General features: G+C 43.8%; 4 protein-coding genes across 13 annotated transcripts in view; 1 reads left to right on the plus strand and 3 right to left on the minus strand.

Moving 5' to 3' along the window:
• Positions 1-4,776, minus strand: part of LOC124034441 (fibroblast growth factor 6-like) — a 7,156-nt gene extending 2,380 nt beyond the window's left edge. Inside the window, exons 1-2 of the mRNA XM_046347668.1 lie at positions 4,002-4,776; positions 3,366-3,469 (exon numbers count right to left, since the gene is read on the minus strand). Of these exons, the coding sequence (XP_046203624.1) occupies positions 3,366-3,469; positions 4,002-4,311 (414 nt within the window). The 5' untranslated portion in view covers positions 4,312-4,776. The remainder of the gene's footprint in view (positions 1-3,365; positions 3,470-4,001) is intronic.
• A 4,177-nt stretch (positions 4,777-8,953) lies between these two features.
• On the minus strand, positions 8,954-85,535 carry LOC124000611 (solute carrier family 45 member 3-like). Its single transcript, XM_046307158.1, has 5 exons — positions 85,427-85,535; positions 38,008-38,335; positions 28,447-29,253; positions 22,472-22,737; positions 8,954-10,622 (listed from the first exon to the last, which is right to left on the minus strand). The coding sequence occupies exons 2-5, from the start codon at positions 38,153-38,155 to the stop codon at positions 10,188-10,190; spliced, it is 1,656 nt and encodes a 551-aa protein (XP_046163114.1). The 5' UTR covers positions 38,156-38,335; positions 85,427-85,535; the 3' UTR covers positions 8,954-10,187.
• A 907-nt stretch (positions 85,536-86,442) lies between these two features.
• On the minus strand, positions 86,443-112,780 carry LOC124034450 (protein C12orf4 homolog). 9 transcript variants are annotated; one of them, XM_046347680.1, is made up of 14 exons: positions 112,716-112,780; positions 100,204-100,389; positions 99,926-100,071; positions 96,230-96,411; positions 96,007-96,106; positions 95,771-95,892; positions 95,083-95,189; positions 94,689-94,886; positions 94,207-94,332; positions 93,255-93,329; positions 92,863-93,065; positions 89,876-89,933; positions 89,718-89,785; positions 86,443-88,299 (listed from the first exon to the last, which is right to left on the minus strand). In XM_046347680.1, exons 2-14 carry the CDS (start codon positions 100,379-100,381, stop codon positions 88,207-88,209), a joined length of 1,656 nt encoding a protein of 551 aa, XP_046203636.1. In that variant the 5' UTR covers positions 100,382-100,389; positions 112,716-112,780; the 3' UTR covers positions 86,443-88,206. The 9 variants fall into 9 exon arrangements, with proteins under 9 accessions (XP_046203636.1, XP_046203661.1, XP_046203643.1 ...); XM_046347705.1 differs by lacking the exon at positions 100,204-100,389 and having other exon boundaries at positions 112,716-112,771; XM_046347687.1 differs by lacking the exon at positions 112,716-112,780 and having other exon boundaries at positions 100,204-100,520.
• Positions 111,994-117,546, plus strand: LOC124034492 (RAD51-associated protein 1-like). Of its 2 annotated transcripts, none has more exons than XR_006838575.1 (6): positions 111,994-113,241; positions 113,491-113,537; positions 113,648-113,777; positions 114,118-114,285; positions 114,411-114,545; positions 117,237-117,546. XR_006838575.1 is itself a non-coding variant. In XM_046347761.1 (6 exons), the coding sequence occupies exons 1-6, from the start codon at positions 113,225-113,227 to the stop codon at positions 117,362-117,364; spliced, it is 606 nt and encodes a 201-aa protein (XP_046203717.1). In that variant the 5' UTR covers positions 111,994-113,224; the 3' UTR covers positions 117,365-117,546. The 2 variants fall into 2 exon arrangements, 1 of the variants encoding a protein (XP_046203717.1); XM_046347761.1 differs by having other exon boundaries at positions 113,648-113,758.
• The last annotated feature ends 26,633 nt before the right edge of the window (positions 117,547-144,179 follow it).

The raw sequence follows: 144,179 nt of genomic DNA on the forward strand, positions 1-144,179 counted from the left end.
GTATTATTTTTCTGACAATTTCTGCAATAATAAGTTGTGAAAAGATAGCATGTGCTGGGACTATCGACAAGACGGGGAGCTGATGAAGTCCGTCAGATACCCTAATACAGTGGTCTCCAACCTTCAAGAGCTAATAAAAATAAAACATTTCTAGCTTTCAAATAGGCACATTCTTTCCTTCTCTCTGCAACACTTTCTGGGTCCTTGGGGTACAAGAGAAAGTAGTGCATATCAATATACCTGGAAGAATAATAGTTAATCAACAACTCTAAGGGGGCCCTATAAAATCTGTATTTTTATTTCTCCAATTCTGTTTTATATTTTCCCAAATTATCTTTTCTCAGTTTTCTTTTTCCTGGTTTTCGATGTTTTTTGTTTTTAACTCTCAAATGTACAATTGTTCATAGAGAACCAACACAATTGGAACGTTCTGAGTCGATGTTGATGCTTAAATCACATCAGAAGACAATTTTTTTTGGGGGGGGGGGGGGGGTCTAGTAGAAAACGAACACATTTTGATTCGAGTGTAATTCCCCCTTTAATTGCCCATCTGGCCCCTTTAATTACGCATATAGCAAGCGAGGGATGTGTCATGTAACGAGCCGGTCTAGCATGGTTATGTACTGCTGCTGCTCATTTAATTGCAAAGTTTGCAAATAACACATAATAGATACAAATACTTACTCATGATATACTTCTACCAGATAATTCTACTTTGCCGTTAACATTTAATTGAGAAGGTTTTGGGGAAAGTATTTCTGTCAAAATCACGTCAACTGGCTACACACGGAGTGATAGACAAACGCGCGCACCACAGACAGACAGGGGCAATATTGCTGGAAATTAATTGGCAGATATTGTGTTAGATTTGGCCAATAGTGGCTAACCTGGGGTGGGATAATGTCAATGTTGCGTTGATTAGATAGTAGGCTAGCTGGGAGCTTGCGGTGTCTGATACTTGTGAGAACACGTGAAAATTGCATGTATACTGAACAAAAATATAAACGCAACATGGAAAGTCTTTGTTCCATGTTTCATGAGCTGAAATAAAAGATCTCAGACATTTTTCATACACATAAATATCTTCTTCTCAAATGTTGTACACTAATTTGTTTACATCCCTGTTAGTGAGCATTTATCCTTTGCCTAGATAATCCATCCACCTGACAGGTGTGGCATGTCAAGAAGCTGATTAAACAGCAAGATCATTACACAGGTGTACCTTGTGCTGGGAACAATAAAAGACCACTCAGTTTTGTCACAACACAATGCCACAGATGTCTCAAGTTTTGCGAGAGTGTGCAATTGGCATGCTGATTGCAGGAATGTCCACCAGAGCTGTTGCCAGAGAACTGAGTGTTAATTTCTCTACCATTAGCCGCCTCCAACATCATTTTAGAAAATTTGGTAGTATATCCAACAGGTCTCCAACCACAGACCACATGCAACCATGCCAGCCCTGGACCACCACATCTGGTTTATTCATCTGTAGGATTGTCTGAGACCAGCCATCTGACAGCTGATGAAACTGTGGGTTTGCACAACCAAATAATTTCTGCACAAACTGTCAGAATCCATCTCAGGGAAGCTAATCTGGGTGCTTATTGTCCTGACTGCAGTTCGGCATCATAACCGGTTAGGTTATGGTATGGGCAGGGAGAAGCTACTGGACAACGAACACAATTGCATTTTATATATGGCAATTTGAATGCACAGAGATACCACCACAATACTCTGAGGACATTGTCGTGCCATTCATCCGCCGCCATCACCTCATGTTTCAGCATGATAATGCATGGCCCCATGTAGCAAGTGTCTGTACACAATTCCTGGAAGCTGAAAAAGTCAGAGTTCTCCCATGGCCTGCATACTCACAAGACATGTCACCCATTGAGCACTTTGGGATGCTCTGGATCGACATGTACGACATCGTGTTCCAGTTCCAGGAAAATATCCAGCAACTTCTCACAGCCATTGAAGAGGAGCTGGACAACATTCCACAGGCCACAATCCACAGCCTGATCAACTCTATGCGAAGGCAATGTGTTGCGCTGCATGAGGCAAATGGTGGTCACACCATATATTGAATGATTTTCTGATCCACACCCCTACCTTTCTGTCACCTACAGAGGCATATCTGTATTCCCAGTCATGTGAAATCCATAGATTATTGCCTAATGAATTTATTTAAATTGACTGATTTCCTTAAATGAACTGTAACTCAGTAAAATCTTTGAAATTATAGCATATGTTTTTGTTGAGTGTAGTTTCAGAATTGTTTGGTGAGCTACTCACAGGTGGGCAGTGAGCTACTGGTAGCTCTTGATTGACCTGTTGGAGACTAACTCAAGCCTAACTCAAAACTATTTGTTCAACATCCATAGTCAGAGGATGCACTTCACTCAAGCCCCATTTATACCTGGTTCTAATTTGCATTTTTTTGTCCTGATTTTGCCCACATTTGTAGACAGGTGTAGACAATCAAAAGACACATTGTGATCTGATTGTGGTCAGATCATCCTGCCCACCTCCGGAGGTAGTCAGTCACACATTGTGTCTGGATATCTTACAAGTGTAGACAGATCTGGACAGAGAAACCATTTTAAATCCTAATTATTTTGCCCTCTAAAATCATTGACAGGAGGCACCATTAACTGATTACATCAATATGTGTCTTACAATAAAGAAATATTATTTTGAAATAATAGCTGTGAAATCATTTGCATAAGTGAAGGGACCAGCAAATCTGGTCACAATGCAGACACAGTGGACAGATAAGACACATTTTAATATAATGTGTACACACATTTCTGGAAATGTGGGCACAATCAGAATGTATATAAGATCAGGACAAAGGTCCCATATTAGCACCAGGTATAAACGGGGCTTCAGTGATAGGCATAACCTACAAATGCAACCTAACATGTAAATAATATTCATATTTAATGGACGAATTTCATATGGTCCCAAGTCACGATGGCAGGTTATGGAGTGTCGGGGGGCTTTCCCCCGCACGCAGGGCCATATTACAGAGCGTGACAAAATGATGCTTCTGTTAACCTCATCATTATTGCCCAAGGCAAGTCGACCATGAACAGGCCCCTAGCTCATTTACTGCCTACAATTAAATACGAACGCATAATAAGGGTAAACATATATATAATGAACCATAAAAAATACCATTACCAATAGCATTCCACTAGCATATGTCTTATCACATAATTCACAGCACATGTTAAGATATGCACACCCAATATCTTTAAATTACATGCAAATAAAACCCGATCAGTCAAAATAGCAAATGCCACGCGGAACCATTCAAACAGATATTGCAGGACAATAAATGTAATACTGAGCATACCTACCGTTCCGTATAACCTTCCTCGGCCATTCATTGCGACAAACAGCTCACTTCTCACACCATACAAGCTAACCACTCCTCGCTCTACCGTTGAGATCTCTAATAGACCTAATTGAACAAAATACCAAATATTAGATATTGGAAAAACACATCCGATCAGATTGGCACAAAATATGTTTCGAAATGGTTGTAGGCTAGGCTATAGCTAGGATGTGCTCTACGTCTGTGGGTGTAACCTTGCAGGTTGCTACGCATGATGCTGAGTCTTTGTTCTATATACATTCCCACATTCAATTTTCGATATTTGCTCAGTTTAGGCTATCGTGTAATAATAGTCCCGTCTGGACGTGTGCGGTGTCGGTGACTGTTCGTTTCTGGGCCGCTGTAGGGGCCAGTGTAAAAATAAGTTGTTGTCTAAATACGTCCATACATTCATGTCATGTTTGAGCTTAGGGAGATATTTAGCACTGGTGGATAGTGTTTTTAATAGATCTGTCTTTGCTCTAGAAGTCATCCAATGTTCCCTTCGCGTCTTATGACACATCATGCAAAATATGGGCTATAGGCTCTGTTAGATGCATAATTATTGACGACCCCTTTATGTGATGTCTATTGCATTACATCTGTGGAAGCAACTCACTGTACTGGTTTTCATTATGTACACCATTTATCCTGCCGTCTGGGAGGACCTGGAGGTGAAACCCGATGCCCACGTTGCAGTAGAGCCTCCGCACTCTTTTGATACCTAGCAAATAGTCACTCTCCCAGTTCAGGTCCGATCTCTCCCCCGAGATTCCCAGAATGGAGCGGGAGAAGAGGGTCTCCCATCTTTTCTCCAATAAAGTTGCATTTGTCCTGCTTGGAATAGGATATGATGACACAATCCCGACTAGGTACCCCAAGAGAACAATCGCAGTCAACGTCCAGTGCGTGCTGGCCTCGTAGGACATACTGATGAGGAGCCTTTGGGCAATGGCCTTCCGGTTTACCTTCGGGGCACGTGGTCAAAATTAATGGCCCTAAAAATACCACTCTTCTTGTTTTTCTTCCTTCGGCATGCTGGCAGTGGATTATTTTTGGAACGCAAGTCTGAACTCTGGGTATGAAACGAGAGCCCCGGTGCAGAGGGGTAGAAATAGGAGAGTGCGCGGCAGAGCTTGAGGTGGTGGCGGTGATGATTACCATGTTTTGCAGCTCCGCGCCTCTCTCTGTAGGCAACGCAGGCCGTGGAGAAAACCACTCACCAAAACTCTGTTTCACCTTGCCAGACTATCGCATATCTAGATGACGTCATGCTGACTTCACCGCTGCCCGGTCGAACAATACAAGGGCCGAGGATGGAGAGAGTGAAGTTGCGAGCAAGCAAGAAAAGATTCGCTGAACTGCAGTGCCTTGTCTGTGGAGAGTTCAACGGAACACTGTCACAGCGCCCGTGAAACCAAGGAAGGGAGAGACCTCATTGGGTGGCGTTAAGCAACTGCGGGACATGGTGGACACTTTGGCAGCTCCCAAATTGGGTCGGTGGTCATATGTCTGACAGGCTGCTTCCTTATTTAGAAGGAAGGTGTAAAAACAGTCCACTTGTCACCGGAGAGCAATGGCACCCTTGCAGGCCACATCCTATGCTGCTTGTTTATTAAGGCTGGGCCTAGTGCGCAATTCGGTTACCCCGAAACGTCTCTCATAGCCTATTCCTTCCCCTTGTCTGAAACATAAAAGAATATCATATTTTCTTTGTAATGCCACCACGGAGCATGCCTATACGTCAATTGATTATATACAGTTGCGCGCTTCCACCGGACCCCTTAACACATGTCATCCATTTGGTTGGAAATTCCGATGGAAGGCGCTATTTCCAAAGGTTTTAATAACTGTGCTTCATACGCAACCACCATTGACCATAGTTCAAATCATTTTCACAAATTGTACAAAGTTGTTCTTAGTGACATACAACATCTCAGACAAGCATTTTACAATGCAGTACATTTATTTGTATACAAATATATTTGGTGACTGCACATTGATACCCAATCTGGATTTATAATAAAAATGATTCGATTTCTATGAAGGCTGAAAATACCAAGGACAACACATTCGGAGCATCAGTGAAAACTGAGGACATAATAGCAGATTCATAATCATAAAGTCATCGGCAAATTGGCCCAATGTGAAGATCCTTGGCACTTGCTATCATGAAGCACAACTAACCCAAACACTGGGCATTTGGACAAATAAAGGACGAAAACATTTGTTAACTTGTTGAAATTCAATGGTTACTTATGTCTATGAAATATCAACAAAACTAAATATGGGGGGAACTCAAAACAGGAACAATGGTTATAATTGACCCAGATGCAACAGTATTGACTACTTCCTATTTACAAATAAATAATGATACACGATGCGTTTACCATATTCTGCACAGGCATTAGTCATCATCAGGAAATGCACATTCAGCAAAGTTGCTCTTTTAAAACCAGAACTAATACAGGAAATGGTCAGGAGGAATGAATATATATATATATTTAATTTTAAAGCAAACAAAACCATATTTTTAAATATCATGAGTGTACTATTCTGCATGATCAACCAGGAAATCATTAACTTTGTGACAGCAGTCGAGATCAATAAACTATCTGAAAGTAAGCAGCCAATGATGAAAGAGTGGGATGGAAGAATATCCCAATAAATTATAGAGCAGAAGATGTCTTTATACCACATCTATACTAAATAATCATTTATCATTTTTTCACAGAAATAGCTTTTGCACCTTACAACCTTTGACAGATGCAATGAAAAGAAGGCAAAATACTTTAATATGTGCTTATGATTTTTAAAAGAACAATAACTACCGACATATGTACAAAAAATACTGACATTTTTAATAGAGGCACTTGCAAAATTGACTTATTTTTCCAAGCGGTCTGGCAGTATGTCCTTATGTTCTACATTAACTCAGATGAGTATTTTCTGAGTGTGGGGGGAATTTCCAAAAAGTAGATCTGTTATTTTTTTAAAGTTAACCAGTGTCTGTATTCTTTTGCCCATCTTCATCTTTTCTTTTTATTGGCCAGCCTGATATATGCCTTTTTCTTTGCAACTCTGCCTAGAAGGCCAGCATCCCGGAGTCGCCTCGTCACTGTTGACGTTGAGACTGGTGTTTTGCAGGTACTATTTAATTAATGAAGCTGCCAGTTGTGGACTTGTGAGGCATCTGTTTTTCAAACTAGACACTTTAATGTACTTGCCCTCTTGCTCAGTTGTGCACCGGGGCCTCCCACTCTTTCTATTCTGGTTAGAGCCAGCTTGCGCTGTTCTGTGAAGGGAGTAGTACACAGCGTTGTACAAGATCTTCAGTTTCTTGGCAATTTCTCACATGGCATAGCCACTTCTCAGAACAAGAATAGACTGACTGGCGAGTTTCAGAAGAAATCTATTTGTTTCTAGCCATTTTGAACCTGTAATCGAAACCACAAATGCTGATGCTCCAGATACTCAACTAGTCTAAAGATTGCCAGTACAACAGTTTTCAGCTGTGCTAACATAAATGCAAAAGGGTTTTCTAATGATCAATTGGCCTTTTAAAATGATAAACTTTTATTAGCTAACACAATGTGCCATTGAAACACAGGAGTGATGGTTGCTGATAATGGACCTCTGTACGCCTATGTAGATATTCCATTAAAAGTCAGCTGTTTCCAACAACAATTGTCATTTACAACATTAACAATGTCTACACTGTATTTCTGATCAATTTGATGTTATTTTAATGGACCAATTTGCTTTTCTTTCAAAAACAAGGACATTTCTCAGTGACCCCAAACTTTCGAACGGTAGTGTATGTTTTCAGAAACTTTGCTATGAGACTCGATATTGAGCTCAGTTGCATCCTGTTTCCATTGATCATCCTTGAGATGTTTCTACAACTTGATTGGAATCCACCTGTGCTATATTTAATTGATTGGACATGATTTGGAAAGGCACACACCTGTCTATATAAGGTCCCACATTTGACAGTGCATGCCAGAGCAAAAACCAAGTCATGAGGTCGAAAGAATTGTCCGTAGAGCTCCGAGACAGATTTGTGTTGAGGCACAGATCTGGGGAAGGTTACCAAAAAAGGTCTGCACCATTGAAGGTCCCCAAGAGCACATTGGCCTCCATCATTATAAAATGAAAAAGTTTGGAACCACCAAGACTCTTCCTAGAGCTGGCCGCCTGGCCAAACTGAGCCATCGAGGGAGAAGGGCCTTGGTCAGGGAGGTGACCAAGAACCCGATGTTCACTCTGAGAGAGCTTCAGAGTTCCTCTGTGGAGATGGGAGAACCTCCTGAAGGACAACCATCTCTGCAGCACTCCACCAATCAGGCCTTTATGGTAGAGTGGCCAGATGGAAGCCATTCCTCAGTAAAAGGCACATGACAGCCCGCTTGGAGTTTGCCAATAGGCACCTAAAGACTCTCAGACCATGAGAAACGAGATTCTCTGGTCTGATGAAACCAAGATTGAACTCTTTGGCCTGAAAGCCAAGCATCACGTCTGAGGGAAACCTGGCACCATCCCTACAGTGAAGCATGGTAGTGGCAGCATCATGCTGTGGGGATGTTTATCAGCGGCAGGGACTGGGAGGCTAGTGAGGATTGAGGGAAAGATGAACGTAGCAAAATACAGAGTGCTCAGGACCTCAGACTGGGACAACGACCCTAAGCACACAGCCAAGACAACGCAGGAGTGGCTTCCAGACAAGCCTCTGAATGTTCTTGAGTGGCCCAGCCAGAGCCCAGACTTAAACCTGATTGAACATCTAGCTGTGCGGAAACGCTCTCCATCCAACCATCCAACCTGACAGGGCTTGGGAGGATCTGCAGAGAGAAATGTGAGAAACTGCCCAAATACAGATGTGTCAAGCTTGTAGCGTCATACCCAAGAAGACTCAAGGCTGTAATCACTGCCAAATATGTTTCAAAAAAGGACTGAGTTAAGGAGCTGAATACTTATGTTAATGGGATATTTACATTAAAAAATATATGTTTAATACATTTTCAAAATTTCTAAAAAACTGTTTTTGCTTTGTCATTATGGGTATTGCGTGTAGATCGAGGAGAGGAAAAAACAATTCAATCAATTTTAGAATAAGGATGTAACGTAACAAAATGTGGAAAAGGTCAAGGATCTGAATACTTTCCGAATGCACTGTATATCCAATAGTGCCAACTGTATTTAGCAACCTCACAATCTAATAGTCCATTTATGCAATGATGTTTGGTTATTATATTTTGATTATGAAAATGTATGCACTCACTCACTACTTACTTTAAGTCACTCTGGGTAAGAGTGTCTGCTAAAATGTAAACTATTATTTAAATATACAGTAACAGATGAGATATAGAAAGACTGCAGTATTCTCTTAGGTGAGGAGAGAATGCACTTATCCAAAGTCATACCATGTTGCCCTGCTCTCTTCACGGCACTCACACTTGCACTTTGAAATTTTCTCTCTCTCGCACGCACGCACGCACGCACACACAAACACGCACGCGCACGCACACGCACACGCACACACACACACACACACACACACACACACACACACACACACACACACACACACACACACACACACACACACACACACACACACACACACACACACACACACACACACACACACACACACACACTTATGGTACACAGAGTAAAGTATAAAAAATGTAACAGAACACAGAGAACTGTCATCATACTAAAACTATTTTCAGGAACCCAGTTCACAGTATCACTGCAGTGTTGCTAATATGACTTTTTGCTATTTTTCTCATTGGAATATTAATTTGAGTTCCGAAAATAAGTGTACCTGGATTTTTAAAGTGTTGGATAATTCACCTCATTTTACATTCCTAGATTGTCATGAGGTTGAACATGGGATGATAATGGCAGTAGATATTATGTAATGAATGGCACTATATGGCACTGTCTGATATTTCTTTAAAAGAGGGAGAAAAAAATCCAATGAAAGCTTTGAACCACTTCATCCTAACAACAATGCAGTTACACAGATTACCTCAGAGATGACCTCTCCCAAACAGGTCGCATAATAAATTCCCATAGAGATATACATATATGTACTGTATTCATATACAAAATATATATGATAAACCCGTTAATTCCCAAAAAACATCCAACACTAGGGGCCAGTGACACTTAACATTCCCAATATTTCAACTTGGCTGATAACAACAAACAGACAGAAATTCTTTCCCAGGCAGGTAATGGGCTCTCCAGATTAACTTGTTCCTATCTCCCGCGGCCAGTCTGCATGAGAACTGACCAATAATCTCCTGTTGACTTCGACTAAAAGCAGACTATTTTAAAGATATAGCATTGACAAACTCCACCACTTCACACATAGATGAGAGTAAAATGGTAATACATAATTTCAGTTGTCTAAGGTCTGATGGAGTCTGATCAAGCTGTGTAGCTAGTTGTACCTGAGGAGAAGGTGAAGGGACCTATCTGAGCGGTCTTCTATGTGACTGAGGGGAACAAGGTGAGAAACACTCTTAAGTATACAGACAGTGTCAACAGACCAGCTAATGCCAGCCAGTCTCTCTCTTGTAGCCATAGTAACTGCCTGCAGTAATCTCTGGAGGTAACAATTGTCACAGGTTTACATTTTCTTTTAATTCTGCAGCACACATACATACAAACGTACAGACAGGCTGCCTCATTGCAATGTGTTGGTAAAGCCATAGCAACGGCCAGCGATGACACTGGAGTGTTGCATGCTGGAAGCAGTCGTGCATTCCTTCACTCCTGGTTACTGAATTTTTCAGCTATTGAGGTCCTTTTGGTCAAAGATGATCTGGTTGGCCAGATAAATGGCGATGATGCCGAAGATGGCGGAGGAGGCCATATAGGCAGTGACGGACTTTGTGAACTGAACAATCATGCCCATGAAAAGAGTGGGAAAGACCTGAGAGAGGAGGAAGGTGCTGTCCAGGATGGCAAAGTCCAACCCTACACCGCGCTTCTCGTAGCCCTCCGGTTCATCCTGCTCGGGGGCCGTGGCGCTGAGGGATGATCCATTCTGGCCGTGGGGAGGGGGGTAGTAGTCTGAGTCTTCCTGGCTGAAGATGGCATGCCCGTTGGTGTCCCCCAGTTTGTGGGTCAGCCCCCCCTCCTCGTCCATGGCTGTCAAATGAGTGATCGAGTCCCGCTTGACCGCAATCCCATTCTTTTTGGTTTTCTTATTTGGCATGTATACCTGAAATGCAGAGAGATACAAGTACATTCAATATACAGTCTAGGCCTAGGCAGTGTGTGCAAGGGAGTTTGTGTGTGTAGGGCTAGATATGAATATGTGTCAGGAGAGAGCTAGAAAAATTATGCGCAAGATGTGAGCGTTTGTTTGGATTGGAATATGAGTAAGATACATGGCTGTTGACTCAGCCGATACATGGCTGTTGACTCAGCCGATACATGGCTGTTGACTCAGCCGATACATGGCTGTTGACTCAGCCGATACATGGCTGTTGACTCAGCCGATACATGGCTGTTGACTCAGCCGATACATGGCTGTTGACTCAGCCGATACATGGCTGTTGACTCAGCCGATACATGGCTGTTGAATCCTATAGCGTCGAAAGGAGTCAACAGAAATGTATCAGGGTTAGAATATGATCCCATATGGGTCTTTCTATAAATAATGGGGCCAATGTGTGACATTGGGATCCAAAAATGTCAAAATGATTTGAAACAAAAATAAAAATTATTTTCATGCAGTTGCACAGTGAATATATGCAAATTGGCCCATAACTCCACAGTGACGACTCTCCCACTCTGCCGAATTCTTTCTCTTTGCTCTTGTTTTCCTTTATATGATGTCGGTGGGCGGAGCCGGGAGGGTCGTCAGCGAAATGGGACACACCTGGGCTCAGGTGTGGTCAGGGATAAATACACCTCTTCCCCATTCATTGAGGATACTCTCTCCATGTAGACATACTGTTAGAGTTTGTTTGTTTGTTTGTTTGTTTGTTTGTAGCCATTTTATTTGTTTGCTTTGGCACCTTTCAACACCCCTCATTATCACAATTATGCATGCAACCACTCACTTACACTACTGACTACACACACACACACACACACACACACACACACACACACACACACACACACACACACACACACACACACACACACACACACACACACACACACACACACACACACACACACACACACACACACACACACACACACACACACACACACACACACACACACCATTGTTAATTGTATTTAGTTTACTTCAGATAATAAATATATTTTGTTACTCCCCATCTCCACATTGTCTCTCTTTTTGTCATGAACTTCGAGCCGGTTCATGGCAAGTGGGGGCTTGTCCGGGATCATAAGGTTGGTTCCTAGACATTTTGGTTTATAGCACTTTGTTGCATTATGAAGGTCTAATACTAGTATCGTTTGGCTTACTAGTATGTGTATTGTGTTTGGGAGAAAAAATGGAGTTAATGTTAAACTCTGTAGGTGCTTTGTTTGCATCTTTTGTTACAGCTTTTTTGAGTTGTAATGTTTGGTGCCCAGAGTTGGTTGCCTTTGTTTGGTAAACTTGCCACTGCGGTGGATAGTTGGTTGTGCGCTGCATTGGAGAGAGTACATTGGTTAGTTTCCAGGCCCCTGCCCAGGCTGGAGACACTTGCTCTACTCGCTGTTGGGACATCGGTCTGAGGTGAGTACAGTCAGCTGTGTACCTCAGTGGGAGATTTTGGTACGGTAGTGAAACTTGCTACCCGGAGCTATAGCCTTTCTTTTTCCCCTGTTAGACTTAGCGATGTGTTTCACTTTGGAATATGTTGGGCATGGTTACTTTGTTTTGTTATTTTTATGGTGTCTGTGGACTGAGCAGTTGTCTCGGGGGCACTTAAAAAAAAAAATGAACCAGGTAAATGAGAACTTGTTCTCAACTGGCCTACAACTGCGACCTGGGCAAGATAAAGCAAAGCAGTGTGACACAAACAACCGTTACACATGGAATAAACAAATGTACAGTCAATAACACAATAGAAGTCTATTACAGTGTGTACAAATGGCGTGAGGAGGTAAGGCAATAAATAGGCCATAGTAGTGAAGTAATTACAATTTAGCAAATTAACATTGGAGTGATAGATGTGCAGATGATAATGTGCAAGTAGAGATACTGGTGTGCAAAAAATTAATTTAAAAACAATATGGGGATAAGGTAGGTAGTTGGATGGGCTATTTACAGATGGGCTGAGTACAGCTGCAGCGATCGGTAAGCTGCTCAGATAGCTGACGCTTAAAGCACATCTGTGGCTTAGGAGATTCTGCCAGTGTGCCCCCTTCCCTTGCCAGCGGGCTACAGTGCGTAATTACCTCCCGCAAATCCGCACAAAGACTAGGGTTGAGTTATTTTAGGTATTGGGGAAGCTCCACATATATCATCTCTCTTGTGATGCCCAGTGTGATTGTCATTTCTCTGGTTGTGGCCTGGTGTGCTCAGCAGAGGGGAAGAGCGAGATTTTCTTTTTTTGTATTTACTTTTGACTATGGCGTCTTACGTACATGAGTTCATTCTTTTTACATCAGAGGAACGATTAGAATTATGTACTAAAGAAGAGCTGTTGAAGATGGCCGAACACTACAAGGTTGAAATTAGTGATAAACGTTAAAAAAAAATGTTAAGTTGGTCTTGAAGGCTAATCTGATGGAGAGTGATATAGACGTTACCACGGGGGCAGCTTCTGCTGAGGACTCGACATCTCCCCGTTTCGTTACAATAGATGCTCCATCTGTTAGCCCTAGTAGTCTTCTTTTTGAACAGCAGAAATAACTGTTTCTGTTACAGCTAGAGTATGAAAAGGAATTGGAATTTAAACAGGATTTGGAGCATGCTAAAATCAAGCTGCAACAAGAGCGGCTAGAGTTGGTTAGGGAAGGAAAGCTCTCAGGGGAGAGTGTGCTCTGGGAAGGTGACCCATATTTACCTCGGGGTCGCTCCTCTTTCGGTCGTGCCCCGGACACATTTGATATGGTTGGAAACTTAGTTGCCAAAATTTAATGAGAAGGACCCTGAGACATTATTTTCATTGTTTGAGCGTGTTGCTGACGTTAAGAGTTGGCCTGATTCTGACAGCACTTTAATGTTGCAGTGTGTGTTGAATGGTAAAGAGCAGGAAGCATATTCAGCTCTTAGTGCTATGATGAGGTTAAAAGGGCTGTTATAGATTTACGAATTGGTTCCTGAGGCTTACCGCCAACGATTTAGAACTTTAAGAAGGGATGATAGACAACTCACAAACTCAACATGAATCTATCTTCACAGTTTAATCACTGGTGTTCCGCCTCTGCAGTTATGACTTTCCAACGGCTGTGTGATTTGATTCATTTCAGGACACAATCCATGATCGTATAGCCACGTACATTAACGAATGAAAAGTAAAGACTGTCGATGAAGCTGCGGTTTTGGTGGATGAGTGTTTTGACTCAAGTGTCTTTGCAGAGCCCTGTATTCGGAGTGAGTGGGGGCGTTCAGCGAGATTTGGGCTTCGCTCACCGAGATACTCTGGTGCAAGGGCAGAGTTTAATTCAACTGGGGTTGAACCTGACTCCTGTGGTAAAGCTGACTTTGGTCAAGTGTCACTGTCAGGTTTCAGGTCATTAGAAAAATGCATGCCCGGTTCTCAGTGCTCAGGGTAAATTCAGTACTTGCGCTTATGTTAAATCTAAGCCTGCAGCGTTAGCAGTGCCTGTCCCACATCAGTTCACTCCTGACACACTGTCTCATGCCCAGGGGCATGTGAAAGTCCATATTGACCCAGACTATTTAGCTTTCATTACGGAGGGTTTTGTGTCTGTTAAGAAGTAACGACCTAGCGCCAGTGAGGATCCTGAGAGACACAGGTGCCTCTGAGTCGTTTGTGTTGGAGTCTGTTACCCTTCTCTGCTGAGACTTATTTGGGGAATAGTGTTTTAATTAGGGGAATAGGTTTGAACTCTGTCAGTTCCATTGCATAAACTGATGTTGGATTGTGGACTGGTGAAAGGTGAGGTTGTTGTGGGGGTGCGTCCTTCGTTGCCTATTGAGGGTATTGATATTATCCTTGGGAGTAACTTGGCTAGTGAGCGTGTATGACCTGTTGTGTTTCCATCTCTAGTGATTTCCGCTAAGCTGTCATTTGTAGGGATTCCTGATGAGTGCGCAGAGTTTCTCAGAAGTGTTCTCTGCGTTTGACGTGTTCTATGAGCCGTGGCAACCTGGTCACTGTGCCGGCTAACAAGAATGGCACAAAGAAATCTGTCACTACTTTCCTTGTTATCCCATTATCTGTACCCCGCTCCGATATAATCAAGGAGCAACGGGTTGACCCCACATTAGAAGAGTTGCGTTACCAAATTGTGCCTGTGGAACAGTTGGGAGGTGTCGCCCATGGCTATTTTCTCCAAGAAGATGTCCTGATGAGAAAGTGGGTCATGGTGGTAGTTTTGTGGGAGGCTATTAGTCAGGTTGTTGTACCAGTTAAGCTTCGTGAGTTGGTGTTGACAACTTCCCACAACGACGTTGCTGGACATATGGGTGTGAGAAAAACCTACAATCGCATATTAAGACATTTCTTTGGCCTAGGTTAAAGAGGGAATGTTTCTGAGTTCATCAAAACTTGTTACACCTGTCAATTAAAGGGCGGCAGGGTAGCCTAGTGGTTAGAGCATTGGACTAGTAAACGGAAGGTTTCCAGTTCAAACCCCTGAGCTGACAAGGTACAAATCTGTCGTTCTGCCCCTGAACGGGCAGTTAACCCACTGTTCCTAGACCATCATTGAAAATAAGAATTTGTTCTTAACTGACTTGCCTAGTTAAATAAAGGTATAAAATGTTTAAAAAATAACTGGTCAAGCTATTAAGCAGGTACCACTGTTTTCTATTCCTTTACTCAGCCAACCTTTTGAGTATCTGATTATTGACTGTTGGTCCTCTGCCTCGCTCTAAAAACGGTAGTAGTTACCTGTTCACTGTGATGTCAGACCACTATGCTGCCCATCCCCTCCGGTCTATCACAACTAAGTCTGTGCTAAAAGCTTTGACTCAGTTCCTCACTGTTTGGAATCACTGTCTCCCGAGCCCCTCAGTCCCTGTTATTTTATGTGTAATTTCCGGCGACGCCTGTACGCCGCTGGTGAGATGGCTAAAGAAAAGCAATCATCTTCACAGGAGAGGAGGAAGGGCATATTTGATCGGCGAACTGAGCCTCGTCACTTTAGTCCAGGTGACCAGGTTCTTGCTCTGCTGCCAATTGTTGGTTCTCCTTTTCAAGCTAAGTTTCAAGGTTCATATATGGTTGTGCGCCAGTGCACTGAGCAAAACTATCTAGTTGCCACTCCAGAACGGACAAAAGCACACCAACTGTGCCATGTGAATCTGTTATCTCTATTATGCATGTTCCTCTGAGGCTGAACAGGGGGAGTCTACAGAGGACGGTAGAACCTGTCATTTTGTCCGAAACCGTTATTTCGCTGGGTTCTTCTCATGCTAGGTCCGTGCATGGGGAGGAAGATGTTCCTGGTCCCGATGATTGCATACTGCAGGGTAGATTTTTAAAAATCAGACACTGGATGTTTTAGACAGCCTTCTCAGTCATCTACCTGTTGATGGGCGGGAAGAAATGGTCGGTCTGATTCTGAGATTTCCAGGTTTGTTTTCTTATACACCTACAAACTTAATAGAACACGATATTGACGTTGGATGCTGACTCCATTCATTAGAGGTTCTATAGAGTTTCTTCAGAGAAACAGCATTGTCTGGATGCTGAGGTCAGGTACATGCTGGAGAGATATAGCAGAGCTTTCTCCAGTTGGGCTTCTCCCTGTATCTTGGTCAGTAAACTGGATGGGACAAACAGATTTTGTACGGACTACCGTAAGGTAAACAGTGTCACTAAGCCAGATTCATTTCCTCTTCCTCGGATGGAGGACTGCGTTGATCAGCTAAGTTTGTGAGCATATTTGACCTGTTAAAGGGCTATTGGCAGGTGCCACTGACGAGTAGGGCATGTGAAATCTCTACCTTTATTACACCCTCTTGTCTGTACTCGCATTCGGTTATGAGTATCGGCCTGTGTAGAATACCTGCCACTTTTCAGCGACTTATGAACAGGGTTGTGTCAGGACCCGGTTACGAACCCGGGTCTCCGGAGTGAGAAACAGTCACTTAACCAACTGAGCCACGAATAGTTGGCAGAACCCAGAAGATGAGGCAGACACAGCAGTACTTGAGACGGTGTATTTAATGAAGTAAAAAGTGAAGTTCTTCAGGAAAACATGTAACTCCACAACCTCAAAAGGAATTCCACAAGAACAAAGGTAATCCTCCAAGACAAAAAGGTAAATCCACAAGGTGGAAGGTATAGCACAAAAAGCCTCAAAAAATACTCAAAAACAAACAAACAAGAACAAAAAACAGAATTCCACAAGAGAGTCCACCGGGATCAACAAGAGTTCACAGAGAACTAGGGCTGGGTGCTAACATACAAACACAGAGCAAAGGACTGAGGAAAACAAAGGGTTTAAATACAATCAGGGGAAACGAGGCACAGGTGCAAATAATAATGTGGATCAAGGGAAAAGAAAAGGTCAAAAGGCACAATGGGGGCATCTAGTGACCAAAAACCGGAACAACCCTGGCCAAATCCTGACAGGTTGTCTCCAGTCTGGCCAGGTGCTCTGTTTATCTGGACGATGTAGTGATATATAGATACTTGGGAGGAACATCTGTCCCGTATTCAAGCCTTGTTTGACCACCTAGCTGCTGGTCGCCTCACGAGCAATCTGGCTAAATGTGAGTTTGCTCAGGTGACCGTTACATACCTTGGAAAGGTGGTTGAGCAGGATGAAGTGCGTCCTGTTTGGGCTAAGGTAGTAGCTATTGATGCTTTTCCACCACCGACTCCTAAAAAGGAACTGGTGCTTTTCTTGGGAATGATTGTTTATTACCGTAGTTTTTGTAGGGACTTCTCTACTGTGGTCATTCCCTTGACAGATTTGCTGAACGCTAAGGCTGTTTACGTCTGGTCTTGTTGTCAACAAGCTTTTGAAGATGCAAAGAGGTTGCTTACCTCAACTCCAGTGCTGGCTGCTCCTTGTGTGGATTTTTCATTTACTTTGCTGGTGGATGTTAGTCATGTGGGGGCAGGTGCAGATGTGTCTGGTGTTGAGACCTATTAGTTTCTTTTCCAAAAAGTTTAACCATTATCAGTTGAACTACTCGGTCATGGAAAAAGAAGTACTAGCACACATATGGGCGCTACAACACTGAGGTGTATGTCGGGGAGTAGTACCTATTGTGGTCTACACCGACCATAACCCTCTCACCTTGAGGTCCATGATGTGTCCTAACCAGAGGATAATGAGATGGAATGCTTGTAAAAAAATAAAAACCATCTGGATGTGCGGCACATCAGGGGGATTGACAATGTCGTTGCTCTCTTGTGCGCCCTGTTCCTGAATGTCCACGTGACTGACCACTGTTTTGTGTTGTCCTGTTCTATCGCCCCTGTCTGTTCCCTTCTGGTCTCATTTTCTTCTTTCCTCTTAAAGGTTGCTTCCTGTGCGTAACGGTTGCTGAGGTCTGGGGAGGACGAGGTTGGTTGGGGCAAGTGAAAGTTTGAACATGTGCCCCCATGGATTTGAGACGCAGGCTGCGTCATTTGAGACGCAGGCTGCGTCATTTGGGACGCAGGCTGGGTCTTCTATTAGGATCCAGGTCAATATTTTGTTTGTGACTGGCATGATGTTCCGAGATCCTTGTTGGTCCCCAGTTTTATGGAGGGGGGGGGGGGTGATGACCCTCCCACTCTGTCTGCCAAATTCTCTCTCTTTGCTCTTGTTTTCCTTAAGAGGATGTCAGTGGGTAGAGCTGGGAGGCTTGTCAGTGAAATTGGACACTTGGGCTCGGCTGTGTTCCGGGATAAATACACCTCTTCCCCATTCATTGAGGAGAATCTCTCCATGCAGACACTGTTAGATTTTGGTTGTGGCTGTTTTGTTTGCTTTGGCACCTTTTCAATACCCCTCATTATCACATTTATGCACGCAACCACTCACTTACACTACTGACTACACACACACCATTGTTAATTGTATTTAGTTCAGTTAATTAATATATTAGTTAATTAATTAATATATTGTTATTCCTTATCTCTACATTGTCTCCCTTTTTTTGTTACAAACTTCGAGCCAGTTCATGACTCCACCTACACAACAACATACGTCTGGGACTATACATCCTTTCATTAGGGTTCATACAAACATTGGCAAGTCAAATTCAAGGACTTTCAGGGACTTTTTCAAGCACTTCATTGTAATTTTCAAGGATCTCAAAGTTATATAATTGTACATGCAGGGTCTAATATACAGTGAGGCAAAAAAGTATTTAGTCAGCCACCAATTGTGCAAGTTCTCCCACTTAAAAAGATGAGAGGCCTGTAATTTTCACCATAGGTACACTTCAACTATGACAGACAAAATTAGGAAAAAAATTCAGAAAATCACATTGTAGGATTTTTTATGAATTTATTTGCAAATTATGGTGGAAAATAAGTATTTGGTCACCTACAAACAAGCAAGATTTCTGGCTCTCACAGACCTGTAAATTCTTCTTTAAGATTCTCCTCTGTCCTCCACTCGTTACCTGTATTAATGGCACTTGTTTGAACTTGTTATCAGTATAAAAGACACCTGTCCACAACCTCAAACGGTCACACTCCAAACTCCATTATGGCCAAGACCGAAGAGCTGTCAAAGGACACCAGAAACGAAATTGTAGACCTGCACCAGGCTGGGAAGACTGAATCTGCAATAGGTAAGCAGCTTGGTTTGAAGAAATCAACTGTGGGAGCAATTATTAGGAAATGGAAGACATACAAGACCACTGATAATCTCCCTCGATCTGGGGCTCCACGCAAGATCTCACCCCGTGGGGTCAAAATGATCACAAGAATGGTGAGCAAAAATCCCAGAACCACACGGGGGGACCTGGTGAATGACCTGCAGAGAGTTGGGACCAAAGTAACAAAACCTACCATCAGTAACACACTACGCGGCCAGGGACTTAAATCCTGCAGTGCCAGACGTGTCCCCCTGCTTAAGCCAGTACATGTCCAGGCCCGTCTGAAGTTTGCTAGAGAGCATTTGGATGATCCAGAAGAAGATTGGGAGAATGTCATATGGTCAGATGAAACCAAAATAGAACTTTTTGGTAAAAACTCAACTCGTCGTGTTTGGAGGACAAAGAATGCTGAATTGCATCCAAAGAACACCATACCTACTGTGAAGCATGGGGGTGGAAACATCATGCTTTGGGGCTGTTTTTCTGCAAAGGGACCAGGACTACTGATCCGTGTAAAGGAAAGAATAAATGGGGCCATGTATCGTGAGATTTTGAGTGAAAACCTCCTTCCATCAGCAAGGGCATTGAAGATGAAACGTGGCTGGGCCTTTCAGCATGACAATGATCCCAAACACACCGCCCGGGCAACGAAGGAGTGGCTTCGTAAGAAGCATTTCAAGGTCCTGGAGTGGCCTAGCCAGTCTCCAGATCTCAACCCCATAGAAAATTTTTGAAGGGAGTTGAAAGTCCGTGTTGCCCAGCAACAGCCCCAAAACATCACTGCTCTAGAGGATATCTGCATGGAGGAATGGGCAAAAATACCAGCAACAGTGTGTGAAAACCTTGTGAAGACTTACAGAAAACATTTGACCTCTGTCATTGCCAACAAAGGGTATATAACAATGTATTGACTTAAACTTTTGTTATTGACCAAATACTTATTACACCATAATTCATATAAATTCATTAAAAATCCTACAATGTGATTTTCTGGATTTTTTTTCTCATTTTGTCTGTCATAGTTGAAGTGTACCTATGATGAAAATTACAGGCCTCTCATCTTTTTAAGTGGGAGAACTTGCACAATTGGTGGCTGACTAAATACTTTTTTGCCCCACTGTAGAACCACTCATCCCCCCAAATAGCATGCAAAAAAGTGGTCATTACGCCTTGCAGAATAATTTATATTTTAGGCCTTGCCAATGCATTGATATTCAAAGTATTACTACATTCTAAAATATGTGTGAATAATTAGGACAATTCCTGATTTGAATAGACTGGATCCATGAATGGTGATTTTTGGGCAGACAGAGTCCCACAAAGTAATGAATAGCTTTAGCGTTCATCTCACCATCACTGTTTAAGTAATGAGAAAGTGACCAAAAAACAGGTTCCTTTTCTAATGGAAGGATTTGTATGGAAAGCCAAGATTAGATGTCGTCCTCATAATAACCACATGTGGTTTTACAGCAACAGAGTAGCGCAACACCTTTCAATTGAAGTGGAGGGAAATAAACGAGTGGCGGCATCTCTCACAACATTTTTTAAGGGAGCAGGAAAACATAAATTGGCTACAATAACTTTTCACGTACCAAATTGAGGACATGTCTGATTTTCAAGGTAGGCTGATTCCAGTACTTGAATTTCTGAGCTCCCAGTTCAAGTAAGCTACTTCAAGTCCCTTGTATATTCTTTAAAATTGCAGGTCTAAATGGAAAACAAAATGCTTTTGTCATGTTATTTATTTACCAGGTTATATTGTGAATAAACCCACTAGTATATGTAATTTGTTTTCATTATATCTTAAATCATTTATAGAAGAGTGTTGGGTGTTGCACACAATTGTAGACTATGTCCAATCCGAGGCACAAAAACACATTAAAACATGAACTCATTACCTTGATTCTTTCTCTTAAATCTAAGGAGACCCTGCTGGAAATCAAGCAGACAACAACAGATGATCAACATCAATTCGCTAGGGATATTAGATCCAACACTGGATCCAGGCACAACGGTCTTCACCGGTGAAATGAACGAGGCACCAAAATATTCTGGACATTCCTTGCATTTCTTTTTCCAGCACTTGAGCTGTTGCATGGCATGTGCTATCACAACAGCTGTTCCTCACTTGACTGTCATTCGTAAAATTCCTTCCTGGATCAGATTATGTGTGAAAATATCACGGCATAACTAATCAGCTGGACACCAAATGCTCATCCAACAAGTATTGTGCATAATTATTGAAGAACCACGTTAATAACAATATCAATTTAGGTGTTAACTATCAAGGTAAGGTGACTCTTTATCGATTAGAAGCATTCGATTTTGCAATGCATACATTATTTGGAATTTGTGTGCCCATGAATACTGTTTTCACCAGTAACATAAGGAGACCCTAAATGTACCTGTACTTACACTGCATGTTCCGACAGCTCGATCCAGGATTCTTACAGGGTTCAAGTTCAATGTCTAATTTAACTGACTAATGCTTAACATACAGTGCCTTGCGAAAGTATTCGGCCCCCTTGAAATTTGCGACCTTTTGCCACATTTCAGGCTTCAAACAGAAAGATATAAAACTCTCTCCAGAGTTTATATCTCATTCAGAGATCATTCAGAGATCCTCACTGAACTTCTGGAGAGAGTTTGCTGCACTGAAAGTAAAGGGGCTGAATAATTTTGCACGCCCAATTTTTCAGTTTTTGATTTGTTAAAAAAGTTTGAAATATCCAATAAATGTCGTTCCACTTCATGATTGTGTCCCACTTGTTGTTGATTCTTCACCGAAAAAATACAGTTTTATATCTTTATGTTTGAAGCCTGAAATGTGGCAAAAGGTCGCAAAGTTCAAGGGGGCCGAATACTTTCGCAAGGCACTGTATATAAGAACAACTTACATTGCCATAAATGCAAGAACAGAAAAGTTATGTTTTATGTCACATGATTTTGGGCAAATCTGTCAAGACACCAACAATGATAAAGGGTAAAATATAAACTTGTTAATTTGATTGAATATAGCTATGACCCCCCTTATTTCAATGTAATAACAGGAAAAAGGCATTATCAGTGACTTATCAACAGCTGTAACAAGCTGTTAATTGTAAGAAATCCTCACTGGTTCCCTAATTTATAGAAAGACCCATATACACTCTTCACAGTGCAGAGTCCTGTATGTAAGTGTGTCTTTCAGTCCTTACCTCCATATCCTTGTGGTAGTGACATGTGAGGGTGTAGGGCAGCGTCTGCAGCGTGGCATAGGCAAAGCCTGTCAGAGCTGACATCAGGCTGACCAGGACCACGCTCTTGGACATACAAATGACCAGGGCAGAGATGGTGAAGCTCACCATGCTGCTCAGGTAGACCCGGCGCGAGCCAAAATGGCGAACCAGTCGGCTCATGAGCAGGGAGAAGACGGTTGAGGTAGCACACTGAAAGAACAGGCCCAGGCTGCCCATACGGATGCCTGCAAGACAGAATTGAAATTGTGGCAACAAATTAAGATAAAATGTTATGTTATATTAATTCTATGCCCTAACACTCAAACTGGACAGTTTTATCTCAATCTCTTTATTCAAAGACTCAATCATGGACACTTACTGACAGTTGTGGCTGCTTTGTGTGATGTATTGTTGTCTCTACCTTCTTGCCCTTGCTCTGTGCTGATGTCTGTGCCCAATAATGTTTGTACCATGTTTTGTGCTGCTACCATGTTGTGTTGCTACCATGTTGTTGTCATGTTGTGTTGCTACCATGCTGTGTTGTCATGTGTTGCTGCATTGCTATGTTGTTATCTTAGATCTCTCTTTATGTAGTGTTGTGTTGCCTCTCTTGTTGTGATGTGTGTTTTGTCCTATATTTATATTTTATTTATTTTATTTTTAATCCCAGGCCCCTGTCCCCGCAGGAGGCCTTTTGCCTTTTGGTAGGCCGTCATTGTAAATAAGAAGTTGTTCTTAACTGACTTGCCTAGTGAGATAAAGGTTCAATTAAAAAATATATACATATATATAAAAATGGTTATTGGTTACAGTAATTCTTCATTATTCTAATTTTAGTTAGTAAGTTAGCCATTAGATTGCTAATCGCCTCAGGTATAAAGGTAAGACCCAGATGCAGACCACATCAAATAAACAATAGTTTAATATTCCAACAGGGGCAGGCAATAGACAGGTCAGGGAAGGCAGGGGTCTGTAAACCAGAGGTGGGGCAACGGTACCGGGCGGCAGGCAGGCACAGGGTCAGGGTAAGGCAGAGGTCGGTAATCCAGAGGGGGGCAAAGGTACAGGTCTGCAGGCAGGCTCAGTGTCAGGGGCAGGCAGAGTGGTCAGGCAGGTTGGCTCAGAGTCAGGACAGGCAAGGGTCAAAACCAGGAGGGTGAGAAAAGAGAGACTGGAAAAAGCAGGAGCTGAGACACAAAACGCTGTTTGACTGGAACAAACAAGACGAACTGGCAACAGACAAACAGAGAACACAGGTATACATACACAGGGGATAATGGGGATGATGGGTGACACCTGGAGGGGGGTGGAGACAATCACAAAGACAGGTGAAACAGATCAGGGTGTGACAATACACAAACAGGAACAACCCAAGGTCAAACACAATAATAATACACCACAACCTGCAGTGGTTGCAAATGTAAAATACAACCAGTAGCATCATCCGGACACTAAGTATTCAAAACTACAACTGTAGGATCCAGGTTATGATCTGTGTTCTACGTGTGTTTTTTCCATTTTCATACTTTCAACCCGTCTCAATACACTTTACCACAGATTAACCTATAGCTGCATTAATGGTCCTTTATGTGTTTTGTGATTCTGTTTGCATACGCCATCAACACACAGAAGATATCTGCTCAGTGAGGAATTTAAAGACCAGGAAATAGTTGAGTCAGCAAACAGTTTGACTGGACTGTATCGGAAACCATCACAGACCAAATTGACATGTTTGCTGAGGTGGTAGCTCTTGCTCAAGTTCCACCAGATCTGGGTTAAAAAAACTATTTGATATATTTTCAAATACTTAATATGTGCTTGATTGAACTTGCCTGGCTTAATGGACCAATAGAATAGTCCCAAAACTGAAAGCACTGCCTGTCTGGCAATGCTCCAAGGAATTCAACTATCTTCATATTTTGCACATCTATCACTCCAGTGTTAATATTAAATTGTAATTATTTCGCCACTATGGCCTATTTATTGTCTTACATCCCTTATCTTACCTCATTTCCACACACTGTATATATTTTTTTATATTGTGTTATTGACTGTATGTTTGTTTATTCCATGTGTAACTCTGTGTTGTTGTTGGTGTCACCCTGCTTTGCTTTATCTTGGCCAGGTCGCTGTTGTAAATGATAACTTTTTCTCAACTAGCCTACCTGGTTAAATAAAGGTGAAATAGGGTTAGTTTATTTTTATTTATTTATGTATTTGAACCCAGGTCTGGGTCCCACCAGCGCCTGCTCAGGGTCTCACCCATTGAAGAGATATTCAGTGTGCGGACTCCTGAGTTCAAATATGTCTGAAAACCAGATTGTTCTACCTTCTACAGTCTACATGGCATTACAAGGAGGATCTATATTCCAAATAAATAAATGAAGGGGCCTACAACTACCATGGAAAGACGACTACCCGGACCGACTTGATTTGTAGTATTTAAAGCGGACTGATATTACAGTAGGCTGTAAGTGCATAGGTCACAAGTTCAGCAACATGGCAGCTAATATCACATGGGAAAAGGATGTGGATGGACTAGCTGTTTTAAAGCAAATGACTAAGCCCACATTACAAACACTGCATGAGATTAGCTTTAACCAGCATTGGAAGTTCAGGGTATACAATAAGACCTTCACGGAGGAAAAGCCACATTGCGGGATTAAAAAAAGGTTAACACAAGATAATCTCAATTATGGGGTGTAATCTCAATCGCACTCCACACTGCCCTTTCCCACCTGGACAAAAGGAACACCTATGTGAGAATGCTGTTCATTGACTACAGCTCAGAGTTCAACACCATAGTGGCCACGAAGCTCATCACTAAGCTAAGGACCCTGGGACTAAATACCCTCTACAACTGGATCCTGGACTTGCTGACGGCCGCCCCAAGGTGGTAAGGGTAGGCAACAACACGTCTGCCATGCTGATCTTTCTCAGGGGAGTGTACTTAGTCCCCTCCTGTACTCCCTGTTCACCCACGAATGCGTGGCCAAACACCGGTACCCCCTGTATATAGCCTCGTTATTGTTATTTTATTGTGTTACTTTTTATTATTTTTTACTTTAAATATTTTCTTAACTCTTCTTCTTGGTTAAGGGCTTGTATTGTAAGTAAGCATTTCACGGTAAGGTTTACACTTGTTGTATTCGGCGCATGTGACAAATAAAGTTTGATTTGATTTAATAATACATGCTTTGTTATAACTTCAATAAATATGATGTCAGGCTTCAGACATTTGTGCTTGGCCTGTCCTGAACTTGAATGAACATGCTCTTTGTGCACTGATTATGACATTAATGCACTGTGAGTGTGACATTCCTCCTGGTCCTGCAGACATGGGAGAGAGAGAGGGAAGTAGAAGCAGGATGCATTGCAAAGCTCCACTACACACAGAGAAGAGACCTGGAGGGCGCTTTGTCTCTTTTGCTCTGGGTCTGTCTCTCTTTGTCTCTCACCTCTCTCTGCTGGGAGTCTGGGATACTCTGCCTGTCTCACCCAGGTCACCCCCAACCAAGGCTGCTGTGTGATCCGCCAGTCAGATTTAATGCAGTTTGAAGGTCAAAGACACTGACAATGCTCTTCTCCTTTTACAGTGACCTTCCCCTTCTCATCCAATAAAGCTATGCAATCTTCTACACGCTTAGAGAAAATGGTGCTATCAAGAACCTAAAAGAGTTTTTCGGCTATTAGGCAACTAGATTCAGCCGCAGGACGATTTTTGTTGGCGTGAATGGTCGGGGGGACGGAGAATAAATATTATAATTTGTACACAGACCAACAAAAGGTTGTATTTGAAAATAACAATAATTTAACACGTTGATTACATTGAGACACAATCACATCTCTTTTTTTTATTTGTGGGATTACTTAGGAACAGATTTCTTTCTGCTGAATTCCTTCGATTTTAGTAATCTTTATAGTCGTAAAAAATTGGCTTGCGGGCTGGTTTTGGCCCACCGGCTGCCTGTTGCAGATCCCTACCATAGGAGAACCCTTTGAAGAAACCATTTTTGGTTCCAGGTAGAACCCTTTTGGGTTCAATGTAGAACCCTTTCCGCAGAGGGTTCTACCTGGAACCAAAAAGGGTTCTATCTGCAATCAATCTTTTTTCTAAGAGTGTAGGGGATTAGGAACCACACTATTAAAGGGTAAAAGCCAATTTATGCTTGAACTGAAAATGTGGTATGGAGGCCTCCTCTGGAGGCATGCAGAGGCCAAATTGAGCTCCATATTGCATCGCCGCGCACCTCCCACATTTTTTAACAATGCGGAGGGCTCCATATAGCTACTTATTGTCACGCCTTGGTCATTGTATTTTGTGTTTTTGTTATGTTTGGGTAGGCCAGGGTGTGACATGGGTTTATAGGTTGTGTTTCGTATTGGGGTTTTATTAGCATTGGGATTGTGTATGATTAGGGGTGTGTCTAGTATAGGCTTGGCTGCCTGAGGCGATTCTCAATTAGAGTCAGGTGCTTCTCGTTGTCTCGGATTGGGAACCGTATTTAGGTAGCCTGAGTTCGCTTTGTATTTCGTGGGTGTTTGTACCTGTCTCTGTGTTGTAGTCACCAGATAGGCTGTATTAGTTTCACGTTATGTTCTGTTGTTTTTGTATTCAGTTATTTCATGTACCGCGATTCAGTTCATTAAAGTCATGAGTAACCTACACGCTGCATTTCGGTCCTACTCTCTTTCTTCAACAGACAAACGCCGTTACACTTATAGCTCTGCATTGACATGATTGGTTGATGGTAGGTGATTCAGAGGTTCTGTATAAACACAAACTCACTTCCTTGACAACAGCTCTGCACAACAGCTCTGCGCTGCTCTGCGAAGCGCAAGAAGTATGAATGCCCTGACTTCTGCAGAGGCAGTGTCACCGTAAATAGGGGTAGGCCGTCATTGTAGGTAAGAATGCATTGAGCGACTCCTCTCACAGGTATGCTTTCACTTTTCAGAATTAGAAGTGTGTGGCAACAGAATTAATATTGTAAAGAAAGGATTTGAAGAAAAATATATATCTGCCTCGTGGGACTAAAACTCACAACTATGAGCAAACTGTCTTATTGGAATATGCCACCAATCAGTCATAGCGATTGAAAAAAAATACAACGAGCTGAAATGACCACCATTGTCAACCATTTCTTGTTACGATGGATGTAGCTACTACTATAAACGTGTAATCTTCATAGCATATATGTTTTTTTCTTCTTCGTAACAGCACATACAGTATCTGGATTGAAATGTACTTAAGTACAGTGGTGGAAAAAGTAGTACAGTTTTATACTTGAGCAAAAGTAAAAAGTAAAAGTAAATGCTATACATCAAATCCCTTATATTAAGCAAACCGGACAGCACAATGTTATTTTTATTATTTTTTTATGGACAGCCAGGGTCACACTCCAAGACTCAGACATCATTTACAAATACTGAGTCTGCCAGATAAGAGGCAGTAGGGATGACAACGTGTTATATTGTTAGGTGCGTGAATTGGACCATATTGTTGTCCTGCCTGAGCATTCGAAATGCAACACATACTTTTTGGTGTTAGGGAAAATGTATGGGAGTAAAAAGTACATATTTTATTTAGGAATGTAATGGAGTAAAATTTTAAGTTGTGAAACATATAAATAGTAAAGTACAGGTACCCCAAAAAAAGACTTACTTAGGTAGTAAAAAAAGTACTACTTAGGTAGTACTCCAATTTTGTTTTACTTAGTTACTTTACACCACTGCTCTATTGGCCACTTGAGAACTTTGGGTTCTCTGATTGTGAATCCATCAAATATCAAGGATCTATAGTCCCAATGAAGCAGAGCTTGCCGAGCCCAAGTGTTTATGTGATAATATCAAATAGTGTCTACATGAGAGATTGAGAGGCACTCTGAAGCTTGCCCTGCCAAAGGTAGTGATAGAGTCACACAGTATATCTACAAAAAAAAGAGTCAACTTACCATCCTCATAGCGCTGCCTGGAGGCGGTCCCGGGGGCGGCGCTGGGCATGCCTTCGTACAGCCCCTCCCCCATAAAGTCTGTGTAAAAGAGCATGAAGGACATGACGGCCATCCAGCTGCAGAGCTGGGCCATGCACAGCTGCCTCATCACCCGGGGCACGTGGCAGTAGCTGCGGTAGATGGCCGGAGTCATGGACCAGCACTTCCTCAGCAGGCACAGTAGAGGAACCGACTTGAGGAGGTAGCAGCAGGAGCGTGGCACACCACAGCGACCTGCCTCCAAGAGAGGACCAGGCTCCAGGGCCGCGGTGCACGGCGGCTCCTCCGACACCCTCATGGTGATCAGCACGCTGGTCACGAAGATGAGGATGAGCATGAAGAAGAGGCACTCTGCCTGGCCACCCAGGTAGACTGACAGCAGGCCCCGGCTCCAGTCCAGCGCAGGCAGCAGGTAGCCCACACAGCCTCCCAGGCTGACCATAAAGGAGAACATGGCAAAGGCCTGGTTGCAGTCCTCCTCATTGCGGTACAGGTCAGACAGGAGTGCCTCCAGCGGCGTGAAGCACACCTGGCCACAGAAGTCGAGCAGGCCCACACCGAGGATGAGGAAGGCCACCTGCAGGGCGCATCCGCCCCAGGAGAAGTAGGCAGCCAGCAGGTCGGCATGGGGGATGATGAGGAGGGCTAAGAGGACTCCCAGGGACAGCAGCCAGATGAAGGGCCGGCGGCGGCCGTAGCTGCTGTTGCAATGGTCACTGGCTGAGCCAATCAGAGGGATGAAGATGAGACCTAACACTGGGCCGATACCTGGGAAGAGAAAGAAGGGAAGTAGTGAGGTTGATTCATTGGTTGTCAGTATCAAAGTCAAAGCCAACATAATAGTTATTGGATATGAGTTTTACCACAATATTTACCTGTGAACTGGGAAATGTGCAATCCAACAAATGTCCTGGCTGCATCTGATGTTTTTTGGTATCTTCCAGCTTACTATTGCACTACCTTCCCCGTGCTGACAGGGCTTGGAGGCAGGCTCTGTGGCCCCACTGGCCCCTTTACTGCTACATCCATCTCTTTGAGTGCTTGTGAAGGATGCCTAAAGATGGTTCTGTGCCCCGAGCTAACTCACAGTCAACCTCCCTCTCCTCCCCACTGTTCCACACTGCTCCCCACTGCTAGCTTGGGCTAATTGGAACACCTCATGACAAAGGCTGCTTGTGGAGCAACACGACTCACATTCGGCTCACATTCCCCACAATGGCCAGATGTATGCCTCTGGTTTCACAGTGGGAACACGTATGGAATGCTTCTTTTGAAAACATGGTTCAAATTCCATCTAAATAAAAAATAAATCATATTAACTAGATCCACATGAGGGACGCCACAAGTGTCATTCTGATTAAATATGTGTGGAGACTGGAGTGTATAATGAATATTCCATTTTTCCATTCCCAGACAATTACCTTTTATGTTTGGGATTTTTCTACCTGGATGGATATCTGACAACAACACTTTGTTGGAAACTGTTACACAATGAAATGAAAGAAACCAGATATTATTTTATTGGCATTAAGTTGTGTAATGGTTCCCAGGAAGACATTTCCTGAGGTAAAAAAAAATGTGGTTGGTTGGGGGTTTAGTTCATGTTGACAGGCTCTCAGTGGAGCAGCCCCACAGACAGACTGACGGACGGACAGACAGGCGGACGGAAGGCCAGGGACAGAGACATACAGAATGGGTCACTGCAGTCAGACCCTCACTCACATTTCTGCCTGGCTGCCGCAGCTGTGGAAGCCCATCATAACAATCCAGTGTGTAGAGCCTGATGGTACAGTCTGAACTCTCACTTACACAGTCCTACTCTGCTAAATATGAGCTCTCTTTCCCTCAACACACACCACAAGCATTTCACTACACCCGCTAAATAAGTGTATGTGACCAATCAATATGATTTGACATACAATCCCAGTATGTATGCACACCACAATGTACTTTCTCATATAGAATACACACACAGCAATGTGCTTTTAAACTTGATACAGTACACACACACACACACACACCACCACCACCACCACCACCACACCACCACCACCACGTGATCACAAACGTATAAGCAGTATAAACACACCACCATGTGATCTCTAACTTATAGGCAGTATACACACCCCACCATGTGATCTCTAATTTATAAGCATTATACACACACCGCCATGTGATCTCTAACTTATAAGCAGTATACACACACCACCATGTGATCTCTAATTTATAAGCAGTATACACACACCACCATGTGATCTCTAACTTATAAGCAGTATACACACACCACCATGTGATCTCTAATTTATAAGCAGTGTACACACACCACCATGTGATCTCTAACTTATAAGCAGTATACACACACCACCATGTGATCTCTAATTTATAAGCAGTGTACACACACCACCATGTGATCTTTAACTTATTAGCAGTATAAACACACCACCATGTGATCTCTAACTTATTAGCAGTATAAACACACCACCATGTGTTTTGCACTCATTATGGTCCTTCTGTAGCTCAGTTGGTAGAGCATGGCGCTTGTAACGCCAGGGTAGTGGGTTCGATTCCCGGGACCACCCATACGTATTAGAATGTATGCACACATGACTGTAAGTCGCTTTGGATAAAAGCGTCTGCTAAATGGCATATATTATATTATATTATTATATACAGGACACACACTATAATGTGATTTTCTAACATAAGACCCCTGAGCCACTCTACAGAAAGCAGAGTTGAAGAGTAGATTAAAGAATGAAAGAGAGGCAACTGGGAAGTATAAATCCAGAGAAGTAGCCATTAGATAAAGTAGATGGACTGCATCTGAAAATCTGACATTACTGCTAGGAAAACCAGACATAAGCCTCCAGGACACAAGTTCCATCTTCATTCACTTAACACTTGACCGTTCCGTTAGAAGAAGCTAAAGCAGAAAGTGAATGAGGTTTTGTGCCATTCCCTGATCAGGTTTACGGGTTGTGTGGGAACGATACAAATAAAAAAATGTATCCTGTTTGCGTGCAGCTGTTTAGAGATAGGGAGAGGGGAGTGTACGTTAAGACACCTCATATTATCCGTCCACTGGAGCTGTAATTGCCATATGCACATTTTGGAGGGACAATCTCAATCCGTTTGGTCACAAGATAATCTGAGAGAGAGAAGAAATGCTTTTACAGCAAACCATCTAGAAGCCATTTGCGGGCAACAGGATGATGCAACTATTTACATCCCCTACACAAAAAATCCCCTGCAGAACGGTGGCTATATATACACAGAGCCAGTGGTGCAGCACGGTGGCTATATATACACAGAGCCAGTGGTGCAGCACGGTGGCTATATATACACAGAGCCAGTGTTGCAGCACGGTGGCTATATATACACAGAGCCAGTGGTGCAGCATGGTGGCTATATATACACAGAGCCAGTGGTGCAGCACGGTGGCTATATATACACAGAGCCAGTGGTGCAGGACGGTGGCTATATATACAGACAGAGCCAGTGGTGCAGCACGGTGGCTATATATACACAGAACCAGTGGTGCAGCACTGTGGCTATATATACACAGAGCCAGTGGTGCAGCACAGTGGCTATATATACACAGAGCCAGTGGTGCAGCACGGTGGATATATATACACAGAGCCAGTGGTGCAGGACGGTGGCTATATATACACAGAGCCAGTGGTGCAGCACGGTGGCTATATATACACAGAGCCAGTGGTGCAGCACAGTGTCTATATATACAGTTGAAGTCGGAGGTTTACGGATACTTAGGTTGGAGTCATTAACACTCGTTTTTCAACCACTCCACAAATGTCTTGTTTACGAACAATAGTTTTGGCAAGTCGGATAGGACATCTACTTTGTGCATGACACAAGTAATTTTTCCAACAATTGTTTACAGACAGATTAGTTCAATTATAACTCACTGTATCAAAATTCCAGTGGGTCAGAAGTTTAAATACACTAAGCTGAAAATTCCAGAAAATGATGTCATGGCTTTAGAAGCTTCTGACAGGCTAATTGACATCATTTGAGTCAATTGGAGGTATACCTGTGGATGTATTTCAAGGCCTTCCTTCAAACTCAGTGCCTCTTTGCCTGACATCATGGGAAAATCAAAAGAAATCAGCCAAGACCTCAGAAAATAAATTGTATACCTCCACAAGTCTGGTTCGTCCTTGGAAGCAATCTACAAATGCCTGAAGGTACCACGTTCATCTGTACAAACAATAGTACGCAAGTATAAACACCATGGGACCACGCAGCCGTCATACCGCTCAGGAATCAGATGTCTTCTGTCTCCTAGAGATGAATGTACTTTAGTGCGAAAAGTGCAAATCAATTCCAGAACAACAGCAAAGGACCTTGTGAAGATGCTGGAAGAAACAGGTACAAAATAATCTATATTCACAGTAAAACGAGTCCAATATCGACATAACCTGAAAGGCCACACAGCATGGAAGAAGCCACTGCTCCAAAACCGCCATAAATAAGCCAGACTACGGTTTGCAACTGCACATGGGGACAAAGATCGTACTTTTTGGAGAAATGTCCTCTGGTCTGATGAAACAAAAATAGAACTGTTTGGCCATAACTGTGGATATACAGTGGGGAGAACAAGTATTTGATACACTGCCGATTTTGCATGTTTTCCTACTTACAAAGCATGTAGAGGTCTGTCATTTTTATCATAGATACACTTCAACTGTGAGAGACGGAATCTAAAACAAAAATCCAGAAAATCACATTGTATGATTTTTAAGTAAATAATTAGCATTTTATTGCATGACATAAGTATTTGATACATCAGAAGAGCAGAACTTAATACTTGGTACAGAAACCTTGTTTGCAATTACAGAGATCATAAGTTTCCTGTAGTTCTTCACCAGTTTTGCACACACTGCAGCATTTTGGCCCACTCCTCCATACAGACCTTCTCCAGAGCCTTCAGGTTTCAGGGCTGTCGCTGGGCAATACGGACTTTCAGCTCCCTCCAAAGATTTTCTATTGAGTTACGGTCTGGAGACTGGCTAGGCCACTCCAGGACCTTGAGATGCTTCTTACGGCGCCACTCCTTAGTTGCCCTGGCTGTGTGTTTTGGATCGTTGTCATGCAGGAAGACCCATCCACGACCCATCTTCAATGCTCTTACTGAGGGAAGGAGGTTGTTGGCCAAGATCTCGCGATACATCCTGTCCCCTTTGCAGAAAAGCATCCCCAAAGAATTATGTTTCCACCTCCATGCTTCACGTTTGGGATGGTTTTCTTGGGGTTGTACTCATCCTTCTTCTTCCTCCAAACATGGCGAGTGGAGTTTACACCAAAAAGCCCTCAATATGGTGCAGGCGTCCTGCCCCCTTTACAGAAAAGCATCCCCAAAGAATGATGTTTCCACCTCCATGCTTCACGGTTGGGATGGGGTTGTACTCATCCTTCTTCTTCCTCCAAACACGGCGAGTGGAGTTTAGACAGAAAAGCTATATTTTTGTCTCATCAGACCACATGACCTTCTCCCATTCCTCCTCTGGATCATCCAGATGGTCATTGGCAAACTTCAGACGGGCCTGGACATGCGCTGGCTTGAGCAGGGGGACCTTGCGTGCACTGCAGGATTTTAATCCATGACGGCGTAGTGTGTTACTAATGGTTTTCTTTGAGACTGTGGTCCCAGCTCTCTTCAGGTCATTGACCAGGTCCTGCCGTGTAGTTCTGGGCTGATCCCTCACCTTCCTCATAATCATTGATGCCCCAAGAGGTGAGATGTTGCATGGAGCCCCAGACTGAGGGTGATTCACCGTCATCTTGGACTTCTTCCATTTTCTAATAATTGCGCCAACAGTTGTTGCCTTCTCACCAAGCTGCTTGCCTATTGTCCTGTAGCCCATCCCAGCCTTGTGCTGGTCTACAATTTTATCCCTGATGTCCTTACACAGCTCTCTGGTCTTGGCCATTGTGGAGAGGTTGGAGTCTGTTTGATTGAGTGTGTGGACAGGTGTCTTTTATACAGGTAACGAGTTCAAACAGGTGCAGTTAACTTCTTGGATATATGGGGCACTATTTTAATTTTTGGATGAAAAACGTTCGTTTTAAACAAGATATTTTGTCACGAAAAGATGCTCGACTATGCATATAATTGACAGCTTTGGAAAGAAAACACTCTGACGTTTCCAAAACTGCAAAGATATTGTCTGTGAGTGCCACAGAACTGATGATACAGGCGAAACCCAGATAAAAATCCTATCAGGAAGTGCCGCATTTTTTGAAACAGCCTCATGCCAATGACTCCTTATATGGCTGTGAAGGAGCTAGGAGTCAGCTTACGTTTTCCACGTTTTCCCCAAGGTGTCTGCAGCATTGTGACGTCTTTGTAGGCATTTCCATTGGAGAATGGCTGTAAGAGACCATATAGGGCGAGTGGATGCATGGTGTCTCCCGGAGAACGTTGCATAAAATACTGAGGTAGCCATTTTTCCAATAGTTTCTTATGAGAAACCAACTGCCTCCACAGATATATTATTGAATACATATGTTAAAAACACTTTGAGGATGGATCCTAAACAACGTTTGCCGTGTTTCTGTCGATATTATGGAGCAAATTTTGAAAAACGTTTGGCGTTATAGTTGAAGTATTTTCGGTCGATTTCTCAGCCAAGCAGGATGAACAAACGTGATGTTTTTCACCTACAAAAATATTATTTTTGGAAAAAAGGAACATTTGCTATCTAACTGGGAGTCTCCTGAGTGAAAGCATCTGAAGTTCTTCAAAGGTAAATGATTTAATTTGGTTGCTTTTCTTATTTTTGTGAAAATGTTGCCTACTGCCAGCACAGCCTAGCATAGCATTATGCCATGCTAAACTTACACAAATGCTTGTCTAGCGTTGGCTGTAACGCATATTTTGAAAATTTGAGATGACAGTGTTGTTAACAAAAGGCTGAGCTTGTGTTTCAATATATTTATTTCATTTCATTTGCGATTTTCATGAATAGGAAACGTTGCGTTATGGTAATGCGCTTGAGGCTATGATTACGCTCCCGGATACGGGATTGCTCGTCGCTAGAGGTTAATACAGGCAATGAGTGGAGAACAGGAGGGCTTCTTAAAGAAAAACTAACAGGTCTGTGAGAGCCGGAATTCTTACTGGTTGGTAGGTGATCAAATACTTGCAATAAAATGCAAATTAATTACTTAAAAATCATACAATGTGATTTTCTGGATTTTTGTTTTAGATTCCATCTTTTACAGTTGAAGTATACCTATGATACAAATTACAGACCTCTACATTCTTTGTAAGTAGGAAAACCTGCAAAATCGGCAGTGTATCAAATACTTGTTCTCCCCACTGTAGATACTGTTCTACCTGTTTCCCCCAGCATCTTCACAAGGTTATTTGCTGTTGTTCTGGGATTGATTTGCACTTTTCATACCAAAGTACGTTAATCTCTAGGAGACAGAACGTGTCTCCTTCCTGAGTGGTATGACAGCTGCGTGGTCCCATGGTGTTTATACTTGCGTACTATTGTTTGTACAGATGAACGTGGTACCTTCAGGCATTTGGAAATTGATCCAAGGATGAACCAGACTTGTGGAGGTCAACACATTTTTTTGAGGTCCTGGCTGAGATTGAAGGTAGGCCTTGAAATACATCCACAGGTACATCTCCAATTGACTCAAATTATGTAAATGAGCCTAACAGAAGCTTCCAAACAATGACATCATTTTCTGGAATTTTCCAAGCTGTTTAAAGGCACAGTCAACTTAGTGTATGTATGTAAACTTCTGACCCACTGGAATTGTGATACAGTGAATTAAAGGTGAAATAATCTGTCTGTAAACAATTGTTGGAAAAATTACTTGTGTCATGCACAAAGAAGATGTCCTATCCGACTTGCCAACACTATAGTTTGTTCACAAGAAATTTGTGGAGTGGTTGAAAAACGAGGGTTAATGACTCCAACCTAAGTATATGTAAACTTCCGACTTCAATTGTACATAGAGCCAGTGGTGTGGTGTCTATTTTAAACCTAAACATCTAATTCAGCATTAATGTTAGGTCAAATGTAAGAGCATGCCACAGTTTGCAGGCAATGAGGTCTAACAACAACAACAACCCCTCTTTGTATCTATTGGTAAGAGTAGGCTGCTGTTGTTAGTGTAGAACAAACCCGCAGCCACAGTCCAGAACCACATTCGAAACTCAACTATGGGGATCAAAGATGAGACAGTGAGTATGTTTTTGGAAATGTGGTCCTGTGCCAGCAGGCCAGCAGCCAGCAAGCTGTTGTAGATACATTTTCTAACGGGCTGTTGGGGCACTGCCCTGTCCACTGCCATTAGGACAGGACCCCTCCAGAGCACTGGGCCTCTGTACCTCCACACTAAGCCCTCTGACAACCCTCACCAGTAAAAGCCCTAGCTGCACAGCAATGAAAACATTATAGAACACAATGCAGAAACGCTCCGAGAAATTAGCCAAACTAGCAGAGACATTACAAACACATCCATAACAAAAACAGAGACTGCATGAGAAGTGAAAGGGCAAATGGAAACGTGTTCATATTCACATCTGAAATGACCTGCTTCATTTCAGTTTTGCGTTCTGAAGTGCAACTCATAAAAGAGTAAAAGTAGGCCTGTGAAACGGAGGGCTGCTGCCTCCAGCAGTTCCAGCTCTCTGTCTCCCACTGCCTTCCAATTAGCACCTGATTACGACCTGAACAAAGCAACAGGTGATTTGGCCTCTGATTAAGGTAAAGGCCTCATTGACGGCCTACAAGGCCAGTGGGAAACGACTAATAGCGAGAGACCTGTGACCCTGCCCAACCCTATCTTCCAGACACAGTCACACACAGTCATAGGCCCGCTAACAGACAAGCACACACACACACACACACACACACACACACACACACACACACACACACACACACACGCACTTTAATAAGAGGTTTGTCTCCTATCCTTTACCCTTCCTACAGAGGACATAATCAATTTGAATATCAAGTCTGAGCCACCAACAACTGATAAATCATTCACATATGCTATACAGTTGTTCATCAACCTGCAGAATACATTTCCATTTGTTTGGCTTTCATATGAGTTACACATTAGATTGGCACTGCAATCTGCACAGTTTAACTGCAATAAAAAGGGACATAATAATTATGCGATGGGGTATAATCATATTTTCTACCATAAACATGAAAAAGGCACGGCAGAAACACTGGGAAAAGAGAGAAGTGTCTAATGTATTAAATAATGGGAAACAGTTGACACCCAACAATCCATCAAGTGGTCAGCTAGAGAACAACAGAAGAGACGGATGAATCCTATTCTCCAGTTTCTCTCCCCAGGGGAGTGTGTATGTGTGCGTGTGCGTGTGCGTGTGCGTGTGTTGGGTGATATATAGCTAATGGGGCGGGGGGGGGGGCTCTCATCTTCCCTTTAGATGAAGACTTTCATGTCTATTGAATGTCCTGTCAGATAGAGTGGACAAGGGGGGAGTAATCAGAGCTGGCTTACCTAGTACCATAGTCATGTACTGTTCCTCTACCCCAGCCTCCAGCAACAGGGGGGGAACGTACGTGATCCCAGCTGCCACGCAAATCTCCAGGCCGCAGGTCAGGGAGTTCAGCAGGACGAGACGCCATTGAGACCTCCATCCACACATATTTACAGGGTCGCCTTTCCACTGCTACTCTGCAACTGGGGGCCAGATGGGGCCCCGAGGGACGAGGCTCTGGGATGAGGGGGCCGTCGCAGATGGAGAACAGGGAGAACACGTGGACCGTCTCAGATGACCTGTAGGATCCATCCTGGCTTCAGCATTCTGGATCTGAAAGAAGAGAACCTAGGAGAGAGGTGTTGAGAAAAACAAAATAACAGATTGACTCACATTGGAACGCATGGAGGCTGATAGCTAAGACCGGCCTGAGGAGGGAGGGAAGCTGGGAGAGAAAAGGGCCGAGACAGGTCCCTCTAAGGCTAAAGCACCTGGTGGTCAGCCTTTCTCACAAGACAAGGAAGAGGATTCCAACATGTAGAGACAGTGACAGGGACTGTTAAGTACGAAAAAGTTTTTTTTGGGCAGCTCAGGCACACAACATTTCTTCTCAAGGCCACCCGAAGTTCAGGAGCCGAAGTCTACGCCCCTTGTCTATAATTGGTCAACTATAAGGATTCTTCAATAAAGTCTTTGTTGTCAACGACTCGTTTTCAAGCAAATTTCTTAATTGAGAAATACTGAAAAAATAAAAAATATTAATGACAGATTCCTTAGATTAATTCGGACTATTTTGAGGATGTATATACTGGCTACTTCGTCTCGAATAGGACAAACAGTACTTTTGTAACTTTTTTCTTGTTTTTCAAGTGAAGATCTTGTAAAGGAGTATGCGAGCACACTCGTTTGGTTCGCCAAGCCGACTTTAGCTAGCTGCCGGCCGAACTGAAGGACGCTGATACCTTTAGACAGCCACAACCAGTCACAAAAGGATTAATACACCAACTCAACAGTTCAGCTTCTGAACAACAGTGAGATGAGTCAGACCTACAGTTGAAGTCGAAAGTTTACATACACCTTAGCCAAAAACATTCAAACTCCGTTTTTCACAATTCATGACATGTAATCCATAATTTAAAAATGACCTGTCTTAGGTTAGTTAGGATCACCACTTTATTTTAAGAATGTGAAATGTCAGAATAATAGTAGAAAGAAGGATTTATTTCAGCTTTGATTTCTTTCATCACGTTCCCAGTGGGTCAGAAGTTTACATATACTCAATCAGTATTTGCTAGCATTGCCTTTAAATTGTTTAACTTGGGACAAACGTTTCGGGTAGCCTTCCACAAGCTTCCCACAATAAGTTGGGTGAATTTTGGCCCATTCCAACTAACTAAGAGCTGGTGTAACTGAGTCAGGTTTGTAGGCCTCCTTGCTCGCACACGCTTTTTCAGTTCTACCCACAAATTTTCTATAGGATTGAGGTCTGAGCTTTGTGATGGCCACTCCAATACCTTGACTTTGTTGTCCTTAAGCCATTTTGCCACAACTTTGGAAGTATGCTTGGGATCATTGTCCATTTGGAAGACCCATTTGCGACCAAGCTTTAACTTCCTGACTGATGTCTTGAGATGTTGCTTCAATATATCCACATAATTTTCCTATCTCATGATGACATCTATTTTGTGAAGTGCACCTGTCCCTCCTGCAGCAAAGCACCCCCGCAACATGATGCTGCCACCCCCGTGCTTCATGGTTGGGATGGTGTTCTTCAGCTTGCAAGCCTCCCCATTTTTCCTCCAAACATAACAATGGTCATTATGGCCAAACAGTTCTATTTTTGTTTCATCAGACCAGAGGACAAAAAGTAATATCTTTGTCCCCATATGCAGTTGCAAACCGTAGTCTGGCTTTTTTATGGCGGGATTTGGAGCAGTGGCTTCTTCCTTGCTGAGCGCCCTTTCAGGTTATGCCAATATAGGACTCGTTTTACTGTGGATCCAGGTACTTTTCCTCCAGCATCTTCACAAGGTCCTTTGCTGTTGTTCTGGGATTGATTTGCACTTTTCTCACCAAAGTGTGTTCATCTACATCTCTAGGAGACAGAACGCTTCTCCTTCCCGAGCGGTATGACGGCTGCGTGGTCCCATGGTGTTTATACTTGCGTACTATTGTTCATACAGATGAACGTGGTACCTTCAGGTGTTTTGAAATTGCTTCCAAGGATGAACCAGGCTTGTGGAGGTCTACAATTTTCTTTCTGAGGTCTTGGCTGATTTCTTTTGATTTTCCCATGATGTCAAGTAAAGAGGCACTGAATTTGAAGGTAGGCCTTGAAATACATCCACAGGTACACCTCCAATTGACTCTAATGATGTAAATTAGCCTGTCAGAAGCTTCTAAAGACATAACATGATATTGTGGAATTTTCCAAGCTGTTTAAAGGCACAGTCAACTTAGTGTATGTCAACTTCTGACCCACTGGAATTGTGAAATAATCTGTCTGTAAACAATTGGTGGAAAAATTACTTGTGTCACGCAGAAAGTAGATGCCCTAACCGACTTGCCAAAACTATAGTTTGTTTACAATAAATTTGTGGAGTGGTTGAAAAACAAGTTTTATATTTAATAATAATTTGTAAGTCGCTCTGGATAAGAGCGTCTGCTAAATGACTTAAATGTAAATGTAATAATGACTCTAACCTAAGTGTATGTAAACGTCCGACTTCAACTGTATGTGGCGACGTGGAAAATGCACCCACTTGGCACTATCTTTCCCTCTCTGTTTTCTTAAGGTGAAGGAGGGAGGGAAGGAGGGAGCTCATAACAAAAGTGGTGATTGACAAAGAAAGAGAAAGAGCGAGAGAAACAGTCCAGATGAGCTTTCTCTCTCAGCAGGTGGGAGTAGGTGGGGTCTGGGGCCAGCCCTCCACATCTCGCTGCTCTGTCATTAAACTCTCCCATCCAGGCCTGATTACACCATACCAAGTCAAGAGGCTCCTAACAAGGAGAACATCACTCTCATTTTCACCCATTGTTCTCCTGGATCGCTGCTAATGAGCCCATTTCTACCACTTCCTCCTTCGAGAGAACGAGGACCTCACACACAACGAACAGTGACATTGGCAGATCCACTCAGACCAAAGGTGATTTTAAGTAATTTTCTGCTACACTTAGAAAAGGAACACTACGATACACAGGGGTCTTTTATGCAAGTTTACATGTTGCGGATAGACTCCAGGCAGCAGTCATCCATTCAAATTGGAGTAAAAAGCATAGTCAGCATAATGAGACACTGTCTAGATGAGGGCCAATGGTCCCAATAGCAAAATAATATTTCCTGGTCTCCCAATAAAATATGGGCAAAGTGGCATTATCTTTACTTCCACTCCATTAGACAGAAGGAAAGCACACCCTGATCTTATAATCCTGCGTCAATGATGCAAATGCACGCTGCATCAACAGAGCCTCAACAGATCTAGGCCTACATCATTTACCAATTATGATTTCACAGTTCCTCAAACAACTGCCCCATCACACACACACACACACAGGTACAGACACACACACCCACGAACATGCACACACACACACAGAGAGCCCAACCCAGCTCCATCCCATGCGTAACACAATACCACAGTGTACCCCATCTATCATTTCCTCTCATAATCCTCCTGGGCCTGATACATAAATCTCCTCTGAAGAACATCTCCCTCCAACGATGACAAGTGTACCTTAATGCCTGCACAGCCCTCCTTCACTCACCCTGTGTCCTTTCCACCCTGTGTCCTACTAGAGCTGGGAATTGGCAGGGACCTCACTATACGTTCTGATCATGATAAATAGGTGCTGATATTATATGTATTACGATTCTCACGATTCTATATGAGATATATTGCGATTCGATACTTTGATTTTATTGTGATTTGATGTTCCAAACATATTGCTCACTATGTCTGCTGCAGAGAGACAAGAGAGAGCATGAGAAAATGATTTTTGATCAGTCATGGAAATTACAGTGAAAAGATGGACAACAAAGATGGACAACAAAGATGGACAAAGAAGAACAACAAAAATACGAGAGTTTTGGCAAAGGTATAGTACAGCCGTCTAGCGCTAGCTTACGCTACCTATAAAAAATATGTACAAATTGATACTTGGAGTCAAATATTGATATAATATTATCCCAAAATAATATTGTGATATGTAACAGTATCAATTTTCCCCCCTATGAATAACAAATATCCTTTTTTTTTCATACATATTATTTTCTCACGAGAGAAAAGCTTGATTTTTATGTGAAGAAAATAGAACAGGAAAAGCACAAAGTGAGATGGGTATAGTATCAAGCAACAGCAGCATACTCTAACCCTCAACTGGACTAATTTACTGAGGTGATGCAATATCACATATAAGAAAAGAGCATGGATCAGGTGTTCTTCAAGTCGGTCACTCTGGAAAAATGTATTGGGAGAAACCCCAGCTGTTATAGGACAGGATTTCATCAGCCTAGGTACCGGACTGATTCAGAGTCAGACATTAAAGGAACTCTTGACATGTTCCCAAGAGAAAAGACTCAGCCTACTGCCAAGGTGCCATCTGAGTAAGAGATGTGTGAGAAGACTGAGAACAGTTGCAGATGCAAAAACAACAAGATGCTAAATTCAGATTTGATGTGAAATTCCTCCACCAGTGTGGTCCATCTCCTTAGTAAACCAAATAGATACAGTTGAAGTCGGAAGTTAACATACACTTAGGTTGGAGTCATTAAAACTAATTTTTCAACCACTCCACAAATTTATTGTAAATAAACTATAGTTTGGGCAAGTCGATTAGGAGATCTAGGGTGTGCATGACACAAGTCATTTTTCCAACAATTGTTTGTTTCAATTATAATTCACTGTATCAATATTCCAGTGGGTCAGAAGTTTACATAAACTAATTTGACTGTGCCTTTAAACAGCTTGGAAAATTCCACGAAATTATGTCATGGCTTTAGAAGCTTCTGATAGACTAATTGACATCATTAGAGTCAATTGGAGTTGTACCTGTGGATGTATTTCAAGGCTTACCTTCAAACTCAGTGCCTCTTTGCTTGACATTATGGGAAAATCAAAAGAAATTAGCCAAGACCTCAGAAAGAAAATTGTAGACCTCCACAAGTCTGGTTCATCCTTGGGAGCAATTTCAAAAGGCCTGAAAGTACCACGTTCATCTGTACAAACAATAGTACACAAGTATAAACACCATGGGACCACGCAGCCGTCATACCGCTCAGGAAGGAGACTCGTTCGGTCTCCTAGAGATGAACATACTTTGGTGCGAAAAGTGCAAATCAATCCCAGAACAACAGCAAAGGACCTTGTGAAGATGCTAGAGGAAACAGGTACAATAGTATCTATATCCACAGTAAAACGAGTCTTATATCGACATAACCTGAAAGGCCGCTCAGCAAGGAAGAATCCACTGCTCCAAAACCGCCATAAAAAAAGACAGACTACGGTTTGCAACTGCACATGGAGACGATCATACTTTTTGGAGAAAAGTCCTCTGGTCTGATGACACAAACATAGAACTGTTTGGCCATAATGACCATCGTTATGTTGGAGGGAAAAGGGGGAGGCTTGCAGGCCGAAGAACACCATCCCAACCGTGAAGCACAGGGGTGGCAGCATCATGTTGTGGGGGTGCTTTGCTGCAGGAGGGACTGGTGCACTTCACAAAATAGATGGCATCATGAGGTAGGAAAATTATGTGGATATATTGAAGCAACATCTCAAGACATCAGTCAGGAAGTTAAAGCTTGGTCGCAAATGGGTCTTCCAAATGGACAATGACCGCAAGCATACTTCCAAAGTTGTGGCAAAATGGCTTAAGGACAACAAAGTCAATGTATTGGAGTGGCCATCACAAAGCCCTGACCTCAATCCTAAAGAACATTTCTGGGCAGAACTGAAAAAGCATGTGCGAGCAAGGAGGCCTACAAACCTGACTCAGTTACACCAGCTCTGTCAGGAGGAATGGACCAACATTTACCCAACTTCTTGTGGGAAGCTTGTGGAAGGCTACTCAAAAAGTTTGACCCAAGTTAAACAATTTAAAGGCAATGCTACCAAATACCAATTGAGTGTATGTAAACTTCTGACCTACTAGGAATGTGATGAAAGAAATAAAAGATGAAATAAATCATTCTCTCTACTATTATTCTGACATTTCACATTCTTAAAATAAAGTGGTGATCCTAACTGACCTAAGACAGGGAATTTTTTACTAAGATTAAATGTCAGGAATTGTGAAAACTGAGTTTAAATGTATTTGGCTAAGGTGTATGTAGGTGTGTATGAAGCACAACAGAGCACAGTAACTAAATACTGTTCAGGTGCACGGAATGAATTGGCTGCATTTACATGGTGAGGTTTTATAAAAATAAAAATAAATTGAACCGTTATTTAACTAGGCAAGTCAGTTAAGGACAAATTCATATTTACAATGACGGTCTATTTCCTCCAGGAAATATTTTCAGTAGTGAGTATTTAGTAGTTCAGCAACAATGATCAGTTGTGAAGCAACAGAAAAACAAAAGCCAATTTGTAGAGTGGGGAATGTAGTTCTATAAAATGTTCTATTCAGCATTGGATACCATTACTGATGTCATCATCATAGGCGATTGGAGTGTCAGTGAGCAACGTGAGAGGACTGTGAGAGACAGACGTGAGAGGACTGTGAGAGACAGACGTGAGAGGACTGTGAGAGACAGACGTGAGAGGAGTGTCAGTGAGCAACGTGAGAGGACTGTGAGAGACAGACGTGAGAGGATTGTGAGAGACAGACGTGAGAGGAGTGTCAGTGAGCAACGTGAGAGGACTGTGAGAGACAGACGTGAGAGGATTGTGAGAGACAGACGTGAGAGGAGTGTCAGTGAGCAACGTGAGAGGACTGTGAGAGACAGACGTGAGAGGACTGTGAGAGACAGACGTGAGAGGACTGTGAGAGACAGACGTGAGAGGACTGTGAGAGACAGGCGTGAGAGGAGTGTCAGTGAGCAACGTGAGAGGACTGTGAGAGACAGACGTGAGAGGATTGTGAGAGACAGACGTGAGAGGAGTGTCAGTGAGCAACGTGAGAGGACTGTGAGAGACAGACGTGAGAGGAGTGTCAGTGAGCAACGTGAGAGGACTGTGAGAGACAGACGTGAGAGGACTGTGAGAGACAGACGTGAGAGGACTGTGAGAGACAGACGTGAGAGGAGTGTCAGTGAGCAAGGTGAGAGGACTGTGAGAGACAGACGTGAGAGGATTGTGAGAGACAGACGTGAGAGGACTGTGAGAGACAGACATGAGAGGACTGTGAGAGACAGACGTGAGAGGACTGTGAGAGACAGACGTGAGAGGACTGTGAGAGACAGACGTGAGAGGAGTGTCAGTGAGCAACGTGAGAGGACTGTGAGAGACAGACGTGAGAGGAGTGTCAGTGAGCAACGTGAGAGGACTGTGAGAGACAGACGTGAGAGGAGTGTCAGTGAGCAACGTGAGAGGACTGTGAGAGACAGACATGAGAGGACTGTGAGAGACAGACGTGAGAGGAGTGTCAGTGAGCAACGTGAGAGGACTGTGAGAGACAGACGTGAGAGGATTGTGAGAGACAGACATGAGAGGACTGTGAGAGACAGACATGAGAGGACTGTGAGAGACAGACGTGAGAGGACTGTGAGAGACAGACGTGAGAGGAGTGTCAGTGAGCAACGTGAGAGGACTGTGAGAGACAGACGTGAGAGGAGTGTCAGTGAGCAACGTGAGAGGACTGTGAGAGACAGATGTGAGAGGACTGTGAGAGACAGACATGATAGGACTGTGAGAGACAGACGTGAGAGGACTGTGAGAGACAGACGTGAGAGGACTGTGAGAGCCAGATGTGAGCGGACTGTGAGAGATAGATGTGAGCGGAGTGTCAGTGAGCAATGTGAGAGGACTGTGAGAGGACTGTGAGAGGACTGTGAGAGACAGACGTGAGAGGACTGTGAGACAGACGTGAGAGGAGTGTCAGTGAGCAACGTGAGAGGACTGCGAGAGACAGACGTGAGAGGACTGTGAGAGACAGACGTGAGAAGACTGTGAGCGACAGACGTGAGAGGACTGTGAGAGACAGACGTGAGAGGACTGTGAGAGACAGACGTGAGCGGAGTGTCAGTGAGCAACGTGAGAGGACTGTGAGAGAGAGACGTGAGAGGAGTGTCAGTGAGCAACGTGAGAGGATTGTGAGAGACAGACGTGAGAGGAGTGTCAGTGAGCAACGTGAGAAGACTGTGAGAGACAGACGTGAGAGGACTGTGAGAGACAGACGTGAGAAGACTGTGAGCGACAGACGTGAGAGGAGTGTCAGTGAGCAACGTGAGAGGACTGTGAGAGACAGACGTGAGAGGACTGTGAGAGACAGACGTGAGAGGAGTGTCAGTGAGCAACGTGAGAGGACTGTGAGAGACAGACATGAGAGGATTGTGAGAGACAGACGTGAGAGGACTGTGAGAGACAGACATGAGAGGACTGTGAGAGACAGACGTGAGAGGACTGTGAGAGACAGACGTGAGAGGAGTGTCAGTGAGCAACGTGAGAGGACTGTGAGAGACAGACGTGAGATGATTGTGAGAGACAGACGTGAGATGATTGTGAGAGACAGACGTGAGAGGAGTGTCAGTGAGCAACGTGAGAGGACTGTGAGAGACAGACGTGAGAGGATTGTGAGAGACAGACGTGAGAGGACTGTGAGAGACAGACATGAGAGGACTGTGAGAGACAGACGTGAGAGGACTGTGAGAGACAGACGTGAGAGGAGTGTCAGTGAGCAACGTGAGAGGACTGTGAGAGACAGACGTGAGAGGAGTGTCAGTGAGCAACGTGAGAGGACTGTGAGAGACAGACGTGAGAGGAGTGTCAGTGAGCAATGTGAGAGGACTGTGAGAGACAGACGTGAGAGGACTGTGAGAGACAGACGTGAGAGGAGTGTCAGTGAGCAACGTGAGAGGACTGTGAGAGACAGACATGAGAGGATTGTGAGAGACAGACGTGAGAGGACTGTGAGAGACAGACATGAGAGGACTGTGAGAGACAGACGTGAGAGGACTGTGAGAGACAGACGTGAGAGGAGTGTCAGTGAGCAACGTGAGAGGGCTGTGAGAGACAGACGTGAGATGATTGTGAGAGACAGACGTGAGAGGAGTGTCAGTGAGCAACGTGAGAGGACTGTGAGAGACAGACGTGAGAGGATTGTGAGAGGACTGTGAGAGACAGACGTGAGAGGACTGTGAGAGACAGACGTGAGAGGAGTGTCAGTGAGCAATGTGAGAGGACTGTGAGAGACAGATGTGAGAGGACTGTGAGAGGACTGTGAGAGACAGACGTGAGAGGACTGTGAGAGACAGACGTGAGAGGAGTGTCAGTGAGCAACGTGAGAGGACTGTGAGAGACAGACGTGAGAGGACTGTGAGAGACAGACGTGAGAGGACTGTGAGAGACAGACGTGAGAAGACTGTGAGCGACAGACGTGAGAGGACTGTGAGAGACAGACGTGAGCGGAGTGTCAGTGAGCAACGTGAGAGGACTGTGAGAGACAGACGTGAGAGGAGTGTCAGTGAGCAACGTGAGAGGACTGTGAGAGACAGACGTGAGAGGAGTGTCAGTGAGCAACGTGAGAGGACTGTGAGAGACAGACGTGAGCGGAGTGTCAGTGAGCAAAGTGAGAGGACTGTGAGAGAAAGAGACGTGAGCGGAGTGTCAGTGAGCAACGTGAGAGTAGAAGGGGGACAAAGCAAATGCTTTAGCAGCCTGGGACCAGCAGGGTCCTGGGTCACTCCTATGGAGGAGAGAGGGGACTTTCACACTCGTCAAATCCCATTCCCACCAGACTCAAATACCCTGAAAAGAGCCCATCAGGAGACCAGTCAGCACCTCCAGTGCCTGCCCAGTGCCACCCCCCGTACACCTGTCTTCTTCCCCTCCCACCCTAAACCATCCTCTCTCCATCCTCACACTCTTTGGCTCCAAGGTCACCTTCAGGGCTGACCTGTAGTCTTAGAATTCTAAGAGGACTTCTGACATTTCTGCACACGACTGGCTATTTTTTGATGACTCTCAATCACAGTTTGAATGCCCTCTTTTCCCAGTCCCAGTCAGACTTTCTCATTTATCAGCAGGTTTAGCGAACCCTGAATTATATGTCAAATAAAACACAAATGTGTTTGGTAAAAACCTGGCTCTCCTCGAAAATAACATCAACATGGCAGAGCTCTAGGGGGAAACTCCTAGACGGAGCAGAGTGAGGGAGACAAGGTGCACACAGCAACCCACACAACAGCCGTTCCACACAAGTTTAATGACACCTCTGGCTCCACAATATATTCCAGTCATGCCCATCGATCGTCAGCCATAATCAGTACTTAATCAGAGCATCTCAGAGTCTTCTGGAGTGATTATACACACTGGGTCTAGGCACAAGGGCACAGAAGTGGCTGAGGGGAGAAGAGATGGGAAGTAGAGGGGGAAGAGGTGATATTGTCATGACAGCCCTGCTCTCCCTTTGTGCCATTACCAAGCACATTCAGGCCCAGACAACACCAAACCGGCTTTGTGTACATTGAGCCAATCTAAGTAGTAGCACTTTGATCTATTTTTTTAAGCTTTTATTAATACGGGGGGTTCATATAAAATGGTATAAAAAAAACATCAACTGGAGAGAGAGGAGCAGGAGAATTGCTGCGATATGACATCAGAACCACAAGGACTCTTGTGGTGTGCTGGCTCACTCTGAATGTCTCCAGGCCTGCAGCACAGTAGTTCTCCCCCTCTGTGTTCCTGTTCAGGGATTGCTGGCAGGAGTTAAAGGAACAGAGCCGTGTCCACAACAGCAGGCCGCATGTGTGGCTTTAAACTCCAGTCATCCAGACAGTGAATTCCAGATGGATTCCAGTTGAGGTTGGGCAGGCTGGGGACTGGGCTGGGGAGGAACTCAGAAGTGAAAGGCCTTCTCTTTGGGCTCGGAGCCTTGGACTTCCATCACATCAAATCAAGTGTATTTGTCACGTGGCGTGAATACAACAGTGAAATGCTTACTTACAGGCTCTAACCAATAGTGCAAAAAAGTATTAGGTGAACAATAGGTAAGTAAAGAAATAAAAACAACAGTAAAAAGACAGTGAAAAACAGTAGCGAGGCTATAAATGTAGCGTGGCTATAAAAGTAGAGAGGCTACATACAGACACCGGTTAGTCAGGCTGATTGAGCTAGTATGTACATGTAGATATGGTTAAAGTTACTATGCATATATGATGAACAGAGAGTAGCAGTAGCGTAAAAAGGGGTTGGCGGGTGGTGGGACACAATGCAGATAGCCCGGTTAGCCAATGTGCGGGAGCACTGGTTGGTTGAGCCAATTGAGGAAGTATGTACATGAATGTATAGTTAAAGTGACGTAAAAGAGGGGTTGTTGGGGGGGGAGTCTTATGGCTGTTCAGGAGTCTTATGGCTTGGGAGTAAAAACTGTTGAGGAGCCTTTTTGTCCTAGACTTGGCACTCCGGTACCGCATGCCATGCGTTAGTAGAGAGAACGGTCTTTGACAATTTTTAGGGCCTTCCTTTGACACCGTCTGGTGTAGAGATCCTGGATGGCAGGCAGCTTACCCCCAGTAATGTACTGGGCCGTACGCACTACCCTCTGTAGTGCCTTGCGGTCGGAGGCCGAGCATTTGCCGTACCAGGCAATGATGCAACGAGTCAGGATGCTCTCTATGTTGCAGCTGTAGAACCTTTTGAGGATCTCAGGACCCATGCCAAATCATTTTAGTTTCCTGAGGGGGAATAGGCTTTATCGGTCCCTCTTCACGACTGACTGTTGGTGTGTTCAGACCATTGTAGTTTGTTGGTGATGTGGACACCAAGGAACTTGAAGCTCTCAACCTGCTCCACTACAGCCCGTCGATGAGAATGGGGGCGTACTCGGTCCTTCTTTTCCTGTATTCCACAATCATCTCCTTAGTCTTGGTTACGTTGAGGGATAGGTTGTTATTCTGGCACCATCCGGCCAGGTCTCTGACCTCCTCCCTATAGGCTGTCTAGTCGCTGACTGTGATCAGGCCTACCACTGTGGTGTCAGCTGCAAACTTAATGATGGTGTTGGAGTCGTTCCTGGCACACACCCCTGGGGGAGCTCCAGTGTTGAGGATCAGTGTGGCAGATGTGTTGTTACCTACCCTCATCACCTGGGGCGGCCAGTCAGGAAGTCCAGGATCCAGTTGCAGGGGGAGGTGTTTAGTCCCAGGATCCTTAGCTTAGTGATGAGCTTTGAGGGTACTATGGTGTTGAATGCTGAGCTATAGTCAATGAATAGCATTCTGACATAAGTGTTCCTTTTGTCCAGGTGGGAAAGGGCAGTGTGGAGTGCAATAGAGATTGCATCATCTGTCGATCTGTTTGGCAGTATGCAAATTGGAGTGGGTCTAGGTTTTCTGGGATAATTGTGTTGATGTGAGCCATGAGCAGCCTTTCAAAGCACTTCATGGCTACGGACGTGAGTGCTACTGGTCTGTAGTCATTTTGGCAGGTTGCCTTTGTGTTCTTGGGCACATGGACTATGGTGGTCTGCTTGAAACATGTTAGTATTACAGACTAAATCAGGGACATTTTGAAAATGTCAGTGAAGACACCTGCCAATTGGTCAGCACATGCCCAGAGCACACGTCCTGGTAATCCGTATGGCCCTGCAGCCTTGTGTATGTTGACCTGCTTAAAGGTCAAGTCGGCTACAGAGAGCGTGATCACACAGTTGTCCGGAACAGCTGATGCTCTCATGCATGCATCTGTGTTGCTTGTCTCGAAGCGAGCATAGAAATGATTTAGCTCGTCTGGTAGGCTCGTGTCACTGGGCAGCTCACGGCTGTGCTTCCCTTTGTAGTCTGTAATAGGTTGTAAGCCCTGCCACATTAGACGAGCGTCGGAGCCGGTGTAGTATGATTCAATCTTAGCCCTGTATTGACGCTTCGCCTGTTTGATGGTTCGTCGCAGGGCATAGCAGGATTTCTTGTAAGCTTCCGGGTTAGAGTCCCGCACCTTGAAAGCGGCAGCTCTGCCCTTTAGCTCAGTGTGAATGTTGCCTGTAATCCATGGCTTCTGGTTGGGGTATGTACGTACAGTCACTGTGGGGACAACGTCCTCGATGCACTTATTGATAAAGCCAGTGACTGATGTGATGTACTCTTCAATGTCATCGGAAGAATCCCAGAACATGTTCCAGTCTGTGATAACAAAACAGTCCTGTAGTTTAGCATCTGCTTCACCTGACCACTTTTTTATAGACCGAGTCACTGGTGATTCCTGCTTTCATTTTTTCTTGTAAGCAGGAATCAGGAGTATAGAGTTGTGGTCGGATTTACCAAATTTATTGAACATTACCTGGCTGTTGATCAGTTGACTGAAAGACCTCTGTCTGGTCTGAGGAGAGTCTAATTTCTGGAGAGCCTAATCATACATTTGGCCATGGCACTCTCCATCTACATAATTAAGCCAATGTCTCAGCACAATTCATCTCAGAAGTAAGTTGAATATGAAGCTGATGTTTAACTTTAATTAACTTAAACATTTTTGGCAATTAATTAGAGCTATTAATTATTTTGAAACTTTCTCCATGGTTGTGTATTAAGTCCGTCATGAAACTGAAGTTGTAACATATACAATTCACGCAATAAATAACAATAAAATAAAATATATTTGTTTATTTTTCTGAAAATACAGATTCAATTGTCCTTTACACTTTTGAGGGAACTTGAAACCCAATCAGCTCTCCTTTCGGAGTCCTGGCAGAGCTGTCAACTGTCACAAGAATTTTCAATCCCAATGATAATAACTGACAATCAATAGCTCTGACCAATCCCCGAGATCTGTAAGACCATGGGTTTAATAATAATTAGTCAAAGACTCAGCTTATGCAAAAAGATAGTACAGTTTATTCAGAGAACGTTCTGAAGTCCATTATACAAAGACATCCATTTTGTAGCTGCGCAAATACTTCCACACAAACAGTAGGTATCCTACGCACATACTTCCACACAAACAGTAGGTGAGCTGTATCCTTCTCCAGAGTTCTCACCACTGTGTATCACTGCCCAGCCAACAGTTCCATTCCCCCGAGATTAGGGAAATCTTTAGAAGTACTCCCTATGCCTTAAGAAGTACTCCCTATAGGTTCCTCAGAGTTCCTGCCAGGTCGGTCGGTTCAAACAGTTGAATTGTTCTTCTGTATTTTTTTAGGCACACACACATTTCTCTCTCTCCCAGTCCAACCTAATTGTCCTTCGGTATTTTCTTAGGCACACAGACATTTCTCTCTCTCCCAGTCCAACCTAATTTAACTTATGTTTAATACTTTAATTATTCCTTATACATGCTACATAAACTATACTCCCTAATGGTTATGTTTCAGGGTATTACCTTTAAACATATCAATTATTTTATCACGACCCTCCCGGGGAAGCAGCGCTGGTTAGCCTATCTGACAGACAGATGGACAGACACGGGATTCACACACAGACACTTACCAGGTGGACCCAGAGGAGAAGAATGCACGCTCGGGATAACTGATCTGTGAGGAGAGGAGGATGAACACCTCTCCCAGTCCTTTCAAACTGTTGAAAGGGGAAAGGGAGATTCCTTGTCAGTTGTACAACTGAATGCATTCAACTGAAATGTGTTTTCCGCATTTAACCCAACCCCTCTGATTGGAGATAGTAAGAGATCTGGGAGGGGACTCTTATCCCTCTTGGCATACAAATAGCACAAGAATGGATTGCCACAGAGTCTGGTCCTTTAGCCTTTTGTGAATCAATGCCTGATAACATCCCTGAGGACCCCTGCCTTTCAGTGCCTCAAAGCCTATTATGTAAAGCTGCAATGACTAATATGAGTAAATTGCATCTCAATGACTTTCAAAAGAACGACAACATATGTATTTGTACAAAGTTAATTGAGAGGTCAAACCCTGAATTTAAGCCTAAAAGTTTAGGCACTGTGTGGACTGGCATCATGCATGGCTGACAACAATGAGCACTGTGTGGACTGGCATCATGCATGGCTGACAACAATGAGCACTGTGTGGATTGGCATCATGCATGGCTGACAACAATGAGCACTGTGTGGACTGGCATCATGCATGGCTGACAACAATGAGCACTGTGTGGACTGGCATCATGCATGGCTGACAACAATGAGCACTGCGTGGATTGGACAACAATGAGCACTGTGTGGACTGGCATCATGCATGGCTGACAACAATGAGCACTGTGTGGACTGGCATCATGCATGGCTGACAACAATGAGCACTGTGTGGACTGGCATCATGCATGGCTGACAACAATGAGCACTGCGTGGATTGGACAACAATGAGCACTGTGTGGATTGGCATCATGCATGGCTGACAACAATGAGCACTGCGTGGACTGGCATCATGCATGGCTGACAACAATGAGCACTGTGTGGACTGGCATCATGCACGGCTGACAACAATGAGCACTGCGTGGACTGGCATCATGCATGGCTGACAACAATGAGCACTGCGTGGACTGGCATCATGCATGGCTGACAACAATGAGCACTGTGTGGACTGGCATCATGCATGGCTGACAACAATGAGCACTCCGTGGACTGGCATCATGCATGGCTGACAACAATGAGCACTGCGTGGACTGGCATCATGCATGGCTGACAACAATGAGCACTGCGTGGACTGGCATCATGCATGGCTGACAACAATGAGCACTGTGTGGACTGGCATCATGCATGGCTGACAACAATGAGCACTGCGTGGACTGGTATCATGCATGGCTGACAACAATGAGCACTGCGTGGACTGGTATCATGCATGGCTGACAACAATGAGCACTGCGTGGACTGGCATCATGCATGGCTGACAACAATGAGCACTGCGTGGACTGGTATCATGCATGGCTGACAACAATAAGCACTGCGTGGACTGGTATCATGCATGGCTGACAACAATGAGCACTGCGTGGACTGGTATCATGCATGGCTGACAACAATGAGCACTGCGTGGACTGGTATCATGCATGGCTGACAACAATGAGCACTGCGTGGACTGGTATCATACAAGGCTGACAACAATGAGCACTGCGTGGACTGGCATCATGCATGGCTGACAACAATGAGCACTGTGTGGACTGGCATCATGCATGGCTGACAACAATGAGCACTGCGTGGACTGGTATCATACAAGGCTGACAACAATGAGCACTGCGTGGACTGGCATCATGCATGGCTGACAACAATGAGCACTGTGTGGACTGGCATCATGCATGGCTGACAACAATGAGCACTGCGTGGACTGGTATCATGCATGGCTGACAACAATGAGCACTGCGTGGACTTGCATCATGCATGGCTGACAATAATGTTAAAAAAACAAAAGTCAATTAACATACACAACTGAGTGAATATCTGTTTGATAACTGTCACACTTAGAAAAGGATCATATAATAACAGTATTTGCATCTTTGAATTCACAGTCTGATGGTTCTGACCAGTTAGCGCATTCAATTAGGAAACTTTATCATAATTCAAAGTAATGGGTAGTAAATTTGACTTACTATGTAAAGTAGAGTAGTACAGCTGACGACCAAGACAATTGCATTGCCGCTATCTGACCATCACAGTCTTGTCCCCTAGCCTTTCACACACACAGACCACTGGATATGTGCATGCCCACCTTATCCTACCAATACTCCACTGCCACTAGAGGACAGCTACATAGATCCCTCTTCTGAGTACCTAGCCAAACTGTGAATATCTACTTTCTGCTCTCTCCCTATGTCTCCGCCTTCTTACTGCCCCTCCCTCTATTATCTCTCACTCTCTCTCTCATACTTTTTCTCTCACTCTTTCTCTCTGTCCCAGCCTGTAAGGTGGAAAAACCCAGAGCACTTTAGGAATCTTCTCCTCGTGGAAAACATACTGGCTCAAACCTTGTCCTAAAACCCACACACCTACTCACCACACACGCACACACACGCACACACACACACACACACACGCACGCACGCACGCACGCACGCACGCACGCACACACACACACACACACACACACACACGCACACACACACACACACACACACACACACACACACACACACACACACACACACACACACACACACACACACACACACACACACACACACACACACACACACACACACACATGCAATCACTTCCCCTCCCCAAAAAAGTTAGTACAAAAGCCCCTGGCCCTGCATCATGTTAAATAGCCTATCAGGGATCGTACCTCTCACCCCTTCCCAGCCTTAATCCATACCCCTGCCTCAGTCACAGGTCCATTCACACACACTAACTCCACTAACCCCCTGGCTGCTGACATGTCTGCTCCTCACGCCTGCAGGCAGGCTCTACCCCCCACAGAAACCTTTTAATTTGATAAACGACAAGAGAAGTGGAGCTGCGTGGAGTGGAATCAGAAACAGTAACTCATTAGAGCATGCCTGTAGTTTAAGGAATCTCCATTCCTGCAGCCTGTGGACCAGGGGCAGATCAATATGAAGACAGAGGGCAGCAATTGTCTGCTAGTAACACTTCCCTTTGCCCACAAGAGTGGCTTGCATCAAATTAGATGAGCTTTAGAGAGCTCACAGCTTAGGGAATGATGTGAGTTTGTTAGAAGACCGTTTCCTGACTATCAAAAGCCTCTTCTCTAGTATCGTTTTCCCATTTAGATACATTGGGCTAACACAACAGAACAAAATAATTCTGTCCCCAGTCATGAGATGAGCATGAGATATTTATACGACTGAACACTAGTTAGTCTAAACACACCTCTTTTGCTATTCATTAACAGAGTAAAAGCAGAACGTAAAAGACTTTTAGTGTGCCACAGAGTTAAAGAAGACATACAGTGGGGAGAACAAGTATTTGATACGCTGCCGATTTTGCAGGTTTTCCTACTTACAAAGCATGTAGAGGTCTGTAATGTTTTTATCATAGGTACACTTCAACTGTGAGACGGAATCTTAAACAAAAATCCAGAATGATTTTTAAGCAATACATTTGCATTTTTTTTGCATTACATAAGTATTTGATCACCTACCAACCAGTAAGAATTCCAGCTCTCACAAATCTGTTAGTTTTTCTTTAAGAAGCCCTCCTGTTCTCCACTCATTACCTGCATCTGTTTGAACTCGTTACCTGTATAAAAGACACCTGTCCACACACTCAATCAAATAGACTCCAACCTCTCAACAATGGCTAAGACCAGAGAGCTGTGTAGACCTGCACAAGGCTGGGATGGGCTACAGGACAAATTTTTATTTTATTTGTTTACCTTTATTTAACCAGGCAAGTCAGTTAAGAACAAATTCTTATTTTCAATGATGGCCTTGGAACAGTGGGTTAACTGCCTGTTCAGGGGCAGAACGACAGATTTGTACCTTGTCAGCTCAGGGGTTTGAACCTGCAACCTTCTGGTTACGAGTCCAACGCTCTAACCACTAGGCTACCCTGCCACTAATAGGCAAGCAGCTTGGTGAGAAGGCAACAACTGTTCCCCCTGCTCAGGCCCGTCTGAAGTTTGCCAATAACCATCTGGATGATCCAGAGGAGAATTGGGAGAAGTGGTCTGATGAGACAAAAATAAAGCTTTTTGGTCTAAACTCCACTCGCCGTGTTTGGAGGAAGAAGAAGGATGAGTACAACCCCATCCCAACCGTGAAGCATGGAGGTGGAAACATCATTCTTTGGGGATGCTTTTCTGTAAAGGGGCAGGACGACTGCACCATATTGAGGGGAGGATGGGTGGGGCCATGTATCGCGAGATCTTGGCCAACAACCTCCTTCCCTCAGTAAGAGCATTGAAGATGGGTCGTGGCTGGGTCTTCCAGCATGAAAAGGACCCGAAACACACAGCCAGCGAAACTAAGAAGTGGCTCCGTAAGAAGCATCTCAAGGTCCTGGAGTGGCCTAGCCAGTCTCCAGACCTGAACCCAATATAAAATCTTTGGAGGGAGCTAAAAGCCCAGCGACAACCCCGAAACCTGAAGGTCTGTATGGAGGAGTGGGCCAAAATCCCTGCCGCAGTGTGTGCAAACCTGGTCAAGAACTATAGGAAACGTATGATCTCTGTAATTTCAAACAAAGGTTTCTGTACCAAATATTAAGTTCTGCTTTTCTGATGTATCAAATACTTATGTCATGCAATAAAATGAAAATGTATTACTTAAAAATCATACCATGTGAGTTTCTGGATTTTTGTTTTAGATTCGGTCTCTCACAGTTGAAGTGTACCTATGATCAAAAAATTACAGATCTCTACATGCTTTGTAAGTAGGAAAACCTGCAAAATTGGCAGTGTATCAAATACTTGTTCTCCCCACTGTAATATCAAATCAAAACAAAATGTATTGGTCCCATTGACGTGGTTAACAGATGTTCATGCGATTGTAGCGAAATGCTTGTGCTTCTAGTTCCGACCATGCAGTAAAATCTAACAAGTAATCTTACAAATTTCACAACAGCTACCTTATACAGTACACACAAGTGTAAAGGAATGAATATGAATATGTACATATAAATATATGGATGAGCGATAGCCAACGGCATAGGCAAGATGCAGTAGATGGTATAGAGTACAGTATATACTTATGAGATGAGTAATGTAGGGTATATCAACATTATATAAAGTGGCATTGATTAAAGTGACTAGTGATACATTTACTACATCCAATTTTTTATTATTAAAGTGGCTAGAGATTTGAGTCAGTATGTTGGCAGCAGCCACTCAATGTTAGTGATGGCTGTTTAACAGTCTGATGGCCTTGAAATAGAAGCTGTTTTTCAGTCTCTTGGTCCCCGCTTTGATGCACCTGTACTGACCTCGCCTTCTGGATGATAGCGGGGTGAACAGGCAGTGGCTCGGGTGGTTGATGTCCTTGGTGATCTTTTTGGCCTTCCTGTGACATCGGGTGGTGTAGGTGTCTTGGAGGGGAGGTAGGTTGCCCCCGGTGATGCGTTGTGCAGAACTCACTACCCTCTGGAGAGCCTTATGGTTCTGGGCAGAGCAGTTGCCGTACCAGGCGGTGATACAACCCGACAGGATGCTCTCGATTGTGCATCTGTAAAAGTTTCTGAGTGTTTTTGGTGACAAGCCAAATTTATTCAGCCTCCTGAGGTTGAAGAGGCGCTGTTCACCACTCTGTCTGTGTGGGTGGACCATTTCAGTTTGTCTGTGATGTGTACGCCGAGGAACTTACAACTTTCCACCTTCTCCACTACTGTCCCGTCGATGTGGATAGGAGGGTGCTCCCTCTGCTGTTTCCTAAAGTCCACAATCATCTCCTTTGTTTTGTTGACGTTGAGTGTAAGGTTATTTTCCTGACACCCCACTCCGAGGGCCCTCACCTCCTCCCTGTAGGCCGTCTCGTCATCGTTGGTAATCAAGCCTACCACATGTTGCTGTCTGAGGCTATCCAGAACATATCCCAGTCCACGTAAAAGGAGGGCGAGGGAGGGCTTTGTATGCGTCGCGGAAGTTAGAGTAGCAATGATCCAGAATTTTGCAAGCCCGGGTCACGCATTCAATATGCTGATCAAATTTATGGAGCCTTGTTTTCAGATTAGCCTTATTAAAATCCCCAACTACAATAAATGCAGCCTCAGGATATGTGGTTTCCAGTTTACATAGAGTCCAATGAAGTTCTTTCAGGGCCATCAAGGTGTCTGCTTGGGGGGGCTATAGGGCTGTGATTATAATCGAAGAGAATTCTCTTGGTAGATAATGCGGTCAGCATTTGATTGGAAGGAATTCTAGGTCAGGTGAACAAAAGGACTTGATTTCCTGTATGTTGTCATGATCACACCATGAGTCGTTAATCATAAGGCATACACTCCCGCCCTTTTTCTTACCATAGAGATGTTTGTTTTTGTCGGCACAATGCGTGAAGAAACCGGGTGTCTCTACCGACTCTTTTAAAGTATTCCTAGTGAGCCATGTTTCCGTGAAACAGAGAATGTTACAATCTCTGACGTCTCTCTGGAAGGCAACCCTTGCTCGAATTTTGTCTACCTTGTTGTCAAGAGATTGGACATTGGCGAGTATTATACTCGGGAGAGGTGAGCAATGTGCCCGTCTACGGAGTCTGACCAAGGACCGCTCTGTCTGCCCCTTCTGCGGCGTCGTTGTTTTGGGTCGCCTACTGGGATCCGATCCATTGTCCAGGGTGGTGGTCCAAATTCACTTCGGGAAAGTCATATTCCTGGTCGTAATGTTGGTAAATTGACATTGCTCTTATATCCAATAGTTCTTCCCGGCTGTATGATATAAGACTTAAGATTTCCTGGGGTAACAGTGTAAGAAATAATACATTTTAAAAAGTACTGCATAGTTTCCTAAGACTGCGAAGCGAGGCAACCATCTCTGTTGGCGCCATCCAAGTTGCTGGGTCTTTAACAAATAATGAGGTTGGTGCTGAGTCAAATCACCAAGGAACTGAGTTCCACCCAGTCTCATTTCTATATCCAGCTGGACTCTTTCTCCACAATGCCCAAAGGACTCAAATCGGAGCATATGACAAGTATACATAGACCTATACTTTAAGACTATAGACCTTCATTTAAAGCCACAGCTCTAGACATACACCACAGTATCTTTGGCCTGCAAACAGTCAGTAGAATCTGGAATTTCCTAGAAGTACTATCTCACAGAAGTGTAGATGTTAATCTAGTCTAATTAAAGTTGTTCATGGTTCATTACAGCGGGTCTTGGCTGATGACATATCACCTGGCTAGGCTACATGGGTTTGAGTATTCTGCAAACCCTGCTCCAGGACTTAAAGCCAAACCCAGAGAGTCCATTATAAGACTTCTCTGCACCTTGATAACTGAGGAGGAGACAAAGGTGACCATGTCAGAAATAGACTAGAAGAGCTACTCCTCTTGGCATCGAGAGGAAGGACCCAATAAATCTTACATTTCACCCACATTATAGATGAGTCGCTGGACAGATGAAGGATCAATCACTCATTGTGTGTTCCCATAGCAAACTAACCTACGTTAAATACATGATTCTGATGCTAAAACGCAGCTCTGCACATTCATTAGCTTAAGCACAGATCCTGGCTTCCATTCTTAGAGATTTCCTTGCAAGTAACCAGCTATATTGTTCTCTGCTTGCTCTAAATAGATAGCTTATTAGTTTGGGAGAGCTCATGAGAGACTGTGACAATGAAGGAGTACTGTTGGCCCCAGGGAAAGACAACACTTATTAGTGTGATTTCTCTGTGAAAAGGAGCCTCACTGCAGGACATTAGTTAAGCTGCTGGGAAAAAAACAGGCCACCATTTTGATAACTCACTACCTATTACTGTTACGTCTGTTGTTGGAATGAGACCTTGGTGCAGCGTGGTAAGTGCACATCTTTCTTTATTTTGATGAACACCAAAAAACAACAAAATATAAACAAACGTAAAGTTCTGCAGGCTATACAGCAACTAACAAAATCAAGATCCCCAATAAGCATGATCCCCAATCAGAGACAACGATAAACAGCTGCCTCTGATTGGGAACCATACTAGGCCAACAAAGAAATAGAAACATAGATTTGCCCACCCAAGTCACACCCTGACCTAACCAAATAGAGAATAAAAAAGCCTCTCTAAGGTCAGGGTGTGACAATTACAGACCCAACAGACCCAAAAGACAGCACTCATGGGCCTATACCAGAGATGCATTCATAAGAGTCCACTGCTGAATGAAATCTGTATATCTCTGATGCATTGGGGAACACTTCAACATGTGTTTGCCGGGATCTGTGTGAATTTCCTGGGATTGGGAGTCGTGGCGCACATGTGTAACCCTTCTAGATGTTTCTGTTAAGTATGCTGGGAGTGTAGGGCCACGACCTCACACAGATCTGTCTTCAGAACCAGAGGGACCCAGAGTTTGGCTGTGGCTCGATATTGGTGGGACATCCACAGGTCCATGTCTCCAGCTTCTATCAGACTGCAGAGAGCCTTATGACCCAATGATTAACGCCTCAGTCAAACGCTACACAGAACCAGATGGTGAGACCCAGGAACGGATGCTCTGCCCCATATGGATATTCATGTACAGACGACACACAATTGCTTTGTGTGTTTATTAGCAGCAGCGTTCTCATCACACCACTCCCTCACACACATACAGACACAAAATCAAAAGGAGAAAAAAGCCTTTGAAACATAACTGGCATGGTGAGCCCAACCCATAACAGAGATACAGCGGAGAAGCCAAAGTCGGGTGGGACATAAGGCATGTCAATCGTCAGCTCCAACACACAAAAGGCATCCACAGAATGGAAAAAGCAACCAAGTTAAAGATTTCCTTCCTTTACTTTGATTAGCCTCTCATAAACACTCTCAAACAGACACTACACGAGACATCAAATGGTCAAGTTCATATCAAATTGTCTATTGCTGGCATTGGCAGAAATCCCATCACTAGGCCTAACCTTATTATAAAGAAAGACTTAAAATCACCTCACTAAATAGGCCTCTCTCATGGTTCACCGAGTACAGTAATTCCCTTCCATTTCTGGTACATGAGAGTGTGAGAAGGAGCAGAAGCCATGTGTCACAGGAGCACAATGGCCATTCATCCAATTTCTGATGGGGAATTACAGGTCTAATACAGGAGAAAAACATGTCAGGAACACGTGAGCAGGAACATTTCTTTAGGTCTATGATCCTGCTCAATCCAGCACAGCACATAGGCCTACCTCATACAATGTAACAACAACCAAATGATTATAATTCCTTTGCATTCCACTCTTAACCGCTGTCATTCACTGGTCTTTCTGACAATCAATGGTGAGTATGAATCATTTGTATAGTAGCAATACTAGTTTCTGTGTGTGAAAGTAACAAAAAGTCCAGGTACAGTGGGGAGAACAAGTACTTGATAACCTGCAAAATCGGCAGTGTTTCCTACTTACAAAGCATGTAGAGGTCTGTAATTTTTTATCATAGGTACACTTCAACTGTGAGAGACCGAATCTAAAACAGAAATCCAGAAAATCACATTGTATGATTTTTAAGTAATTAATTTGCATTTTATTGCATGACATAAGTATTTGATACATCAGAAAAGCAGAACTTAATATTTGGTGCAGAAACCTTTGTTTGCAATTACAGAGATCATACGTTTCCTGTAGTTCTTCACCAGGTTTGCACACACTGCAGCAGGGATTTTGGACCACTCCTCCATAAAGACCTTCTCCAGATCCTTTAGGTTTCGGGGCTGTCGCTGGGCAATACGGACTTTCAGTTCGCTCTAAAGATTTTCTATTGGGTTCAGGTCTGGAGACTGGCTAGGCCACTCCAGGACCTTGAGATGCTTCTTACGGAGCCACTCCTTAGTTGCCCTGGCTGTGTGTTTCGGGTCGTTGTCATGCTGGAAGACCCAGCCACGACCCATCTTTAATGCTCTTACTGAGGGAAGGAGGTTGTTGGCCAAGATCTCGCGATACATGGCCCCATCCATCCTCCCCTCAATACGGTGCAGTCGTCCTGTCCCCTTTGCAGAAAAGCATCCCCAAAGAATGATGTTTCCACCTCCATGCCTCACGGTTGGGATGGTTTTCTTGGGGTTGTACTCATCCTTCTTCTTCCTCCAAACACGGCGAGTGGAGTTTAGACAGAAAAGCTATATTTTTGTCTCATCAGACCACATGACCTTCTCCCATTCCTCCTCTGGATCATCCAGATGGTCATTGGCAAACTTCAGACGGGCCTGGACATGCGCTGGCTTGAGCCGGGGGACCTTGCGTGCGCTGCAGGATTTTAATCCATGACGGCATAGTGTGTTACTAATGGTTTTCTTTGAGACTGTGGTCCCAGCTCTCTTCAGGTCATTGACCACGTCCTGCCATGTAGTTCTGGACTGATCACTCACCTTCCTCATGATCATTGATGCCCCACGAGGTGAGATCTTGCACGGAGCCCCAGACCGAGGGTGATTGACCGTCATCTTGAACTTCTTACATTTTCTAATAATTGCGCCAACAGTTGTTGCCGTCTCACCAAGCTGCTTGCCTATTGTCCTGTAGCCCATCCCAGCCTTGTGCAGGTGTACAATTTTATTCCTGATGTCCTTACACAGCTCTCTAGTCTTGGCCATTGCTGAGAGGTTGGAGTCTATTTGATTGAGTGTGTGGACAGGTGTCTTTTATACAGGTAACGACTTCAAACAGGTGCAGTTAATACAGGCAATGAGTGGAGAACAGGAGGGCTTCTTAAAGAAAAACTAACAGGTCTGTGAGAACCGGAATTCTTACTGGTTGGTAGGTGATCAAATACTTATGTCATGCAATAAAATGCAAATTAATTACTTAGAAATCATACAATGTGATTTTCTGGATTTTTGTTTAAGATTCCGTCTCTCACAGTTGAAGTGTACCTTTGATAAAAAAATTACAGACCTCTACATGCTTTGTAAGTAGGAAAACCTGCAAAATCGGCAGCGTATCAAATACTTGTTCTCCCCACTGTATGTGCATGTGTAGTTGATTTATACTGACACATGCATGTTGGTGATTCACTCACTGGTCAGACATTTACTGAAAAGGAAAAGGTGCAACGCTCGCTCATCATTATTTATTTTTATGCATATACAGTGAAGGAAAAAAGTATTTGATCCCCTGCTGATTTTGTACGTTTGCTCACTGACAAAGAAATGATCAGTCTATCATTTTAATGGTAGGTTTATTTGAACAGTGAGAGACAGAATAACAACAAAAAATCCAGCAATTGATTTGCATTTTAATGAGGGAAATAAGTATTTGACCCCCTCTCAATCAGAAAGATTTCTGGCTCCCGGGTGTCTTTTATACAGGTAATGAGCTGAGATTAGGAGCACACTCTTAAAGAGAGTGCTCCTAATCTCAGTTTGTTACCTGTATAAAGGAAGCAATCAATCAGATTCCAAACTCTTCACCATGGCCAAGACCAAAGAGCTCTCCAAGGATGTCAGGGACAAGATTGTAGACCTACGACCTACACAAGGCTGGAATGTGCTACAAGACCATCACCAAGCAGCTTGGTGAGAAGGTGACAACAGTTTGTGAGATTATTCGCAAATGGAAAAAACACCTCCCTCGGCCAGGGGTTCCATGCATCTGTGGTCAGATGAGACCAAAATGGAGCTCTTTGGCATCAACTCAACTCGCCGTGTTTGGAGGAGGAGGAATGCTGCCTATGACCCCAAGAACACCGTCAAACATGGAGGTGGAAACATTATGCTTTGGGGGTGTTTTTCTGATAAGGGGACAGGGCAACTTCACCGCATCAAAGGAACGATGGACAGGGCCATGTACCGTCAAATATTGAGTGACAACCTCCTTCCCTCAGCCAGGGCATTGAAAATGGGTGGTGGATGGGTATTCCAGCATGACAATGGCACAAAACACATGGCCAAGGCAACAAAGGAGTGGCTCAAGAAGACGCACATTAAGGTCCTGGAGAGGACATAGCCAGTCTCCAGACCTTAATCCCATAGAAAATCTGTCGAGGGAGCTGAAGGTTCGAGTTGCCAAACATCAGCCTCGAAACCTTAATGACTTGGAGAAAATCTGCAAAGAGGAGTGGGACAAAACCCCTCCTGAGATGTGTGTAAACCTGGTGGCCAACTACAAGAAACGTCTGACCTCTGTGATAGCCAACAAGAGTGTTGCAGAGGGGTCGAATACTTATTTCCCTCATTAAAATGCAAATCAATTTATACACATTTTGACATACGTTTCTCTGGATTTTGTTGTTGTTATTCTGTCTCTCACTGTTCAAATAAACCTACCATTACAATTGTAGACTGGTCATTTCTTTGTCAGTGGGCAAACGTACAAAATCAGCAGGGGATCAAATACTTTATTCCCTCACTGTATATATATAATAGAAAACAATTATTTTCAGACATTTACTGACCCATCATCGGATTCAGGGCAGATCCCATAAGCCTTTGGTTTGAAACCATTTCTGACAAAAAATGAGTCCATTCCAGCTAAAACAGGCATCAAAGCAGTCACACATATATTGACTTAAATCATTTTGTCTTGATCCTTTCAGAGGGTATATGGTTCTCAGATATCAAAGGTCTCTCACACTCCCCTCAAACACTGGCCTAGAATCTCTTTCAGCTCACGGCATGAAAAACAATACGGTGGTATCTCATACTTTTCAATGTCTCACAGAAGTGCAGCTAAATCACTGTCAGAGTCGTGTGTATAGGTGGCAGGGAAGTCAGGCGCAGGAGAGTCAAAACGGAGTGTAAATGGAGTCTTTTAATATAAGTTCACTTAACATGTTCCAAACACTAAATACGTACATACATAAACGAACATGGGTACGAGGACCCGTTGCGCACCTATACAGCATAATACAACACTTGACATATAACAATCTCTGACAAAGACATGAGGGGAAACAGAGGGTTAAATACACAACATGTAATGAATGGGATTGAAAACAGGTGTGTGGGAAGACAAGACAAAACCAATGGAAAATGAAAAATGGATCAATGATGGCTAGGAGGCCGGTGACGTCGACTGCCGAGCACCGCCCGAACAAGGGGAGGCAACGACTTCGGTAGAAGTCGTGACAATCACACACGTTTTACTTAGTTGGCAGCTTCCTGGCACATTCATAAAGAGCTAGCTTGGCAGCAGTGGCATCCATACTTGGTACACTTTAGGGCTATTCCCGACTAAAAAAAAAATATTGGTCAACCGAGATTTGTCCGGTTCTTTCGACCAATCGATTGGTGTAAATGTATAGACAGACATAGAAATATAGAGACAGACATACCCTATGTGTTTGAATAAAACCAACTACATATGCACTGAGCTTGTCTGATGCTTTAAACACACAGATTGTTTAAATTATTAAGACATACAAATGACTCAAGAAAGAGCCCGATGGTCACACTGTGTTAAATGTTTTTACAGCGAGTGCCCGTGTGACTGGCCCACGTTGTCTCGCTCTCCACCCTACTGCAGTGAAAAAGCACCACAGCACTGCAAGTGTTTATTGGGCTGTCCATGAGGAAGCTGCAACATCATTACAGCCATTTAGTTTCTAACTTGTTTCTGGCTGAAAAGTTCTGTTACCGAAATCCCTAATTTGTTTAGAAAAAACATTCCCTATTCCCTCAACCCTTGCTCTCTTTACGTGAAACATGTAAGCATCGCATGCATGGGCCAATAGGGCCTGACCTATAGCCTATCATAATCACATCAATAAATTGGTTATAACAAACTCCGAACACAGTAATATCGACAGCAAAATGGATATGGAGGATGTGAAAAACAAACTCGAAACGGGTGCTCACGGAATCAGTAGGCTATTAAACAAACACTCTAACAGGCAACAGAAGCAAGATCTGTCTGATTTCTGTAGATGTACAGTGCATTCGGAAAGTATTCAGATCCCTTCACTTTTTCTACATTTTGTTACGTTACAGCCTTATTCTAAAATACTTGAAATAATTGTTTACCTCTTCAATCTACACACAATACCCCATAATGAAAAAGCGAAAACTGTTTCTTGTAAATCTTTGCTAATAAGAAAATGTATTTACATAAGTATCCCTTTGTTATCAGATGCAAAATTGAGCTCAGGTGCATCTTGTTTCCATTGATCATCCTTGAGATGTTTCTACGACTTGATTGTAAATTAAATATTTATTGGATTGGACATGATTTGGAAAGGCACACACCGGTCTATTTAAGGTCTCACAGTTGACAGTGCATGTCAGAGCAAAAACCATGCCATGACGTCGAAGGAATTGTCCATAGAGCTCAGAGACAATATTGTGTCAAGGCACAGATCTGGGGAAGGGTACCTGTGTCGAGGCACAGATCTGCAGAACTGAGAGTCCCCAAGAACAAAGTGGCCTCCATCATTCTTAAATGGAAGAAGTTTGGAACCACCAAGATTCTTCCTAGAGCTGGCCGCCCAGCCAAACTGAGATTCTCTGGTTCTCTGGTCTTTTTCACCTGACAGCCAAGCGTCACGTCTGTAGGAAACCTGCCACCCTGCCTACGTGGAAGCATGGTGGTGACAGCATCATGCTGTGGGGATGTTATTCAGGGGCAGGGAGACTAGTCAGGATCGAGGGAAAAATGAACGGAGCAAAGTACAGAGAGATCCTTGATGAAAACCTGCTCCAGAGAACTCAAGACCTGAGACTGGGGCAAAGGTTCACCTTCCAAGCTCCCAAGCACACAGCTAAGACAACACTGGCCCAGCCAGAGCCCGAACTTGAACCCGATCGAACATCTCTGGAGAGACCTGGAAATAGCTGTGCAGTGACACTCCCCATCCAACCTGACAGAGTTTGAGAGGATCTGCAGAGAAGAATGGGAGAAACTCCCCAAATACAGGTGTGCCAAGCTTGTAGAGTCATACCCAAGAAGAGTCGAGGTTGTAATCGCTGCAATCGCTACATTTGCAAAAATGTTTAAAAACCTGTTTTTGCTTTGTCATTATGGGGTATTGTGTGTAGATTGCTAAGGATTTTTTTTTAAATCTATTTTAGAATAAAGCTGTAATGTAACAAAATGTGGAACAAGTCAAGAGGTCCGAATGCACTGTATATGGATGATTTATAAAGTCAGGCACATTTAACAGTTAGGCTGTTGATTATAGACCAAATTAAATTAAATTAAATTGGGGTTTGCTCTCTCCGCAATTTTATTAAACAATTAGGCTAAGTCCCTAATCGCACGGGACGAGTATTACTAGAGAACGTGGGTTACGTAATTGTTACCCCAGAATGTTCGTTATACTGTACCTGAGGATGATTTGGACGGGTTTCGTTTGCACCAAACTGCCCCCTGTAATTCTTTATTTTTTCCAATAAATTGACAGTTATGATGGAAGCCTGGAGGTTTTTTTCTAGGCGTGAAGATATTTCAACAAGTCCAGGCGATAACAGGGCTACACTGATTTTTAATTTGTAAAATTATATTTATTTCACCTTTATTTAACCAAGTAGGCTAGTTGAGAACAAGTTCACATTAACAACTGTGACCTGGCCAAGATAAAGCAAAGCAGTGTGACACAGACAACAACAGAGTTACACATGGAATAACATGGAATAAACAAGCCAATAACACAATAAACCAGTCAATGACACAGTAGAAAAAAATAAAGTCTATATGCAGTGTGTGCAAAAGGCATGAGGAGGTAGGCAATAAATAGGCCATAGTAGCGAATAATGACAATTTAGCAGATTAACACTGGAGTGATAAATGAGCAGATGATGGTGTGCAAGTAGAGATACTGGTGTGCAAAAGAGCAGAAAAGTAAATAAAAACAGTATGGGGATGAGGTAGGTAGATTGGGTGGGCTATTTACAGATGGACTGTGTACAGCTGCAGCGATAGCTGATGTTTAAAGTTGGTGAGGGAAATATAAGTCTCAAGCTTCAGCAATTTTTGCAATTCGTTCCAGTCACTGGCAGCAGAGAACTGGAAGGAAAGGCGGCCAAATGAGGTGTTGGCTTTGGGGATGATAAGTGACATATACCTGCTGGGACGTGTGCTACGGGTGGGTGTTGTTATCATGACCAGTGAGCTGAGAAAAGGCGGAGCTTTACCTAGCATAGATTTATAGATTACCTGGAGCCAGTGGGTCTGGCGACGAATATGTAGCGATGGCCAGCCGACAAGAGCATACAGGTCGCAGTGGTGGGTGGTATAAGGTCATTTGGTAACAAAATGGATGGCACTGTGATAGACTGCATCCAGTTTGCTGAGTAGAGTATTAGAAGCTATTTTGTAGATGACATCGCCGAAGTCGAGGATCGGTAGGTTAGTCAGTTTTACCAGGGTACGTTTGGCAGCGTGAGTGAAGGAGGCTTTGTTGCGAAATAGAAAGCCAATTCTAGATTTGATTTTGGATTGGAGATGTTTAATATGAGTCTGGAAAGAGAGTTTACAGTCTAGCAAGACACCTAGGTATTTATAGTTCACATATTCTAGGTCAGAACCGTCCAGGGTGGTGATGTTAGTCGGGCAGGCGGGTGCGGGCAGCGAAAGGTTGAAAAGCATGCATTTAGTTTTACTAGCGTTTAAGAGCAGTTGGAGGCCACGGAAGGAGTGTTGTATGGCATTGAAGCTCTTTTGGAGGTTAGTTAGCACAGTGTCCAAGGAAGGGCCAGAAGTATACAGAATGGTGTCGTCTGCGTAGAGGTGGATCAGGGAATCACCCGCAGCAAAAGCGACATCATTGATATATACAGAGAAAAGAGTCGGCACGAGAATTGAACCCTGTGGTACCCACATAAAGACTGCCAGAGGTCCGGACAACAGACCCTCTGATTTGACACTGTCTGCAAAGTAGTTAGTGAACCAGGCGAGGCAGTCGTTAAGAGAAACCAAGGCTGTTCAGTCTGCCGATAAGAATACGGTGATTGACAGAGTCGAAAGCCTTGGCCAGGTCGATGAAGACTGCACAGTACTGTCTTGTATCGATGGCGGTTAAGATATCATTTAGAACCTTGAGCGTGGCTGAGGTGCACCCGTGACCAGCTCGGAAACCGGATTGCGCAGCGGAGAAGGTACGGTGGGATTCGAAATGGTCAGTGATCTGTTTATTAACTTGGCTTTTGAAGACTTTAGAGATGCAGGACAGGATAGATATAGGTGTATAGCAGTTTGGGTCTAGAGTGTCACCCCCTTTGAAGAGGGGAATGACCGCGGCAGCTTTCCAATCTTCGGGGATCTCGGACGATACGAAAGAGAGGTTGAACAGGCTGGTAACAGGGGTTGCAACAATAGCAGCGGAAAGTTTTAGAAAGAGAGGGTCCAGATTGTCTAGCCCAGCTGATTTGTAAGGACCCAGGTTTTTGTAGCTCTTTCAGAACATCTGCTATCTGGATTTGGGTGAAGGAGAAGCTGGGGAGGCTTGAGCTTGATTCCCGAATTTCTAAACAATACCTAACCATCTTTGGTATAGTGTCGCAATAATATTTGAATTGAGGAAGTGTACAATCCGCAGTAGACGTCCTAAATGCCTCCAAGCCTTCAGATGTGAGCTAAACAGTGCACTTGCACTTTAGATGCGTTTTAAGGCAATGGATGTGAAAGTGAGCTTGTCCTTTCCAAATGTTTAGGTCAGTTGTATGCTGCTTTGCGATCTATTAACAGCAAGGGTTACAATAAATAGGCACAATGTTTTTTACTGATGCATTTGAAAATATTCAACTCATACGCACAAAACATATGAACAAAAGCATTCACTGGGAAAGTTGATACATGTAGGCCGTTCATATATAGGCTATTCGTAAAACTTCTTTCAATGTATCGAATCAGATATTGTTTTTGTGCTGAAACCTTGAGCAACACCCGCCAAACATAGACATTTCTCCCAGAACACAGGGATGTCGATTCGCACAGGACTAGTATTATCAGAGGACCTTGGAGTTATTTTGTCTGGAATTGTTACTCTCCTGCCATGTACAGATTACTGACATGGCAGATTCGGACGGAACAAAATTGACAGATGTGGTGTATTGTGCTTGTGCACATAATTACATTACCTGACCACCCCCAGTAAAACTAATCCCATCCGAAAAGGGCTTAAAACAAGAGCTGTTTCCTCGTCTCTGCTGCTGCTGCTTCCACCACATTGTTCTCAATCCCAATATGCTGGTTCATTTTGCAATTATGCACATAGCATCATAGGGAAAGGAGCCAATTCTACAGAGCACTGAAGATGTTCTACAGAGCACTGATTATGTTTCAGAACCGCGGACAGCGACCATATTCAACACAGGAGAAGGCGCATTTGTTACAAATTAATTGAGTCAGTATCATGTCTCAGAGTGATGGATTGTGCCATCCCGTGGCCTCCGCAATGAATTAGTCTACTGAGACAGGCGTGAATCAGACAGGTGTCTTGTGCTCCATGAAAAAAACTGTGCGAATGCCCGACTAAAGAAATCTCGGTCGACCAACAGCCTATCGACCAAACAATCTACCAGTCGACTAAATGGGGTCAGCCCTAGTACACTTAATGTATAGCCCCTTCTATCACACTTCACTCAAGTAGTGTGGCTGGGGCTTTATGTGTATTGCAAACATCTGGCCAAGTTCTTATCACCATGGGAAAAGGTCGGAGGACAAGACTCTGTGTTATCCTAGCTATGAGGCCTAGTCTCAGTTTGACACACCATGACAGCCATGACAGTGGTGTGGGGTTTGATTTGAACAGCATCAGACTGAAGATGTGCTTCTCATTACTGGGGAATTTGTGCCTTGTACCCTCCCTCCCTGCTTCCGTGAGAGAATGCCTGCAGCATTCTCTTCAGTCTCCTCAGATGCCAAGCCCATGAACACACTTTACCAAGTGGGCGAAATTGAGTAAATTCACTAAATTGAATTATGCAGAGAGAGGGGGTGTAAGACTGCAATGAGGCACGAGGAATAGTTAGGTTTTGATTTCTCTCTCAACCAGGAAGTGAGCATTGTTGTGTGAGTACTTCCGCCTACTCTCAAAAGCATTTCGGGATCGTGAGGGAGAGACAGATAGCTTTTCAATGGATACATAATTAGGTTCTGCTTATGTATGCTTATAACATTAGTGAAGAACCATATCATTAACCACTGTGTGTAATCAAAATATTGTCTAGCTACCCAACCACAAAAAAAAAATATATTAATTACATATCGGGTGGTTATTTTTAACACAAGCACAGGGACCACAAAGAATGTGGTGATTGACAGAGTCGAAAGCCTTAGCCACGGCGAAGAAGACGGCTGCACAGTATTGTCTTTTATCGATGGCAGTTATGATATTGTTTAGGACCTTGAGCGTGGCTGAGGTGCACCCGTGACCAGCTCGGAAAACAGATTGCATAGTGGAGCAGGTACGGTGGGATTCGAAATGGTCGGTGATCTGTTGGTTCACTTGACTTTCGAAGACTTTATAAAGGCAGGGCAGGATGGATATAGGTCTGTAACCGTTTGGGTCCAGAGTGTCTCCCCCCTTTGAAGAGGGGGATGACTGCAGCTTTAAAATCTTTAGGAACCTCAGACGATACGAAAGAGAGGTTAAATAGGGGTTGCAACAATGGCGGCGGATAATTTTAGGAAGAGAGGGTCCAGATTGTCTAGCCCAGCTGATTTGTAGGGATCCAGATTTTGCAGCTCTTTCAGAACATCAGCTATCTGGATTTGGGTGAAGGACAAATGAGGGGGGGGGGGGGGGGGGATTAGTGCTGCAAGATGCACATTTCTGTTTGAAAAAGCTAGCCTTAGCTTTCCTAACTGACTGTGTATATTGGTTCCTGACTTCCCTGAAAAGTTGCATATCGCGGGACTGTTTGAAGCTAGTGCAGTACGCCACAGGGTGTTTTTGTGCTGGTCAAGGGCAGTCACGTCCGGGGTGAACCAAGGGCTATATCTGTTCTTAGTTCTACACTTTTTTTTAGAACTAAGAAAGTCTTCGTTTTTAGAACTAAGAAAGTATAAGTCTTTGCTAGGTAAAGCCCAGCCGTATCTCAACTCACTGGTCACTATAGCAACACCCAACCGTAGCACGTGCTCCAGCAGGTATATTGCACTGGTCATCCCCAAAGCCAACACTTACTTTGGCCGCCTTTCCTTCCAGTTCTCTACTGTCAATGACTGGAGTGAATTGCAAAAATCTCTGAAACTGGAGTCTTATATCTCCCTCTCTAACTTTAAGCATCAGCTGTCAGAGCAGCTTACCGATCACTGTACCTGTACACAGCCAATCTGTAAATAGAACACCCAACTCATCCCCATATTATTACTTACCCTCTTGCTCGTCTGCACCCCAGTATTTCTACTTGCACATCCTCATCTGCAAATCTACCACTCCAGTGTTAATGCTAAATTGTAATTATTTTGCCTCTATGGCCTATTTATTGCCTTACCTCCCTACTCTTCTACATTTGCACACATTGTACATAGATCTTTCTATTTTTATTTTCTATTGTGTTATTGACTGTACGTTTGTTTACGTGTAACTCTGTGTTGTTATTTTTGTCGCACTGCTTTGCTTTATCTTGGCCAGGTCACAGTTGTAAATGAGAACTTGTTCTCAACTGGCCTACCTGGTTAAATAAAGGTGAAATAAATCAATAAAAATACAAGCAGTCGGAGGTCAAACACGCTGTGAGGTGTTCACCCATGTGCATCAAACCCCACTTATGTGTCTCATCCTCTGGATACCAGAGTAAACACAAAATGTACATAGAGCTCTTCATCCTATCTCTAACACCGATGGGCACCTTCAAGAATCCTGAAAAGTCAGCCACAAAACACATCTAAACTAAAGGCATAGCAACAACAAAAAAGAAAAAAAAGGGAGAAAACATAAAACAAGACGATGTAGAACTATCAGGTGGGACACAAAGGAGACTTTCCGAGCTAGGTTAGCTGTCATCTGGCTTATTGATTTGGCCGATTAGAGAAGCCACAGCTAGACTGCATTTTCCTCATCCCAGCTGGCTACAGCAGACTATTAGAGGGAAGCTGTGTAGACTCTGACCTTGAGGACTGGAGAGGGCTGAGAAATGCTTTTGTGCTCCTCAGCTCCTCATAATGAATGGTCCAGTCGGAGATTTCATGGACCAGACGACCCTGCTGTGAGTTATGGATGGTGATCCAATAATGTGCATTCCAGAACACAACGGTTTCGTCAATTACGGTGCAGGAAGTGGTTTGAGGATTGTTACCCTCTAGGGGCAAAACATCAAGAAATAACGAGAGATTACAACACTTAGTTTTTGCCATAACATTTAACTTTTACAGTGCGTTTCCCCACTCTTGTAACAACAAATAATGTCATGATGTTTATTATGATTACAGCTGAAGGGACATCCAACTCAGCAATGAAAGCATGGAGCCTAATTGGTCTGTTTGCTCAAAGACAAAGATAACTAAGAATATTCCACTGATTAAAGAAATGAACTCATGCAATGTAGCCTAAGAGTTTAACTCACACATTGACAAAGGATAAAGGCCTAGACTTTGCTGCTTGGAGCCAGTCGGGTGGTGATGATGGCCCAGTACATTACTGGGGCCATGATCCCACCCATCCAGGACATCTACTTGAAATGGTGCTACACACACACTCACGCTACACACATCACAACTGCTACTACCAGACTCTTATTTTGCTATTGCTAATACTGCATAATTTAAACACCTGCCCCTGGTTGGAGTGGTGTAAAGCTCGCCACCATTGTACTCTGGATCAGTGGAAATGCGTTCTGTGGAATGATTAATCACGCTTCACCATCTGTCATTCCGTCAGATGAATCTGGGTTTGGTGGATGCCAGGAGAACGCTACTGACCAAATGCATAGTGCCAACTCTAAAGTTTGGTGAAGGAGGAATAATGGTTTGAGATAAGACCCTTTTTTTCAGTGAAGGGAAATCTTAACGCTAAAGCATACAATGACATTCTAGACGAATCTGTGCTTTCAACTTTGTGGCATCAGTTTGGGGAAGGCCCTTTCCTGTTTCAGCATGACAATGCCCCTGTGTACAAAGCAAGGTCCAACCAGAAATAGTTTGTCGGGATTGGTGTGGAAAAACTTGACTGGCTTGCACAGAGCCCTGACCTCAACCCCATTGAACACCTTTGGGATGAATTGGAAAGACGTCTACGAGCCAGGTCTAATCGCCCAACATCAGTGCCCGGCCTCACTAATGCTCTTGTGACTGAATGGAAGCAAGTCCCAGCAGCAATGTTCCAACATCTAGTGGAAAGCCTTCACAAAAGAGTAGAAGCAAAGGGGGACCAACTCCATATTAATGCCCATGATTTGAGAATGAGATGTTCGACGAGCAGGTGTCCACATACTTTTGGCAATTTAGTGTATGATATGAGCATAGCATACAGGGCTTTAAACAGGAAGAAGAGCTTAGTGGATGAATAGCTTCTTAGCTACCACGACACTTTTTTCAGCTGCTCTTAGTGAAAGGCGTTGAGCTAATTTCCCTCACAGGGGTCATGCTAAACTTATCTTAGAGCCAGACTTCAATAATAAATGTGGCTACAGTTAACATCATGGAGTAGCACAAGATACAGGCCTAGTGTCATGTTTGTCATTTATTATCATGTCTTGTCCCTGTGCTCCCCATTCTATTCGTTTCCCTCTGCTGGTCTTATTTGGTTCTTTCCCTCTTTCTATCCCTCTCTCTCCCCCTCCCTCTCTCACTCTCTCGCTCTCTCTTCTCTCTATCGTTCCGTTCCTGCTCCCAGCTGTTCCTATTCCCCTAATCATCATTTAGTCTTCCCACACCTGTTCCCGATCCTTTCCCCTGATTAGAGTCCCTATTTATTCCTTTGTGTTCCGTTCCTGTCCCGTCGGTTCCTTGTTTAGAATTCACCGTGCTGTGATTGTGTATCGCCCTGTCCTGTCGTGTTTTTGCTGTGATTGTGTATCGCCCTGTCCTGTCGTGTTTTTTGCCTTCATCAGATGCTGCGTGTGAGCAGGTGTCTCTGTCAACTACGGCCTGCGCCTACCCGAAGCGACCTGCAGTCTGTGGCCGCTTCTCCTGTTATTCCCCTCTACAGACTAGAGGATTTCTGTTATTCCCTGTTTGGACTTGAATAAACTCTGTTTCTGTTAAGTCGCTTTTGGGTCCTCTTTCACCTGCATGACAGAAGGAACCGACCAAGGAATGGACCCAGCGACTTCAGACGCTCGTTACACTGCCGTCGAGATCCAAGGAGCCATGCTCGGCAGACACGAGCAGGAATTGTCTGCTGCTCGCCATGCCGTGGAGAACCTGGCCGCTCAGGTTTCCGACCTCTCTGGACAGTTCCAGAGTCTACGTCTCGTGCCACCTGTTACTTCCTGGCCTGCCGAGCCTCCAGAACCTAGGGTTAATAACCCACCTTGCTACTCCGGGCAGCCCACTGAGTGCCGCTCCTTTCTCACGCAGTGTGAGATTGTGTTCTCTCTCCAACCCAACACATACTCTAGAGAGAGAGCTCGGGTTGCTTACGTCATTTCACTCCTTACTGGCCGGGCTCGAGAATGGGGCACAGCTATCTGGGAGGCAAGGGCTGATTGCTCTAACAAGTTCCAGAACTTTAAAGAGGAGATGATTCGGGTTTTTGACCGTTCAGTTTTGGTGGGGAGGCTTCTAGGGCCCTGGCTTCCTTATGCCAAGGTGAACGGTCCATAACGGATTATTCTATTGAGTTTCGCACTCTTGCTGCCTCTAGTGAGTGGAACGAGCCGGCGCTGCTCGCTCGTTTTCTGGAGGGACTCCACGCAGTGGTTAAGGATGAGATTCTCTCCCGGGAGGTTCCTTCAGATGTGGACTCTTTGATTGCTCTCGCCATCCGCATAGAACGACGGGTAGATCTTCGTCACCGGGCTCGTGGAAGAGAGCTCGCATCAACGGTGTTTCCCTGCTCCGCATCGCAACCATCTCCCTCCTCTGGCTTTGAGACTGAGCCCATGCAGCTGGGAGGGATTCGCATCTCGACTAAGGAGAGGGAACGGAGGATCACCAACCGCCTGTGCCTCTATTGCGGAGTTGCTGGACATTTTGTTAATTCATGTCCAGTAAAAGCCAGAGCTCATCTGTAAGCGGAGGGCTACAGGTGAGCGCAACTACTCAAGTCTCTCCATCAAAATCCTGTACTACTTTGTCGGTCCATCTACGCTGGACCGGTTCGGGTGCTACATGTAGTGCCTTGATAGACTCTGGGGCTGAGGGTTGTTTCATGGACGAAGCATGGGTTCGGAAACATGACATTCCTTTCAGAGAGTTAGAGAAGCCTACGCCCATGTTCGCCTTAGATGGTAGTCATCTTCCCAGTATCAGATTTGAGACACTACCTTTAACCCTCACAGTATCTGGTAACCACAGTGAGACTATTTCTTTTTTGATTTTCCGTTCACCGTTTACACCTGTTGTTTTGGGTCATCCCTGGCTAGTATGTCATAATCCTTCTATTAATTGGTCTAGTAATTCTATCCTATCCTGGAACGTTTCTTGTCATGTGAAGTGTTTAATGTCTGCCATCCCTCCCGTTTCTTCTGTCCCTACTTCTCAGGAGGAACCTGGCGATTTGACAGGAGTGCCGGAGGAATATCATGATCTGCGCACGGTCTTCAGTCGGTCCCGAGCCAACTCCCTTCCTCCTCACCGGTCGTATGATTGTAGTATTGATCTCCTTCCGGGGACCACTCCTCCTCGAGGTAGACTATACTCTCTGTCGGCTCCCGAACGTAAGGCTCTCGAGGATTATTTGTCTGTGTCTCTTGACGCCGGTACCATAGTGCCTTCTTCCTCTCCGGCCGGGGCGGGGTTCTTTTTGTTAAGAAGAAGGACGGTACTCTGCGCCCCTGCGTGGATTATCGAGGGCTGAATGACATAACGGTTAAGAATCGTTATCCGCTTCCCCTTATGTCATCAGCCTTCGAGATTCTGCAGGGAGCCAGGTGCTTTACTAAGTTGGACCTTCGTAACGCTTACCATCTCGTGCGCATCAGAGAGGGGGACGAGTGGAAAACGGCGTTTAACACTCCGTTAGGGCATTTTGAGTACCGGGTTCTGCCGTTCGGTCTCGCCAATGCGCCAGCTGTTTTTCAGGCATTAGTTAATGATGTTCTGAGAGACATGCTGAACATCTTTGTTTTTGTCTATCTTGACGATATCCTGATTTTTTTCTCCGTCACTCGAGATTCATGTTCAGCACGTTCGACGTGTTCTACAGCGCCTTTTAGAGAATTGTCTCTACGTAAAGGCTGAGAAGTGCTCTTTTCATGTCTCCTCCGTTACTTTTCTCGGTTCCGTTATTTCCGCTGAAGGCATTCAGATGGATTCCGCTAAGGTCCAAGCTGTCAGTGATTGGCCCGTTCCAAGGTCACGTGTCGAGTTGCAGCGCTTTTAGGTTTCGCTAATTTCTATCGGCGTTTCATTCGTAATTTCGGTCAAGTTGCTGCCCCTCTCACAGCTCTTACTTCTGTCAAGACGTGTTTTAAGTGGTCCGGTTCCGCCCAGGGAGCTTTTGATCTTCTAAAAGAACGTTTTACGTCCGCTCCTATCCTCGTTACTCCTGACGTCACTAGACAATTCATTGTCGAGGTTGACGCTTCAGAGGTAGGCGTGGGAGCCATTCTATCCCAGCGCTTCCAGTCTGACGATAAGGTTCATCCTTGCGCTTATTTTTCTCATCGCCTGTCGCCATCTGAGCGCAACTATGATGTGGGTAACCGTGAACTGCTCGCCATCCGCTTAGCCCTAGGCGAATGGCGACAGTGGTTGGAGGGGGCGACCGTTCCTTTTGTCGTTTGGACAGACCATAAGAACCTTGAGTACATCCGTTCTGCCAAAGGACTTAATGCCCGTCAAGCTCGTTGGGCGTTGTTTTTCGCTCGTTTCGAGTTTGTGATTTCTTACCGTCCGGGTAGCAAGAACACCAAGCCTGATGCCTTATCCCGTCTGTTTAGTTCTTCTGTGGCTTCTACTGATCCCGAGGGGATTCTTCCTTATGGGCGTGTTGTCGGGTTAACAGTCTGGGGAATTGAAAGACAGGTTAAGCAAGCACTCACGCACACTGCGTCGCCACGCGCTTGTCCTAGTAACCTCCTTTTCGTTCCTGTTTCCACTCGTCTGGCTGTTCTTCAGTGGGCTCACTCTGCCAAGTTAGCTGGTCATCCCGGTGTTCGAGGCACTCTTGCGTCTATTCGCCAGCGCTTTTGGTGGCCGACTCAGGAGCGTGACACGCGCCGTTTCGTGGCTGCTTGTTCGGACTGCGCGCAGACTAAGTCGGGTAACTCTCCTCCTGCCGGTCGTCTCAGACCGCTCCCCATTCCTTCTCGACCATGGTCTCACATCGCCTTAGACTTCATTACCGGTCTGCCTTTGTCTGCGGGGAAGACTGTGATTCTTACGGTTGTCGATAGGTTCTCTAAGGCGGCACATTTCATTCCCCTCGCTAAACTTCCTTCCGCTAAGGAGACGGCACAAATCATTATTGAGAATGTATTCAGAATTCATGGCCTTCCGTTAGACGCCGTTTCAGACAGAGGCCCGCAATTCACGTCACAGTTTTGGAGGGAGTTCTGTCGTTTGATTGGTGCGTCCGTCAGTCTCTCTTCCGGGTTTCATCCCCAGTCTAACGGTCAAGCAGAGAGGGCCAATCAGACGATTGGTCGCATACTACGCAGCCTTTCTTTCAGAAACCCTGCGTCTTGGGCAGAACAGCTCCCCTGGGCAGAATACGCTCACAATTCGCTTCCTTCGTCTGCTACCGGGTTATCTCCGTTTCAGAGTAGTCTGGGTTACCAGCCTCCTCTGTTCTCATCCCAGCTTGCCGAGTCCAGCGTTCCCTCCGCTCAAGCGTTTGTCCAACGTTGTGAGCGCACCTGGAGGAGGGTGAGGTCTGCACTTTGCCGTTACAGGGCACAGACGGTGAGAGCCGCCAATAAACGCAGGATTAAGAGTCCAAGGTATTGTTGCGGCCAGAGAGTGTGGCTTTCCACTCGCAACCTTCCTCTTACGACAGCTTCTCGTAAGTTGACTCCGCGGTTCATTGGTCCGTTCCGTGTCTCCCAAGTCGTCAATCCTGTCGCTGTGCGACTGCTTCTTCCGCGACATCTTCGTCGCGTCCATCCTGTCTTCCATGTCTCCTGTGTTAAGCCCTTTCTTCGCACCCCCGTTCGTCTTCCCTCCCCCCTCCCGTCCTTGTCGAGAGCGCACCTATTTACAAGGTACATAAGATCATGGACATGCGTTCTCGGGGACGGGGTCACCAATACTTAGTGGATTGGGAGGGTTACGGTCCTGAGGAGAGGAGTTGGGTTCCGTCTCGGGACGTGCTGGACCGTTCACTCATCGATGATTTCCTCCGTTGCCGCCAGGATTCCTCCTCGAGTGCGCCAGGAGGCGCTCGGTGAGTGGGGGGTACTGTCATGTTTGTCATTTATTATCATGTCTTGTCCCTGTGCTCCCCATTCTATTCGTTTCCCTCTGCTGGTCTTATTTGGTTCTTTCCCTCTTTCTATCCCTCTCTCTCCCCCTCCCTCTCTCACTCTCTCGCTCTCTCTTCTCTCTATCGTTCCGTTCCTGCTCCCAGCTGTTCCTATTCCCCTAATCATCATTTAGTCTTCCCACACCTGTTCCCGATCCTTTCCCTGATTAGAGTCCCTATTTATTCCTTTGTGTTCCGTTCCTGTCCCGTCGGTTCCTTGTTTAGAATTCACCGTGCTGTGATTGTGTATCGCCCTGTCCTGTCGTGTTTTTGCTGTGATTGTGTATCGCCCTGTCCTGTCGTGTTTTTTGCCTTCATCAGATGCTGCGTGTGAGCAGGTGTCTCTGTCAACTACGGCCTGCGCCTACCCGAAGCGACCTGCAGTCTGTGGCCGCTTCTCCTGTTATTCCCCTCTACAGACTAGAGGATTTCTGTTATTCCCTGTTTGGACTTGAATAAACTCTGTTTCTGTTAAGTCGCTTTTGGGTCCTCTTTCACCTGCATGACACCTAGGGCTAGGCCAATATGTATGTGTGTGTTTAAAGGTCTTGAGTAGCTTTAAGTAGCTTGCCGGGTGGGGTGTGATTTTCCTGCTCTCTACAGCATTAGGGAGCAGATTTCAGCTGGTCTAGCAGGAGCATTCAGGGTGAAGGACATTTTTGCCCCAGGATGGAGCAGATGTGGCCCTAAGGAGATCAACCTAAGGCTCTCTGACTGGCTGCTACAGGCTCAGTGAACAACCATGGCCCAGGGTACTGTACATACTGTGTCTGTCAGTGTCTACCAATGTGTTTCATACATACGGAGTGTAGGCCCTGCAGGCATATTCAGAATAGGAACTTGTAAAAATCCCTTTTTACAATGTGTTATTACGAAGGGATTATCAGCTTATTACTGAGCAGGCTGAGTGATTCTTGGATGTTGATTTTTAGCCTAATACACGTTAATAACAGGATCATAAAACATAACCCTAGTTCATTTCAATACTTGTTAAATGTTAGGAAGAATAGGTTGGGAAGTGAGATGCTAATTTGATGATGTTATAAGTGGACTGTACAGAAACTAGCCGAGAACAGAGCAAAACAGATAAGGACAGAAGAGGAGAGATAGACCCTGGCAATAGGACCGAAAATAATTCTGTATTTCGCTGAAACATTAATAACACACTCAATTTTGCAGAGGGAAAGAGGCCTTTGTATGTAGGTAGAATCATGGCCACATAGACAATAAAAGTCCCTTTGTCATGATTTGAAGCTGTTTAAAATGTTTCATTTTTTTGTAACTACTGTTGGTTTGGTCATTCAGTTCCTGGTAAGAGCAAAGAATTTGATATAGCCTAGAAAAAAAACTTGGAAACTTTTAGCTGTAATTGACATTTGTATGCATGTATTGTGACAACCTCTGTTTATAGAATGAGCCTAATGGAAAACCCAGTTCCTGTTATTTTGTTACTTTGTTCTCTGGCCAGGGAAGTTTTAATAGAAACAGAGAAAAAAACACAGATCATTTGACTAATAACTCTACAGTCCTATATGTAGCAATGGGAGCAGTTCTCTCAAATCTCAAACAGAGTAAATGTGTCACTCCAGTCACTGAGTTGAAACTATAGGCCTAAGCATCAACAGGTGGATTGAATGTCTAAGATCCACCATCAAAAAATTATGTTTGATCTCCAGGAACGTATGAAATTGGGCAGAATTACTTTTGATGAAGGTAAAATAGGAGGGCATAAGTATGAAAAGGTCAGTTATTGTGGCTTACTATAAAATAAGAAAAAAGTGGGTAACACTGTAGCCTACAGTCTTGCATCAGCAGGTCGAACATTACAAATGTGAAATTATCTACAGATTTATGGGGTAGAAATTATTTGGGACATTTGTGTCATGTGGCACTGGTATACAATTTACTTTGCCTGGTGAATTATTTTGTATTATATTAAGCCTACCCCTATATGGAAATATGTTTAGAAGTATTCCTCGTAATTGGAAAATACTCTAATAATAGGTCTACTACTGTGTTAGAATACCGTATTTGACTTTGCCAATGAGTGACGTTTAAAAACGTTATATCTCTATGAACTCAAAATACACTACATGACTAAAAGTATGTGGACACCTGCTCATGGAACATCTCATTCCAAAATCATGGGCATTAATATGGAGTTGGTTTGCCTGTTGCTGCAAAACAGCCTCCACTCTTCTGGGAAGGCTTTCCACTAGATGTTGGAACATTGCTGCGGGGTCTTGCTTCCATTCAGCCACAACAGCATTAGTGAGGTCGGGCACTGATGTTGGGCAATTAGGCCTGGCTCGCAGTCAACGTTCCAATTCATCCCAAAGATGTTCAATGGGGTTGAGGTCAGGGCTCTACGCAAGCAAGTCAAGTTCTTCCATACTGATCTCGACAAACCATTTCTGTATGGACCTCACTTTGTGCACGGGGCATTTTCATGCTGAAACAGGAAAGTGCTTTCCCCAAACTGGTGCCACAAAGTTGGAAGCACAGGATTGTCTAGAATGTCATTGTATGCTGTAGTAAAAGACTTCCCTTCACTCGAACTAACTAGCCCGAACTATGAAAAACAGCCCCAGACCATTATTCCTCCACCACCAAACTTTACAGTTTACATTTTACATTTGAGTCATTTAGCAGATGCTCTTATCCATACGTTTTTGGCACTATGCATTGTGGCCAGAGCATGTGAGCAGAGCGAAGCGAAGAGTGGAGTGTGCCTAATTTGACTGGAGCGTGGAGCGAGATTCTCAAAGGTATAGGAGCTTTCGCCTTCTTGCCCGTTCCAATTTCTCTCTAGTAGTGCTCACTTCACGAGCTCAGGTCATACCCGCCCCTTGCTTTAGTTACTGTCATGGAGTTCGCTAAATATTTTCATACAGAAACTGGTAAAACACAGTTACTAGATCAAGGTGACTTACAAAGATGAGAACCAAGAGGAAGAGAGGGAGTGCGGTGATGTAGTGTCGACAACTAATCATTATGGAATCTGAAGACACTTATCCCAAAAGCATTATGGTGTACTTACTACGTGCATACCATGCTAAAAGAAAGTAACGAGGTGGGTCGTTAACCAAGTGTGTCATTGTAGCAAAGTATTTATAAACTAAAAATCTGATCTCTTTAAACGTTTCGTTCATCTTCGTTTTATTATCTATACAATGGGCCATAATTGATTTTGGCCCAATAGGCCTGGCATATTCCCAAGTTCCATGAGCTTTCCGTTTTGATTGGGATATTTTGCCTAAAAACCTCTACCTATATACACCAATTGTTTAAAAAAAAACTTTGCCTCTCTGCCCAGCCTGGCAAGAGTGGCCAACGGGGTGTTTATCATCCCCAGTTGCTTTGCAAGTGTGGAGAGGATATTCTCCGCTTCTGGCCTGCTGTCCAGGCACCATCACATGAGCCAGGAGCCAGAAGCCACAGACTGGCCAGACTCTTTTTTCTAAAAATGTATTCTAAAAATGAATTCAAAGGCACTAAGTCATTTCATGTTTAATTTGTATTTAATTCTAAGTAAGTCGCAACCTTTATGCGCAATGTATAGATTAGAATAATTTAATACAATGAAATGTTGTTTAATTAAATGCTGAGCTCTTTATGTCCACACCAGCCTATTGTGTCGCACTCGCAAATGCTTCACAGTGTATTTCTTTTTAACGTATTGTCTTGAAATCATTTAAATAATATAGCATAAATCATTCATTTTCGTTCCTTCTCGGGCTCCCTGTTTGGCTCCTCACCTATTTAAAGTGTTTATATGCTGTTTAATATGACATGTAGGCTATTTGAAATTATGTTCACTTCTAACATTCACCTTTTCATGTTTATTAAAATACGTTTAATTAAAATCCATATGGTTTAGTTTCAATACTTAAAAAACAATTGGTAGGTCCAGGTAGTCACAAAAATAGATGGGTGTTGGTTAAATTGTGATTTTAATGAATGGAGCGAATTTGGGGCAGGAGTTTTTTTCTTCCTGTGAGCACGGAGCGGTTTTTTAGGAAAAGACAAGGAGCGCAGGTGACCAATGAACGGGATTTCCAACCGCTCAATTCCGCATACGTGTTCTAATTGGGGCAGGTAGCGTTCTTCTGGCATCCACCAAACCCAGATTCGTCTGTCGGTCTGCCAGATGTTGAAGCGTGATTCATCACACTAGAGAACCCATGTCCACTGCTCCGTGGTCCAATGGCAGCTGTACACCACTCCAGTCAACGCTTTGCATTGCACATGTTGATTGTAGGCTTGTGTGCGGCAACTCGGTCATGGAAACCCATTACATGAAGCTCCAGACAAACAGTTATTGTGCTGACGTTGCTTCCAGAGGCAGTTTGGAACTTGGTAGTGAGAGTTGCAACCAAGGACAGACGCTTTTAATATATGCCATTTAGCAGACGCTTTTATCCAAAGCGACTTACAGTCATGTGTGCATACATTCTACATATGGGTGGTCCCGGGAATCGAACCCACTACCCTGGCGTTACAAGCGCCATGCTCTACCAACTGAGCTACAGAAGGACCGCTTTTTATGTACTACGCGCTTTAGCACTCGGTGGTTCTGTTCTTCACAGCTGAGCCTGTGTTGCTCCTAGAAATGTCCATTTTACAATAACAGCGCTTACAGCTGACATGGGCAGCTCTAGTAGGGCAGAAATTTGATGAACTGACTTGTTGGAAAAGGTGGCATCTTATGATGGTGCCACGTTGAAAGTCACTGAGCTCTTCAGTGAGGCCATTCTACTGTAAATGTAGGTACATGGCGATTGCATGGCGGTGTGCTCGTTCGTGCACACCTGTCAGCAATGGGTGTGGCTGACATAGCCAAATCCACTCATTTGAAGGGGTGTCCACATACTTTTGTATACATAGTGTACTTCCAAATGGCTCCTCCCCCTCACCCGTGTCAAAGCAGCAGGGTCCTCACCAACAGTGCCAAATGTTTACAGCGAAGACCAAATGTACGCAATCGTTGTTACCATGGCACAATATCAATTCATATAAATCAAAGTAGCCTATATGGCAACTAAGCCGGTATAAAACATCAGGACGTCAAAAGCCACAAAGTCGTGATCATTTCGACTGGAACATCATTATCACATTGATTTAGGTTCGATAGACAGACCATAACCGCGAGAGGACTTCAAATCATTATGTTTTTCAAAAGCAAACTCATGCAGTGGGCGCATTTAACGTTGTATAAAGCGGAAGTTATAAAGATACAATGAATACGATTTACATATTAGTAGTCCAGTTATAGCGAGCTGCGGCGCTACATTTGGAAACAAGCGGAAAGTATGTGGCACACCAAAAAAATACAAGAACGGCAAATTATTAGATAGAATAGCGAAATACTTTCGGCCTACCTTTTCTACAAAACTCCCGTAAATCTATGCAGCAACTTGTCCACTATTCTTGATGTTCAGTCGTTTCCCAACTTTATGGAACTTGGGGACTCTGCTGTGACGTTCAGGAATACTATGGAGCGAGGAGAGATATTATGGGAGGATGGAGGCGACTGTTTTCGGGAGGAATGCCGAGACGCTCAATGGTAGGTAAGACTTCATTCTGGATTTTATGAAGCCGATATTTTTTCTACAAAGTATCCTCCTGTTTGTTTATCGCTCCACTTGTAATATGATGACACAATGTATCAACTATCAATTATACGATGTATTATCAGATACGATCTCAATGTAACATGGACAGTTGAATCACTTTATTTTGAGGGTCAAATGTGTGTTGAACACAACAGGGAATTTGTGGCTTTAAAGACACATCCTGCATTATTTCTAAATATTGACTCAAACAGAGAGGGGAGACATACTGTATTTCACAACTATTTTACATTACACTCCCTCTACTTCAATGTCAAACAAGTTCAGAAGACATGTTGCCTGGCCAGAGTTTTAAGGAGTTGGGGAACTAATAACACTAGGAAGCCAATGCAGACAGAGTTGAATAGCCTTGTGGTCACCTCCATGCTTTGTGTAATGCAGTCACATCTAGCCCCCTGGAGGCCATTCCCTAGACTTCAATGACAAGCTGGTGAGGTTGGGAACATTCCATTAAAATTCATTTTCACTGTATAATTGTTTTAGTTTCTTACAGTTTATATGCATGACCATCATACGCTTGTGTCAAGCATCCACATGGGCACAGTAACAGAACACAAAACACTGTTGGCTTATTTGAGACAATAGAGTCTCTTCTGGAGACACAATGTATTGTGCTATTCAGAGGGGGTACAACTTCACTGAGTAGCTCATGTCTGTGTACTAATTCAATAGGAATAACATTGTATTAACACATTGTTGAATGATCCTTATTCAACTTGTACTAACAATAACCCCTAAACTCAATTTCTACACAATAACAAAGCAATTATTACATTGTTTTAATAAAGATAAGCTCAAGATACAGTACAAGTTCATTCTCAGGAGTAAAATATGAATCCTGATTGGTAGAGAAGAAGCCCCACTTTCCCCATCAATCAACAGTGTGAAACTTAAATAATCTCAGATTCATGCATTTCTTGCTGTGCAAGAGGAATCATGTCTTCGGAAACAATTATTTGCAGCTTTGATTGAATAGGGCCCTGTACTGTAGGTTTCACTGTTGTGTGTACCTGAACCCAGGAACCTGATCAGCCAATCAGCCCCCTAGGGGGTCAGCTGTTCCAGGGATTTGCTGTCCTCGTCAAAGGACCTGTGAGTGTGTGTTGCTCTGACGGCCAGGCTGCCTTGCTGCACACAACACTAAGGGGGGGGGGGGGGCAGGCACGGGGTCCAGCCGGGGAATGATGCTGCTGAGTCGGCACCATGGTCCCTCTGCCCCAGGGAACCCAATACTTAAGGCCACCGAGACCAATGCCAAGAATGCCACACATTTCCGTAGGGTTTTGCAGGTTCTCACCACTGCAGTACGGTATAAACAGTACAGCAGGTTAACGCGACACCGACTTGGGAGCTCTGAGGAGAATGGCCACAGCCATCTGTTTTTCACTTGAAAGAAGACACTTTTGATGGTGCACTTGATCTGTTTAATCATCTAAATACCGTTGCTGTTCATCATAGCAGGCAAACCTCTGACAAACATAAATTATTTCATCCAACTAAAATTACTTACTTCAAACAGACATGGAAGAATGTAATTACCATGTCATATTAGCTTCAGGTAGATTAGTCAATCGTGGACTACTCAAACAGTAAACTATATTGTGCACAAACTGCAATATGGAGTAGGCTATACTCCAATGTTTACAGGCCCAGTAAAAAAAACGAACAAATGTCAAATCTGAAACATTATTTCACAAAGAGAAGATTCAGGATATATTCACATTGTTTAAACACTTTTTTACATACATTTCGACTAAACATATAGTAAAGATGTGTGTAAACAGTACATTATGATCAGTGCACAGTAAGTTGTGATCAGTTAATTGGAATGCCACATCAAAAATGAGTTGAAGTGCTGAAAATGTGTTGGGCAAACATTCAGGGGTATGGGCTATAGAGTTTAGGCTGCAACAACATAAGAAACAAACTTTCTGTGTCTCATAGTAAATGTTTAAATCAATGTTTTGGCACGGAGTAGATTAAACATCTATCAGAGTGCTTCTTTATCTCTGAGAACAGTGCCCTCTGCTGTTACTGGGGTGGAGTGAGATGATGACAAAAAGTTCACTATAATTCACTGCAATGCAGTACACACACGCATAATGCTTGCCTCAGCAACAACACAATCCATCTTTTTTGGGAAGCTGGGCCAAGATGATTTCACCTTGCCCTAAAATGATGCCAATTATCCATCACACTAACCTCTGTAAAATGCAACTATTTAAATAGGTTAGAGGGAACTCAATTATCAACTCTTGAGGCCCCTCTCTATATTGTAAAATCATTGCAATACAAAAGCACTGAATCTCATACTTTTGACTGGAGTGCTGTAACAATCTGAGAGTACAGTCACTCCTTTGGTTAGTTTATTTTCATGATGGTAGACTCAACTCTGACTTAACCACAGACTGCAAGACTAAAATGCTAATTGCTATAGCATGATGAGGAAGAGGCCATAGAATATGTCTGTTAAAAACAGCATGATGTTGACAGTTGCCCAAGCCTCCATGATTGGCCCTGTGTCTCCGTCAGCGTTTGGAGGTGAGTGTGAGGGTGGACGAGACACGGAAGATCTGAGGCAGCATGTTGCTCAACTGGTAGAACATCTCCTCAGAGATACTCTGTCAATAAAACACAGACAAATATCAACGTTTAATGCACATTGGAACGGATGAACATATGGAACGGCCGCGTTCCAAGATAGAGAAGCCTACACAGACAAAGACACAAACTACTAACATGCAAGACATCTATTAGGGGGAAATTCTTAACATTCAAATTCACAACATATATTGTTTTGCTTGTACAACAGTAAGTGTTAACGACCACCTAAGCAGGGACATTTAGCTCAATGCCCCATTTCCCTTGAGACCAGTCAAGATGCTGAAATTATGCGCTCTCTGACAGCTGTCCCTTTAATAGGTAGCATGGCCTTCAAATAAGCATTTTAAGTATTAACGTCTCCCCTCACAACTCGTCTACTGCTTGTGTATTTAGACCTACGTGTCTGTTTGAGGTGTACAACAAAGCTGTTTTAGAGGTGCTATTTTGAATGGTGTTGGAGCGTAAATCTGGCAGCCGTAAATGTTGTTAGGGGCCTTTGATTCTGGTTTTATCCCGAGACTGTCAACATATAATCATACTATAGGTGACCCTCTCTACAGGGACACAATTTCACCCATGCCTGTAACCAAAGACTTGTATAACTAAACTGTAACAGAGCCATGAAGGGGGATGCTTTTATTGAGAAATAAGGGTGCTCCAGAATATAATTTCTCGGATGAGATGTAGACTGCCAGTACGTTGCTTTTAAACTTTACTGAACTATTAACAGAATGTATTTACAAAATAATACATATAGGAGCAGTCAGCATAATATTATTTGACCTAAACAACGTATTATTATTATAATTAATGTCATAACATTTTCATCACACAGTGACACTATAGACTGAGACCAAGTTACATATGTTTTATGTTGAGCTTCCGGGAATCTTTTTCTTGTAATGGTAAATTGAATGTAGGTACACTGTGTACACTCCGAAGTGTATTTGGAGAGTACATAAGACCAGCTGTGCCTTTGTGAGACATACTGTACAGGGGTACTATTGTTGGATGCTGAATGGCTGGGACAAGCAATAGCTCCAACTCCAAAGTGTGTTTAACTTCCTGTTCCGAAAGATACGATCAGAATCTTTTCCTCAAGTACTTGTTTTTGCTTCAAATAGGGTTCATTCTGGGGCTTCACTAAATCACATTTGGCAGGCAACACTTAATCAACCTATAATACTAGTTATGAGTGGTGTCAAAGACTAATCAGCCCTGAATAGTGAAAACAGACAATGCTTTGGTGTTGTTTTCTGAGTCCTTGTCAGAGACATCTAACCTGTCTGGTTGTGTACATTCAACTGTAGTGATACAGTTCTAAACCTAAATAAATGTTGCTAAAAATATATATTCCGCAATACAATGCATACTATGTGTGAGTCAATTAGGTTCTGACCAGATCAGCAGCAGCCAGCCAGACCTGTTTTCTTACCTGTGGAACTAGAAACTGGACTGTCTGTGAGATCCCTCCATCCCACGATGCCATCCCCATCATGAAACCTGTAGAGGGAAACATCTTAAGTTAGGACTGAGAGGTCTCAGAGGTAACACAAGAGGGGAAAATTACACTGGTACATCTTACTCTCTCACCTTTGACACATTTGAAGACCAGCTCAGCCCGCCTCAGGCACCATGGGATAGTCATCTCCTGCAGGGGAGAGAATAAAAGGAGTCAGTCGGGCCATAGGATGGTGGAACATGAGCCTTCTATCCTCTGTCATCCCCTCACTGTTCCCTTCTCTTCTGCCTTCCTGACATTGTCAAACAACAGCTTTTCATAGAGAATAAAAGTAATGTTCCTTGAAAGAAATCTGTGGGTGTAGAGCTCATTGCCTTCTATGGCTCCTTTGACCAACTATGCTGGTCATTATGCTTCTGTATATAGGCCTGAGTTGGGCAAAAGTACAATCCATCAGTTGGAAAAAAAGCACTGGAAAAGAAGACTCCAGACAGAAATGCTTTTAAATTATAAAATTACAGATAATTAAGATTCTTTGGTTCCTGCAGCTTAGGAAGCGAGAACACCACACAGAGTACATTTGTGAGCGAGCTCCTGCTTTGACTTGTTGTGGCATGATAAGGACAGAGCCCTCTCTAGACTACAGTGAGGAGGTCTACTCTACATCAGGCAGCAGCTTGTTGAGTAATGGTTGTTTTTTAATTCTGGGTGCCTCCATGTGGACTCAGGAGTGCTGCTGTCTATCAATGCTACCGTTGTCCCCCCACCCTGTGTGTACCGTGCACTGTATAGTCAGAGTTTGAGTAAACACAACAGTTCAAGACTCTCCACTTTTCCCTCCTCCTCTACTCCTGAATGGAGGAAATGCTAAGAGCACTGCTGAGGTATGGTTGTACTGAATGAACAAGTAGAGATGTGGAGGAGGAGTTCATTAAGGGACACAGTATCAAAGGCTTGTGAATGTGCCATGGGACAGGGTAGGAACATGTCAGGATGACACTGGGGATGAGGACAACAGACTGACGAAAAACACAACTGTTTAACTGAAGGGTAGGAGGGGCATAGCGGCACTCAAAAGACAAATCAGTTCCTAAGGCAGGAAATAGGACACATTCATTACTCCTCCTCTCCTTCTTCGTCAGTCCATTTTTCATCCATTTCTCCTTTCTCTACTAATCATCTAACCATGGAATGACGAGTGGTCAGTTCAGTTCACTGGGTTCACTCACAAAACAACTGAATCATACACCATAAAGTTAAATATAAAATTGGGTGATTCAATCATTTCAGGCTACATTAATATTTTTTTAGAGCTTGTGATTACTTATTATCTAACTGTACAGTCAAAGTTATCAAATATTTTCACACACCCCTTTTCTTCTACAAAACATCACCATTGCCAAAACCATGACTGAAAATGATGTTGTATGATGCAAGGAGCCACTTCATAAAATACATTCATTATTATCACTGGTATTGACAATGAAACACTCCTGGTCTCTGATCCAGTGCATTATATCTCCTGCCGTTGTAGCCTGAAGCAAGGTACTTAACCCCCAACAAGGTCAAATACTGCATTTATAGGTTACTGTATAAAACACATGTGGTCCGTCAACCCTCCATCCAAAAAGCTACTGGGTATGCAGGCTTTTGATACAACCCTGCGCAAACACACCAGTCAGCTTATCAAGGTCACCTTGAGCACCTATTTTTTCTTTACAATGTGGTGTGTTCATGCAGGGCTGGAGCAAAATCCTGCACACTCAGTAGCTCTCCTGGAGGATGGTTGGCCACCCTGCAACATTACAATTACAACCAATGAAACAGTGATCAAATGGCTAAGATGGGCAAGGTAGCTAACAAAGACATGTTTATGTAAGGCTAAAATATTCTGTGTTCAGGGGAGATCTTGACAGCATAGGAGTTACTTGTCAATTAGGCTATTATAAGAATATTTTTTTACTTTGTCAGAATTACCTGACCAGTATTGAGTAGAGGGGAATCCTTCCTTTCCAACGGTGTCAGAATTATTTCTCAACAGACAATTTTGAGTGTTTGAGTGACAGTTTTACAGCCGGCGTATGCAGCATTTGCGCACCCGTATCAGCTACGTGTCGGCCATTGGCGGTTATACTTTGCCGGTGGAAAGTTATTTTAGGACATCGGACATGACAATGACATTAATACATGATAATAGTTAACTAGCCATTCAAAACATAGTGTAGTTTGGCTGGTTATCTAGTTTTACCTGCTGCGCAATGTCTCTCTCTCTCTCTCCTCTGGAAATAGCCCACTCGGACTGGAACACATGCAGGTGATGCACACACCATTACTTTTCCAGGATTTTCATTGCTGACCCAAAATGTGCTATAACTGGGCAAATAAGTCACTAGCTAGCAATTAATATCAACAAATGTGCACACTGTGCGGCAGGTAGCCTGGCAGGTAGGAGCGTTGGGCCAATAACAGAAAGGTTGCTGAATCGAATCCCGAGCTGACGAGGTAACAATCTGTCGTTCTGCCACTGAGCAAGGCAGTTAACATACTGTTCCCCGGGCGCCGATGATGTGGATGTCGATTAAGGTAGCCCCCCCCACACCTCTCTGTAGACACATTTCAGTTGAATGCATTCAGTTTTACAACTGATTAGGTATCCCCCTTTCGCTTTCAATTATCTCAAAAACACATCTCACGACTGCATGATTGAAAGACCGATCATGCCTGTCAAAGCGAGCCTCCAATAATTATACTCCAAAGCGCTCTGCAGAGATTCGGAGGACAGTGCGCAACACATCGCAGGAGACTTTGATCAAATTCTGATCAGAGTAGCCTAATTGTTTGATATATATATATTTAGATGTTTTTGTCAAGTCAGACAACTTAAACCTATAATCTGCTTGTCCGACAATTTGTTTTACTTGCCCTGGGCAAGCGGAGAAGCATTAATGTCGAGCCCTGAACCAATTACACATACAGCATAGCATATGTATAACTAACTGTCATCTCTCACCTGTAAATAATGTACTGTTGTACATGCATTATGAATCTGACTTCTGGGACCTCGAGGTATATATATTACCTTCTGCTTTTACACATATAACATAAGGCTCTCTCTCACCTCTGACATGTCGTGGACCAGTAGCAGAGGGATGGTGATGTTGGTGACATCATGCGTGCAGCAGACCTTGAGGATGTTGCGCAGGCCCATGATGGCAGGTTCCCGGGCCGTAATGTTACCTGAGCGGACGTTGTCATCCACACACAGGTGGAACACTATGTGGACCTCAGACAGGTTGGAGTGGCGGGAGATGTAGAATTCACCTGGAGAGGATGATAGAAGAAGAAAGTTTAGAAATGACTTGGCCTATTTCTAATAAGGTTGGTTTCATTTAGGAGTGAATCCTTTCTTCCACTTAAGCCAAATGTTCACCTTGACATCAATGCACAAAGTTAGGATCTGCCCCTTAAAGACTTAGGCCAAGATAAAACCACATATTCAGTCAACTTTACCTGGTAAGATATTGGAAGAATTCTTTTCCACATTTTGGTTCTTATCTTCACAACTACTTCCATTCCTAGGAACCTCTGTCAATGGGAAAACAAGAGATGACTTCTGCATTTCCTGTATGCAAAACTTGTGCAAAGATAACCTGAGGAAATAGATGACAATAGCAACAACAGAGGTCATAAGTCCATCCGTATAAAGCCTGATAGCTAGGAGGAATGTTTCTATACTCAGCTTTTCTCTCCACTTAAACAACCATTCAATGGGGATTCATTGTAATAAGGATCTTGACTGAGGTTTCCGACAACACACGTTGGCGATGATGTCAAAAAAGTATTGTCCCTTCCGTCCTGACATAATCCCCAACAGGCCACTGACTTTTCCTTTGCTCGAACATTGAACAAACATTACTTTACTGGGCCAGCAGGATCTTTAACATTGTTCTAACTGTACCTTGTATACAGATAACTGCCAAAATTAAGGAAACACCAAATTATGGAATTTCTTGTGGAAGAAGGGTGTCACATCCGTCTAATAGAGTTACAGACACTTGTAGATTCTATGTTAAGGCGCATTGAAGCTGTTCTGGTGGCTCAACGCCCTACTACTATTAAGACACGATGTTGGTGTTACCTTTATTTTGGCAGTTACCTGTATTTCATAGTTACATTATCACGGTCTATCCAGTCCTCTTACAGAGAACACTCATCTCAATCATCATGTAATTAAAGTCAGAGTCTGGGGAAGAAATACAAGTGAATTAACGCATCTTTGTTCAGACTTTTTCACTGTGATACCACAAGGCCATTTTTGCAAGTTATATAGAGAATGGCTGGAAAATTGGCAGTTTCTCATTGCAGCTATTGGATATACACAGTATAATGATTAAAAAACACTCTCAGAAGTATGATTTACTTTTCGCCAGTGGTGGGCTGCTGGTGTGTGTGACTGACTCACCAGGCTGGTCTTTGTGCTTGCTGGTCTGAGACCGGGCATAAAGCATCACTTGCTGGACAACCTCCAGCTGCTCCTCCAGCCGAGGGAAGTGGAAGTCTGTACACTCTTTGGATACCGTGGCAAAGTCTGGGGAAAACATATAAACACATGATGACGAGGATTCATTACATTGATTAATTATAATCTCACAATGGTTACGGAGGTTTTGGGGTTGGAGAATGTTTTTACTGTGACAAAACCTTTGAGCTATTGTCATGCTAAAATGCTAAATCATGCTAAAACATCTAACTCACTGGTGCCATAAAGCCAAAGAAAAACACCTTCAAATGTGGTCATGGCAATAAGATTATAAATCTGTTTCATCCTCTCACTTATCAAGAGCGTCTGCTAAATGACTTAAATGTAAATGTAACTAACAGGGTCTAACAGTGTGGTCCCCCTGCTTTATGTTTGCCCCTGACATTTGGCCCTTGACCTCTCACCTCTCTTAATGCCACTGTATGAGTTGACCCTGTTGTCCACCAGCAATACCAGGCCACACATGGACGAGGAGTAGAGCGACAGAGCAGTCTGCAGCCGCCTCAGCTTGGTCCCTCTGCTGCCATGGCGACGGTGCTTACAGAAGTCCAGTATGTCCGCCCGCACCAGTCGCAGGTTGTGCATTGTCTTCAGCTGTGCACCTGGACAACACCACAGCAACACCATCAAAATACATACGGAAACAAACACAAAAATATATAATGTACAGGATGTCTTACATTTTACGATGTCAGGAAGTTCAGTGTAAATTAATTAGCTGTCATCGAGGTTTATTTTTATCATGGGCATGTTGGACCAGGCAGCAGTGTTTCCATGGGGACACAGACAGTATAGTACCTAAGTGGATGGTGAAGCTCTCCTCCAGCTGTCGCTGCTCCTCATACAGCCTGACCCCAGGCTCAGACTCCTCTGTCAGCTGGCTCGGCTGCACCTTGATCTCCTCACTGACAAACACAACATCACACTGTAAAGGATACGGTTCACAAGATGCCTTGTCCCGGATCTGTTTGTGCTTTCTTGCCCACGCCAATGATCATAGAAGTTGGCAAGACAGCACAAACAGATCTGGAACCAGGCTGGAAGATGAACAGACACAAACCAACCCCAGATGAATTATATTGGGACTGACAAACTACACTGTACATAAAAAATAATTAAGACATATATAGCAAAAGAAAAAACATTTGAGCTTGTATGCCATTTCAATGCCTCTTGAAAGTGCTGCTGTGTGCAAATTTCATTCAACTGTGTCTGCAAGCTTTCTTTCCCATTTAAGCACGACTCATCTATTCATTATCTGATTTAACCAATTTTGCTTCACTGTAAGAAGGTGAAGGATTAGTGAGATTTCAAGGAACATCCCCCTAGAATGCACACATGCATTCAAAAGCACACACACACACACACACACACACACACACACACACACACACACACACACACACACACACACACACACACACACACACACACACACACACACACACACACACACACACACACACACACACACACACACACACACTTAATAGTGCTGTTATTGGGGTTCTGCATGTCCTGGTGCAGTTTGATCACCCACTCCTGATACTCCTGCTTCTGAATATGAGTCACCTGTTTCAGTTCATTGGCCCACTTGTTCTCCAGCACCTGACCAGACAGAAGAATCACCAATCGTACATCTCTATGACTATGTATCTTTGTACATAGAGCATTACAATGCTTGTAGCTTAAATGGCCAACCAGATTGGCTCTGTGTCTTACCTGCTGGGCATCGAAGTGTTGAGATGCAACTGCATTTACATCCTGGTCAGTCATGGTCTTTCCTAGTTCTTGCATGACTTTGTCCATCTCTGTTGCCTGCCTGGGAGTTGAAAAAGGAACCATGCAAAACACTTTAGGCATTTGTTATATGACAGTAAGTTCAATTCCGATGATTTAATTGGCTACTTTGCACTTGAGGACTCATCTCTATGGTCATACCAACCACTCTTGTAACTTCTTCAGCTCCATGTCTCTCTCACTGATGAGCTCTGAGACACTGACAAAGTAGTTGTGTTCCAGGTTGAGCAGAGTGTCAGAGGCCGGGGAATGGATGAGCTCGTGGTAAACATCTGCAAAGTCCTCATCCCAGCTGGGCTCCTCAGGACAAGCATGTTCCAGTGTAGTCTAAAGAGTAACAAGCAAAAGAGAATAATGGCATTGGTGTGGGAGTAACCTTCTGAGAGCGAAGGAAAATCACAGGAAGACATTGTTCAGTAGATCACAGGACATTGTAGGAAGTGCAGAAGTGAGTGACACAGCACAGTATGAAAGACCCAGGCAACTATTTTGACTGAAAAGCATTATATGGTTTTCCTAAACAAACCCAATAGAGGCAAAGCTAAGAGAGCGACCTCATACTTCTGTCATATTTAGAATGTATAGAATAGTATTTAGAGTGTGAACTTCCTCCATTAATACAAGTCTGGGAATCTTTATGCAACAAACATGATAGACATTAAAAGAACTTTGGAGTTCCTTAAAATACACTGGACATTGTCTATGAGTACTTCTGTGCTAGTGCAGAAAAATGTTAATGGTAATCCTGTATGCACCACAGCAGTGAGCCAACAGAGCTTTATAGGAGGGGCAGCCTTCTTTCTTTTCATAAGTGCTTGAGCAAGTGGCAGCAGAATTTAAAGTCCAGAGCTTTGAAGTGCATGAAGCAGATGATCTCGTTGACCTTCTTAAAAAAACAAAATAAGGAAGATATTCTGTTTCAAAGGGATTTTTTTCACGAGGAGTCTGCTTTTTGATCCATTTAAATTGAAAGCCATAATGTCTATTAATAACTCTCATCGGACCACAGCTGTTTTAATGATATACAATATACACTTCAGACTGTCAGACAGATGATGCAGGTCTGGAATTGCAACATTTCCTGCAGTGTATAAAAAAATAAAAAAATCGATGAGCTGCAACTTATCAAAGTCAAACACTACAACTTGGCAACTCCAGGCAACTGTTGGCAAAAAATGTTTAATACATTGTTCCAAACTTAAGAAGCAGTCAATTGTCTGACTTACTGACTTCCTGTATCAACATAATGATCTATGACTACAGCTCAGACACTGAAGATAATATCCTCAATGTGCACAGTATGCTAACACTTCTTGAGCTCGTCTTTGAGATAATTGGATTTTTCAATAGCATAAGAATACAGGTTGCACTGTATAAATCAAATGTTATTGGTTGCATACACATACTTAGCAGATGTTATTGGTTGCATACACATACTTAGCAGATGTTATTGGTTGCATACACATACTTAGCAGATGTTATTGCGGGTGTAGCGAAATGCATACATACATATACAGTGGGGCAAAAAAGTATTTAGTCAGTGCAAGTTCTCCCACTTAAAAAGATGAGGCCTGTAAATTTCATCATAGGTACATTTCAACCATGACAGACACAATTAGAAGAAAAAAAATCCAGAAAATCACATTGTAGGATTTTTTAAATTAATTTATTTGCAAATTATGGTGGAAAATAAGTATTTGGTCAATAACAAAAGTTTATCTCAATACTTTGTTATATACCCTTTGTTGGCAATGACAGAGGTCAAATGTTTTCTGTAAGTCTTCACAAGGTTTTCACACACTGTTGCTGGTATTTTGGCCCATTCCTCCATGCAGATCTCCTCTAGAGCAGTGATGTTTTGGGGCTGTTGCTGGGCAACACAGACTTTCAATTCCCTACAAAGATTTTCTATGGGGTTGAGATCTGGAGACTGGCTAGGCCACTCCAGGACCTTGAAATGCTTCTTACGAAGCCACTCCTTCATTGCCCAGGCGGTGTGTTTGGGATCATTGTCATGCTGAAAGACCCAGCCGCGTTTCATCTTCAATGCCCTTGCTGATCAGTCGTCCTGGTCCCATTGCAGAAAAACAGCCCCAAAGCATGATGTTTCCACCCCCATGCGTCACAGTAGGTATGGTGTTCTTTGGATGCAACTCAGGATTCTTTGTCCTCCAAACACGAGGAGTTGAGTTTTTACCAAAAAGGTCTATTTTGGTTTCATCTGACCATATGACATTCTCCCAATCTTCTTCTGGATCATCCAAATGCTCTCTAGCAAACTTCAGACGGGCCTGGATATGTACTGGCTTAAGCAGGGGGACACGTTTGGCACTGCAGGATTTGAGTCCCTGGCGGCGTAGTGCGTTACTGATGGTAGGCTTTGTTACTTTGGTCCCAGGTCTCTGCAGGTCATTCACTAGGTCCCCCCGTGTGGTTCTGGGATTTTTGCTCACCGTTGTGATCATTTTTCCCCACGGGGTGAGATCTTGCGTGGAGTCCCAGATCGAGGGATATTATCAGTGGTCTTGTATGTCTTCAATTTCCTAATAATTGCTCCCACAGGTGATTTCTTCAAACAAAGCTGCTTACCTATTGCAGATTCAGTCTTCCCAGCCCGGTGCAGGTCTACAATTTTGTTTCTGGTGTTCTTTGACAGCTCTTTGGTCTTGGCCATAGTGGAGTTTGGAGTGTGACCGTTTGAGGTTGTGGACAGGTGTCTTTTCTACTGATAACAAGTTCAAACAGGTTCCATTAATACAGGTAACGAGTGGAGGACAGAGGAGCCTCTTAAAGAAGGCTGTGAGAGCCAGAAATATTGCTTGTTTGTAGGTGACCAAATACCTATTTTCCACCATAATTTGCAAATAAATTCATTAAAAATCCTACAATGTGATTTTCTTTCTTCTAATTTTGTCTGTCATAGTTGAAGTGTACATATGATGAAAATTACAGGGCTCTCGTCTTTTTAAGTGGGAGAACTTGCACAATTGGTGGCTGACTAAATACTTTTTGCCCCACTGTATGCATATACTGTACTCTATACCATCCACTGCATCTTGCCATCTTGATGTAATACATGTATCACTACCACTTTAAACAATGCTACTTGTATATGTTTACATACCCTACATTACTCATATGTATATACTGTACTCGATACCATCTACTGCATCTTGCCAATGCCGTTCTGTACTATCACTCATTCATATATTTTTATGTACATACAATTCATTCCTTTACACTTGTGTATAAGGTAGTTATGAATTTGTTAGGTTAGATTACTCGTTGGTTTTCCTGCATTGTCGGAACAAGAAGCACAAACATTTCGCTACACTCACATTAACATCTGCTAACCATATGTATGTGACAAATAAAATTTGATTTGACAGTTTATTAGGTACAACATCCCGTTCACGAAAATGGATCGCTCCTACAGACAGGGAGTCACGTGGCCGTGGCTTACTATATAAAACAGGCAGACAGGCATTGAGACAGTCAGTTACTGTTCGATTGAACGTTAGAATGGGCAAAACAACTGACTTAAGCAGCTTTGAACATGGTATGATTGTCGGTGCCAGGCGCACCAGATCCAGTATCTCAGTAACAGGGCTTTTCACACACGACATTGTCTAGGGTTTACAGAGAATGGTGCAACAAATAAAAAACATCCAGTCAGTGGCAGTCCTGTGGGCGAAAACAGCTCGTTGATGAGAGAGGTCAACGGAGAATGACAAGAATCGGGCAAATAAAATCACCCACGGGCCAAATTCTGCTTTCGGGGCGAAGGTTTATACGAAAAAATGCTTGTAACGTGGTCTTTGGTTTTGAGTAATGATTTTACCTCTGAGTAGGTCTTGGCCCATGTGTTTGTAAGTGGGTTGATGTCCACCTCTCCTGTTGTCAGTCTCTGTAGGGCCAAATCTGCTTCTCTGTCATAGTCCTGGATGGTTTCGATCTCAATAAACATGGACAGTGTGCTCCTCAGTTCTAAACCAAGATACATCAAAGTATTTGTACCAAAAGGCATGTATGGATGAATAAAAGAGACTAAGTTGTTGAATATATCAATGTGCTTGGTTTTGAATTTAATTACATTTAGTTTATTGGAAATCTCATTACCATTCTCAACAAAGCAAGGTATATTGTGCAGCAGCATAAGTCGTCCATGAAGGTCACTGACATTTTCTTGGACAGGGAATTGCAGAGGTACTTTGAGGACACAGTCATTCCTCCCTGCCCTGAACCCAAACACAAACTCCTTCTCAGTGGTGTTCACCTTTCCCTTGCTTTTCTTCATTTTCTCAGCTGAAAGCAGATAGAATACTGACTACTTGTACAGTAATGATAATGCAATCGAATCGTTCCATGTCATTTCAGCAAGCCATGACACCAACCATCTCAGATTGTTCTGTAGTTTAATTTAATCTCTGACAAATTAAGCTAATTGATTGCACCCAAATTGGCCATTTTAATTTAGGGTATTTGGATCATATTCAATAAATATAGTACCCAAAATCCGATTTCGACCAACCTTTTTCCTACCAATGAGTAAGACACCAGGAATAAAAATAACATGTCAAAAGCCACCCACGGCGACCACACCCCATGCCAATCCTTCCCCAAACCAGTATACAGTAGAAGTTCTCTGTTTGACAACTAGTATGAAGTTGCGGCTTGAAGTATTTCTTCTCCATACCATGTAATGTATTCCCTCAGAATCTGGTAATGGTTTTTTCCCCTGTTCAGAGAAATGTGTAATTTATGTTGCTTGCATTATATACCATAAAGTAGTGTGAGAGTACTGGGTTTTGACCACTAGATGTCGGTGTTGCTGCTATACGGACACATCTATTTTGCTGGTCTCGTGGTTATTAAATCAAATCACGTGCGCTGAATAAAACAGTGAAATGCTTACTTACAGGCTCTAACAAAATAGTGCAAAAAAGGTATTAGGTGAACAATAGAGAAGTAAAGGAATAAAAGCAACAGTAAAAAGACAGTGAGAAACAGTAGCGAGGCTATAACAGTAGCGAGGCTATAAAAGTAGAGAGGCTATAAAAGTAGAGAGGCTATATACAGACACCTGTTAGTCAGGCTGATTGAGGTAGTATGTACATGTAGATATGGTTAAAGTGACTATGCATACATGATGAACAGAGAGTAGCAGTAGCGTAAAGAGGGGGTGGTGGGTGGCGGGACACAATGCAGATAGCCTGGTTAGCCAATGTGCGGGAGAACTGGTTGGTCGGGCCAGTTTTTTTTTCTCACCTTTTATTTAACCAGGTAGGCAAGTTGAGAACAAGTTCTCATTTACAATTGCGACCTGGCCAAGATAAAGCAAAGCAGTTTGACACATAAAACAACACAGAGTAAAACAAACATACAGTAGAAAAATAAGTCTATATACAATGTGAGCAAATGAGGTGAGATAAGGGAGGTAAAGCCATGGTGGTGAAGTAAATACAATATAGCAAGTAAAACACTGGAATGGTAGATTTGCAGTGGAAGAATGTGCAAATTAGAGAGAAATAATGGAGTGCAAAGAAGCAAAATAAATAAATAAATAAATAAATAAATACAGTAGGGGAAAAGGTAGTTGTTTGGGCTAAATTATAGATGGGCTGTGTACAGGTGCAGTAATCTGTGAGCTGCTCTGACAGCGGGTGCTTAAAGCTAGTAAGGGAGATAAGTGTTTCCAGTGTCAGAGATTTTTGTAGTTCGTTCCAGTCATTGGCAGCAGAGAACTGAAAGGAGAGGCGGCCAAAGGAAGAATTGGTTTTGGGGGTGACCAGAGAGATACCTGCTGGAGCGCGTGCTACAGGTGGGTGATGCTATGGTGACCTGAGCTGAGATAAGGGGGGACTTGACCTAGCAGGGTCTTGTAGATGACATGGGGCCAGTGGGTTTGGCGACGAGTATGAAGCGTACAGGTCGCAGTGGTGGGTAGTATATGGGGCTTTGGTGACAAAACGGATGGCACTGTGATAGACTGCATCCAATTGATTGAGTAGGGTATTGGAGTCTATTTTGTAAATGACATCACCAAAGTCGAGGATCGGTAGGATGGTCAGTTTTACGAGGGTATGTTTGGCAGCATGAGTGAAGGATACTTTGTTGCGAAATAGGAGGCCAATTCTAGATTTGACTTTGGATTGAAGATGTTCTGGAAGGAGAGTTTACAGTCTAACCAGACACCTAGGCATTTGTAGTTGTCCACATATTCTAAGTCAGAACCGTCCAAGGTAGTGATGCTGGACGGGCGGGCAGGTGCAGGCAGCGATCGGTTGAAGAGCATGCATTTAGTTTTACTTGTATTTAAGAGCAGTTGGAGGCCACGGAAGGAGAGTTGTAAGGCATTGAAGCTCATCTGGAGGGTTGTTAACTTTTCTAGGGTAGGGGGCAGCATTTGGAATTTTGGATGAAAAGCATGCCCAAATTAAACTGCCTTCTACTCAGGCCCAGAAGATAGGATATGCATATAATTAGTAGATTTGATAGAAAACACTCAAGTTTCCAAAACTGTTAAAATAGTATAACAGAACTGATTTGGCAGGCGAAAACCTGAGAAATCCCTTCAGGAAGTAGGATCTTTTATTTTTTTCTATTCAATGCCATTACAGTATCCATTGACTTAGGACTCAAATTGCAGTTCCTATGCCTTCCACAGTCTTTAGAAATTGTTTCAGGCTAGTATTCTGAAAAATGAGGGAGTAAGATCAGTCGGAATGAGTGGACCCTGCCGTGTCAGAGCTTTTTCATGCGCACGACCGAGAGAGTGCCTTTCTTGTTTACCTTTTATATTGACGACGTTATTGTCCGGTTGAAATATTATCGATTATTTAGGCTAAAAACAACCTGATGATTGAATATAAACATCGTTTGACATGTTTCTATGAACTTTACAGATACAATTTGGATTTTTTTGTCTGCCTGTTGTGACTGCGTTTGAGCCTGTGGATTACTGAAGAAAACGCGCAAACAAAACGGAGATTTTCAGATAAAGAGAGACTTTATCGAACAAAAGGAACATTTATTGAATAAATAAGTGCAAACATATGAAGATCATCAAAGGTAAGTGATTAATTTTATCTGTATTTCTGACTTGTGTAACTCTTCTACTTGTCTGGTTACTGTTTGTAATGATTTGTCTGCTGGGCTATGTTCTCAAATAATTGTAAGGTATGCTTTCACCATAAAGCATTTTAAAAATCTGACAGTGGTTGGATTCACAAGAAGTTCATCTTTAAAACTATGTAAAAAATAAAAAAAAAAAAAAAAGAGTATTTCTGTATTTGAATTTGGCGCTCTGCAATATCACTGGATGTTGGCCAAGTGGGACGCTAGCATCACACCTACCCTAGAGAGGTTAACACAGTGTCCAAAGAAGGGCCAGAAGTATACAGAATGGTGTTGAGGAAGTATGTACATATGTACATGAATGTATAGTTAAAGTGACTGTGCATATATGATAAACAGAGAGCAGCAACAGCATAAGAGAGGGGCTGGGGGAAGGGGGGGTGGCACAATGCAAATAGTCCAGGTACCCATTTGATTACCTGTTCAGGAATCATATGGCTTGGGGGTAAAAACTGTTGAGAATACTTTTTGTCCTTGACTTGGCACTCCGGTACCGCTTGCCATGCGGTAGTAGACTATGGTGGTAACCTACACTCGATCACTCCGATGTCAACAATTACAGACCAGTATCCCTTCTTTCTTTTCTCTCCAAAACTCTTGAACGTGCCGTCCTTGGCCAGCTCTCCCGCTATCTCTCTCTGAATGACCTTCTTGATCCAAATCAGTCAGGTTTCAAGACTAGTCATTCAACTGAGACTGCTCTCCTCTGTATCACGGAGGCGCTCCGCACTGCTAAAGCTAACTCTCTCTCCTCTGCTCTCATCCTTCTAGATCTATCGGCTGCCTTCGATACTGTGAACCATCAGATCCTCCTCTCCACCCTCTCCGAGTTGGGCATCTCCGGCGCGGCCCACGCTTGGATTGCGTCCTACCTGACAGGTCGCTCCTACCAGGTGGCGTGGCGAGAATCTGTCTCCTCACCACGCGCTCTCACCACTGGTGTCCCCAGGGCTCTGTTCTTGGCCCTCTCCTATTCTCGCTATACACCAAGTCACTTGGCTCTGTCATAACCTCACATGGTCTCTCTTATCATTGCTATGCAGACGACACACAATTAATCTTCTCCTTTCCCCCTTCTGATGACCAGGTGGCGAATCGCATCTCTGCATGTCTGGCAGACATATCAGTGTGGATGACGGATCACCACCTCAAGCTGAACCTCGGCAAGACGGAGCTGCTCTTCCTCCCGGGGAAGGACTGCCCGTTCCATGATCTCGCCATCACGGTTGACAACTCCATTGTGTCCTCCTCCCAGAGCGCCAAGAACCTTGGCGTGATCCTGGACAACACCCTGTCGTTCTCAACTAACATCAAGGCGGTGGCCCGTTCCTGTAGGTTCATGCTCTACAACATCCGCAGAGTACGACCCTGCCTCACACAGGAAGCGGCGCAGGTCCTAATCCAGGCACTTGTCATCTCCCATCTGGATTACTGCAACTCGCTGTTGGCTGGGCTCCCTGCCTGTGCCATTAAACCCCTTCAACTCATCCAGAACGCCGCAGCCCGTCTGGTGTTCAACCTTCCCAAGTTCTCTCACGTCACCCCGCTCCTCCGTTCTCTCCACTGGCTTCCAGTTGAAGCTCGCATCCGCTACAAGACCATGGTGCTTGCCTACGGAGCTGTGAGGGGAACGGCACCTCAGTACCTCCAGGCTCTGATCAGGCCCTACACCCAAACAAGGGCACTGCGTTCATCCACCTCTGGCCTGCTCGCCTCCCTACCACTGAGGAAGTACAGCTCCCGCTCAGCCCAGTCAAAACTGTTCGCTGCCCTGGCCCCCCAATGGTGGAACAAACTCCCTCACGACGCCAGGACAGCGGAGTCAATCACCACCTTCCGGAGACACCTGAAACCCCACCTCTTTAAGGAATACCTAGGATAGGTTAAGTAATCCCTCTCACCCCACCCCCCCCTAAGTTTTAGATGCACTATTGTTAAGTGACTGTCCCACTGGATGTCATAAGGTGAATGCACCAATTTGTAAGTCGCTCTGGATAAGAGCGTCTGCTAAATGACTTAAATGTAATGTAAATGTAAATGGTCTGCTTGATACATGTTGGTATTACAGACTTAAATCAGGGACATGTTGACAATGGCAGTGAAGACACCAAATAGATCACAACATTTTCTATGCAACTTTGGGTAGAAAAATCTATAGATTTGGCTCATGATGAAAATAAAGTGAGTGGTTATCCTCACAATTCAAGTCAGTCCTCCATGAAAGCAAATCAGTTTGTCCTTTTACGCTTAATCTGTGTCCATGTAACATACCCTTTGTGTGTGGTTCATTCCCTTCAAAAAAAGGTCTGGATTAGCTACTGTTTGACCATTCCTGGTGAACAAGCAAACCATTAGGCTACAGTAGTTCTAATGGTTTCAATGTTATGGTCTCAAATGGTCTTCAATAGTAAAATCCCAACCACACACTGTAAAGTGTTTTGCAATTGTAATGGTTTGGTTTTAATCGTAAATGTCACTAATCACATTACATATAGAGCTGTTTCCTGATAATTGCATTGAAAAACACAAGACTGCCATGCAATTCATTATATTATTAGGGTTGTCACAACATTTTAGTCCCTAGCCCATTTCTCCATCAAAGTTTGTAGGAAAAGTCTTGCATTGAAATATCTCTCCCAGAGAGTGGCCACTTGGACTATTCAAGCAGAGTTGGGTTGAAGCATTAGGTTGCTATTATGACAAACGCAATTGCTTTCATGGAGGACTGGCTTGAATTGTTAGGATGACCACACAATTTATTTTCATAATGAGACAAATTTATTGGGTAGAAAACCAAAGTTGCGAAGGAAATGTTGTGATATACAGTACCAGACAACAGTTTGGACACACCTACACATTCCTGGGTTTTTCTTTATTGTAGAATGATAGTTAAGACATCAAAACTATGAAATAACATATATGCAATAATGTAGTAACCAATTAAAGTGTTCAACAAATCAAAATATATTTTCTATTTGAGATTCTTCAAAGTAGCCACCCTTTGCCTTGATGACAGCTTTGCACACTCTTGGCATTCTCTCAACCAGCTTCATGAGGAATGACTTTCCAACAGTCTTGAAAGAGTTCCAACATATGCTGAGCACTTATTGGCTGCTTTTCCTTCACTCTGCGGTCCAACTGATTCCAAACCATCTCAATTGGGTTGAGGCTGGCGATTGTGGAGGCCAGGTCATCTGATGCAGCACTCCATCACTCTCCTTCTTGGTCAAATAGCCCTTACACAGCCTGGAGGTGTGTTGGGTCATTGTCCTGTTGAAAAACAAATGATAGTCCCACTAAGCCCAAACTAGGATGGCGTATCGCTGCAGAATGCTGTGGTAGCAATGGTGTGCCTTGAATTCTAAATCAATCAGACAGTGTCACCAGCAAAGCCCCCCCCCCACATACCACCTCCTCCGTGCTTCATGGTGGGAACCACACATGTGGAGGTCGGTTTTGTTTACCACTTTCTTGGTGACTACATAATTCCATGTGTTATTTCATCGTTTTGATGTCTTCACTATTATTCTACAATGTAAAAGATTGTCAAAATAAACAAAAACCATTGAATGAGTGGGTGTGTACAAACTTTTGACTGGTACTGTATTAAATAAACGCAAGAGACTGGATAAACGAATGTGGCGGTATAGCATAAACAGCGGCATCAAATGGTCAAAACCTGGTATTTTCACACTACTTTATGGTAAATACTGGAAGCGACTTCAATTAAAAATGGATCTGAAAAGGAGGGGGAAAAAACACCAGATTCACAGGGAATGTTACATGGTATGGAGAAGCAATACACCAAGCCACAGCTTCATAATACCTGCCAAACAGAGAACTGATACTGTATACTGGTTGTTGGGGTGGGATTGCCATGGGGTGCGGGGGGTCCATGGGTGGCTTTCGACATATTTTGGGAGATTTCTCATGTTACTCATTAGTAGGAAGAACCTTTGGCCCAAATCAGATGTTGGGTACTACATTTATTGAATACAATCTGAATCCTATACATTAAAATTGCCAATTTCAGTGTAATGATTTAGCTTAATTTCTCAGAGATCAAATTATATTTCAACAAAATAATGTTTCAGGAATGCTAATTGTATCTGTTACTAAGTACAGAAATGATTTCAGAACAATCAGATGGTGGGTGTAAGGACCGACACTGGAGTCGAGAAGCAGGTACGTGGAGTCAAACATTTAATAAGGAACAAGACAGGAACAGCGTCAGCACATGGGTAACAAAACAACATACGAACGTTAATGTGGAAGCAGGGAACAGAACTGGAGGACAGACAGATAAAGGGAAGGAAATAACAGGTGATTGAGTCCAGGTGAGTCCAAATGATTGGTGATGCAAGTGACGAGGGAAGCAGGTGTGCGTAATGATGCTGGCAGGAATGAGTAATGCTGGGCAGCCTGGCGCCCTCGAGTGCCAGGGGGGGGAAGAGCGGGAGCAGGAGCAGGTGTGGGAGAGAGCTGGAGGAGGGGGAGAAGAGCGGGAGCAGGGGAGGGGGAGAAGAGCGGGAGCAGGGGGAGGGGGAGAAGAGCGGGAGCAAGGGGAGGGGGAGAAGAGCGGGAGCAAGGGGAGGGGGAGAAGAGCGGGAAGGGGGAGAAGCGGGAAGCAGGGGAGGGGGGAGAAGAGCGGGAGCAGGGGGAGGGAAAAGAGCGGGAGAGGGGGAGGGAAGGAGCAAGGGGAGGGAAGAGAGCGGGAGCAAGGGGAGGGAAGAGAGCGGGAGCAAGGGGAGGGAAGAGAGCGGGAGCAAGGGGAGGGAAGAGAGCGGGAGCAAGGGGGGGAAGAGAGCGGGAGCAAGGGGGGAAGAGAGCGGGAGCAAGGGGGGGGAAGAGAGCGGGAGCAAGGGGGGGGAGAGAGGGGGGAAGAGAGGGGGGAGCAGGGGGGGGGTAAGAGCGGGAGCAAGGGGAGGGAAGAGAGCGGGAGCAAGGGGAGGGAAGAGAGAGTTTAAACTAAACGACTACCGCCCCGTAGCACTCACTTCCGTCATCATGAAGTGCTTTGAGAGATTAGTCAAGGACCATATCACCTCCACCCTACCTGACACCCTAGACCCACTTCAATTTGCTTACCGCCCAAATAGGTCCACAGACGATGCAATCTCAACCACACTGCACACTGCCCTAACCCACCTGGACAAGAGGAATACCTATGTGAGAATGCTGTTCGTCTACTACAGCTCGGCATTCAACACCATAGTACCCTCCAAGCTAGTCATCAAGCTCGAGACCCTGGGTCTCGACCCCGCCCTGTGCAACTGGGTACTGGACTTCCTGACGGGCCGCCCCCAGGTGGTGAGGGTAGGCAACAACATCTCCTCCCCGCTGATCCTCAACACGGGGGCCCCACAAGGGTGCGTTCTGAGCCCTCTCCTGTACTCCCTGTTCACCCACGACTGCGTGGCCACGCACGCCTCCAACTCAATCATCAAGTTTGCGGACGACACAACAGTGGTAGGCTTGATTACCAACAACGACGAGACGGCCTACAGGGAGGAGGTGAGGGCCCTCGGAGTGTGGTGTCAGGAAAATAACCTCACACTCAACGTCAACAAAACTAAGGAGAGGATTGTGGACTTCAGGAAACAGCAGAGGGAACACCCCCCTATCCACATCGATGGAACAGTAGTGGAGAGGGTAGCTAGTTTTAAGTTCCTCGGCATACACATCACAGACAAACTGAATTGGTCCACTCACACTGACAGCGTCGTGAAGAAGGCGCAGCAGCGCCAATTCAACCTCAGGAGGCTGAAGAAATTAGGCTTGTCACCAAAAGCACTCACAAACTTCTACAGATGCACAATCGAGAGCATCCTGGCGGGCTGTATCACCGCCTGGTACGGCAACTGCTCCGCCCTCACCCGTAAGGCTCTCCAGAGGGTAGTGAGGACTGCACAACGTATCACCGGGGGCAAACTACCTGCCCTCCAGGACACCTACACCACCAGATGTTACAGGAAGGCCATAAAGATCATCAAGGACATCAACCACCCGAACCACTGCCTGTTCACCCCGCTATCATCCAGAAGGCGAGGTCAGTACAGGTGCATCAAAGCTGGGACCGAGAGACTGAAAAACAGCTTCTATCTCAAGGCCATCAGACTGTTAAACAGCCACCACTAACATTGAGTGGCTGCTGCCAACACACTGTCATTGACACTGACCCAACTCCAGCCACTTTAATAATGGGAATTGATGGGAAATGTAAATATATCACTAGCCACTTTAAACAATGCTACCTTATATAATGTTACTTACCCTACATTATTCATCTCATATGCATATGTATATACTGTACTCTACATCATCGACTGCATCCTTATGTAATACATGTATCACTAGCCACTTTAACTATGCCACTTTGTTTACTTTGTCTACACACTCATCTCATATGTATATACTGTACTCGATACCATCTACTGTATGCTGCTCTGTACCATCACTCATTCATATATCCTTATGTACATATTCCTTATCCCCTTACACTGTGTATAAGACAGTAGTTTTGGAATTGTTAGTTAGATTACTTGTTGGTTATCACTGCATTGTCGGAACTAGAAGCACAAGCATTTCGCTACACTCGCATTAACATCTGCTAACCATGTGTATGTGACAAATAAAATTTGATTTGATTTGAGCGGGAGCAAGGGGAGGGAAGAGAGCGGGAGCAAGGGGAGGGAAGAGAGCGGGAGCAAGGGGGGAAGAGAGCGGGAGCAAGGGGGGGGAAGAGAGCGGGAGCAAGGGGGGGGGAAGAGAGCGGGAGCAAGGGGGAGGGGAAGAGAGCGGGAGCAAGGGGGAGGGAAAGAGAGCGGGAGCAAGGGGGGAAAGAGAGCGGGAGCAAGGGGGGAAAGAGAGCGGGAGCAAGGGGGGAAGAGAGCGGGAGCAAGGGGGAAAGAGAGCGGGAGCAGGGGGGGAAGAGAGCGGGAGCAAGGGGGGAGGGGAAGAGAGCGGGAGCAAGGGGGGAGGGGAAGAGAGCGGGAGCAAGGGGGAGGGGAAGAGAGCGGGAGCAAGGGGGGAAAGAGAGCGGGAGCAAGGGGGGGAAAGAGAGCGGGAGCAAGGGGGGGGAAAGAGAGCGGGAGCAAGGGGGGAAAGAGAGCGGGAGCAAGGGGGGAAAGAGAGCGGGAGCAAGGGGGGAAAGAGAGCGGGAGCAAGGAGGGGAAAGAGAGGGGAGCAAGGAGGGGAAAGAGAGCGGGAGCAAGGAGGGGAAAGAGAGCGGGAGCAAGGAGGGGAAAGAGAGCGGGAGCAAGGAGGGGAAAGAGAGCGGGAGCAAGGAGGGGAAAGAGAGCGGGAGCAAGGAGGGGAAAAGAGCGGGAGCAAGGAGGGGGTAAGCGGGAGCAGGGGGTAAAGCAGGAGCAGGGGGTAAAGCAGGAGCAGGGGGTAAAGCAGGAGCAGGGGGAAGAGGGAGCAGGGGGGAAGAGCGGGAGCAAGGGGGGAAGAGCGGGAGGAGCGGGAGCAGGGGGAGGAGCGGGAGCAGGGGGGGAGGAGCGGGAGCAGGCGTTACTCCTATTTCTTTTGCTTTTTGAGTTGGAACGATCCAATGGAATCCTGTATACCAGATTTTTACAATTTTTTATTTAACCTTTATTTTCCTAGGCAAGTCAGTTAAGAACAATTTCTTATTTACAATGACGGCCTACCAAAAGGCAAATGGCCTCCTGCGGGGACGGGAGCTGGGATTAAAATTAAAATACATTCATAAAAATATAGGCCAAAACACACATCACGACAAAACACCACAACATAAAGAGAGACAACATAAGACAACAGCATGGTATTAAAACAACATGGTAGCAACAGAACATGGCAGCAGCACAGGGTACAAACATTATTAGGCACAGACAACAGCAAAGGGCAAGAAGGTAGAGACAACAATATCACACAAAGCAGCCACAACTGTCAGCAGTAAGACTGTCCATGATTGAGTCTTTGAATTAAGAGATTGAGATGAAACTGTCCAGTTTCAGTGTTTGTTGCAGCTCGTTCCAGTCGCGAGCTGCAGCGAACTGAAAAGACGAGCAACCCAGGGATGTGTGTACTTTGGGGACCTTTAACAGAATGGCAGAACGGGTGCATCTCATTCTGAGCTACTACAGAAATTATAGTCATAGTTCGCCTTTAATGGGAAATAGACTACTTTAGCTAGCTACCAGGCTTGTGAAGTTCAGATTAATGAATAGATAGTAAAAACAAGGCATTAAAATGTGGGGTCATCACTAGTTAACACAGCCAGAAAGTAATAAATGTGCCTATTTCTACAATTTCTCTTCCAAAAATCTGGTTTTATACCTAATGCAAACCTTAACCACACTGCTAAACGAATGCCTGGTCCTAACCTTAAATTAAGACCAAAAAGCACATTTTTGTTTTCATACAGTTTTACAATATAGACCATTCTGACTTTGTGGCCGTGTTGTCTAATGGCAATAATTGGTCCCTTCAATGAGGGCTGGGATGCGTCCGTTTTATTGAACGTTTGCTACATTGCATAACGGTTTCTACTGAACAACACGTTTCCAACTAAATGTTCAACGTTTTTGCACAGACTGAGGTACGTTTGCGCCATAGGAGGCTGGCTCATAATCATGTCTGGAAGGAGCGAATGGCATGGAACACATGGAAACCATGTTAAATCAAATGTTATCTGTCACATGCGCCAAATACAACAGGTGTAGGTAGACCTTACAGTGAAATGCTTACTCACAAGCTCTTAACAAACGATGCAGTTAAGAAAAATACCCCCCCAAAAAATACAAAATAACTAAAGTAACGAATAATTAGAGCAGCAGTAAAATAACAATTGCGAAGCTATATACAGTGGATACAGGACCAGTCATGTTTGATGTAGTTGATACCATTCCGCCATCCACTCCAGCCATTATCACGAACCCATCCTACCCATATAAGGTGCCACCAACCTCATGTTTTGCTCTATTTGGTAGGTGTGGCTTGAAGCAATGGGTGGCATGTTTAAATGGAAGTCGCTATGCTGACAGCCTTCAACCGGCGTGTGTTCATTAGTCGGATTCCGTGGCAAAACGTTTCGCAACGGAAACCTTTCACAGTTTAATATATGAAGCAAACGGAACGGAGAGGGACCCACCTACAATTGTCCAATATAAACTATAGTTTTCGTTGCAAAACGTTTTCTGTTTGGAGTAAACAATTTGTTGCCAAATGTTTGGCAATAGACCACACGTTTTCCAATGGAATCAGACTAATGAATACATCCCTGATCGTTCAGAACAGCACCGTTTCGGTTTAATTGAACGTTCCACTAACTTACGGTTTTTCGTTGAAGGAAGCCGTACTAGCTAAATCGCTAGTTATTTAGCATTGTTAGCAATGATTGCTAACATTGCAGTGGTCGCTGCTTAGCTTACTTAGTGCAACCAATAACAACAATATTGACACTAGTCATACTGCAATCGTGATACATTTGCTTCAGAATAATAAAGATTATCGTAGAAGTCTAGTTTTACCTGTACATTCGTATTTTGTGGATGTAAAAGGACGACCGTGTTCATTCCATTGTTTGGACAACCAGCTGACGGACACAGCTGAGCTAGCTGTGCTTTTTAAATACAACTTTCGTCAGATTTTTTTTCAAAACAGTAATACATCTAATCAATCTACACGTAGGTCAGAAAAGTGGAAGCATGTGGATTTGTACATTTTTATTCGTAGAATAATGGTATTGAGTAATTAATAATACATATTTTAACATTATGCCAATGTAAAGTTACACAAAGAACGAATCCCCTAAATAGAAACCCAAGATATACATGTGAAAGATTCAATTTGTCGCGGGATAGCTTGAAATAAACAACATTCAAAATTGTACTGTTTTATTTCAGTGTGGTCGTTTATCTAAGTTATTCAGTATTTCATTTTGTTTCTAGTTTGGACACTGTTAAGATACTTAATTTACGTCATTAAGTAACTAGCTACAAGTAGCGTTTGGTTTCTCAAGCTGGCTGAATACGATATTATGGCTCGACCCACAAGGTGTGTAACGTTCGTTAAACTAATCTACAGCACAAGAGGTTGGTGGCACCTTAATTGAGGAGGACGGGCTCAAGGGTAATGACTGGAGCAGAATTATTCCATTCGCTTCGTTCCAGCCATTATTATGAGCCGTTCTCCCCTCAGCAGCCTCCACTGATCTACAGGTAGCAGGCTGACAGTAGCTGCAAAGATCATGATAACTGTTTTGTTTTAGTGTGATGAATGATGACTATTTGTTCTCGTCAAAAGAGCCAAGAACCAATTGAATTACTCAGACTTGATGGAGCTTGATGATGGTACGTGATGATGATGTCAACTGTTTGGACATTCAACTTTTACATATTGTCATAATGTTAATCCGCCTGCTTTTTGTAATGTTTTGTCTTTTTTTTGTTCAATGATGAAGATGAAGATGAAGATTTCGCCTGTATGAAAGAGCCTTCCAGCAAGAAAGCTCGGGTCCTTGTCAAAGAACCACAGAGAGACAAGGGTCTGCATCAATCAAGCAAATCTTTCGGTCAGGATTCAAAGAACACGTAGGCCTATATATTTTTTTTTTATAGAAAACTTATTGCTACATATGTTTTATAGCTATCAGAAAAACATCTTCACACACTGCCAGCAAAGTCCGACACTATTTTGATTAGTGTGCAGGTAGGCTGGTAGTCACTGTTTTGTGTGTGTATATGGGTTTCAGATTGTCTTTAGATGACAAATATCCTTTTATAAAGCCTTAATGAACATTCATTATTTAGGGAAACATGCCAAACCTACTGTATTACATCTCAGGCATAATTGAACATGCTGTAAATCACAACACTAACAATAAACCCTGCCTATAGTCTCTTTGTTCTAATGATTTTCCCTCTCTCCTAGAACTTCATGAGGTCACAAGTGAGAGGGGATCCAATGTCAACCCCTCCAGCCAAAGATGGGCAGCTGTCAAAGCTAAAGATCAACAGAGATCCATACTGAAAGTGGAGAGGATCAGTCAGGTTGAGAGTGGGCGGGAGGATAAGGATTACCAGCCTACCTGCATACCACGTAACCACCATCTGTCATCATGTTAATGCCCTCAATAAGAAATGTTCACCCAATTATAATGGATGTAAAGTATATTATGCTGATATTACATTTCTCCGTGCTTTCCTCTGTTACTCCCACCACAGAGAGTTGTAGTCCGACTCCAGCAACATCAAAGCCTGTGTCAACTCAGAGGAAGCTTGCTGACACTCCCACTTTACCTGTTAGATCATCCCCTATCAGCCCAGTAGGTGGCAGGCTTCTAAAGTGGAATCCACCAGGTGAGGCTCAGTGACACAATTGGAGATTCTCTACTGGACAAAAGTCTGCCCTTTACTTAACTCCTTCGCGGCCCGGAAACCGATAAGTGGTCGAGGGGAGAGTCAATTCGTTAGTAGGCAAACTGAGGAGTATGCTTCCCTCCTCGATTACAGACTTCAGCAAAGGATGTACAAGAGTGTCTTCCTGGTGGCTAGCGTGGAAGTGTTTTAAAATCCGCCACACAGGCCTTTCTAATCGACCTGGCCCGGTTATCCTGGAAGGATATTGACCTCATCCTGTCAGTAGAGGATGCCAGGTAGTTCTTTAGAAGTGCTTTCCTCACCATCTTAAATAAGCATGCCCCATTCAAAAAATGTAGAACTAAGAACAGATATAGCCCTTGGTTCACTGCAGACTTGACTGCCCTTGATTAGCATCTAATAGCCCCCACGATATGAAACTTTTCAGGGATGTCAGGAACCAATATACACAGTCAATTAGGAAAGCTAAGACTAGCTAGCAGAAATTTGCTTCCTGTAGCACTAATTCCAAAAGTTTTCGGACACTGTGAAGTCCATGGAGAATAAGAGCACCTCCTCCCCACTGCACTGAGGCTAGGAAATACTGTCACCACCAATAAATCTACTATAATTGAGAATTTCAGTAAGCATTTTTCTACGGCTGGCCATGCTTTCCACCTGGCTACCCCTAACTCGGCCAACAGCTCTGCACCCCCTGCTTCTCCTTCACCCAAATCCAGATAGCTGATGTTCTGAAAGAGCTGCAAAACCTGGATCCCTACAAATCAGCAGGGGTAGACAATCTGGACCCTCTTTTTCTAAAATTATCCGCCAAAATTGTAGCAACCCCAATTACTAGCCTGTTTATCCTCTCTTTCGGATCATCTGAGATCCCCAAAGATTGGAAAGTTGCAGCGGTCATCCCCCTCTTCAAAAGGGGAGACCCTCTAGACCCAAACTGTTACAGACCAATATCCATCCTTGACTCTGTCAATCACCGCATTCTTATGCAGACTCAATAGCATTGGTTTCTCAAATGACTGCCTTGTCTGGTTCACCAACTACTTCTCAGATAGTTCAGTTCAGTGTGTCAAATCGGAGGGCCTGTTGTCCGGAAATCTGGCAGTCTCTTTGGGGGTGCCACAGGGTTAAATTCTCAGACCTACTATTTTCTCTGTATATATCAATGATATCGCTCTTGCTGCTGGTGATTCTTTGATACACCTCTACGCAGACAACCACATTATTTATACATCTGGCCCTTCCTTGGACACTGTTAGCAAACCTCCAAATGAGCTTCAATGCCATACAACACCCCTTCCATGGCCTCCAATTGCTCTTAAATACTAGTAAAACTAAATGCATGCTCTTCAACCGATTGCTGACCGCTAGTCCAGCATCATTACTCTGGACAGTTGTGACTTAGAATATGTGGGCAACCACAGGTACCTAGGTGTCTGGTTAGACAGTAAACTCTCCTTCCAGACTCACATTAAGCATCTCCAATCCAAAATGAGTTCTAGAGTCATCTTCCTATTTCGCAACAAAGCATCCTTCACTCATGCTGCCAAACATACCCTGCGTAAAACTGACTATCCTACCAATCCTTCACTTCGGGGATGTCATTTACAAAATAGCCTCCAACACTCTACTCAGCAAATTGGATGTAGTCTATCACAGTGCAATCTGTTTTGTCACCAAAGCCCCATATACTACCCACCTCCGTGACCTGTATGCTCTCGTTGGCTGGCCCTTGCTACATTTTTGTCGCCAAACCCACTGCCTCCAGGTCATCTATAAGTCTTTGCTAGGTAAAGCTCCGCCTTATCTCAGCTCACTGGTCACCTTAGCAACACCCACTTGTGGCACGTGCTCCAGCAGGTATATTTCATTGGTCATCCCCAAAACCAACACCTCATTTGGTCGCCTTTCCTTACAGTTCTCTGCTGCCAATGACTGGAACGAATTGCAAAAATCACTGAAGCTGGAGACATATCTCCCTCACTAACTTTAAGCATCAGCTGTCAGAGCAGCTTACCGGTCAGTGTACCTGTACACAGCCCATCTGTAAATAGCACACCCAACTACCTCATCCCCATATTGTTATTTATTTATTTTTTCTTTTTTGCACCCCAGTATCTCTACTTGCACATCATCATCTGCACATCCATCACTCCAGTGTTAATGCTAAATTGTCATTATTTCGCCACTATGGCCTATTTATTGCCTTACCCCCCCTTACCTTACAACATTTGCACACACTGTACATTGATTTTTCTACTGTGTTATTGACTGTATGTTTGTTTATGTGTAACTGTGTTGTTTTTGTCGCACTACTTTGCTTTATCTTGGCTGGGTTGCAGTTGTAAATGAGAACTTGTTCTCAACTGGCCTACCTGGTTAAATAAAGGTAAAATGTATTGCACAACAAGCTACAATTTGATTGGATCACTTTACACATTTATTTGGGGATTCCACCTCTGTAAATGTAATTTGCCTGATGGCGCATGAGTAGAGGAGTCTCATTTCATACAAGCGCATTTGTGTCCATGTTTCGTCGCCTCTGCTCCTCGATCCTTGAACTTTTTCAAAAGTAGGCGAGGAGAGGCCGGAGGCGAGGAAAACCAATTGAGATTCTCCAAATATGTATATTTATCGGTCTTAATTCAATTCTCTCTTCTTTATCACTAGCACAGAGTGGAATAAGCCCCAACTCAACCCCAAATTCCACCACAAAGTCTCCGGGACAAGGCTTGCGACTGGGATTGTCCCGCTTAGCAAGGGTCAAACCTCTGCACCCCACTGCTAGTGGTAACTGACTCTTTTCCCTATTAAACAGTGAAGTCAGAATCTCATTTTCTTTGGTGTACTGTGTGTTTAGCCTGTTACTCTTGTGTTGCATTGCTAATATTGGATTTCTGTAATAATTTTTGTTTAAATGTTGTATCTAGTGATTGCTATTCATCAAAAAAATATTTTTAAACATTTGTTTCTTACCATGCCTGCAATTGTCCAGTATTATTTTGTAATATTTAACAAGTGTTTGATACTTTGCATACAGGTGTAATTTTTTTGGTAATACGGTATTTACTCTGGTTCTTACTCTGGTTCTAACTCGGATTTCACTCATGTCCATCATGGTTATTTCCATTCTCAGACTATAGAAGTTTGCTTGATCCAGCTATCCCCCTGCTGGAACATTAATTGAATGTTTCCCATTGAAGGAAACACTGAGGAATAAAGAAAGGGATATTTCAAAATCTTCTGGAACTGTGAACAGTAGCTAGGTTTCCATCCAATTGGCAAGATATTGTCATGTGAATATTCTAGAATCCGCATAAAGAAAATGTACCCACCAGTGGTACAGTATGTTTCTACCAAATGGACTTGATGTGGATAAAAAAAAACGTGTGATGACAGATTTTGTTCCCTCAGTCTACACCCAATATCCCATAATGACAAAGCAAAAATGGGTTTTATATTTTTTTTGCAAATGTATTGAATAAAAAATGGAAATATCACATTTACATACCCTTTACTCAGTACTTTGTTGAAGCACCTTTGGAAGTGATTACAGCCTCGAGTCTTCTTGGGTATGACGCTACAACCTTGGCACACCAGCTCTGGAACAGATTTTCATCAAGTCTCTCTCTGTACTTTGCTCCATTCATTCATTCAATCCTGACTAGTCTCCCAGTCCCTGCAGCATCCCCACAGCATGATGCTGCCCCCACCATGCTTCACCGTAGGGATGGTGCCAGGTTTCCTCCAGATGTGATGCTTGGCATTCAGGCCAAATAGTTCAACCTTGGTTTCATCAGACCAGAGAATCTTGTTTCCCATGGTCTGAGAGTCCTTTAGGTGCCTTTTGGCAAACTCCAAGTGGGCTGTCATGTGCCTTTTACTGAGAAGTGGCTTCCGTCTGGCCACTCTACCATAATGGCCTGATTGGTGGAGTGCTGCAGAGATGGTTGTCCTTCTGGAAGGTTCTCCCATCTCCACAGCGTGACCATCGGATTCTTGGTCACCTCCCTGACCAAGGCCCTTCTCCCACAATCGCTCGGTTTGTTCCTGACGGCCAGCTCTAGGTTGGTGGTTCCAAACTTCTTCCATTTAATAATGATGGAGACCACTCTTCTTGGAGACCTTCAATGCTGCAGAACTGTTTTGGTACCCTTATCCAGATATGTGCCTCTACACAATCCTGTCTCGGAGCTCTATGGACAATTCCTTCAACCTCAAGGCTTGGTTTTTGCTCTGATAAGCATTGTCAACTGTGGGACAATATATAGACAGGTGTGTGCCTTTCCAAATCATGTCCAATCAATTTAATTTAACATAGGTGGACTCAACATCTCAAGGATGATCAATGGAAACAGGATGTACCTGAACTCAATTTCAAGTCTCATAGCAAAGGGTCTAAATACTCATGTAAATAAGATAGTTCTGGTTTTAAAAAATGTATGAATTCGCATGTTTTCATTTTGTCATTATGAGGAAAAAATTTCGATTTGAGAATATGGCTGTAATGTAATAAAATGCGGAAAAAGTAAAGGGGTCTGAATAGCTTCCGAATGCACTGTAATTTTTGTTATATCAATATTTGCGCGTAAAGGCGTTTCCACCGATATTTCCTGCATAATTAATTTTACCGACACAATTGGCAAACTATCTGTCGGCATTTACATAAAATTACACCGAAATGTCCTGTTTCCGTCACAGTTGTCATATTTTTTTTTAATACAATATGAATTTACTCGCATAAAAACTATGGACAGAAACCTGGTTATTGAGAGACAAAAAAACGATGTTTTTGGTCAGTGTACCAATGTCTATAGATCGGTGAATTTTCCAAATCAGCAATCTTGCAGTGTTTTTTGTGTTTTTTTTGGTAAGGTTTCATAAGTAAGCTCTTCAATTAGTCATTTTACAATTTATTGATCTATCTATTTGAGCTTTATGGTTAAGTTATGTAGTGCGAAAAGTAACAGAAGTCACTTTCAGTGAAAGAAAGTCGTATTTTTCAAAGGTTTCTCTTTCTTTTTTTTCTTACACTTCTCTCCTTCCTGGATGACAGTTTTCAGTCACAAATCACATGTAGGTTGAATTTAGCAAGTCTCTCAAATAGCCTACTATTATCCAGAATTATTGGGATGTTTCATTTATTGCAGTGACAACATGATAAGCATTACATGGTTTTCACTGAATTTAATCAGGAAATATCTTGAGTTGCAACTTAAGGGTATTGATTCATTCAGTGGAATTGTTCAAGTAGCTTATTCGACTGTTGGCTAATGATGAGTAAACTCAGTGACAATTAGCACATTTCCTAATAACAACAAACATGAATGTGTGAAGATCATAAAGTTACATAGCCTGTCTATAAATAGCCCAAACAACTACCTCTTCCCCTACTGTATTTATTAATTTAGCTCCTTTGCACACTCATCTTCTGTCAAATCGACCATTCCAGTGTTTTAATTGCTATATTGTATTTACTTCGCCACCATGGCCTATTTATTGCCTTTACCTCCCTTATCTCACCTCATTTGCTCACATTGTATATAGACTTATTTTTCTACTGTATTATTGACTGTATGTTTGTTTTACTTCATGTGTAACTCTGTGTTGTTGTATGTGTCGAACTGCTTTGCTTTATCTTGGCCAGGTCGCAATTGTAAATGAGAACTTGTTCTCAACTTGCCTACCTGGTTAAATAAAGGTAAAATACAAAAATTAACAGCAGACATAGCCTATTGTTGTAGATACATATATGGTCTTCTAGGCTACAGTTAGATTGCAAATTACAACAAAAACATCCCTTTCTTATTTGGGTCACACTTCATGGTCCAGACCAGATAACCACAAAATCAAGAATGAATCTGACCCGAATTCGAACAAATATATGTTAGAGAACTAGTGTAACTGTGACGCCATCCGATCCATTGCTTTTAGAGTACTGAGCAATTACCCTAGTTACTGAGAGAGCGTCATAAATATGCTGCACAGTTGAAGCGTGGTAGGCGCGTAAACTCCCCACAGATCAGCTATATTGATAGCCTACAACACGCTGCGGGACCCATACGGTCGTTATCAGCGTTTTTTGAGAAAGTATTCCGGGAAGTCAGTCAGGCGTGATCGTGACAGCATAGTAATCTGATTTTTATCATAGTGAATTTCGAGAAGTGGTTAGTTAGCTAGCCCACTCTCCTACAAATAGCCCACTATCAAAATGTTTTGACATGTTATATGATGTGATTGACTAGAATTAGGCCTACATGTCAGGTATATTTCACTTTTGTTTGTTGATCGTATAATTCACTATTTTTGCATATCTTTGTGACAGAGCAATATGAATAGAGAAAGGTGGATCATGTTTATTTTTTATTTTGAAGCAGGTTTTTGCCAGTGGGGGTCAGTAGTTTACCACTGGTTTACAATATATCCAGGACACGCTCCTTGCTATTAGGAGCTGTACCTCAGCCTAGACAAACCAAGAAAACAGCAACCCTTCTAAAACAAACTAATTGGAAAACCATGACAATCAACTTCTCTGAGATAAACGAGGCTATTAAACCATCTGAATATCTTATGGCACATTATATTGTGTGTTTTTGACAGGAATGCAATGAAGAACAAGCTGGATAAAGTTGATTAAGGGTGCCTCCCTCCCACTGATGAAAAAGGTAGGACAAAAACGCTATCAGAAATTTGGCCTGTAAGTCTGCCATTTCTATTTTTCAGTACAGTAGGTTGTTTCTGCTCAAAGCACCCCAAAGCAAATAGTGTTTCACTTATTTCCAAGGGTCCCATTAGCTTTATCCAGGAACAAAGTCTTTGTTTGTGTCTGTGGAGTCTTGGTCCCTTGGGCTGGAAGGAAGGTTGCAGGACTGTTGTGCACTCCACACTCACTGAGCATGTGCTATCAGGAGTGCCCCAGGCCTGCTGCCCAACTGACTGGTCCTCTCTGCACTCTCTTTGAATGTCAACTTGTGTACATGTCACCAGAAACCAAAGTAAACCAGACATGTGTTTTTGAACACTGTTATTACATGATCATAGAACACTTATTACAAAAAAAATCACATTGCTCTTAAGGACAATGTGAAAGAGGTGTACCCTGTATGCATTCGTCAGACTAAACTTAGACTTATTATAAAATCAGGAACATTGGGATCAATCAAATCTGGGCTACATTATGGGTGCAGTCAGAGCCTTCTACAGTATTTCAAAAGAGGGCTCTAGGTACAGTAGCCTACCATTTTTCTGTTGAGAGCTCCAGCAGTGCAGGTGTGAGTGTGACCTAGTATGGGCCAGCTGACCCATACCCAGGGCTTCAGGGAGATTAGTGTGGCCCCTCTGGTTCCGCTCTCCGTTGATACATTTTTCATACAGGGCACTCAACTGCCATGGGAATTGACAGTCTCCGGCAAGCAGGAATGACTAATTCCCTTTGAAATGAGACAGAACAGGAAGTGGCTTCCATGCTACCTGCGACTGGGTCTATTTATAACTACCTCAACGGGATGTCAGTCTGGAATTAGACTGAAAACAAGGTAATCATGGAAGAATGAAGGAAAATGAAGACGAGGTAGCTTCTGAAGTATGATTTCAGCAGAGACAGGAGATCTTTTGGATGAGTGTTTAAAAGTGGTTAAGTTAAGAATGTAATTTCCATCTCAACATAAATTACATGTAACCTGTCAGATTGCCACAATATGGAAAGAATATTGCAAGTGTTCTTGGACACGACAATTCACCAAGTCCAAAGGCACAGAAGAAATATGGCAACTTCAATATGCTACTACAGTCAAGTCCTTTAAAGGGTGACTGCACTTCCTGATTTGGCCTCGTTTAATATTTGGATCATTAAAAAATGCCAGCCACCATGACTGAATTAAAACGTGACTTGGTTTTGGGGTGTGGTTTAATATGGGTGTCTCTTGTGTGTGTTCGCAGGTGGGAAGAGTTAGACAAAGTATTTAGCCAATTAGCTTCAGCTGGCTATTGTAGACCGTGACAAAATTGGTCCCTAACTAGCCTATCACCACTGAGGCTAGTTAGGGACCGTCATTAAATTACATGTATGTAATTGAGACAATGTTTTCATGTTGCACACCATTTAGTTTTATCATTAAATGCTTTTATTATTTGCATATTCATTTATAGTTGGTTTACGTTTTTTTATAGTTGGTTTAAGGTTTTTAAGTCATTGACATTTGGAGCTATTGGAATTTTAACACATTGTCCTATATACATTGTGTAATTTACCGATGGTCCCTAACTAACCCTATAGGGATATCAACCCAAAATTACTGCAGGTATTACGCTACAGGTCAAAAGTTTTAGAACACCTACTCATTCAAGGGTTTTTCTTTATTTGTACTATTTTCTATATTGTAGAATAATAGTGAAGACATCAAAACTTCGGAAAAATACATATGGAATTATATAGTAACCAAAAAAGTGTTGAACAAATCTAAATATATTTTATATTTGAGATTCTTCAAATAGCTTTGCACACTCTTGGCATTCTCTCACCAGCTTCATGAGGTAGTTACCTGGAATGCATTTCAATTAAAAGGTGTGCCTTGTTAAAAGTTCATTTGTAGAATTTATTTCCTTCTTAATGCGTTTGAGCTGTTGTGACATGGTAGGGGTGGTATACAGAAGATAGCTCTATTTGGTAAAATACCAAGTACATATTATGGCAAGAACAGCTCAAATAAACAAAGAGAAACGGCAGTCCATCATTACTTTAAGACATGAAGGTCAGTCAATACGGAACATTTCAAGAACTTTGGAAGTTTCTTCAAGTGCAGTCGCAAAAACTATCAAGCGCTATGTTGAAACTGGATCTCATGAAACTGTCTCTCATGAGGACTGCCACAGGAATGGAAGACTCAGAGTTACCTTTGCTGCAGAGGATAAGTTCATTAGAGTTTACTGCACCTAAGAAATTGCAGCCCAAATAAATACTTCACAGAGTTCAAGTAACAGACGCATCTCAACATCAACTGTTCAGAGGAGGCTGTATGAATCAGGTCTTCATGGCCGAATTGCTGCTAAGAAACCATTACTAAAGGACACCAGTAATAGAATACACTTGCTTGGGACAAGAAACACAAGAAATGGACATTTGTCCTTTGAGATGTTTGGTTCCAACCGTCATGTCTTTGTGATACATGGTGTGGGTGAACGGATGATCTCTGCATGTGTGTTTCCCACCGTAAAGCATGGAGGAGGAGGTGTTATGGTGTGGGGGTGCTTTGCTGGTGACACTGTCTGTGATTTATTTAGAATTCAAGTCACACTTAACCAGCATGGCTACCACAGCATTCTGCAGCGATACACCATCCCATCTGGTTTGGGCTTAGTAGGACTATCCTTTGTTTTTCAACTGGACAATGACCCAACACATCTCCAGGATGTGTAAGGGTTATTTGTCCAAGAAGGAGAGTGATGGAGTGCTGCATCAGATGACCTGGCCTCCACAATCACCCGACCTTAACCAAATTGAGATGGTTTGGGATGAGTCGGACCGCAGAGTGACGGAAAAACAGCCAACAAGTGGGAACTCCTTCAAGACTGTTGGAAAAGCATTCCAGGTGAAGCTGGTTGAGAGAATGCAAAGAGTGTGCAAAGCTGTCATCAAGGCAAAGGGTGGCTATTTGAAGAATCTAAAATATATTTTGATTTGTTTAAAACTTTTTTTGATACTACATGATACCATGTGTTTTTTCATGGTTTTGATGTCTTCACTATTATTCTACAATGTAGAAAATAGTAAAAATAAAGAAAAATCCTTGAATGAGTATGTGTTCTAAAACTGTCACTGGTAGTGTATGTTTGGGTTGCGTGCAGCTGCACTCTGAATTGGTGCTTACTTGTGTGCCCCTAACCGTGTGCATGTGGGCGGGATTGAAATAAATCCAACCTTCATTTATGTTGTGATGCAGTCAAGACCACAAGTCTTACAAAACTCTGTTTTGGACGAGACTGACTTTATGACCAAAATTATCCTATTTACACTTTAGTGAATTTTGACGGGAAAAAATGTTTCTGACTCATATCAATGCCATATAGGCTGCTTTCTAAATTAGTAGTCGGTTTTTAGGGACAATTGCTCTTTAAAACCTCTTAGAGCGGAAATTCCATTACCGGGATCAAATTCGACAACATCCGATGAAATCGGAGAGCGCCAAATTCAAAATACAAAATCATAATATTAAACATTCATGAAAATACAAGTGTCTTACATTGTTTAAAAGCTTAACTTCTTGTTAATCCGATTATCTGAGGACAGCGCCCCATGTACAAAAGCATTACTAACATTTTCCAAAGATGCAGAGGCATCACGAAAGTCAGAAATAGCGATAAAGTAATTCACTTACCTTTGAAGATCGCCCTCTTTTTGCAATCCCAAGGGTCCCAGCCACATAACAAATGGTCCTTTTGTTCGATAAAGTCCTTCTTTATACCCCAAAAAAGTCTGTTTAGTTGGTGTGCTTGATTCAGTAATCCACCAGTTTCCCTCGTTCAAAATGCATACAAATGAATCCCAAAGTTTACTAATAAACTTCGTACAAACAAGTCAACAACGTTTCTAATCAATCCTCAGGTACCCTAATATGTAAATAAACGATCAAATTTAAGACGGAGAATAGTATGTTCATTACCGGAGATAAATAACTAACCTTAATTCTTCCAAAAGATTCAGCATCAACAGAAATGTACGACAGGGATGCCCAATTTCACCATTTTTATTCATTTTGGTTGTGGAACTTCTATCTCTAGATATTCTGAATAATTCTGAATAATAATAATAATCGAGAGCTTCTGGTCAGCGGGGTGGTGGCACCGGGATCCTCATCTCTCCCAAGTGGTCATTCTCTCATTCTCCCCTTACCCATCTGTCTATCGCCTCCTTTGAATTCCATGCTGTCACAGTTACCAGCCCTTTCAAGCTTAACATCCTTATCATTTATCACCCTCCAGGTTCCCTCGGAGAGTTCATCAATGAGCTTGATGCCTTGATTAGCTCCTTTCCTGAGGACGGCTCACCTCTCACAGTTCTGGGCGACTTTAACCTTCCCACGTCTACCTTTGACTCATTCCTCTCTGCCTCCTTCTTTCCACTCCTCTCCTCCTTTGACCTCACCCTCTCACCTTCCCCCCCCCTACTCACAAGGCAGGCAATACGCTCGACCTCATCTTTACTAGATGCTGTACTTCCACTAACCTCATTGCAACTCCCCTCCAAGTCTCCGACCACTACCTTGTATCCTTTTCCCTCTCGCTCTCATCCAACACCTCCCACACTGCCCCTACTCGGATGGTATCGCGCCGTCCCAACCTTCGCTCTCTCTCCCCCGCTACTCTCTCCTCTTCCATCCTATCATCTCTTCCCTCTGCTCAAACCTTCTCCAACCTATCTCCTGATTCTGCCTCCTCAACCCTCCTCTCCTCCCTCTCTGCATCCTTTGACTCTCTATGTCCCCTATCCTCCAGGCCGGCTCGGTCCTCCCCTCCCGCTCCGTGGCTCGATGACTCACTGCGAGCTCACAGAACAGGGCTCCGGGCAGCCGAGCGGAAATGGAGGAAAACTCGCCTCCCTGCGGACCTGGCATCCTTTCACTCCCTCCTCTCTACATTTTCCTCCTCTGTCTCTGCTGCTAAAGCCACTTTCTACCACTCTAAATTCCAAGCATCTGCCTCTAACCCTAGGAAGCTCTTTGCCACCTTCTCCTCCCTCCTGAATCCTCCCCCCCCCCCTCCCCTCTCTGCAGATGACTTTGTCAACCATTTTGAAAAGAAGGTCGACGACATCCGATCCTCGTTTGCTAAGTCAAACGACACCGCTGGTTCTGCTCACACTGCCCTACCCTGTGCTCTGACCTCTTTCTCCCTCTCTCTCCAGATGAAATCTCGCGTCTTGTGACGGCCGGCCGCCCAACAACCTGCCCGCTTGACCCTATCCCCTCCTCTCTTCTCCAGACCATTTCCGGAGACCTTCTTCCTTACCTCACCTCGCTCATCAACTCATCCCTGACCGCTGGCTACTTCCCTTCCGTCTTCAAGAGAGCGAGAGTTGCACCCCTTCTGAAAAAACCTACACTCGATCCCTCCGATGTCAACAATTACAGACCAGTATCCCTTCTTTCTTTTCTCTCCAAAACTCTTGAACGTGCCGTCCTTGGCCAGCTCTCCCGCTATCTCTCTCTGAATGACCTTCTTGATCCAAATCAGTCAGGTTTCAAGACTAGTCATTCAACTGAGACTGCTCTCCTCTGTATTACGGAGGCGCTCCGCACTGCTAAAGCTAACTCTCTCTCCTCTGCTCTCATCCTTCTAGATCTATCGGCTGCCTTCAATACTGTGAACCATCAGATCCTCCTCTCCACCCTCTCCGAGTTGGGCATCTCCGGCGCGGCCCACGCTTGGATTGCGTCCTACCTGACAGGCCGCTCCTACCAGGTGGCGTGGCGAGAATCTGTCTCCTCACCACGCGCTCTCACCACTGGTGTCCCCCCAGGGCTCTGTTCTAGGCCCTCTCCTATTCTCGCTATACACCAAGTCACTTGGCTCTGTCATAACCTCACATGGTCTCTCCTATCATTGCTATGCAGACGACACACAATTAATCTTCTCCTTTCCCCCTTCTGATGACCAGGTGGCGAATCGCATCTCTGCATGTCTGGCAGACATATCAGTGTGGATGACGGATCACCACCTCAAGCTGAACCTCGGCAAGACGGAGCTGCTCTTCCTCCCGGGGAAGGACTGCCCGTTCCATGATCTCGCCATCACGGTTGACAACTCCATTGTGTCCTCCTCCCAGAGCGCTAAGAACCTTGGCGTGATCCTGGACAACACCCTATCGTTCTCAACCAACATCAAGGCGGTGGCCCGTTCCTGTAGGTTCATGCTCTACAACATCCGCAGAGTACGACCCTGCCTCACACAGGAAGCGGTGCAGGTCCTAATCCAGGCACTTGTCATCTCCCGTCTGGATTACTGCAACTCGCTGTTGGCTGGGCTCCCTGCCTGTGCCATTAAACCCCTTCAACTCATCCAGAACGCCGCAGCCCGTCTGGTGTTCAACCTTCCCAAGTTCTCTCACGTCACCCCGCTCCTCCGTTCTCTCCACTGGCTTCCAGTTGAAGCTCGCATCCGCTACAAGACCATGGTGCTTGCCTACGGAGCTGTGAGGGGAACGGCACCTCAGTACCTCCAGGCTCTGATCAGGCCCTACACCCAAACAAGGGCACTGCGTTCATCCACCTCTGGCCTGCTCGCCTCCCTACCACTGAGGAAGTACAGCTCCCGCTCAGCCCAGTCAAAACTGTTCGCTGCTCTGGCCCCCCAATGGTGGAACAAACTCCCTCACGACGCCAGGACAGCGGAGTCAATCACCACCTTCCGGAAACACCTGAAACCCCACCTCTTTAAGGAATACCTAGGATAGGATAAGTAATCCCTCTCCCCCCCTTTAAGATCTAGATGCACTATTGTAAAGTGACTGTTCCACTCGATGTCATAAGGTGAATGCACCAATTTGTAAGTCGCTCTGGATAAGAGCGTCTGCTAAATGACTTAAATGTAATGTAAATGTAAATGCAAATTTGTTTGGCTTAACCATTTTTAACAAATAAATCAAAATTTCCCAACTGGCTGATGAAGCTACTCTTTTCCTTATTAAGAGACAAAGACTAGGTCGCCCATGCCCTTAATGCTATAACTGCATTTCCTATTGCATCAGGATTAATGCTGAATGTTTCTAAATGTGAAATCTTATGTTTATTTGACTCTGATGATAAAGAAATAGAAAATATTCATGTAAAGGACTGTTCAATATTTAGGAATACATCTGTCAAAAAAACACTTAGTCAGATAACATTTGAATTTCTCTCCTAAAATTAAGAAAACCAAAAATATATTCAATAATTGGCTACAAAGAGATCTTTCTATACTTGGGAGAGTACTTCTGTCCAAGGTAGAGGGACTGTCTCATTTGTGTACCCCTCATTATTGGTATGTGTAAATCCTGCTATTTGTAAAGAGATCAATAGGACCTTTCTTGACTTCATCTGGAAAAATAAGTCTCACAAACTAAAAAAGTCAGTCCTTTCTAACAAAAGAGCTGAAGGTGGTCTAGAAGTGTTGGATTTTCTTGACATAAATAACACTTTCCAGATAAACTGGTTGAAAAGATGTTTGATCAATACTGATTCAATATGGTTTTCCAAATAATGTGTTTAATAAGTTGGGAGGTCTTCAATTTTTACTGAAATGTAATTATATTCCTGAAACTTTACCTGCTAAATTGGCTAGGTTTCACCAACAAGCTTTAATGGCCTGGAAAATATGTTTCCTGCACAATTTTTCCCCACATAAAGCTCTTTTGTGGAATAATTCAGACATAACTGTAAGGAATAAGTTCTACCCCAGCTATCATGAGAGGAATATTGACTTTATTCTTGATGTTTTCGACAACAAGGCTAATATTCTCACGTATGAATAATTTATAACATTGAAAGAGTTTCCAATACCTTTCAGAGAGTTTATTTTGGTGATCAAAGCCATTCCCAGTGGTCTAACTACACTAATGAAAACTCAGCTTTGGTAATGATCACAAAGTTTATCTAGAACTCAGATTGGAAGGCGTAGGCTTACTTGAGAAATCTTGTTGTAATAAATATATTAGACAAATTCTTCATTCACAAAACCAACTTACACCGAGAGGAACGTTTTTCTGCAAAATACTTATTTACCATTATGAACACTACCTATGTTTTTGACATGAAATATATAATATGTTATAATGATAACAAGACCACTGAAAATCTTTTGATTTTTTAAATTCTTGTTGCCCAATACTTCATACACACAAAAAAATCCAACATTCTACACCAAAATTAATTATGTTTTTGATTGAATTTAACTATCTTATTAAAACATTAACCCTAGTGAGCAATAACAAGAATACAATAATCATTACAATAAGATTTTTTCAGAGTGATTACAATTGCACTAGAATTGTGTTTTTTTTTAAATATTATTTGTTTGTTTCAGTATTTTCTCGTTAATACTTGCATTCGGTTTTGTATGATGTAAGAATGTATATTGTTGATCTGTATTTTGATTTTTTTTTCAATAATACTTAAATAAATAAATAACGAAGTGCATGCCCTCACCGACGTGTGCCACAATTCTACAGCCAAAATGGGAGCCACTTTAAAACACAAGCCTGGAACAAGCCTGTTGAAATCAGCTGGAAGTCCTAGGAACTGCAATCTGGGAGGCATTCCTTTGATATTCCCATAGACAGCCATTAAAATGAGTGGTGAGCTCAAAAACAAATGTTCCCGGATGGATTCTCCTCGGGTTTTCAACAGCTAGATCAGTTCTGTTATACTCACAGACATTATTTTAGCAGTTTTGGAAAGTGTTTTCTATCCAATACTATCAATATGCATATCCTAACTTCTGGGCCTGAGTAACAGGCAGTTTACTTTGGGCACGTCAGTCATCCGAAATACCGAAAACTGCCACCGGCCCACAAGGAGTTAACATGGTCATTCATCAATAATTTAAATCATCTCTTTTTAGTCACGTAGATCTGATTGTAGCACAACTTTTTTTGTAGCACAATTTTTTCCATGTATAGTGCTTTGAACTTAACATTGCAGCCTCAGACTAGGATATTTTATTAGTTGGCATTAATGCTGTCATCATTTGTCTGAAGAACTTATAACTTCAGACTGAGATAGACAAACAGCATTGATACCTCTTGCACCTCTGAGAAATGTTTCAACAAGGACTGTTGCCAAGGAACAGATGGATATTTTAAGCTTTTAGCGGAGGCTGATTATCTTTCAGGCTCTTTTATCGGCTAGTGATGTTGTTGTTGCTGCTCTCGCTAGACAGCCTTGAGAACCCACTGCGTCATTTCCAGACGCAGAGACATCAAGTACCTCACTCACTGCAATTCAACTTCTGCAGGATGTGACATGTTTAATGTTATTGTGCTGCATTGACGCTTTCCACAGAATAATTCAATCCACCAAGGAGAAGTTATTTTACATGAAAATACACTTTTAACACCCCAACTGCTTGATACCTTTGTTTTTAGAGGATACAACATTTTAGTGAAGTGAGACCAGGTGCACATTCTCCAATGAATTGTGCCTGGCCTGGACCATGTTGTATGTTCCAGCCCTAAGGCTCAGCTCCCACTCCCAGTTAGCGCAACCCAGCCTGCCAGCCCATTGGGCACCAGGCCACAGTGGGCACTGCATTGCCACCTAATATTCTGATGAACTCTGTCCCTGATAAGGTTTCTCAGCGTAGCTTTGTCCTCGACTGACACCGGACACTGAATTAAAGCAGGAAATTTAGAGATAACTCACCTGCGCTAGATTACAGAGCTGTATCAGTGTCATAGAGCAGGGGGTTCACATGTCACTTTACTTGCTTGATAGGAGCTCAGAGGCCTGGCGACAATGCCAGTCCTGGTGGGTGTTGCCCTACAAATTGAGGCTAAAATGAGGCAAAAAATAATCACATTCGTGAGTACTGCAACTGAGAATCCTAACCTATACATTCAAATCAAATCAAATGTTATTGGTCACATACACATGTTTAGCAGACGTTATTGCAGGTGTAGCGAAATGCTTGACAGTGCAGTAATATCTAACATGTGATATCTAACAATTTCACAACATATACCTAATACACACAAATCTAAGTTAAGGAATGGAATTAAGAATATATCAATATATGGAATATAAAGTAGAAAAGTATAGATTAAAGTCTATACATATGAGATGAGTAATGCAAGATATGTAAAAATTATTAAAGTAACTAGCGTTCCATTTATTAAAGTGGCCAGTGATTTCAAGTCTACAGTTGAAGTGGGAAGTTTACATACACCTTAGCCAACTACATTTAAACACAGTTTTTCACAGTTCCTGACAGTTAATCCTAGTAACAATTCCCTGTCTTAGGTCAGTTAGGATCACCACTTTATTTTAAGAATGTGAAATGTCAGAATAATAGTAGAGAGAATTATTTATTTCAGCTTTTGTTTATTTCATCACATTCCCAGTGGGTCAGAAGTTTACATACACTCAATTAGTATTTGGTAGCATTGCCTTTAAATTGTTTAACTTGGGTCAAACATTTCGGGAAGCCTTCCACAAGCGTCCCCCAATAAGTTGGGTGAATTTTGGCCCATTCCTCCAGACAGAGCCGGTGTAACTGAGTCAGGTTTGTAGGCACACGAGCAAGGATAAGCTTTCCACCTTCTCCACTGTGGTCCCATCGATGTGGATAGGGGGGTAACCCCTATGCTGTTTCCTGAAGTTCACGATCAGCTCCTTTGTATTGTTGAGAGGTTATTTTCCTGGCACCACACTCCCAGAGCCCTCACCTCCTCCCTGTAGGCTGTCTCGTCATTGTTGGTAATCAAGCATTTACTTTACATTTAAGTCATTTAGCAGACGCTCTTATCCAGAGCGACTTACAAATTGGTGCATTCACCTTATGACATCCAGTGGAACAGCCACTTTACAATAGTGCATCTAAATCTTTTAAGGGGGGGGGGGGGTGAGAAGGAAACAAGCCTACTACTTTTGAGTCGTCGGCAAACATGATGATTGAGTTGGAAGCGTGCTTGGCCACGCAGTCATGTGTGAACAGGGAGTACAGGAGGGGGCTGAGCATGGATCTTTGTGGGGCCCCAGTGTTGAGGATCTGCAAAGTGGAGGTGTTGTTTCCTACCTTCACTACCTGGGGGCTGCCCATCAGGAAGTCCAGGACCAGGTTCAGACCCAGGGCCTCGAGCTTAATGATGAGCTTGGGGGGTACTATGGTGTTGAATTCTGAGCTTTAGTCAATGTATAAGCATTCTTACATAGGTATTCCTCTTGTACAGATGGGATAGGGCAGTGTGCAGTGTGATCGCGATTGTATCGTCTGTGGATCTATTGGGGCGGAAAGCAAATTGAAGTGGGTCTAGGGTGACAGGTAAGGTAGTGGTGATATGATCCTTGACTAGTCTCTCAAAGCACTTCATGATGACAGAAGTGAGTGCTATGGTGCACTAGTCATTTAGTTCAGTTACCTTTTTCTTTCTTGGTTACAAGAACAATGGTGGCCATCTTGAAGCATCTGGGGACAGCTGACTGGGATAGGGAGAGATTGAATATGTCCGTGAACACGCCAGCTGGTCTGCACATGCTCTGATGACGCAGCTAGGGATGCCGTCTGTGCCGGTAGCCTTGCTAAGGTTAGCAAGCTTAAATGTCTATCGTCCGCCACGGAGAATGAGAGCCCACGGTCCTTGGTAGTGGGCCGCGTCGGTGGCACTGTTTTATCCTCAAAGCAGGCAGAGAAGGTGTTTAGCTTGTCCGGAAGCAAGATGTCGGTGTCCGCGACGTGGCTGGTTTTGCTTTTGTAGTCCGTGATTGTCTGTAGACCCTGCCACAAACGTCTCGTGTCTGAGCTGTTGAATTGCGACTCCACTCTATCTCTACTCTGACATTTTGCCTGTTTGATTGCCTTGTGGAGGGAATGACTGCGCTGTTTGTATTCTGCCATATTCCCAGTCACAAAGGGGTTTTCACTTTGCATAAAGTCCAGTGAAGATCTTTCAGGGCCGTTGTGGTATCGGCTTGAGTGTGGATAAACACGGCCGTGACTATAACCAAAGAAAATGATCTTGGGAGATAATAATATAATATAATAATATATGCCATTTAGCAGACGCTTTTATCCAAAGCGACTTACAGTCATGTGTGCATACATTCTACGTATGGGTGGTCCCGGGGATCGAACCCACTACCCTGGCGTTACAAGCACCATGCTCTACCAACTGAGCTATAATAAGGTCTGATTTGATTGTGAGGTATTCTAGGTCAGGTGAACAAAAGGACTTGAGTTCCTGTATGTTTTCGCAATTACCCATGAGTCGTTGATCATGAAACATACACCCCGCCTTTCTTCTTTCCGGAGAGATATTTATTCCTGTCTGCGCGATGAACTGAGGACCTAACTGGCTGGACGGACTCAGACAGTATATCACGAGAGAGCCATGTTTCCGTGAAACAAAGTATGTTACAATCCCTGATGTCTCTCTCAAAAGAAACCCTCACCCTGAGTTTGTCAACTTTATTATCCAGAGACTGAACCTTAGCGAGTAATATCGTTGGAAGCGGTGGGTTGGGTGGTGTGCGCGCCTCCTTAGTCGGACTAAGAAGACTACTCCAAGTACCTCTTCTCCGCTGGCATTGTTTTTGGTCGGAATCTGGAATCAGTTCAATTGCCCTTTGGGGTGCGAACGAAGGATCCGCTTCAGGAAAGTCCTATTCCTGGTCGTAATGCTAGTAGTGCTGGTGAGTTACTGCCGCTCTGATATCCAATAGTTCTTCACGGCTGTATGTAATAACACCAAAAACATTCTGGGCTAGTAATGTAAGAAATAATTCATAAAAAACGAAATACTGAAAGGTTTTCTAGGAGCTAGAAGCAAGGCAGCCCTCTTCTGTGTGTGATCCTGACCCCACACACATCAGGATCACACACTCCCACCCATCACTCATCCAACTCATGAAACGTTATTCAACCTGTTATTCACTGTCCTTACTATTTTTTCCCCCACTTAATTTGCTGCTCAGTCAGTGTTGAGATTGAGGTGGTAATGTGTCAGTCAAAGGGCCGCTGAGACGTATGTGCTGGGTCACAGTGCCCAGAGAGCACAAAGGCTGTCAGGCTTATTGTCACAGGTCGTCACATGGTAGAGGCCACTCAGTGTGTGGCGCTCGACACTGCCGCCACCACAATGGAGCCAGGGAGCAAAGCAGTGTTCCCTCTGCCAGGTGTGGTTGTTATCTGTCCCATTGTTCCACAGGGCCATGATAGCTTCGGGACGGGCTGTTGTCCTGGACGCTGTTTCCATGGCACAGTTGCTGTGGCATCGCTGAGAGAGGACAGCTGGGCGTCTCCTCAAGTCTAATGAACATTAATTGGATTTGCAGGGAATGCTGTGTAAACCCCAACCCAGGCGGGATGTTAATTAGTGACTGGCTTTGTTACATTAGTCTCTGTTGTTCCTGTTGTTCATGGTAGAGTACAGTTGTATAGTAGTGCCAAAACACAGCCCGGCTCCTCCTCTATGGGGACCGGGCCATCATTGTGTAATGTGTGAAGACTTGCCTGCTCCGAAAGATACTACAAAAGAAGGTTGATTTTTGTATTTATTTTTTGAGACTTTTGCTCATGAATTGAGATCTGAGTTGAACATAATAATGCATTGTTGTCTAGTAAAGAAAAAACACTTTGAACTCGACAAATATATAACATAATGAAAAATAAAAATAAATATATAACATAATGAGAGATGTGTTGGTCAGAAAAGGCCAGTGTTTCAGTGAATGGGGCGGCAGGTGGTTAGAGCGTTGGACTTGTAACCAAAAGGTTGCAAGATCAAATCCCTGAGCTGACAAGGTACAAATCTGTCGTTCTGCCCCTGAACGAGGCAGTTAACCCACTGTTCCTAGGCCGTCATTGAAAATAAGAATTTGTTCTTAACTGACTATCCTAGTTAAATAAAGGTACAAAAAATGTTTGCATTTTGAATGAGTCAGGCCTGAATGGAGCCTTACTTGATTACAGCCATAGTGTCTCTGAGAAGCTATCTCTATCAAAGACCCAGCTATCGATGTGATTTGATTACAGCCATAGTATCTCTGAGAAGCTATCTCTGCTATCGATGTGATTTGATTACACGCTTTGGAACAGCCCTTGTATTTGGCGGCTTTTGGCCCATGAAAAAAACAAGTGTACATTCCCATTGTACATTGACACATGATGTCATCGGGTTAATTCCCCCATCTGTGGTAATTGTTCCTATTTGAAAGGAGCTTATAGTTCGTGTCTCACTGGTTTTGGACAACACCTTTGTGTCCAGTCCGTGACTAAAGGGGTTAAGGGGATCACCTTGCACCATCCACAACCGCAGGGCTCTCCAGAGGGTGGTGCAGTTAGCCCAATGCATTACTGGGGGCACACTGCCTGCCCTGCAGGATATCTAGAGCATTAAATGTCACAGGAAGTCCAAGAAGATCATCAAGGACCTCAGCCACCCAAGTGACGGCCTGTTCACCCCGCTATGATCTAGAAGGCTATGGTCAGTACAGGTGCATCAAAGCTGGGACCGAGAGACTGAAAAACAGCTTCTATCTCAACGCCATCAGACTGTTACATAGCCATCACTAGCCGGCTACCACCCGGTACTCAACCCTGCACCTTAAAGGCTGCTTCCCTCGTGTTTCTCGGCCCAAGCAAGTCTCTTCTTCTTATTGGTGTCCTTTAGTAGTGATTTCTTTGCAGCAATTCGACCATGAAGAACTGATTCACGCAGTCTCCTCTGAACAGTTGATGTTGAGATGTGTCTGTCACTTGAACTCTGTGAGGAATTTATTTGGGCTGCAATTTCTGAGGTGCAGTTAACTCTACTGAACTTATCCTCTGCAGCAGAGGTAACTCTGGGTCTTCCTTTCCTGTGGTGGTCCTCATGAGAGCCAGTTTCATCATAGCGCTTGATGGTTTTTGAAACTGCACTTGAAAACACGTACAAAGTTCTTGACATTTTCCGCATTGACTGTCCTTCATGTCTTAAAGTAATGATGGACTGTCGTTCCTCTTTGCATATTTGAGCTGTTCTTGCCATAATATGGACTTGGTTTTTAGGGCTATCTTCTGTATACCACCCCTACCTTGTCACAACACAACTGATTGGCTCAAACACATTAAGAAGGAAAGAAATTCCACAAATTAACTTTTAACAAGGTACACCTGTAAATTTAAGTGCATTCCAGGTGATTACGTCATGAAGCTGGTTGAGAGAATGCCAAGACTGTGAAAAGCTGTCGTCAAGGCAAATGGTGGCTACTTTGAAGTATCTCAGATATAAAATATATTTAGATTTGTTTCACACTTTATTTGGTTACTACATGATACCATATGTGTTATTTCCTAGTTTTGATGTCTTCACTATTATTCTACAATGTAGAAAATAGTCCAAATAAACAAAAACCCTTGAATGATTAGGTGTGTCCAAACTTTTGACCGTTACTGTATGTGTGTGACCAATAACATTTGATTTGATTTTATATACTGTATTCTAGTCGGGTGTCACGCCCTGACCTTAGAGATCCTTTTATTTCTCTATTTGGTTAGGTCAAGATGTGACTAGGGTGGGCATTCTAGTTTTTTTGTTTCTAGGTTGGCCTAGTATGGTTCCCAATCAGAGGCAGCTGTCATTCGTTGTTTCTGATTGGGGATCATATTTAGGCAGCCTTTTCCCACCTGTTGTTTGTGGGATCTTGGTTTTGTATTGTTGTTTTTGAGCCCTACAAAGCTGGACGTTTTGTTTTGTTACTCTTTATTTGTTTTGTTGCTGGTTCACATTAATAAATATGATGAACGCCTTCCACACTGCACCAAAGTCCAATCCTTCCAACAATGATCGTTATAGAAGATCACACCAACAACGGACCAAGCAGCGTGCCCAGGAGGAGCAGACATCCTGGACGTGGGAGGATATATTGGACGGGAAGGGATCCTGGACGTGGGAGGAAATCCTGGCTGGAAAGGATCGCCTTCCATGGGAGCAGACGGAGTCAGCAAAGGAAAAACAATGACGACACCGGGGTTCGCAGCCACGACGGAAGCCCAAGAGGCAGCCTCAAAACATTTTTGGGGAGGCACACGGGGTGGTTGGCGGAGCTAAGATGGGAACCAGAACCAACTCCCTGTACTCACCGTGTGGAGTTGGTCACCATTCAGGTGCCATGTTTTCCGGTTCTGCGCACCGTGTCTCCAGTGCGCCTCCACAGCCCGGTGCGTTCTGTGACAGCTTCCCGCACCTCGTGCTAAAGTGGGTATCTGTCCAGGACGGGTTGTGCCGGCTCAGCGCTCCTGGTGTCCAGTACTCCTCCAGGGTCCAGTACATCCTGCGCTGGTTCTATGCACTGTGTCCCCAGTGCACCTTCACAGCCCAGTGCATCCTGTGCTAGCTCCCCGCACTTTCCGTGCGAAGGTGGTCGTTTGTCCAGGACGCGTTGTGCCAGCTCTATGCTCCAGACCTCCAGTGTGCCTCCACGGTCCAGTACATCCTGTGCTGGCTCTATGCACCTTGTCTCCAGTGCGCCCTCACAGCCCAGTGCGTCCTGTGCCAGCTCCCCGCACTTACTGTGTGAAGGTGGTCATTTGTCCAGGACGCGTTGTGCCAGCTCTACGCTCTAGACCTCCAGTGATGATCCATGGCCCGGAGCCTCCAGTGATGATCCATGGCCCGAAGCCTCCAGTAATGATCCATGGCCCGGAGCCTGCAGAGACGATCCAAAGTCCGGCGCCTCCAGCGAGGGTTCCCGGTCCGGAGTCTCCAGCGACGATCTACGGTCCAGAGTCCCCGGCGATGATCCACGGTCCGGAGCCTTCGATGACGATCCACGGTCCGGCGCTTCCGACGACGATCCACGGTCCAGCGCTTCCGGCAACGATCCCCGCACCAGAGGTGTCACCGACGCTGGCGGATCCACGAGCGGAGTGGGGTCGACGTCCCGCACCGGAGATGCCACTGAGGCTGGATGTCCACCCGGACCCTCCCCTATAGAGTCAGGTTTTGTGGCCGGAGTCCGCACCTTTGGGGGGGGGGTTACTGTCACACCCTGACCTTAGAGATCCTTTTATTTCTCTATTTGGGTAGGTCAGGGTGTGACTAGGGTAGTCCTTCTAGTTTTTTCATTTCTAGGTTGGTCTAGTATGGTTCCCAATCAGAGGCAGCTGTCATTCGTTGTTTCTGACTGGGGATCATATTTAGGCAGCCTTTTCCCACCTGTTGTTTGTGGGATCTTGATTTTGTATTGTTGCTTTTGAGCCCTACAAAGCTGGACAATTTTGATACTCTTTATTTGTTTTGTTGCTGGTTCCCATTAATAAATATGATGAACGCCTTCCACGCTGCACCTTTGTTCAATCCTTCCACCATCGATCGTTATAACGGGGCTCATCCTATATACCTTATTTGAGTATTTTTCTGGATGATGTGTGTTGTTTTGTATTGGTAAGTATTGCTGCACTGTTGGAGCTAGAAACATAAGCATTTCACTGTACATGTGATAACATCTGCAAATATGTGTACGCGACCAATCAACTTTGATGTTATTTGCAGAGTCTGTTGTGAAAGGTGACAGGTGTGTGAGTTCTAACACATGAAAGAAGGGCTGGAGGTGACATCTTACCTGGGTGACACATTGCTCCTCTGCTTGTCACCTGTCCAGGACCATGGAGAGTGTCCAATTTTTTTATTTAACCTTTATTTAACCAGGTAAGCTAGGTAAGAACAAGTTCGCATTTACAAATGCGACCTGGCCAAGATAAAGCAAAGCCGTTTGACACATGCAACAACACAGAGTTAAACATGGAATAAACAAACATACAGTCAATAATACAGTAGAAAAAGTTTATATACAGTGTGTGGAAATGAGGTAAGATAAGGGAGGTAAGGCAATAAATAGGCCATAGTGGCGAAGTAATTACAATATAGCAATTAAACCCTGGAATGGTAGATGTGCAGAAGATATAAATACAGTATGGGATGAGGTAGTTGGATGGGCTATTTACAGATGGGCTATGTACAGGTGCAGTGATCTGTGAGCTGCTCTGACAGCTGGTGCTTAAAGCTAGTGAGGGAGATATGAATCTCCAGCATCTGTGATTTTTGCAGTTCGTTCCAGTCATTGGCAGCATAGAACTGCAAAGAAAGGTGGCCAAAGTAAGAATTGGCTTTGGGGGTGACCAGTGAGATATACCTGCTGGAGCGCGTGCTACGGGTGGGTGCTGCTATGGTGACCAGTGAGCTGAGATAAGGCGGGGCTTTACCTAGCAGAGACTTGTAGATGGCCTGGTGCCAGTGGGTTTGGCGGCGAGTATGAAGCGAGGGCCAGCCAACGAGAGCGTACAGGTCATGGTGGTGGGTAGTATATGGGGCTTTGGTGACAAAACGGATGGCACTGTGATAGACTGCATCCAATTTGTTGAGTAGAGTGTTGGAGGCAATTTTGTAAATGACATCGCCGAAGTCGAAGATCGGTAGGATGGTCAGTTTTACGAGGGTATGTTTGGCAGCATGAGTGAAGGATGCTTTGTTGTGAAATAGGAAGCCGATCCTAGATTTAATTTTCGATTGGAGATGCTTAATGTGAGTCTGGAAGGAGAGTTTATAGTCTAACCAGACATCTAGGTATTTGTGGTTGTCCACATATTCTAAGTCAGAAACGTCCAGAGTAGTGATGCCGGATGGGCGGGCAGGTGCGGGCAGCGATCAGTTGAATAGCATGCATTTAGTTTTACTTGCATTTAAGAGCAATTGGAGGCCACGGAAGGAGAGTTGTATGGCATTGAAGGTCATCTGGAGGTTAGTTAACGCAGTGTCCAAAGAAGGGCCAGAGGTATACAGAATGGTGTTGTCTGCGTAGAGGTGGATCAGAGAATCACCAGCAGCAAGTGTGACATCATTGATGTATACAGAGAAGAGAGTCGGCCCGAGAATTGAACACTGTGGGACCCCCATAGAGACTGCCAGAGGTCTGGACAACAGGCCCTCCAATAATGGTACAGGCTGGCAGAGGAGGCTATGATGACCACAAATCATTAACCACACATTTGGAGCAGTAACTGATCCTATTGTCAACAGATTAATTACTCTCAATTTGGACATTGTTGGGGAATAATCAGAATTAGTTGGTAACATAGGTAAGATGTTTTATATTCATTATATGTGTGTAAGTTACTTCTCATCAGAATGTTTATTTTTGTATAATACTGTGGCCGGGTTGCAGTAATCGGTTCTCTGTCAGGACTAAGTTACTTGGGCCGCAGAGAGGGGAGAGGTCAAGCGTGTATCTCTTGGCTCCACAATGTCTGTGTGCCAGTCATTGTGTCTCTGTGATCTTGTCAAGGAGGGGTGGATTTGATATATGCCTGTTGATATGAGGATTTGTTTTCTGGTTCTGAGTTTGAGAAAATAACATAGTTTAGGAGACAAAGCTGAACAATCATTTATGGCCAAGGCTGTCTGGCTATGTGTGTCTTTGCTATAAAGGATCTCAGTTGCAATGTGTAAGGACTCTCAGAGAATTCATTGATAGACACTGAATTGATCTGAGAGTCACAGGGTTGTGATGGAGCTCATATAATTAAAGATGGACTTTATGATAACTCTGACTTGTGTGTGGTTTGCTCTCATGATTTGGTATATACAGGAAATTTCCACGACAACATACACAATTCCAATGTAAAATAATCAACTATCTTGGTCCCCATCAGATTTAGCTTATTTGAAGTATAAGAAATTGTAACATGCAGTACACTTGATCTTTGCTTTGTAAAATTACTGTGTGTGTGTGTTATTAACCAAGCATTATTGAGATTGCAGGCTTTCTTTAATGCAATACAGAACCAACAAAATACATTCTCTGTCAGAAGACATACAGTGTAGCCTATAGCACTCATTTTCCCCTTCACAACAGTCTAGTGCTTAGTGTAGGACTCCCCTTGAGATCACAGCCGTCCACCTACCATAACCCCATTACATTAACATCCTTTCCTAATTACACTCAGCTGGAGGTCATTTTCCCTGCATGGAAAAACTCCCATTGTATTCAGGTGTATTTTAAGAGCGCAGCTTAGCAGGAGCATGGCAAAGACAGGAGAGTTGAATGAATGGACTAAATCTGCTGTATCGTTCACATTTGTCCTGCACAATGTTGCTGATATCGATTGGTTATCACAGTACTGCTGCAGCTTCTCTGCTCAGAGCAAGGGTATGGATATGGTTTCTGTACCATAGTCTAGTATATTATTGATACTGAGTATTGATTGCATTGCCAAGGGTCATCAAAAAGCAAGTTGGAATTATGCAGAATATAGTCATGATGATGACTGTAAACAGCGCAAGAGCCTCTCGGTGGATGCTGCGGTGTACCCAAGTGGTGTTGGGAGCAACTGCTTGCATGTGTGTTACTACTCCACTATGTCTCCCTGGCATGGCTTTTGCGCCATCAGTACAGATACCAGCATGTGCAGCAGCTAAGTTTGGCTACATACGGACCGTTAGTAGAATTCCCGCGAGAGAGTAACGGTTAATGTGATTGGATGTTAATTATTTGACTAGGCTACCTGTATTTGACATTGTGTTGTTATTTCGCTGAACGCTAGATGGTTTAATTGTATTTTTGGCAGTGAAACGAGGCTACTCAGGCGAGAGAAAAAAACTCACCCAAATGTATAGCCCCGTTGTTTGAAAATGGGAAGATTTTGTATTTTTTATTAAAAAGAAAATATATATATTGTATATATATTGGGTTTGGGGTCACACTATTTACAACATTAAGTGGTCCTTCTGTAGCTCAGTTGGTAGAGCATGGTGCTTGTAATGCCAGGGTAGTGGGTTCGATCCCCGGGACCACCCATACGTAGAATGTATGCACACATGACTGTAAGTCGCTTTGGATAAAAGCGTCTGCTAAATGGCATATATTATTATTATTATTATTAACAATGTCTACACTGTATTTCTGATCAAATTGATGTTATTTTAATGGACATAAAATTTGCTTTTCTTTCAAAAACAAGGACATTTCTAAGTGACCCCTAACTTTTTAACGGTAGTTTATGTAAATAAGGTATTTCATTTTTTATATGTAACAAATTTGCAAACAAATCTAAAACTTGTTTTCGCTTTGTAAATATGGGGTATTGTGTGTAAATTGACGAGGAACATTTTTATTTTATCAATTTTAGAATAAGGCTGTAACGTAACAAAATGTGTAAAAAGTCAAGGCGTCTGAATACTTTTGAAAAGCACTGTATACTGTCTGTGCTGTGTCTCCTGCACTGTATACTGTCTGTGCTGTGTCCTGCACTGTATACTGTCTGTGCTGTGTCTCCTGCACTGTATACTGTCTGTGCTGTGTCTCCTGCACTGTATACTGTCTGTGCTGTGTCCTGCACTGTATACTGTCTGTGCTGTGTCTCCTGCACTGTATACTGTCTGTGCTGTGTCTCCTGCACTGTATACTGTCTGTGCTGTGTCTCCTGCACTGTATACTGTCTGTGCTGTGTCACCTGACGGTGCCTGGTTAGGGCCTCTGGCTCTGAGTTTGAGAGGAGGTTTGGCCAACTAGGCCCTCCCTGCCTGCTGTTCACTCCCTCCCCTCCCATGAGTTCCATCCCTGCTTGACTTACTGACTGACTAACTGATTGACTGACTGACTGACTTGTGAGTTCCCACCTATAAGCCCCAGAGAGTTCAGTTCCCACCCCGGCCCTAGGAATTCAGCAGTCTGTTCAAGTGTTTTTGATTTAGTAAAGCTGTGTGAGGGTGTGTGAGGAGAAACATAGACTGAGTGGCAGCCTTGGGTGACACTTCGGCAATGCTCCAGTAAGCCTAGTGACTTTAGTAGAGAATATCAGCTTTTTTAAAGAACAAAAAACAATAGCTATGGTTTGATTGACATACAGTAGTCACAGACATACAGTAGATTTTGACCATGGTAGACACATTACTCATTGCAAGTGCTTAGGACAGCTCTAGTGGTTCTGTCTTCAAGAGGAGGGGGGGAATAGGACAGCTCTAGTGGTTCTGTCTCCAAGGGGAGGGGGAATAGGACAGGTCTAGTGGTTCTGTCTCCAGGAGGACGGGGGAATAGGACATCTCTAGTGGTTCTGTCTCCAGGAGGAGGGGGAATAGGACATCTCTAGTGGTTCTGTCTCCAGGAGGAGGGGGAATAGGACAGCTCTAGTGGTTCTGTCTCCAAGGGGAGGGGGAATAGGACAGGTCTAGTGGTTCTGTCTCCAGGAGGAGGGGGAATAGGACATCTCTAGTGGTTCTGTCTCCAGGAGGAGGGGGAATAGGACATCTCTAGTGGTTCTGTCTCCAGGAGGAGGGGGAATAGGACAGCTCTAGTGGTTCTGTCTCCAAGGGGAGGGGGAATAGGACAGCTCTAGTGGTTCTGTCTCCAAGGGGAGGGGGGAATAGGACAGGTCTAGTGGTTCTGTCTCCAGGAGGAGGGGGAATAGGACATCTCTATTGGTTCTGTCTCCAGGAGGAGGGGGAATAGGACATCTCTAGTGGTTCTGTCTCCAGGAGGAGGGGGAATAGGACATCTCTAGTGGTTCTGTCTCCAGGAGGAGGGGGAATAGGACAGCTCTAGTGGTTCTGTCTCCAAGGGGAGGGGGGAATAGGACAGGTCTAGTGGTTCTGTCTCCAAGGGGAGGCATCTCCGGTTCAGAATGGAGGGTGGTTCTGTCTCCAGGATAGGACATCTCTAGTGGTTCTGTCTTCAGGAGGAGGGGGAATTCTCTAGTGGTTCTGTCTTCAGGAGGAGGGGGAATAGGACAGCTCTAGTGGTTCTATCTCCAGGAGGAGGGGGAATAGGACAGCTCTAGTGGTTCTGTCTCCAAGGGGGGGGAATAGGACAGCTCTAGTGGTTCTTTCTCAAGGGGGGGGTAGGACAGGTCTTGTGGTTCTGTCTCCAGGAGGAGGTCTTGTGGTTCTGGGGAATA

The sequence above is a fragment of the Oncorhynchus gorbuscha genome, linkage group LG01, assembly GCF_021184085.1.
Source record: "Oncorhynchus gorbuscha isolate QuinsamMale2020 ecotype Even-year linkage group LG01, OgorEven_v1.0, whole genome shotgun sequence".
NCBI classification, from domain to species: domain Eukaryota; kingdom Metazoa; phylum Chordata; class Actinopteri; order Salmoniformes; family Salmonidae; genus Oncorhynchus; species Oncorhynchus gorbuscha.

Coding starts and splice junctions, on each gene's coding strand:
- LOC124000611 (XM_046307158.1), bottom strand. CDS start 38,155: ATGTGTGGATGGAGGTCTCAATGGCGTCTCGTCCTGCTGAACTCCCTG. Junction 29,254..38,007: donor GTACATGACTATGGTACTAG/GTAAGCCAGCTC, acceptor TTCTCTTCCCAG/GTATCGGCCCAGTGTTAGGT. Junction 22,738..28,446: donor CAGGCAGCGCTATGAGGATG/GTAAGTTGACTC, acceptor TCTGTCTTGCAG/GCATCCGTATGGGCAGCCTG.
- LOC124034450 (XM_046347680.1), bottom strand. CDS start 100,381: ATGAAGAAAAGCAAGGGAAAGGTGAACACCACTGAGAAGGAGTTTGTG. Junction 95,893..96,006: donor AACACTTCGATGCCCAGCAG/GTAAGACACAGA, acceptor CTGTCTGGTCAG/GTGCTGGAGAACAAGTGGGC. Junction 94,887..95,082: donor GAGCTTCACCATCCACTTAG/GTACTATACTGT, acceptor GGTGTTGTCCAG/GTGCACAGCTGAAGACAATG.
- LOC124034492 (XM_046347761.1), top strand. Junction 113,538..113,647: donor CTTGATGGAGCTTGATGATG/GTACGTGATGAT, acceptor TCAATGATGAAG/ATGAAGATGAAGATTTCGCC. Junction 113,759..114,117: donor TCAATCAAGCAAATCTTTCG/GTCAGGATTCAA, acceptor CCTCTCTCCTAG/AACTTCATGAGGTCACAAGT.